Here is a 144,179-nt window from a genome sequence, read left to right as displayed (position 1 = left end):
TCTGCAGTGGTGGCACCCTGGGGGCACCTACCCACAATAATCTCATAATTAACCGAATGGGATTGGAGGGAGCTGCCAAATATGTGACATTTGTTATTTTGGGTTCAGACAAATTGAGGTGTCGACGGAAAACAGAAAAGTCTGGTTTGCTGTAAAATGACTAAACAAGCAGAATAATGTTGGCCTTGGTGGGGATGGATTTAATCAGTTTGATCTGGGCCCTCAGGGAAGCTGTAGGGACGTTTACACATGACCTCAACTTATAAAATACTTTTTTAATAGCTGATTTTCATTCATCAGACAGATGTGTTAAGGCAAATGTGTGTGTGTGTGTGTGTGTGTGTGTGTGTGTGTGTGTGTGTACGCACATGAACTTGTGTGTGTTCACGTAAGCGCTTGTGATTTTGCATAAAGAGCGGACCACCAAGCGTCCAGACATGGACTCCGCCTTCGAGCTTAATACAACTGATTGCACTCTGATCAGTGCTGGTAAAAGTTAAGGCTTCAAAGGCTCTACCTCTGAGGCTGCCAGCAGTTATTTCCAATCCTGAGCTCGCAGTCCTAGCCTTTGGGAAACACTTGGTTCTCATCTGTGTTGTCTTTCACTTTTTATGAATAATATTTTTTTTTTTATTTACTTTTTAGTTTTAGTACATTAACAAGCAAACAAGACTAAAGACAAAAACGTGATTATTTAGTTAAAAAATAACACATCTGCAGGGTATAATATTGAGATATAGCCTTTGAAAACAAAGAAATATAAGTAATGATAACAAAAATATAATAATACCTTAAAATATTCTGAATATGAAACAATAAAATAATTTGAGCTTGACAGTTCTTGACATGGATACAGCAGTTGAAACACTCCACACAGAGTTCATTTACTCATTCTTCTGTATTTTTTAATTGAACGGGGTCCTTATCAGAAAGATGGTTTTCTATGATGTCATGGAACAACAGATTCTCTAAATTTCTATTTTTCCCGGCACGTTTAGGACTTATTGTCCATGTTGATTTAAAGCAGCGATTCTCAAACTTGGACCAGGCCCCCTTGGGGCGTGGATGACTAGGGGGAAAAGATGGACTGGAACAAAAGCCTCTTTTTCACTGCCGGTATAAGCAGAACTCGGTTTTGGCCATCCTCTCTTTTCCAGTGCAGATAGTACCCAGAGATAGTACACCTCTATGTAGCTGGTCGTCATCGCAACGGCACACAACTGCTGCAACGTAATGTTCAACGCGGCACACACGTGACACCCACACACCAGCTGTCTCTTAAAACGTTTCAACTCAAAATGTAAAAACAGATAAGCGGTGTGACAATCTTACAGCTAGTTTCCTCTGCCGTTGTCGCTGGAATTGTCTGCAGTGGTCTGTATCACTGTGGGACCAGAGCGGTCTATGAGTTGACTGGCCGGCCTTCTCGTTAGCTTCCCCCAGCGGCAGCTCGTTAGCTTCCCCCACTGCCACTTGCGGAGCTCCTCAACTACAAAAAAGTTTAAAATTTTTTGATCCGCCATCAATTTTCGTAACACTGCCAATATTTGAAATCTACACAGTTGATTTCTTGCCTCAAAACTGTGGATGTAGTGATGAAATAACATACAAAAATTGTAAAATATAAAACAATCTGTTGCTGGCCTCTGTCTGGCGCGCTAAATGTGAAGCTAGAGGTTGGAGTCAATTAGCCTAGCTTACCATACAGACTGGAAGTCAGGGGAAACAGCTAGCTTGACTCTGTCCAACGTCTATTTTGTTTAATCCTTACAAAAACCTGAGTATAAACATTATGACAAGTTGTGTTTTTACAGAGAGCTGGAACAATTTCAGTGATTTCCTGGAGACCTGTTGTCTCTGTGAGGTTGTCTGGACTCCAGTGGGGAGAAATGGTTCCAGCACATAACTCCTTGTAAAATCAAACAAAAAAATTTGAAATCATTTTTTTGTAAAATTCTTAAGATTTTCAAAAGATTTAAAGAGAGCAAGGCCAGTTGTTTTCCACTGCATCTAGTTTTATTCGAAACTGAGCCAGGGGACTGTGGCTTAGCAGGTAGAGCGGGTCTTCCACTGATCACAGGGTTGGTTGTACGATCTCTTTCTGTCGACACACCAGAGTGTCCTTGGGCAAGACACTAAACCTGAAATTGATGTGATACAATCCAGAACAAGTGAATAAGTCAACATTGAGTGGATATTGTTTTTTGTCAACTAATAACTTTTCAGTTCTTTGTATTCTTGTACTTCCATTCTTATTTTGTCATTCTCTTTTGGTTTTAACCCCTGCCTATCTTTGGTGGCCCCTCTCTATGTATTTGCACACAGGTGAGCTGTCACACCTATTACTCTCAGCACCCTACAATTACACCATGTGACCCCCCCTCCTCCTTTGGCACAGAAGACACTTCTAGAATTGCCTTTTAAACACACACACCACAACACAAGTGTCTCTTCTGACGGAGAGAAGGTTTCGGAAGATAGAGGTAGCTAATATGAACTTAAAGGGTTATAATAGAAGCTGTGGTGGAAGAAAATGACTGAAATAAGCCAAAGGGTCTTTGTGGTGATAGTGCATTTCTTTTCGCTCTCCATGGCTCTTCATCAGCACAGGTAAGACAGAGTTTATGAAAATAATGTTTTTCAAGAAGTGAATCTGTTTTTTGATGTTAAAAAATCTGAATTTTATCATAAGGTAATCTATCCTTTTTCTAAGAGCAATAAAGTGCTGCTCAAGTATGTGGACAACAAGAGTCTGTGCAATTTAGCCACCTTCTTCAAAAAAGACTGTTGGTGGGCTCTACCAGTACAGTGTAAGCATGTGAAATGAACCTACTTGGCCCGTGTCTAATCATTTAATAGCCTCTTATTGCGGTGTGGGTGTGAGGAGATTTAACAGCAGCTTTAAATGAATGCATGTCCATGGGTTCGATAGGCCATGTAGTTTATTGCACTTTTGTTTATTACAGCCGATTTTAATGAGACAGAAATGATTACTGCTAAGGACTTTTCTGGTGAATGCATGGGAATGAGGAAGGTGTTTCATAAGTAGTTACAGTATACAGATGCAGTGAGTGTGCAAAAGATCCGGAAAGCTATAAAATGCATGTGATATTTTTATAAATATGGGAATATGGGAATATTGCAAATTGGTTACATTTCACTCTTTACTGCATCAAAACACCCCTGGCCATTCCTTTTTTTTCGTTTTATTTAATCCTTAATTTTTTTCTTTATTATTTATTGTCTTTATGACATATTGTTTTGAGTGTATTTTAGTATTTTTGAAAGAAATCATTTGTCATGTTACTATTACATATCCGGTAATAAAGACCAAAAAAGTTACACTGAAAACACAAACACCATTTTGTCAGATTTGTTTGATGAAGCAAATATTGTAATTTTTTACCTACTCCACTAATGCCCTGGAGTTACCTTTTTTATTACAGCTTTTTCATAATTTAGTTTTTCTCACATTATTTTTGTGCCAATCAATCTAGCCACTATGCTACATCTCTGAGGAACGTGTTGCTAATACAACACTCTAGCTAAAAAAATTAAAAACCGTAAATGGCTAACTGTCTTTTACATAATCCTCATTCTAAAATCTGATGATGATGAAAAGTACGCACCATATAGAGCCCTCACAAAGTGCCTATGGTCCACAATACAATGCATCACATCATATATATCTGAAAATTACCGTTGTGTGACTATGTATGTATTATAAGAACTTTTCAGTAATGATGACTCAAGAAAGCTATGATTAATAAATAATTGAAATCTCAGTTGCTGCTCACAAGAGTAAACAACTTAGTATTTATTATATAGAAAGTGGTGAATGAATGAACATGGATGTGATCTTTGATATGTGTATGTTAACTATAGATTCATTACTGTGTTGTGCTTCCTTTGGGGACTTAATAATGATCTTTCACATGTGTTACTTTTTCTTTCTGTCACGATGGACAATATAACTAATCTGAAAGCAAAAAAGTTTTTGAATATAGTTTCCTTGTACAAATTTTAACTATTGTTTGAGGTGCCTCATTTTTTGATTTGTAATCCTTATCATTGAATTTGTTGTCCAACACTATTTAACTTTCACAATTGCTTGCAGTAAAAATGTTGATGTCTGCTGTCTCTAATCATTATTTGAAGTATGTTTATTTAGCTTGCAGCACGAGGCATAGCTAGGGCAGAAGATTCTACGTCCGTGGGTTTTCTAAAGCTTTCAGGGCATCAGTCTGTGTGGGCATGGACGGGCAGTATTTATGATACATATATTTAAAATACATAGTTGAAATACAAAATAGGATTTTGTCATTTGTATTTGATAGGATTGATTGAAAGTGCTTCATGTTTTGTGTCAAAATACTTTGGTGTTTTGTATTTTGTAGTTTAAAAACACTGTAAAATACTAATAATATCAGATTTTTCACATATAGGAAAAGCTGTTGCTCTCAAACATTGTCCACTTAATCAGCTGAGTCAGGGTGGTGAAGGGATAGATCAAATAGGACAACAAATAGAAGGTTTGCAAAGTGATTTTATGGTACCTTGGAAAAGTATTTTTAGTATTTGTGAAATTCAAAAATACAGTAGTTTACTTTGATACATGGTGTGGCTGCTGTAGTTTTGTAGTTTATTTTGATACACTTAAAATTAGGGTATTTGTTATCTTGTTTTAAAATACATTTTGATGTATTTTTGCCCATCCCTGTGTGTGGGTTCTGTGGTGAAACTGAAGCCCCTGAAGGCTTGGCGATGCTTAATGATCTGATAACCTTTTGTCCCAGCCTCCACAGGTCAGTGGAGGATGCGCTGGAGCACACTGGGGGTCACTTGCGGCCGGGACTCTGCAGCTATGGTCAGAATACTTCCTGTTGTTTGGGATGGAGGAATGTTAACAGCATTTGTCAGCGTAAGTCATTCTGCAATTCAGTGACAGCACAACTACAATGACACATTACCCACAGTTCACAAGTTATCAGTTCAGTATCTCACCAAAGCAACAAACACAAGGAAATAAGAGTGAGGGAGTTTTGATTCTTGCATTCCTGGTTTTTTAATTGCAATTTTCCTCATATCTGTTTTTTCTTCTATACATTTCTACATTAGGACCATTAGTGCTGGAAAGTAAATGTACTCAAATACTTCACTTAAGTACAGTTACTAGAGGTACTTGTGCTTTACTTGTATTATGTGTATTTCCTTTCTATGCTACTTTGCGCTTTTACACCAACACTCCACTACATTTATCTGATAGCTTTAGGTACTATTAACTTAAGATTTTATGTATGTGTAGTAAGACCATGTGATGTACGTAGTACAGTATGTGTAAAGTATAATAATATATTTGATATAACACAACCCAAAGTGTGTTTATTAAATTTATTCAACCAGCATATACTATCCATGTGTTAATTCACCAGTAAAAAAAAAATATATATATATATATAATGTAACACTCTGAAAAGGGCTGTTCTGCATAATGTGTACTTTCACTTTTAATACTCAAGTACATTGTGCTGATACTACTTTTTGTACATTTGCTTAAGTAAAACTATGAACGCAAGAGTTTTAAAGAGTATTTTTACATTTAAAGCAGCACAAATCAATATTTCAATACTGCCAATGCATCAAATGACTACATGTAATCAGAAAGTTGTTGCTTTTATTACCGAACACACGGAGAATCATCATCCAACTCTGTAGTTCCCTTCAGCTCTATAGAGCATTTTAGCATATTTTAGCTTATTGTTTAGATTTTATAGCCCACAACTTAACTGTTTGTTCACTGTCATCAGTATCGCTTCAACCAGGCTTCTGTTTTCAGTGAAAAAAACTCTCAAAACCAACTCTACACTACCAGTTCAACAGCAAACAACAGACTAATTTAGCAACTAGCTAGTGAACATAATGAAAAAACTGACACCTAAAGAGGTAGACAGGAGTTGGTGGAGAACCAATCGGGGTTAAAAGGTTAGTGAATATCGTACTTACATGGCCAGAGATACAACTCTACAAAAGTAACAAAAACCTACTGTACATAACCAGCCAAGGACCAAATGGCAGACAAGGTTAGGAACTACTGGTGAACATAGTGGAGCATTTAGTATCAGATAGCTACCATCAGTAGCTGGTGGAGACCAAAACATAGGTAGAAGGAGAGTTAATATTGGATTTCGATTTGCCTGGCGGCGCCATGAAACACAGCTCCAAATGAATGCTAATGTTGCTCCATGTTTGCTGTATGCATACATAGGCAACTGTTTGCTAACACCATATAATCATATCTTTATCACACTTTATAACATGATACATGTCAATGTTGTGTTGACATTGTCCTCAGGTGGACAAAAAATTAATTGGTGCTGCTTTATTTATTTATTAGTATACTTACACTATAATGATGGATCTTTTCATATACCAGTGGACAGACGTGAGTGATGTAATTAGTAATGATTAGTGATGATTGGTTTATATTGTGTTTATCATCCTCCACAGCGGTGTGCAAGAAACCATGTGTAAATGGAAAATGTGTGGGACCAGACAAGTGTTTATGCTCCACAGGGTTTAAAGGACCCCAGTGTGATGAAGGTATAATGTACAAAATCATTGTCTGTCTTATGTTTCTAATTTGTTAACCATTACCTGTGTTCTCCTGCATCATTTACCGCAAGGATTTCTATCTGCTGCTTGAATAATGTTTCATATTGACTCCAGATGTGAATGAGTGCGGTTTCCTGAAGAGACTGTGTTTCCAGCGCTGCATGAATACACACGGTAGCTATCGCTGTTACTGTGAACCTGGATACACACTGAGTGCTGATGGCTACACCTGCACCAGTGAGTAATTTCATGTTTAAACAGAATATTTAAAACTTACAGTCCAATATCTGAAACCCAAATGAAGAAAATGTGTAATCTCACAGATGAAATTTCTCATGTTGGATCAGTGTTCACCCAAAAGCCACCTGCCATCGTATTACCTTAATAAGTGGTTGACATTGGTACTAATTTACACACCATTTTAGGTTTACATAAATGTTCATGACATTCACTGTTTATATTATTGATAGTGATATCATAGCAAAGTTTAGTGGTGATATTGTATTTTACGGGTGAAAATATAAATGACAATGATAAGATACTGATTTTTTTTTTTTAAGTAGTGTTTGGTCACCATTTTTGTTTATGTATGAGTATGGTGTGGTAGTATGGCAATTTGTGTGTGTGTGTGTGTGTGTGTGTTCTCTCAGCGGTGATCCAGTGGCCCATTTCTCTGACCGATCCTCAGCCAGTGTTTCTCTGTCTGTCTTCCAGGAGGGGCCGCATGTTTCTCCCTGCGCTGCCAGTTTGGTTGCCAGATGGAGAGAGGGGGAGCGGTGCACTGCCTGTGTCCCCCCGGTCTCCACCTGGCCACTGACAACAAGACTTGTGAAGGTAATGCTTCTTCAGAAACACCCCTCAGCCTATCACTACGGTGAATTACAGTAGAAACATACCTTACTTGTTTAGGATTGGTGTTTTACTTTTCATGGTTTATCCTAGCCTGACAGTAATCCTGAAATGCCGTTTGTATTCAGTTCATTATTTAGTCATGACATCATTATTTAGTCTGACATCATGATCATGTTTGAGAGAGGTTGTTTTTCAGCCCTAACTAATCATAAGCTAGTGGTATATCTGTTGACATAGTTTTCTCCTTGTAGTGATGAACCTACAGTGAATTCTCACTCCTGAGCTCAAGGGGTATTTAACGTCTTTCAGATGATTGTTTTGGTTCACTCTCATCGCTCTTATTAACCCTGTTTTAGTAGTAAGCAGTAAGCTGTAAAACCCTTCCTACTAACTGTCCAGAACCAAACGGCCGGCAAACCAAACTTACGTTCATCACGTGGCCAGAAATATGACTCCAAATGAATGCTAATGTTGCTACATACCTGCGGATGAGTAAATAGTCAAAGTGTTTGCTAAAAATTGCACCATATGAACTTAAAAATATGTCATTGTTGTATTTACAGTGGTTACAAGTGGCCAGTATCAGTTAATGCAGGATAAACACTGAACCTCATTGTTTAATCATAAACTCTCCTCTGTGGCTACATAATGGTTCATGTCAAAAATTAAAGCACAGAGCTGTAAAGCAGCACACTGTGTTTGCTGTTGTTTTTAAATCGCTGTTGTAAAATACCCACCAGAGAAGGAACTTTTCACGGCAAGGGAACTATCATTGAAGAAATTTGTCCCTAAGATTCATCAAAATGCGGGTTAAGTTCCTCAGTTCCTAAAAAGGTTCCCTTGGGAAAGTTCCTGCAGACAAAATGGTGTTATAGGGAATCACAGCACCAGCATTCCTTACTCATTTACATATAGCTTTTTTGTGTGTTTGTGTGTTGTTGTTCCCACCATCATGCCTTGCAAGGTCTTTTCTATTTGGCTTTATTTGTAGAGCAGGTGATGCACACAGCTTCCTATGCACGTTGTGTTAACTACCTGCAGCGATCTTACCAGTGGCACCTCGCCACTGGGTCTGTCCACCCAATGTTAAAAAGCCTTTAATTACCTCATGTAAAGAAAAACACACCCTGGACTCTCTCCTCAGTGTCCAACCGTTTTATGACTTAAGTCCCCCTCGGTAAGTCAGCAGCAGACACCTCCTGTCCTGTAATGAAGCAAGCTTTCAACAGCCTCTCTCATGGCTGTTAAGACATTTTCACACTGTGGGAGAGATTTTGGTGGGAACAATTCAACGTCCAAGACGGGGAGAAATCATAGCTTTTGCCCCACCAATGCACAACTGTGTTAAAAGTAGTGTGGGACAAGTATAAGAGGTATTGTACATGGTGTAGCAAAGTTACATCAATAGTCAAACCTAAAAAAACTGCAGGTGTTTTTCTACGTTTAAGTAAGGATATTAAGGGATTAAGTAAGCAGCATACACTGAGTTGCTTTAATGTAGTTAGTAAACCTTTGGTATTTTCTGTCATATTTATTGACAGAGGTATGAAAAAAGATATCCTGATCTCAAATGACTATAGAATAAAGTAAAAAAAAAAGAAACATGTATCTGGCTGTTACTACAATAAACATGCAACTCAGTCCGTATTTACAGAAACATTTGGTGTCATTATTAGTAAATGTAACCCAGAAGACTCCATAAACGACTTCATTCTGCACTGCTGATGTGAAAGATTTGTGTCTTTAGGTCATTCCCTGTCTTTGAACAGCGGCGCACCTTTCAAAGAGTCAATACAAAGACTTGGTTGCCAGTTCAGGGTACTCATTTGTACCTCTCGTGTCTTTTTGAAGGCGATTATTGTTTTGAGCACAGACAAGACACATTTTAGCACCTTGTCCTTGAGTGGTTTGGTTGGTGTGTCTGCGTGTGTGTGTGTTTGTTTTGAAGAGTTGAGGAGGGGCCGGGCTGTGTGGACGAGAAGAACAAAAATCTGGACTGTTGTGCAATGAAATTAGCCAAATGTGTTGCTGGTGTCTGACACATGTTTGTGTTGTGTTGCAGATGTAAATGAGTGTCAGCGGGATGTTGATGTGTGTCACCCACGGCAGACCTGCAAGAACACTTTTGGCAGCTTTGTCTGTGTGTGCCAGGATGGTTTTGTGCTGGGGACACACCAGGGCTCGCTGCAATGTCGAGGTGTGGTCTCTATTTGTTACTAAACAAAGATAATAATGTAATGTGTTTTCGGAATGCTTAAATAACCAGTAGTTGTTAAGCAGATGGTCACATGTTTTCCATGAAATCTCTATAAATAGTGACATATGTGAGGCTGTGTGTTTATTTGCTTGGATGTTAAGGTATATCTGAGGGTTTTTTCTCGTAATTTGACAGTAGGGATGAACAGGAAACATGTGGAGGGAATAAAGGGGACATCATGCAACAGAAGTCCAATGCGTCTCAGACCACTAGGCCATCTTTCTAAGCCACATTCAGATCTGTTCCATGTCCAATCCTGTAAATGACTAAATGGATCACCACACAGCTCCACATGTTCTCCTCATCTGTGTTAATTGGCAAAGAGAGAGATCACGTGAAGATGTGCTTTGGCAGCAGAGGATCCATAGACCATGTTTATTTGATGAGCACTCGTAGCTCACCCACTCAGCTGTGGGCTCACCCACGAGCTGTTTTTGTTTTCGTCCATGTGATGAGCATTGCAAAATTATCTCTCGAGCAGGGTTGAAACAGACAGTTTCTCAAAATCCTTTGCTCCCTCTATACTGGTCTAATATGACTTGGCTACGAAGCGGCCTTGACTTGATAAGAAATGATTAAATAGCTGACAAGCATTCTACAAGCATTCGTCATGTATAAACATTTCAAATCTCCTTCGCCTCCTCTCCCCAGATAAGGATGAATGTTTAACCGGGTCTCACCGGTGCAGCCACTACGCTCAGTGTGTCAACACTGACGGTTCCTACACCTGTCAGTGTTTAGAGGACTACTTCGGCAACGGACGGACCTGCTTGCCCAGGAGAGCCCCACAGTCCAAGGCTGTCATGTACTTCAACTACAAACTCTCCAAAAGGACCAAGCCCATACAACCTTCATCTTAGAGCGTCTTCTTGCAACCTACATGGCTCAAACAAAAAGGGACATGCATCATTAGAGGGTAATTTAAGAGGTGTTCAGGTTAATAAAAAATGGTTTACAGAGGTTGTGGAAGTTTTCAAAACTCTCAGAACATGTTGCAATGTCAAGTATTTTATTGAGTAATAATAATTGTCAACTCATCTACAAACCTTGTTGTCTTCTTCTGTTTCAAGGCTGTTTTCTCTTTCTCGGCAGCAAGGCAAAAACTTGGAATACCCCCAGCACTATTCGTTGCCTGTCTGTTGAAGGAACCCTTCATTTAACAAATGCACAGCAACAGCACCACACTCTGTACTTTGCTTGTGCACTTCAGCCCAAATGGACTGTGATGACAGGAGGGTTTTCCTTGCGCTGGCATCACCAGTGTCACACAAACACCACCCCTGTTATTGCACGTGGGATCTATTTTGTCCAACAAAATGTAGCTCAAATTCGCAGCTATTGCTCACAAGTCATTGGTAATGTATTAAACATCCCATTAAGTTTAAGTTTTCATCCTGAAAAAAGGCAGTTTTGTGAAACTTCATCAGAATTTGTTAATAAAAGGCTGACCTCTGGTGGAATGATAAGGGAAGATATTATACGTCCACCACCTTCACAATAAACTGTAGCGAAACAAAATGCTGTGAAAGGATATTTGCTGTGATTTCTACCATATGACGTGTCTGTAAAGGGTTGTTATGATGCTTTTTTTCCCTAAATTTCTAATTAAAAACCTATTAAAAAATAAGACAAATTTAACACAGAGGAATTTGCTAACACACAGACTGATGTTCTCATACTTCATTGTTTATCTTCTGCCCTCTTCCTCTGTTATGCCACAGGGAATGTTTTCAGACCTTCTAAGTCACACGCAGGGCAGACTACCACACAGCAAGAGAGCATAGACAGGTCAGACCAACCAAATACCAAGAATCTTTGTCGGTCAGCAGCTGTCTGGAAACCTCTTCCTGCATTCAGAGAGCGCAAGAATGGAAATTGAAGTTTGTATTTGATGTTTACCTCAGTTCAATTTCACATTTCCTTCCGAACGATTAAGATCGTGATCCTTGGAGAAGGGGAATTGCTATGCTTGAAGATAATAACTGTAATGATAGGAGATGGTGGTAGGGGGCACTATGTGTTGTGTCAGGGCCTCACTTGTAGTGCTAGTGGCTTCGGAGCGCTGAGAGAGTCGGGCTTGCAGTGAGAACAAGCAGCTGCTGCTTGCTGAAGGGCCCTGCCACTGACCCTATTCATCCCAACAGCAGGTGTCACATCAAGTCCCCGCCTCACCCTCACGCACACGCATTCACACATGTGGTCCACACACGCACATACACACGCCAATGTGCAAAATCACAGACCCTCGTGCACGTTTACACACACACACGTGTGTGTGAGTGAGGGGGGACCTGGAACTACTTACAGAGAACAAAGAGGGAAATCAGGAAAAAATGCAGCCTCTTCGAATAAATCTCACCACAATGCTGAGAAAAATCCCCAACCTCACCCCCAGAAACGCAAGAAAAACCTTGTTTCTCTCTTTCAAAGCAGTCAAAAGTGTCTTACAAAAGCAGAAATAGAAAACATTTTACATAAAAGGATCCAGGCCCCTTTCTGAAAAGGACCTCACACCAAGTTGTGTGTAATTCCTACCAGAAACTGGTTTATTTACCAAAAAATAATAAGCTTTAATGCCAAAGCACTTAAGCCACAAATAAAGGACAACAAGTGGTGGGTACACTGAAGGGGGCTAGGGAGAAAAAGGAGGACGAGGCTGGGGTGGAAATTTCCCCTTTACTTGTGCTTGTTATTTTCTGGTTCTCTGTTTATACGACAAACTAGATTTCGCATGGAAGAGTAGCTACAGGAACAGTGGCTCTAGGGCTGTGCTGAATGGCCTCCGCAAAATAAAAAGAAAACAATAAACATGTCAGAGGAATTTGGACATCTGCAGTGACACAAGCTCTCACACTGAGGCCATGGCAATTTCACGAATCAAAGCTGCTGCTGCCTTGGCTTTCCTACATAAAGCAAAATCAACATTTATCCTGAGAAAGTGAGCAATGATGCTGACAAGTGCACAGAGCCAATGACAATACAATAGCAGAGATGCTAGGAACAACCGTGCCACCCACGTTGCTGAAAGACCATGCTTTCGAACACCATAACTGAACTGTAAAACCACTAAAACCCCTGCCTTGCCCATACTGTCCTTTTCACTTTAGCTTGAAATAAGCCAGTCTTTTCTCCTCGTGCTCCATCAGAGGAGGCTTTTCCATGGCTAATTCTGGTATTATGTTTCTATTGGACTCTCATCTCCTCTGACACACAGGCACTATAAGGATGAACACAGTGCAGTGTTTCCATGAATGAATTAAAATCATAGATGCTGACCAATCCCACTCAGGGATAATGAGCCAAAGCTTGAATCCTTGGCGTAAAATTATAAATCTTGTTAGGGAGCCATTTTCTCTTGCCTGCCTTTCCCTACAAAATCTGCAGAAGAGTAGAGAGAGTGTGACAGCTCACTGCCTACAGCAGTCTTCCCAGATTTCTTTTATACACTATTGAATTTGACTAAAATGAGCTGAACTAAATAAAGCTGAGCTTATTGGTTCTGTTGCCAAATCATTCCCCATATTCAGAAATCTGTGCCAAAAAGGACAAAAAGAAATGAACTAGGTTCATTTGTTTCAGTTTAGAAATGGAAATAGACTCACATCACAGCAGCTTACACAATTTTGCCATGGGGATAATTAAAGCTTCCTGTTATCTTAAAGGCAGCACTGTCCTCTCAGTCACTTTTAAATCACATTAAGTGGAGTAAATACATGTGAGCCACTCTCTTCTGTGTGACCCTGGGAGGGAAAAAGCCCATGTACACCAGCGCTTCCTTGTAATTCTCATTCATACTAATACACTCCTGATGAATGTTCTGCTGTGTGGTGTCTAGTGTGTGTGAGGCTGAAGGAAAACCTGATGTGGAAATATCTGCAAGACCTCAAACGTCTTAAAAAGTTAACTCCCAGACACCCTTATTCAAGCTACACACACGCACAAACTTTCTTTGGACTGAGCTGTGTCAATGACCTTTATTCATGTTTGAAATCCACATGATGACTTTGAACTCTGAACAGTAAAAAAAAAAAAAAAGAAGTTGCCTTCTTTTCCTCTCTTTTATTCTGTCTGCTCTTATTCTCTCCACAAGTTATGTATAACAACTGGAACAGCCACATCATAACATGAAAGTGGAGACTTGACCTCACCGGAATTCACTGTGCCTAAATCATTCTTAATATGAGAGCCGAGCAGTCTTATTTCGGGGGATTATCCTCTGATTGAACAGGAAAGATTTCCAGCTAATCTATGTAGGAATGCCCACTCTGAGGAAGGTGAAGAAAAGTGGCTGGGATCAAAGGTTTCTCTTGGAAGTGAACACACTTCATTATTCTTTTGTGCAGCAATTAGAGCCCAACCACGGAGAAAAGCAATGTATTTCTGTTCTTTTACAGCATGTGTGTCCTCCGAGGGATTGAGAGAAGAGGGTTTTTTTTGTGTAATAGTGATTAGTCATCAGTTTTGTTAACCAATTAATAATTTTATTTATCATTCAGATATTTTCAGGTTCTAACTTATCAAGTGCCTTTCAAAACCATTTTAAATCACTGCTCAAATACACCAACTTCATGATGTCACAACATAATGGTTAAGGTTTGGCCAGATTTAGAGAAAGATCATGGTTTGGGTTAAAATGACTATTTCATTAAGGACCTTTGTTGTCATGGTTAATAAAAATTTGGTTCCGGTTTTAAAAAACGATTGAGGTCATGCTTTTGAAAAAAAAGGATGTTGACTGTCGGTTGGAAACAGGAAATGAACAGTGGCCCTCCTTTGTTAAAGTCCATCCATCCAGCCTGACAATCACTCTAAATGGACTCGGTCTCTCCTTTATGCTGTCAACTTACTTTATCCTTTGTTCCCGTCATTATAACAATTGTGGCTAAGGGGCTTTGTCACTTGAATGTAAATATATGTCGTTTTGGGGCACTTGCTTGGGAGGACAGTCTCGCTTTCAGCTCATTGTTTTGGTTTGACATCCCTCAATTTTACTGTTCAGGTTCACTCTCACTTCTTTTTTTAGCAAAAAAAAAAAGCTCTGACAAACCCACAATATATTACTTGCCCAGCACCAAACGGTACACTGACAAAGTTAACAACTAGTGAACTTAGTGACACATTAAGCAGCAAAAGAGCCCGACATTTCCCTCAGGAGTTGGTGAAGACCAAAAAACAAAGCCAAAATGGGCGTGAGTACTGGACTTGACTAATGGACATTGATCAGACAGCCAGGTGGGCCAAAAAAATGTTACTGCAGCTTTAAGTCAGTCAGGGAAAAGACCAAAAGAAGTTAATTTTGTTCACAACAGAGTGTCAGTAACTTCAGTCAAACAAGCAGGGGTTGATGGTGTATCTGAGAGACAGCATGTGTCTAAATGCATGTGTGCATAGACAGTATGTATGTAAGGAAAGTTCTGGCAAGAAAAGAGACTGGCACAGTTTTAATTAGTGTTATCCCTGAAGCTGGAACAGTGGAATCGTTGTGGAAAAGTCCACAACAGCTGCTTTGGCTGTTTGCTGGCTATTTAACACAGCTCTGGACCCTTCCATCCATCCCTGTTTCTCTCTCTTTCTCTTCCACTCCTCTGCTAGTTCAGGTGTCTGGAGCAGCTAAGGAAGCACTGGGTGGCACCCACCCAGACTCGCCAAGCTGGCAGCGGCCACTCTGTTGAGGAATGTATGAGTGGGTTGCTGGCAAGCTCACCGCTTGGCAGGTTGTCCCGCCGGGGAATCACTCAGTGAGAGCAGGCTGCGGCCAATTCCCTGTCAGTGGCCGGTGAGCTCACAAGGGCTGTAGTCGGGGAACATAGACGCAGACACAGAAATGGACTGTAGTCATGCTGTGTAATACCTTCCCATTCACTCTGCCTAGCCGCCACCCCACCCTGCCCATGGGGACACACTCACAAATTTTCAGAGTGGAACTGAGAAATGAAAACAGTCTGTTCTGCTAAAAACTTAAATGGGTGGAAATAATTTTATTACTGTAGCGCTCAAATAGTATGTTCATATGCTTGATATGATGTCCAGCTGAACTGTTCTGACCGTGCAGAACAGGCTCATGGTACAAGATATTTTTCTATGTTTACACAATTTAAACACAAACATTTAAAAGTTCTGTTAATTGTCTATCTAGTGACAATGCAAAGAAACAGTGTGTTGATTAAGAAGCTCCCCTATTTCCCACTCCATTTCTAATACCACACAAGCCAGGCCAAGCAGAACCTCAGTTTCCACTTAAACTCAACTTTAGGATTAACCGACAACCCCAAAACCTCACCTCAAACTGACCGCACTGCAACCACTGTTGGCAGTCTCTTCCATCGCTAAGATGTTATGAACCATTGGTGGAGATATTGTTTTACTTTAGGCTTTACTCTGTTTATTTTGGCGTAATAGAAATCAACTCTGGCCTCCATGTTAGCTCCATGAATTACAGCCAAACCATTTCAGTTTAAAAATGTTCTCAAAATTTTGTCTATTTTGACGGAAAAGTTTAAATAATTTGACATGGAATGTTTCTTGAAGTCTGAGTAAGAGTCTGATTTTCCATCCAAATGTACCAGTCTTTAGCTGCGGGTCAGGTGCTGCCAAGACCTTTCAAAGGCTCCTTTGACTTCTTGGGAGCCGTTAAGTGTTTGAAGTGCAACATTGACATCTTGTGGAAAACCAGAAGATGTGCAAGCAAAACAGAACGGTAGAGAAGTGTATGTTTCTAGACCTCTAAAATGTAGATTGTTATTACAAATGCCATTTTTTATTCCAGGATGTGAAAAAAGTTCTTCCCATCGCTATCTTAAATAGCTTTCATAAGTATATCCAAAGAAGGTAAAAAATCTAAATGGTCTTGGTTGAAGAAACTCAAAGACGTTTCGTCTCTCATCGAATATGCTTCTTCATTTCTGACTGGTAGGAAAACTCAGCTATTTAATCTCTGTGGGCTCGTCGTTGTCAATCATCTTGACCCCACAGAGGTTAAACAGATAAGTAGGCTACATGAAGATAGGGGTGACAGTCAGATTTCAAGAACCTGAGCCACACATTAACCCTCAAACTTTATCATCCAACTGAGAAATATGAACATTAATTCTATTTTTATTTTTGCAAAAAAAAATAAGGGTGTAAAGTGTTTAATCATTAGCAGCAGGCTGGAAACAATAAAGGGGTTTGGAGGTACTGAGGGACACTGCAAAATTAGGTCTGCCTAGTGTATTTTTTATGAATAATATTGTACTAATTACACACTAGTCTGTTTTGCTGTAGGACTCCAGACTGCAGATCCCCATCTCCACCAGGTGTTGGGGCTGGTTTGAATTATTGGTATTTGGAAATCCAACAAAAATCTTGCCTGGAAAACAGAAATCCAATCTGGGAGGCTACAAGTTTGTATAATAATAAATACAGTTTCTGTTCGTTGACACTAACATTTTTAACACATGAAGATAATTAAAAAGTTATTGGTAAATACACAGTAACATACTTCCAGGTATATTGTATACAGGTAAGAGTTGAGGAGAATGTTTTTCTACATTTTCTCCAAAATTTTTGCAACTGATCTCATCTTATGCGCTCCATGTACAACAACTGTACTCGCTCTCTCTGTAAAGGGTTGCAAATTGAGTTAAGCCTCATGTGATAATAGATAATGGAAATACAATTTTAACACAGGTAGGTGGTTTATTCAAAAGGGTTTATCCATCGACTAACATGTTTATAGAATTTTTTCTCTTTTATCAACTTCATCTCATTTCTCCTCTGAATTGCCTCTCTGACTCCTGATATTAACGGTGCATAGGCTAAAGGCATTACAGGAACAGCATAATACAGTACAGCAAAGTTCCTCTTATTCTGCAAAGACTAAATGATTGGAAGCTGTGGGGGTTGACTTCCTGATTCACTTTGGATGTCGTAGATAGGGAAAAACCTTTCTTACATTTTTACATTTTTGCTCGTCACAACTGACACTTTCACAGAAAACATAGCCTTGACCAACAAAAGCATGTTTCAGAGCCATCAACTGCACATTTATCACACAAATACATAATTTATATGACTCAGTCATTATTATTGTTAGAGTCCATCTTTTCCCTTCTAAAGTGGCAGTTTTCACCAAGTAGCCAGTGATATTGCAGTGTGATCCGCGAGTCACACATTCATTATATAAACCCGTCATCATTCAAACATGAGACATTAATCATATCATCATCGATATTTATAAATCATGGAAAATTCATCACTTTATATGAAATGCAATTTGAGTTTTTTTTTTTTTTTTTTTAATTTAACCTTTATTCAGATGATCTCATTGAGATTTTAAAACCTCTTTTTGAAGAGACCTGGCCACAATAGCAGCATATTGACAGAGTACAGTTACAAAAGCACCTCATTGCAAAAATTCTAAATATTATATAGTATTTTGTGTTTTATTTGATCTTCATTTGTGTTTCAGCAGCACATTTTGGAATCAGCAATTAATTAGTGTCAAAGCACATCAAAGGCATCCTCACAATCGGCTTCTCTTTAACTTGATTTGTCTTGACCATGATGCTGTGGGTGAAAGAACTTGGTAGCACAGTTGATGCTTACCTTAAAGACATTTATAAACATACAATATTCTTATGTTCTTGCACCATTGACCACTTATTACCACTAGATGGCGCTCAACATCTACTTTTAGATTAGCTGCTTTACCATACCAGTAGGCAATTCAGTCATTTTGTAAAATATCAGGAATCTCAAGCTTTTGAATTGGCTGGAGGATCACTTTTACATGATTGACAAAGACTTTTGAAATTATTGAAGAAATTTTCCTTCTGTTTTCTACTACTACTCACATAGCTTAGTTCCCTATGTGCATTCAATCATTGTTGAAATTTTATATGTGAAATGTAAATGTATCTCAAAATAGGTGGTTTCATATTCTTACAGAGGTCCATGAGATAAAATGGATTAAAATCTGGAACTGTGCTTTTATCAAAACATAGCGTATCATTTTGTTATATGATGTATATTTGTAATATTTATTTTGTTGTGAAGAGAAGAAGACAAAGGGGTAAAAAATCGAATACTCATAACTCATAAACATCAGGTCAGAGGAAGGTGGATCAGTTAACTGGGCCAAGCAGGAGTGTTGCTCCAATGTCCTGAAGGAAGGGCTGTTGTAAATGGTCATGATCGATGGGTCCCCCTTTCTCCACAAGGGCCAAGAGTCTTTAAAGGGTGCACTTATCTAGCTGAAAGCAACACATGACACCAAGCTCACACATGGTTGGTTAGTTTACTCGTGAATGGATTGAATTGGAGTTGAAACGGTGGATTATTTAATAAGGTTAGGCCGTTAAGTGAGCTTATTTTGTAAATGTCTGATCCTGTTCAACCCCTTATAAAATGTATCAACCCCCTCCTCTCCCTGTTAAACCCACACATACACATCTGTCCTGGTCACATGACAGCTGTAACCACAGGGATCAATTATAGATCGGTGACATCATCTCATTGTCTGGGTACAGTTTCTGTTCCCCAGTGCATGTGAGGAGGGAATTCCCAGGTCGACTATGTGTGTGCTTTTCTTCATCTAATGAATCTAGTGACCTGCAGTTATTATGGATTCAAGTACACATTGGCTCTAAAAATTATTTTAAATCATAGTACATTTTTAGCAACACTTGCAATCAGGGCCGACATTCATTCTGTATGGTGTCATGATACCACAGAAGAGCAAATGACAGGTCACCACCCACTGAGTTAGACAAACTTAGTGTCCTGTTGTTATGTATTTTAGAGTGATGGAAAAATGTTCACTCATCTCGCTCAGAATCACAGCTCTTCCCCTCCTTTGAAGATGTGTTTATTGCATTTTTCAACATATTTTAACAAAGGTGCAAACAAGAACACTTGAACCAAGACACAGTCAGCAACACTGTTTCCAACAAGGCATACAGAATACATCAAAATAAATAAGCATCTACAGCCATGCTAGCACCTCTATGAGGCTGTGCATAGGCAGGGTGGTGCTTTAAGGTAAATGCTGAAGTCAGATTAGCAACATGCTCACGATTACTAAACAAAATGCTACAATGATAAAATGCTAATGGTCAGCAGGTATAACGTTAACCATGTTCACTATCTTTGTCTAGTGTGTAGGGATGCTACAGTAACATTTGCATATTACTGGAGCCTTGAGCACTTTTATGATGTTTTTCTATTGTTTTTCTATTGTGTGTCAACTGGGATGATTTGTCTGTCTACCGCAAACCAAATCTACATATGGGCACAAATAAAGTACCCTAACCTGTTTGCTAAGCATAAATAAAACAGCTGAGGCTGATGTTGATATTTTAGAAGTTATTTGGTCATAAACCAATTGGATGGCTTGAAAATTTGACCGCTAGTTAAAAAGTTAAAAATCACCAAAGTTATTGCAGTCTCTGGTAAACACAACAGACTGGACAGAATTTCATCTAATAGGTGTTGAGATGTTTCAGTCTGGCCCAGATTTGTGGACAGACTGGCAATGTCATCCCAAGAAAATAATAAAAAGATAAGAAAATGGGGTGATGATACAGTGGATAAGACGCATACTTTTGGTGTGAGAGACCGGTGTTCAACTCCCCACTGTGACACGTCCACCAATGTGTCCCTGAGTAAGACAATTGACCCCTAGTTGCTCCAGAGGTGTGCGACCTCAGACATAAATAGTAATTGTCATTCATTCAAATGAATTAATGTAATAAAAAAAAACAAGTCAAATAAAACAAACTGGCTATTTGCAGTATTGCTACAGAAGAAAATAATTTTAATTATTTTGTGTTGCTTAAATGACATAAATATCCAAAACCTCTTTCCAGAAACAATCAGTTCCATATATACAATTAAATAATGTGCCCTTCTGTGTTACACACTTGACACATTTTTGGAAAATTGACATAAATTCAATTAAAATTTAATAGATTCTCATTATCCATTTACAGCTGTTTTCTCCACTCCAACATTTGACCTCATTTTTGCTTCAAACAATAAGTTATCAGCTTTGTTTGAGGAGCGGCCTATTTTTGCCATGCAGATCTGTCTTTGGAGGCCAAACCAGGAAGAGGTGATGTCATGATGGCTATCACTTACAATGCTCTAGCCAAGTCCAGATGTACAGACCCCCTTCTCTCCTGAGGTATGACCTCAGCCTGGGTGTACAGAGGGAACATCTGCTTGATGATCTGGTTTAGCAGGATGCAAGTTTGATCTGATGCAAGACATTACACTGGAGAGAGGTTTTTTTGTGTGATCTAGGGGGAAATATTTGTGTTCAGTAGTGTTGTAGTACCAGTCTTGGTCTCGACCGCATTTGTACTCGGTCTTGTCTCAGTCTCGGACATTGAGGACTCTGGATTTTATTTCAAGACTAGTCAAGATCATAACTTTGGGAATATCAATAAATTTCTTTTGCATTGTCTGATTTATTTGTTAACATCATTGGATGTAAAACGTATTGCTTCAAATGCAACCAATAACCCTAAATAAAAATGTTTTGTTACCTTAACAACCGTCCCTCCTCCCGCGATATTAAGTGTGGAAAAGGACCGTTGACTAAAGATGCTTATGTTGATTTCTGCTCTAAGTGTTTGTATGTGGGTGTTTTAATGGGAATGTGGATCTTTCAGATCAATTTGAGAAGTACCTATAATCTCCTTCCACATTTTATGTGTGTGTCATGTAATGTGGGGAACTAGTCTTGGTCTTGACTCGGTCTCGTCCTCCCTCGGTCTTGGTCTCAACTTGGTCTCAGCCCCTAAATGTCTTGGTCTTGTCTTGGTCTCGATAAACTCTGGTCTTGGTCTCAACTTGGTCTCAGCCCCTAAAAGTCAAAGTCTTGTCTTGGTCTCGATAAACTCTGGTCTTGGTCTTGACTTGGTCTCGGTTTGGGCAGTCTTGACTACAACACTAGTGTTCAGGCGTCATCTACTGTAACTATGACTGGTGTCTTGAAATAGGTCAGAAACAAGAAGATTCATTAAAGGTTTGTGTGTCTCCTTGTATACTAATGTGTACTAATTTTTTGCACCTTGATTGATGAAGATTTTTTAGAAACTATTTGCCTGTGAAATATTTATTTTTTGTTCCTTTGGCAAGAAGAGCAAGCAAAATACTGCACGTACTCCTTGAAACTGTGACCCTGACATTCTTCAGCGCTGCATTAGATGACTCAGCATGTCTGCTCACTCCAGTGATGATCTGATGTCCATTCAACTGTAACAAACATGTTGTAGAATATGGAAATTTTGCACTTTGGTGACCTTTTAATTTGACAAAAAGAAAAAAGAAGTGCAATGTGTTAGTAAGCTCAGTGGATCTCTTGCATGTGGAGCTTAAATAAAGATACTTACCAACCTTTTATGATTCACTATTACAAAGAACAGCATATTCTCCACAAAAAGAAAGACCCCAAAAACAAGTTTCTAAATCAGCTTTGTTGCATTCCATCTTACTCAATTGCTTTGTTTTCAAATTTTGAATTTGCTTTATTGGCATGGCCATATTAAAGAAGAGTGCTGCCAAAGCATGTTGTAAATGCTTTACAATGTAAAGTCAATAATTCTGTTCCATCTCTTTTTATTGTCTTAGGAAGGCAAAACTGACAAAAAGTTGTCCTTAAAAATGTGTCAACTCGCCTAGCAGGTTCAAGCAAGCCTTTGCACAGCAGCTGAGCTCAGAAGGACCTTCAAAGGTAAAACCTATCAAGCACAAATTCATGAATCAAAGGGAATGGCTTGGACTTTGCAGGTCTCATGCAGAAAACCTCCGGGGCAATTTAGAGTCTCACTTGACTTACATGTCTTTGCAAAATGAAAGAAAATTCACACTAACCCAGGTAATACCATCAAATGCAATATGTATAATTAGGACAACAAAGATACTTCCTCAGTGAAGAAATGCTTCTGAGAGTGCACCTGTATCATGAAGGACAGCTGGCCAAGATACAGGTGCACTGCCATGTGTCCACCCTGAACAAGCAGTTGGTTGAAGTTCATCCTGCCACCACCCCCCATCTGCAAAATGTGCCCCGACTGCTTTGACTGACAGCTGTGCTATCTAGGGTTAACTGTCCCATCTAACAAGTGACCGTGACAGCTGCCGGTAGATGCTTCCCCTCCCCAAGGCTTGAACACTTCTACTCAATAAACCAGGGCAGACCACCCTCCATACTGAATCCAGGGAATCTCTTTGCTGGGGGTGAATGGTGTGTGTGTGCATGTGCGAGGGTGAGGGGGGGGTTGCAGACACAGTCCTCATGGAACTCTCATTTTACACAGTGGTTTTAGTTTAGAAACACAGCATTGTCTAGTGAGAGGACCAGTGATCAAACCTCTGAAAGACCTGCAAGAACAATCAATCAAGTGTGTTTAAGAAACAGTGAAAATAAAGTGCACGCAACTTATCAATGAACTTCACTGGATGCAAATGGAAATACCTTGACCATAAAATGACAAAGTGGCGAGCTAGTAGGACTTAAGGTAGTGTCACCCTCTGATTGGTGCATCCTCTGTCTCTGTGCAATGAAGGTAGAAGAGGTAAACGGAGAGCCCCTGGAGACAGCATTCAAATATTACCACCCCAGACATTATTTCTAGAAGGACTTGCAAAAAGCCACGCCAAATGAGCCACCCGTTTGAAATGTGATGCTGGCTTGATGCACTGCTGCCATGCCTCGCATTGCTGCAAAAAATCTGACGAGCCTGCCAAGAGCCCTCGAATGGCAAAATGAATTGCATGTGTGAAGGAGTGTCATTTAAACACAGGTGTCAGTCACCGTGAAGCATTTCAACCCCGAGCTAATTCATGGAAGTCTATGGAGTTAATGTTGTAATCAATCCTAACCCGTGAGTCCACTCTTCCTCCGTCTGGTTAGAGACAGGCAGAGGTCCAAAGTTTCTAAATGGCTCCCACTCTTCATGAACCCTGTCCTAATAGAGCCTACTACTACTACATGTTGGCCTTGTAGTTCTTGTCCTGTTTTGGGTTGAGGGAGAAGACAAAAGTGTTTGACTTTTTCAAGTGTTTGACTATTTCTCTTCTTTTAGATGAAGCCTTCCTGCCCTCGAGTATGATTTCTGCAGTGAACAGTAGAATACGACTTGCCGCCACTTAAGGATTATTGAGGTGGAGAAGGATTTGAGAGTGAAATTTTATTCCTGAGCTTTGGGAACATTAGGTGCAACAAAATAATCTGAGCTCAAGGGTACACTTACTAGCTTTTTTGGAAGCTTTCAACCAAAATGAAATAGAAATGCTTTCGGTCTGACTCCTTTCTGAGTATGTGCTTATAAATGTGCACCCAATGACACTGACTGTTACCAAACCAAAGGTCTAAGGATACAGGATGCCTTATGTTGTGCAGATGGTATAGCCCTCTGTTATTGCATCAGGATAATGATTAAAAGGCAAATGGTGGAACATTATATCTATATATTATCCAAGATGGGGTCGCGGATGGCTGCCTCTGTGTTTGGTGCTCTTTTTTTGTTTTTGTTTGTAAACTCTCAAGAGAAAAGAGCTTCTAAACATCAGAGGAACATCACCAGCGGATGTATTCTTTCATAACGTACCTTGTATGTCTTGTTTATTCTGTATGTATATATTATATATCTACTTGATCTGATTCTGATTCTGATTAGAAGCTGGTTGGTGGTGCACAAATCTGCTGTTATAAACCACAGTGATAGCAATGCTAAATGAATTATAATCAAATTATGGCTCAAGATAGTGCAGTGATTAACATTCCCATAGGTGGATGTTGGGGGGTCCGGCTAAGCCGATGGCAGAAAAAAAGTTATTTTGCCATACACACAGAACTTCATGTCTCCAACCTGCAGCAGGACCAAGGTGCAGTATGGTCCTTTGTTTGGTTTATTTGAAGACAGGTTGATGCCTGCCACATTCTTGTAATGTGTTTAGTTTAATTTAGAAACAGGTGGTTGTGATGAACCTATCTTATAGCCTGACAGTCATTTTATCCTCCCATGTGTTGCCATGGCTCTAGATTCACAGGGTGCTTGGTGGATCTCTTTCAGCAACAGGTGACCTAAGGCTGGCTCACCAAGTGACATGTACTACAAGTGTGTTAGACATCAGAGAGCTAGGAAGAAGCAGACCCCTCTGTTGGCCTTTTCTCTTCTTCATCAGTGGCTGGTGTCCTGCTGTGTGACGGCTCAACAATGGGGACTGTCATCTATAATAATAACAGCAACCTCTCTCTTAGAATATGAATGAAAAAACACAATTTGTTTTTTCTGTTTTACCAGGATAGCAATATTCCTTCATATAATAATAATCAGTGAAGTCAAGCCATTCCTATTATGAGAGAGAAGGTCTCTCTTTGTCATAGTTTGGGTGTTTTTTCCCCCGCTGACATAATGTCATATGTAGATAAGCAAAGTACATAAGCAACAGTAATTGATTTTCATCTTTGGTGCTCACATAATCCAGATCCAAGCAACTGCATTGGCGAATTTGTGTGATGTAAAATATAATTTGCTTCATGTTGGCCACTTTAAAAATGCAAATATTTGCATTGTGATGGCTTTATGCAGCATAGAGAGGGTGCCTGACACTCTCCAGCCAAGTAATTAAATCTGATTAAATCTGTATCATTTTATTAATGCCTCTTGTAATGGTTCCCAAATTACTTTAAAAATCTAAAAACATCTAGTGGACATTTTATAGTCTAGTATTCAATAGACTCAATGTATAGGCGAGTAAAAAAGGATTTAAATGATTTTATTCCTGGTAGTGTGAAGATGGTTTTGAAACAGCACTTAGACCTAGATTTAGATAAAATTTACAGACAATCTTTTTTTTTTACACAGTGGTATTGCTGCTTCTACTTAATGCTTTGGAGATGGAGATTAATTCAATATATTGGATAGCTATAGGCCTACCTCTAAAGTGTACTTAAGTAAATTAAATGTACTTTGTCACTTTTTACCACTGATCTAAAATATTGATAAATACATTTTACTAAGATAAAATACCATAAAGCCTGATAAAGTCTGTATAAACTGTGTAGCCTCTTAGCAAAGGCCTGTGAAGTCTGGGGTGTAATGACTGTGCTGTTGCTTATTGTGTGTGCCTGTGCATGTACATTGGAGGGAATCATTCTTCTAAAAAAGTTTGGGGAGCCTTCTAACTATTCTTACTCATAATCACCATCATCATCCTCATCATCCCCGCCAGATCTACCTCCCTGCCCCCCCCCCCCCTCCTCGCACTGTTTTCCCAGATTTATTCACGTGCAGATCGCTCCCGCCTCACTCAGACATTCTGTCGCCAGCACCGTGACGTCACCTACGCCAGGAGCCTCCTCCGCTCTGAACGTTTCCCTCCGCCTGTCTTCAAGATAATCTAGTCCCCCTCACCGCGGCAGCCCTGAACTTGACTAATGAGCGCAACGCAATTTTAAAAAAAAGACTTTGTATATATATTATTAGTTAAAAATTGAAGCATGCCTGGTTTTATTAACACTGTAATATTCCCAATACTCACTGGAAAGCATGTGGGGTCTAGTGCATGTTAGTGAGTAGCTACTTTATGGTATTTTTTAGACACTATATTAGGACTTAACACATTTAAGATATTTTATGAGGAAGTGTATTTTTTAACTACAATCTGCATGACTTTTTGCTCTGAGATTACTATCTCCTTTTTTGTGACAGAATTCATGTCTACATCCCTGTTTTAATCAGATAAAATGTTACACATTTTCTTATTGGATCTCGGGTTATTCTGAAATCTTCTTAAACATGACACATTATTTCTGATGAACTTTTATAGACTGATTTAGGCCACTTTGGAGGACATGACACTTGCTGTTGCCCAGCCTGAAGGCTATTTTCATGCATTACCATGCAATATTAATGAGATGATTTGAAGAACTGTTGGAAGTTTCTCTCTCAATATTGCAAAATTATGCCTCTGTATATCTGCCAGAAGAATCAGGGCTGAGCTGGTTTCTGTGTGTGCATTATTGTCTTGAGGTGAGAAGTTGAGATAATGGCATGTGTAAGCATGCTCCTGTGCTTACCCCTGCTCTTGGACACTTTTTTCTCCTGACAACATAAATAGTGCTTATCATATCACAATCAAAGCAAGAGTGGATCTGAGAGGCAGGCTTAACATGGTGAAGTTCAGGAGTTCACAACAGATAAACCACAGAGGTGCTTGTCTATCAGTTACTGCAAGAGATACTGGGCAGGTTTAGAGAAGGAGAACTGTTTTATTTAGTAAAATTAGAGAGAGGAAGAATGCACAAGTGTGTCTGCACATTCAGTCATAGCCTGAAGTACAGTAGCCTAGTCTGTATTTGGAAATGATAGTCCAATAATCAAGATTTTCTCCTGTAAACTCCTACATCTATGATTTTATTGTTGTATTTGGGGAGGTACCAGGGTGGAAGGAGTGACATATCAGATCAGAAAAAGTCCTTAAATTCCCTCATAGTGCAATTACTGGTTATACATGGAGAAAATAAGAACAATTCCACGTTTTGCAGACATGTAAGTATGAGCCTCTGAAGTTAAGAGAGGCCCCTTTCTGCTTTCTTCCTCTCCAGACTGCAACATTTCACCAACTTCAACAGGCACGTTTGTAACAACCAGAACAGACACCTGAAAAGAAAATCTGGCGAGAAGCTCTTCAAACTTTGCGAGAAAACCCGCATTGTGTCAACGTTACATAATCCGTTTCCACACAATGAATGAAGATGTTTTAGATGTGTGAAAAGTAGGTCTTGTTGTTGCCGGAGCTGCATCCCGCGGCGTGATACTGGCGCTCAGCGGAGGGTGAAACGGCTCCGCGACTGACTGACGCCAGGTCGAGAAGACCTAAGACAGGCAGAGAGAGCACAGGAGGAGACATACAGAGAGGAAGAGAGAGAGAGAGAGAGAGAGAGGAAGGAGAAGAGAAAGAAAAGGTACTGTAAAGTTTTAACATGCTAAATGAAAAGTCTCTTTATCCGCATTTTATTATTTATAGTATTAGCAGTATATAGTGTGCATGGCTCTGTTGTAGGGAAGTAGATCCCAACGGTTAACAACTCAACAGTATGTCAGTTGGCAGCTTCAAACTTTTCTTCTTCCTTTTACTCACAGTATCAGACTGGAGTTGCAGATTTAGCCACTTTCCCCCCCCCATTAACGTGTAAACTATTTTGGCTACGTGTTAAAAACAACAGTGTTTTGATAAAGAACTATTACTACTAATGTTATACTGTCTTGTAATAATGTAGGCTAAGTTAGCTTACTCTATGTCACAGAAAGAAATGCTTTCCATGGGGATATTGTAGAAGTGCAGCATTTGGACTCTAAAAGACAACATCACATGGCGTTAAATCACTCTAAAGCTGGTATCAGTAGAAATATTGGTATACATCTATAGCCATACTGCTGTATACAGTGATTATTCAGTAGGGAATACAGATTACACTGCAGTTATTACATAACACATGATATGGATGTGGCTTTTTGGTTCATTAAGCTAGAGGATGTGTCACACAACGATGAACTGTTTGGTCTATGAAATGTTAGAAGATTTAGAAAAAAATGCCTGTCACACTTCCCTAAAGTCCAAGGAGGTGTCCTCAAATGGCTAAAATGAAGATATTCAATTTACAGCAACATGGAACATGGTCATTTAATTGTTTAAATGACTTAAATGATTTAACAGTTATCAAAACTGTTGATTAAGTTTCTGATCAGCTAATTAACTAATCCTTTCAGCGCCGCTGTAGTTTAGTGATTAAAGCATGGTTTAGGGCTTTTGGCATATTAAACCACAGGATGTGGATGGATGGGTGTTGTTTTGTATCACGCACTTGTTAGCTGATCAGATTTTGATGTCACTTAACCAGTGTATGATAAATGAAGAAGTATACATGCAGTATATTGCACGACTCTGGCTACACATGCCATCCTTTTACATCCTGCCCTTTTAAAGTTTTCATTATTTTACTGTCTTTCGGCTGGTGCAGTCTTGCTGAGGCTATTTCAACTGGTGCAGTAGTGTGCTTCACAGGACATGTGTCCCGTATGTGGTTTTAGTTGTTGTGTGTACGAATTTGTGTCTGTGTAAGTGTGTATGTGGGAGAGGGAGAAAGAAAGAGTGAGAGAGACCCACAGCAGCTAAGGGTAGATCTCCTGACATTATTGAAGATGACATATCAGATTACCCAAAGGACAGGAATTTGTCCTTGTCCGTGATTTACTTCCAATTGTTTTATCGTCCTGCATTCTCAGGGTATGCGGCTTTAAATTGTTTGAAATTTAAACAAATGGTGTTTTTATAGGATTGAAAAGACAGGGTTAGTTTTACATCAGGGTGAAGCCTCATTGATAAATGCCAGTGCATATTTGATTCTCATGCTTTTATCAGCTTCGTTTCCTTCTTTAGTTTACAAAACATAACATAAACATTTGATTTGCCTCTATATAACCAAGTCAAACATATCTATCTATGATCATGGCAAAGGCAAAAAACTACTCAACTACAAGGTATAAATATAGGTTAGCAGCATTCCTGTATCCAGAGAGTCAGTCACAACAGTAGTGAACAACGTCAAAACCTTCCCGTGTGTCTGCACGGCCAGGGCAACATAGCCTGCCATGTGTCGGGGTGAGGTGTCCACCCTAACACAACACTAACCCAACACCGAGTGCCAAGCGTGGTTGAGATAGCTACTTGAAACCATGTGTTATGTCTGCAGCTGTGTGTGGACTGGTGTGTCTGGGACATAAAGAGTCTCATCCCAGTTCAGCCCTCCAGAGTCTGGACAATACTGCACCACAATTTTGGAGACAGAAGGGTTTCTGGTGTTTTCGATGTCATGCTGGAAGTAGTGTGACAGCTAGATTTCGTTCACTCGTATGCCAACGTGATCTTCACTAGGTCAGAGCTGTGTGTACATGTTGGTGTTTGTGGGGAAAAGTGACCCCAGCAAGTTAAAGGAGCCTCCCAGGTCAATGCCATGTCTAGTCACTAAGGGCAGCACATCATGTCTGACTGTGGTTATTTCAAGCCGTGATCTTCGGCTGTTTTGTAAGACAGAAGTGACTATGGTAAATATCTGCATTTGCTGGCTACATGCGCTGGCTATTGAATCTCAATACTTTTTTGGAACCGATTGACAATAGTGGAGCCTGACAAACAAACAGGAAGTGTTGATATATCAGCCAATATTAGGTTATTGCAGATATATACTATATATGATAGGGTTGCTTGATTATGGCAAATATAATTACAGTAACATTAGTCAACATTGGGATCATGATTATTTAACATGATTACTTATTGACTTTTGAGACATTATGCATTCACTGAAAAGGTGTCTTTTTGACAGTGGATTTCCTTGAACTCTAAATATAACTAAACTGAAAAACAAAACACAAAAGTCTTATAATATAATATAAAGACGTAATATATGATGTGTGTTATAATGTTGTTTTTATTTTGAATATAAACTGAGAAAGGATTGCTGGCCCCTTTTGGCCCTTTTACGTTTCCTTAAATGTATTCTCTGCATTTAAACCATCCTAAAATGGGTAAAAACTAAAGAAAAAAAACGCACAATAATCAATTTATCTCGATTATCTTGTTTTCATAATCATTGGAAGCCAAAATCGTTGTAAAATTAAAATAATTGCCCAGCCCTAATGTTGGCCAGTAATTAACAAGAGAATTGCATAATTTGTCCACCAGTGAGCACTGCCAGGTTGTCAGGTATGTCAGAGAACAGAGAAACATGCTCATCACAATTTTCAAGATCCCAAGCTGACATCTTTAAATTCTTTATTTTGTCTGACTAACAGTCCAAAACCCAAAGATTTAAATTTACAAAGATGTAAAACAGACAAATACAGCAAATCCTCTCATTTTGAGAATGCAAGATTGTTCGACATTTTTGCTTTATAAAGTATATTTTCAATTGACTAATTAATTTGTCAACCAATTATTTGTATTTACTTTTATTTATATAGGTAATGTATTTGTTTTAAAAGGATTGTTTTAGTATCTTTGCAGGTATTCAGTATCATACCAGTGCTACTATTGAAACTTCAAACCATACTCAGCCCTACTTACAAACTCACCAGTAATTTGTTTTCAGTGGCTTGCCTCAAAGGATATTGAATTTGCAACAGCTGCTACTCTGGAGATACCTTCGTAAGCCATTGCTGCATTTCTATGATTTGTATATGTGAAAAAGCATAATATTACATATAGGGATGAACAGTTAATCAAAATCACAATACTGCAATTTTCAAATCGCAGGAGGTGCAATATTTGTTAAAGGCAAAATGTGTGTCAAAACACCCTTTTTAATTAAATATTGTTGTACTACAAAGATGTCCTGGCCTACACATCATATTCTACAGACTTAAGAAAACAGCTTTGTTTGGTACAGATGAGTGCAAAAATCACACCAAAATTGATAATCCCTAACTGCATCCTTGTAGAGTACTCTTTACTCAGTAATGATCATATGGAAGGCACTCAATCGAGAAGTGCCCGGTGAAGAGACCAGATGTACGAGTGTTTTCCCTCTCGCTCTCTTTCCAAAACACTCACTCTATCTTACATCTCTGGCTTTGCTGTCACTCTCACTTTCTTCCTCTCTTTCTCTTTCTGCATCATTCCCTGTCTCTTACTCTCTTTATCTATGACTCTCCCTCTTCCTGCTCTCCTCTGTTTATAGCCAGTGACTCCATTGAGCGGGGGCTAATGGAGGCCCCATCCAGGACCCTGCTGATAAATAATGTAGCTTCTTTATAATGCGCCATCCCCTGGGAGGGTCCAGAGAGCATCATTACTGCCTCCTCATCCCACACAGCCCAGGCCTAAATTGATTAACAGACACTGGAGCGGTGCAAAATGATCCATGGGGCTAGTGTAGTGGCTAACAGCTCGCACCAGGTGGGTCAAAGCCTTCGCCTGTCAGTGTCGCATAAACCTACTCTGTGCTCCCATTAGCCTCAGTTTCTGTCCGGTTGGGCTAACTGATGGCCATAACAAGCTACCGCTAACACAATAGCGAGAGAGCATTGCCTGGACTCAGCTGTGGGGAATGTCAAGAGTGTTTTTTATGGAGCTGTTGTGTAAATGATGGTGTGTGTTTCAGCTTTTATAGGGAGGAGAGCAGCGACCAAGGCCACTGCAGGCATTTGTGTTACTCTTATTGACTGTGACATGGGTGATGAGGTTCAAAGGTTGATGTCTACATACATATATATATATATATATATATATATATATTATTAGTATATATTTGATGCAAGGAATACATCTTCATTGAGCTGCCTTAGCTCCCCTGATCAGGGAAGAGAATTAGGGCTAAAATGATAAGTCAATCTACAGAAAATGAATCGATAATGAATGATCATCAGTTAAAAGTCATCTGTTCCCCAAACATTGCTGCTTTTCTCTGTTTTGTATTTTTGTAATTGAACTTGTGTTTTGGGCTGTTTGTCATACAAAATAAACAATATAATGATGGTTTCGACATTGGGCTCTGGATGTCACCTTGAGCAGATGTCAGACATATTGGATAAATTGGGAAAAAAACACAACTAAGTTAATTGATAATAATAAATAATCCTGACTTGCAACCTTAAAGAGAATTGTTAGAAGGAATCTAAATCACTGACCACATTTAGGATTTTTTAGGGATTCAGATAGGTCTGTTGTTTTTGTCAGCTATTAACCAATCAGAGTTTTGTAGGTGGGATTAAAAAAGTCATCTTCCTGTGATAGTACCAGGAAAATAGCTGCATCCCTGAAAATTAGCGTCACAAAATTGGATGAGATCAACACAGCTATAAATGTTGTTGTCAGTCAATTTACAGAAATAACAAGTGTTACATACATATAGCATTTTTTCTGAGATCTGAATGCAAAGATTAACGGCTCTTAACTGCTAACAGAGATCAGCTAACATGAGCAAAATATCTCTCTGAATCAGGACGTGAAACAAAATGGCATTTCAGTATGATTATGAGAGTATTACCAACTGAGGCTCAAAGTTTTAAGTGGAAAGTGCTAGAATTAAGATCTTTCAAGGTGACAGAGATTAATTTACATGCTGCAAAGCTGCTTGGATCTAAACGGCAAGGCAAGTCAAAATCTCAGTTAATCGTTATGGAAAGTTAGCGCACAAAAAGGCTGTTTATTTCATGCAAACATCCTAGTCTATACATAGGTATAGGAAAAGGGAGGGACAATGGCGCCTTTATATTTTGACTGGCTCACAGACAACTCTAAACTAGAATTGTCCAAAGAAGCAACACATAGCCATATATAAATATATAAGACCCTTAAAATAAGCATGCAACCAGGCCAGCAGTTAGATATTTCTAACTGTCATGGTTGGAAATATCCCAGAGATATGGTCTCCAGCTGCAGCAGAAGAAGATTGCTCCAGATGTTACAGTACCGAACCTCCTGGAAGCTTTCATCTGAAATGGATTAAAGGTTGTCTTTCTGCAGCTTCTCCTGAACTTGTGCTGATAGTGCTGTTACTGAGAGGCCATCAAAGCAGCTTTGTGGCTGGAAGTGGATCAAAAAGACTCCCTGAATGTCTGTGTGGTGACCATGATATTGCAGCGTTTGCCTTTTGAACTTTATGTTGTATTGTTATGCTCCACACTCGGTGTTCAAGTACATCTTTTGCTATGTGTGAAGACATGCTGAGTCAATTTTGTGTCCGACACATCTTTGAAACTATTGAAATAAAAAGATCTGCAACGATTACAATTGATGAAGTCCTTTTTCAAGCAAAAATTTATGGTCTCAAATTAAATCATTTGCTGCTTTTCCTTTGATTAAATTATAGTAAACTGAATATCTTTGGATTTTGGAAAGTTGGTTGGACATGTTTAGCAGTTCGAATATGTTACTTTGGGCTTGCAAGGGGATTTTTTCCACTATTTTGTGACGTTAGACCAGCACTAATTAAATTAATCGTTATTTATCTTTGTTTACTTATTCTCTGATCAGATATTTCTTGACTTCAGTTTGAATTTTGCAGTATTTTAGTCTTGTATGTTTGCTTGTATTTAGACAAGATTTAATTGCTTCTTTCGTTAAACGAAATCCAGCCTTGATAACAAGAATAGTTTTTGTATGAGGTTTGAGACAACATTACTGATATAAAGCCACATTAGTGATAGATTTTCTGGCATTATCTGGCATTTTGAGATTATCTACGAGATTATCTACATTTTATAATAAATTTTATCATGTATATTAGATTGTACTGTGAATGGAGTAATGGAATTATTCATGGCATTTCTTTGTTTTGATATCGGCATTATACATTAGCGATCGGCCTCCCCGCTCTCTAAATATCAGCATCCTGAAAAAGCCAGTCGACCATTAGGCCACACCCATGACATTTTTGACCCATCCTCCTCCACTCTTAACAGCTTCACTACAAAGGAAAGAGCATTCTTGGTGAGAGAGATTGAGAAATCAAGTCAGGGGTGTTTTTCTTTTCCCCCCCCCTGCACCTGTGGAAAAACCTGCAGGTCTAAGCAAGAGGAAGTGATGTCGCTCCTGTGCTGGCGTTGACAGATATGAAGATGTAACTATACAGGCTGTTTCCTGTCCCTCCGATGGTGGAGATTTGTTCTCTTAGGCTGCTAGCAGGGTGCGATATCATAGTGGGGTTGTGAGGCAGAAGAGATATCAGTGTTGAGATATGTTTCCCTTGATCGCTCTCTCTCAAGTCCACCCATATGTCGCCTCCCTTCTATGTTAGTCATTCAGCGTCACTTTTGATCAGCCAATGTGATTTGGGCGGCTAAGCTAAGTATAGGGACAACTTGCTGCTTTCCTGTCAGTGTGGTTGGCAATAGTAAGTGTCCACAACACACACACACACACACACACACTACACACAAACACACACACATGCGTTGTAAACAGCACCTGTTCTCATCAAACTTCCCCGCCCGTTTGTCAGTATGATGTAGCCAACGCATGCAGTAGCTGACAAAGATAGAAATCGCTATTCATCCCATAATCTGAAGGGCCAAGAATAACTACAGAGCAGTCTTAATGATGTATTTGTTCCTGGTCGTAGGAAATCCAATATACTGCAGGCTTTACTGTCAGAGAGTGATGCATCCTCACCCGTGAGTCAGTATAGATAAAAGGTGGTGGATTTCTTGACAAGCAGGTTTATTTGATTCTGGAATTGCATCTGAACATTTATGCGCAGCCAAACCTCAACCGTAACTATGTTTTTATCTCTCTAATTGCATTCAGAAAAACTTGAAAGGAAGGTAGAACTGGGAGAGCTTTCCCTTTTAAAAGCTAGAATGTGCGCACCTCCTGGCTACTGAATTGCTGCGGGACCTGATGAATGGGCACATTTATCCTTTTTATTGTCCTGTACATTGCCAGATTCCTGCCCAAAACAAGTATTTGTTGGTTGTTGAAGCTTTATATAACACTGGAACTCAGCAGGCAGCTCATTGAAGGTCTCATTCTTGTGAAATCTGAAAGACATTTTCAAGTATCACATTTATGCTGAGTCGTCAGGGAAACTACTTTCTACTTTCTTTTTTGCTCTAGCTGCTACCGAGTTTGTGAGAGACAGCAACAAGGAGGATTTTAAAATCTTTTACCTACAGTCATGTCAAGTAGTAAAACTATCTATAAATTCTTCTATGAAAGTAATCTGAATATGTTTTCGACTGTTGGTTGTACAAATGAGTCATTTATAGTCACTTTTTCAACAGAAAGTTAGATTACAGTAAATTGAATAATCATCAGATTAATTGATAATGAAAATAATCATTGTTTGCAGCCCTGCTGGAGTTTTCAGCTGCTGACAGATTGGAGCCGCCATGTAGCTATGAAATAGATGTTGCATAAAGGTTCAACCTGCAGGCCAAATTCCTATAGGTTGTGTAGGCTACATGCTGTATGTGTAGTTCCTTTACTGTAAGTGACATCACGGAGTGGTGGTAATGTGACAAGCCATACGGACAGGAAGCTATTTGGAGAATATCTGATTGGGGTGGATGTTCACAGCTGGGTGTTCATCTGCCAGTTTTCCAGAAGCCATGACTGACATGACCATAATAGCTATAATGGTGACATCATCGCCTCATCAAGGCTTGGTCCAGCAGTCTTCTGGTGCGACATCAGTGTAGTTGATGAAGCAACAAGGGGGATAGGTTAATGTTCGCCGTAGTTGCTAAAACTTTGTTAGAGAAAGGGCACAGCAAGCAGGACTGATGTGTGTTTCAAATCTGTGTTGGAAGACATTTTTACTCACAGATGCTAACCTACCTCTCCTTTTCTTCTAGTAAGTGGCTGTCAAGAGGAACTCCAAAAGGACAAACACTCATAGCGTTTCACACTCATTCTTTTAAGACTGGACAGTTTGCCTCCGCTGCTCACGCTTCCTTTGTACGGAAAAGGAGAGGGGAGGAGGGCGGCTCGTCCAACATGAACGTCACCTCGCTCTTCTCTTTCACCAGCCCAGCAGTCAAACGGCTGCTGGGTTGGAAGCAGGGAGACGAGGAAGAGAAATGGGCAGAAAAGGCGGTGGATGCTCTGGTGAAGAAATTAAAAAAGAAGAAGGGAGCCATGGAGGAGCTGGAGAGGGCTCTCAGCTGCCCGGGTCAGCCCAGTAACTGTGTGACAATCCCCCGCTCCCTGGACGGTCGGCTGCAGGTGTCCCATAGGAAAGGTCTGCCACATGTCATTTACTGTCGGGTGTGGCGCTGGCCTGACCTGCAGTCCCACCATGAGCTGAAGGCCCTGGAGTGCTGCGAGTACCCCTTTGGCTCCAAACAGAAGGATGTGTGTATCAATCCCTACCACTACAAACGAGTGGACAGTCCAGGTGAGCGATATGATCCTCACTGTGTGTGTTTCCACAATCAGTTATTTAGTTACAGCATGCCGTGTGTTACCTTACATAGGTTGGAAAAGTTCGATTGGTGCTTCCCTAGAAATTATAACTAAAAAAAACCTTGCCAAAAAAACATGATTTAAATAGAATTTCAGGAACTTATTGAGTAAAGTTGAAGTTCTAGTCATTTCCCCTTCCAGTAATGACTTGTGTTCACTTAAATTACTCTTTTCTTTCCTGCATCTCTTATCTGTTTTATGAAAGTTTTTTTTTATCTGTTTGGCAAGAAAAACCACCGCAAGCTGTTTTTTGCAAGATGTAAGAACTAAAGAGACCATTCAAATAAAAACTAATTAAAAAACCCAAGTGTAATCAAGATAAGCTCTCTCAATAAGACTATGTTCTAAGAAGAGATCGTAAAAAGATACTGCCTCAGCATGTCAGTCATTCCAGAGCCTCGGGATCGTCGCTACAAAGGTAGATACAAGACAAATCAAACACTACTTGGCCTCTGTCTAAAGCAGAAAATGAGGGTCAGCTGACAAGATAGAAACAGCTGTGTGCAGGGTGCTAAGCGTGTAAAGGGCCAAGTGTGTGTGTGTGTGTGTGTGTTTTGGTTCATGTGTGTGTGGAGCAGGAAATTCCATCTGGGGGAGAATGAGGGCTTTGTTTTTAGGCATGCTCTGTGGCGCTAGCCTTTTTTTTATGCACACATGTAGACACACACATGCACACACTCTCGCACTTGCACGCGTGTTACAAAAACGATGATATACACACACACACACCCACCCACAACTACATGCACAGTTTCTCTAAGGATGGCTGGAACAGGAAGCCAGTCACCCACACACAATGGGAGGAAAGAGTTGTTGCCTGCCTTGCACACTTTTTGTTTCAGCAGCGGGTGGAGACCTAAGGTGATTAAACCCCACAGCACCTGTCTGTCCACACTACACTCCCCTAACACCACCCGCCTACACACACATCCTGTCAATCTCCCTTCACTATTCTACCGTACACCTGCTCTACATATAATCTTTGAAATAAACAGCTACATTGATGCTTTGGCCTGCTGCAGCACACATGGGCTACCTGCAGGAACACTGAAAGCAGTGCGAGCCCCATCTAAAATTTCAGCACCAGCTTTATTTATCTGCGCAGGTATTTATAGACACAAGTGGAGCGTATCTGTGCGGTTTGTGTGCACTACACCTGAATAGCCCTCACATCAGGCGGGATATTTACCCCAAGTAATGAATTCCTCAAGAATGGCTGAGCAGAAACCTGAGAGTCTGGGCCAAATACTGCTGGCTAAGACCAAACAGCATGGAAGCGGACAAAATGCAGAGACATCTGCGCACAGAATGTAGAAACATGGAGAGTGCCAGAAAGTAATTTCTTTATTATGTTGGAATCAAATAACTCATATCTTTTAGTGTTTGCATAGATAGGTGTGTAATTGGATAAGATGTCTACAGTGCTGAAACAAGTAGATGAATAATAATTAGACAGAGACAGAAAGATTAAGTTTTTCATTAATCCATTGATCAATTATAACAAGAGCCAAGTCACATAAATCACAGAAAAATAAGTTAAAGACGCTCACGAAGGTAAGAATAGAAGAAACTACAAGAAGTGTGATACAATAATAAACAACAACAATAAAATTTATTGCATTGTATCACCCAACGCTAATCAGAAGTTAAACAAAACAAGCCAGCTACAAGTTCAGTAAAGTCATAGTAATAGTGCTTAGTGGTTAATAAGAGCTTTAACGCTTTCTATCAAATCAGTGTTTGTTTTGATTTATTACTGGATTATAATTTTAGGTGACTTAAAGGACCTACACGCTTGAAAAGACACACAGTGATTGGTGCACCAAAGCACTTCCCGCTTTAACCATTTTTATGTCTTTCTCCCTCTTCAGTGCTGCCCCCTGTGTTGGTACCGAGGAACAGCGAGTTCAACGCCAAGCATACAATGTTGCCTCGCTTCCGCAACCCTCTACAACAGAATGAGCCGCACATGCCGCAGAATGCCACCTTCCCAGAATCCTTTCCTCAGGCCAACACAATGCCTTTCCCCAGTTCGCCGGGAAACAGCTACCCAAACTCGCCAGGAAGCGGCAGCAGCGTCACCTTCCCTCATTCACCATCCAGCTCCGACCCAGGCAGTCCATTCCAGATGCCAGGTAAGATCCTAAAGTAAATTATCTTCCACTTTTCTTCCTTTCCCTCTGTACTGAACAACAACAACAACTCACTTTTCTGCTCTTTGTTCTTCTTTGTTCCTGATGCAGAGACTCCCCCTCCTGCCTACATGCCCCCAGAGGAGCAGATGACTCAGGATTGCCCCCAGCCAATGGACACCAACCTCATGGCTCCGCCCTTGCCTCTAGAGAGTAACAACCGGGCAGGTAACCATGGCAGTTACTATCTCTCTCTCTCTCTCACACACACACACACACACACACACACACACACACACACACGTCCTTGTGTTCACAGTGATATCATCCACATACTGTTAAGCTGTCTGCACCTGCTCGCCTTGATCTGCAGGTGCAAAGATTTCTGGGAACACTTATTGTTTTTTTCTCTTGTCGTCAAACTCCAAATACAAAATAAATAAAGAAGAACCTCAGCTGAGTCGGTACCATATTCTGTCAGATAAAACCTGAGCAGCGTGTGGAAAGGATCTACTAGTTTACAGTGAGGCTCTGTCTGTGGGTGCGAGCCCAATGGGAAACACAAAGCCTCAGCAAATTAAGCCAGGCCTCAGAGCAGTTTTATGAGGTCTATAAATGCTGGGCCTTATGTCATCTCTGTTGGCGGTAATGACTTGAAACTCGTTAACGATAAGATTTACTAATTACCTCCAACTTTCAGATCTGAAATGTGGTACAGTAATTGCTGCTATTTCGACTTTGTGGTTTTAGCTTTGTTGCGCTAGAAAGACACGTCTGAACCCTGCATTCATGATCGGCACAGGCCGTACTATGGACATGTATTGCACTCCAGAGCCATCTGATTTAAAGAGAAATTCTATAGTTTTTGTAATGTTTGTCAATTTTTTTTATCAGCAATAATAAGAATATACTTGCAAAATTAATTGCTGAGATCTGGGAACCCAGAGACATTGCTAAAAGTCTTATGGAATAAGGTTTTAAACAAACCTACAGGTTAGGTGACTTACTTGGAAGAGAAAACTAAGGCACATTGTAAAATTATTATCTAAACTGTCCTTTGTAATCATCCATCACAGTTTACTCACTGACTTCCTGGTATAACTGTTGAATACTAAGTAAGAGTTACTTCCAAAATATCGGGTGTGTCCACTTTTTGTTTTATCTGAAAATAAAGTAAAGTAGATCAGTGGCTCCCAACCTTTTTTGCTTGTGACTCCTTTATATAAACAAATGTCAACTTGAGACCCTCACCACAACAGACACGTCGATGATCAAATCAAAGAGTGATTTCTCCTTCAGAATGATTTTTAGATGTACGAAAAGGTCAAATATACAGTATGTATGTGCGAAAAAACAAGCAATCTTGTGTCTTTCCTCATTTCATATCCTGGTAATCATCTCAAGATACCTTAGAAACATCATGTGACTCTTTGCTGGGCTTCAGACTTCAAGGCTGAAAGTAACTGGCTAATCTATTGGCTTGTTTACAACCTGTCTGTTTGTCTTTGTTGTTCCTGTTTCTTGCACCGTCACACTTGGTTGTAGCAATGTCGCCATGGTCTCAGATGTCAGGAATTACTTTAGTGAGCATGATGTTATCACAACTGTTAGAAACGATGGCCAAAACAACAGAAGTTAGACCCGAGTTGTAATAAACCCAAACTTTTATTTTCTGGGTGCATTTTTTATTTCTGCACTAACACGCCATGCAGGTGTTTGCAGTTAAATCATTCTCACCTCACACAGGAATAACAGCAGGAATTTGGCCGGAACTTTTAGTTTTCCACACCTGACCAACAACATATTTATACTTTTTTTTTAGGATTGTGCACTCAAGGCCCAAAAATCCTGCCCACACTTAGTGACAGCAGTAGTGGGAAGAGCTGTTGAAATATTTGCTGGAAGTGAGAGTTTGGGGAGTTCTTTTTCTTTTCCACAAGCTGCATCCTGTACAGGGGAGCGGGTTTCTATTGTAGGCCAGCTCTGGGAAGGGGACAGACAAAACACACCTGCTAGCCAGTGCCACGCTACAGAGGAAGTTTGGGAGAAGTATGTGCTTAGATAAACATGATTTATTCCTCTCTTTCAGAGAGGGTGAGGCCAGCTGGCACTGGCTGCTCTTCAGATACAAGGCACAGAGAGCATGGCCAGGCACCTTCTATTGACTGTTTTTCTGCTCAATAAAGACTGGCACACAGACCACAGACAGTAGCCATGCTTTAGGATGCGTCTGGATTGATTTTGGTCAGCATAAATGTACACAAATGTAGCCAGTGGGTCCTATATGTTTATTTAAATCAGTGTTATGGGCTACAGGGGACAATTTGGAAGAAATAATTGTGCTGGTAAGTAAGAGTTACAGCTGAGCCTCTATTGACATTAGTGGCTCCTGGCAGCTTGTCTGCGCAGGAGTCTGCTCAGAAGAGTCTTAAAGTTGCATTAAATGTGTCTGTCTCTACGTATAGACAGTGTACTCAGCTCACTCCTGTGACCTATTAATGTGTTTCCCTCGCAGATGTGCAGCCCGTGGCCTATGAAGAACCTAAGCACTGGTGCTCTATTGTTTACTACGAGCTCAACAATCGTGTCGGAGAAGCGTTCCAGGCGTCCTCCACAAGCGTGCTCGTCGATGGCTTCACAGATCCCTCCAACAACCGCAACCGATTTTGTCTCGGCCTACTCTCCAACGTCAATCGCAACTCCACCATTGAGAACACCCGGCGGCACATTGGCAAAGGTGCAGCATGGAAAGCATGTCAATGCATTAACTAGACGAGACTAAATCAATTCATGTTGTCTATAGATGTTAGCACACAACAATAACAACAAACGGAGTAAACATTTTAGTGTATTCATGTTTTGGGGCCTTTGTTTCTGCCGATGAAAGTGAGCTGTGCTTCTGCAGGTGACCAACGCTTTACTCTCTTCTGCTTCCTCTCAGGTGTCCATCTGTATTACGTTGGCGGGGAGGTGTATGCAGAATGTCTGAGTGATAGCAGTATCTTCGTCCAGAGTCGTAACTGTAACTACCACCACGGCTTCCATCCCACAACTGTGTGTAAGATTCCCAGCGGCTGCAGCCTGAAGATTTTCAACAATCAGGAGTTTGCTGAGCTGCTGGCCCAGTCCGTCAACCACGGCTTCGAGGCCGTTTATGAGCTGACCAAGATGTGTACCATCCGCATGAGCTTTGTTAAGGTACAATGATCAGATTTAAAAATAAATAAAAAATAAAAAAAGTACATTATAACAGTTTTGGACTAATGTTTAATATAAACTTGACTAGACTTGACTTTTACAGTCAGATCATTGTTTTCATTTATTATTTCAGGGTTTTTTTGTTTGTTTGTTAAATTCATTTTAAGAAATCTGAGAATTTATAAATGTTTACTTTGATTATTAAACACAAGTGAAAATTTAATTTAAAAAAATCACCAAATCAAAAATCAGAATATTAAGTGAGATCTTCAGTGCAAACCCTTTAGTTAAAGTGGATGCTTGGGGTACAAAAAATCAGGGTAAACAAATTACCCCAGTTTAATACTGTTTTCTCCTTTTTTTAAAGAAGGAAAGTCTGTAAAACAAAAACGAACCCCTCAGATATTCTAATCACCTTTTTCTGAATTGGGTATAAACATCAACATGATCATGGGACATCTTGATGCAAAGTAAAATATAAGCACAACTCAAGCAGAACTCAATACTAACACTGGACAGTCCAAATAAAATTGGAAGTAGATAGGGAAGATTAAAATTTGATTAAAATAAGGAACAAGTACAACAAGAACTATAACAATATTGTGGCGTAATTCAAGATGATGCATTTTCATGTGTTCCAGGGCTGGGGAGCAGAATACCACCGCCAGGATGTGACCAGCACGCCCTGCTGGATTGAGATTCACCTGCATGGTCCCCTGCAGTGGTTGGATAAGGTGCTAACCCAGATGGGCTCCCCCCACAACCCTATATCCTCCGTCTCCTAGGCGTCACTGGCCTCAGTTCTGTGGCTGTCCATACCCCAGCATTGTGGTCTAAGTAGCAAGAATCGGGTCACAGGTCGGCTTGTGGTTCAGTCAATCGGCCTTTCTCAATAACTGAGAGAGGTTTTGACTGAAACATACCGATCTGGGACCAGTAGGGCTGGGCAGGTTGTAAAATAGGACGGTTTGTTCTGTACTTGAAGGATGTCTGAAGTGGGCACATTTACAGTCTGGGAGAGGAGTAAGCAATGTGAGCGTGATGCAACTGGAAGATACTTGATCTTTGTGACCAACTGTAATAATTAGACTCATCATGACGCAAGTATCCTCCCTGATCTTGCTCCCACAACTTCTCTTTTTCATCGTTCTATTATTCTGACTCATAACCAGTTTGCATCTAAATATTCCCTCTGATACCCTGATATACGTGTGTAGTTACAATAATTATGGGACATTCCAGGTCACCAAAATCGTAGTCGGCTGCTGTCTACCGCCTGACTGCAATGAGGTTGGCATGAAATGTACTTATGTAAAAAGTTAGCAGGGACTTGGAGGTTGACCAGTATGACTGAAATTTTTAATCATCTCCAGATACTTAAATAAGTATGCCGTATACTCAAAGTGTTCTTTTTTTAGGCTAATAACTTAAAGCAGTACAGAGTTATTCTAAAAGTGAAATCACAGAACATGAAAAATAATAGGAGGGCAAAATTAGGGGGAGTTTAGAGTGGGGTTTAGCGTGGGGCATGGCACTAAAAGGGCATTTCAGAATTTTCAGACAAAAAGACTAATGTTTAAATGTTGCTCATATTGTGTTACATTAGTGTTTCAAATGAATTTTAAGAAAAAAAGAATAGTGTTTAGATATATTCACTATTAGAATATGTGCAGTGCAGTCTGGTTTTGCAAAGCATAGTTTGATTAGTGTGGTGTTACACATTTAAGACTGGTAGCTGAACACCACAAGAAGCAGAGGCAAATACAAGTGCAGCTTAGTTTGTCCTTTGCTATACTGTAGCAAAATGAAATGTGTCAAATACTGAGTTGCATTGAGGACATAAATATTTCAGTGACTGCGCTTCATTCTCTTATTACATTGACTGAGCAAAAATGACTGTTCTGGGAAAGTATATGTTGAGCATTAATTGTTGACTGAGAAAAGTGTATCAGTTACTGATGTGCCCATATGATTTTTTTATAAAATGCAGATTTTGTCATTCAGTTCTTTTATGCTTTGAGCAATCCTCTTTGCTATTAAACTGTATTACTCTTTACATTCTTTTTGTATTTTTGAACATGTTTTCTGTTTTGTTTGTCTGCACTTTCACACATTGCCTCTTTGTTTTTGTTTTTTCTCCTGTGTGTTTTTGCTCTGTAAAACTCCCAGAAAGCAGTTTTATTCCATGAATATCAAGCCTCTACTGGAAGATTCAATAAAATTTGTTTCATTACTTACAGCATCTCTTGTTTCTTTTATGAACACTGTGTCGGGGCATGTGTATGTGTGTCTTTGTGTGCCTGTCTGTTTAATTACAGGCCACCATGCTAAGTAAATATGCATCATATTGTCAGAGACTTTCAAAAACAACAACCACTGTATGTGTGTGTGTAGACGTAGACCTTCAATTAGGGAGGCACAACAATTACAAGTTTATCTGAAACCCAACTGCACTAATGTTAAGCGTAATTGCATTTTCCAGTAAATTGAAGGAAAATACGTGAAATCGTGTGTTATCCTGTGTTTTATGGGACATATTTTGACAGTACTGGAACAGTTACAACAGTCTTCCAGGAAGCTCCCCTGCAAGTCACTGACATAAATGTGTGTTTGTGCGTGCAGGAGGTTCATGTGACTGTACATGACGTGGGTGGTATGGTTGCACAGTGGTTAGTACTGTTGCCTCCCAAGAGTTTGCATGTTTCTTCCAAATTCCACAGACAAGCACGTCAGGTGGACTAGAGACTGAATTTGTACGACTGAAATTCTTAGTGACTCTGTGTGTTACAGTCCTGTGATGTAGCCTACAGTTAATTCTTTTTTTCATTCCAAATTATTCTAACTCAAATTTTTAAGTGACCTTCCCATTGATTTCTAATTATTTTAGTTTCTCAAATGTACTTAAGTAAGTCCAAGAGCCCATCAAATAATTTGGGTTCTTCATCATTACACCTGTTCAAGTAGCGCTGGCAAGGACAGGCCTTTCTTTAAAACAGTTTTGTATGGTTAAGTGGTTTTGTTTACCAGTGAAAACACAAGAATTAACAGATTTTAGTGGGACAAACTCAAGCTGTATGTAGTTCAAAGTTCAATAGTGTTACAAGAAAATGATCCAAAATGGAGCCTGATAATGGACCTCTGCTGCCATCTGCTGGCTAAAGTTGTCAACTGTCATCCATAAGCGTTTCATTTTTACTTAATACTTTTGAGTAAACTACTTAAGTTTATTATTATTTTTTTTTACAAAGGCCGTGTCAAACACATTTAGTACATATATTTATTTGTAGCGTTTAAAGAAATCTGATAAATTAATCGACGCTACCGCCCCCCGGCTACTCTGGCGGAAATTACGTCAACGGAAATAACGTCAACGGAAACAGAAAGCGGATGAACGAAACAACCGTTGATATGTAACCTGTAACACCTCCATGAAGCTGCTACGAGGTCAGCATGGATTCTCATTTCAAATTGAATAAATTGTATTAAGTGTTTGTTAGCTATGTTTTTGACAACTGTATTTACACCGACAGTTTTGGCAAATGCCACCAAGACCACCGTTAAAACAACGAACAGTTTTGTAACTCTGGTGTCATTTAGTCTTTGCACAGCCAACAGTTTTAACACTGACAGTTTCAGCGTGAGATACCGCAAAATGCATGGGTCCGAAGAGGATATAATTGCAGTTGTCCCCGTTTTTTGTCATCTAACTCATAACACAGTGTGTGAGTTTAAATGCCACTACTGACACATTGTTTTTCATCCCGTTTCTCCTCCTAGATGCCTCACATTTACCAGAAAATGCGACGGTTTGACTTCTCCCTCCTCCGCCACATCTCTTCCCTTCACTCCCCACCCGCTGTCCCCTCAGTCACCAGGACATGCTGCCTCCACCAAGGGGTCTCCACCGGTTCCCTCACCTGTTCCCGGAGCACCATCCCGGGTTACAGCTGCCAGCACAGGAGGGGTGTGAGCACAGTCATCAGGCAGCACGTAGAGGACCTGAGTGGGCCTGAGCAGAGACTGTTGAATAAGCTGTATGAAGGGCTGATCGGAGGACAGCGAGCTTCTCTGGCCGAGTGCATCACTTTGGTGGAGACCCAGCATCCCAGAAAAAAAGAGCTGGCCCAGGTGCTGCTGCAGAGAGTGTTGGCCTACAGGAGGGAGCAGGAGAGTCGTAATGGAGGGAAGCCGGTGGCCTTCAGAGTAGGTGTGTGGTCCGAATATTGACCTTGTATTCAGCTGGACAAGCCCTGTTTTATTATGTGCAAAGAAGTTACTGTGTAGGTGATGTAGGCATACCCTCTGTGCACTATACACCTCCTTGCCACTTTATTAGGTACAGTTTGATTTAATGCAATCCAATACAGCAAATGCCGCACATTATACATTTAGTAAGATTATAATATTACATTTTTGTTGACACTGTCAAAGAGGTGGTAATGCAACTATATGCATAAGATAAGATAGACTATTGATCTCATTCTGGGGACATTCACCTGTTACAGCAGCTCCAGATACAACACAACAGATAAGAAAATACAAAATATAAAAAAGAAATCAATAAAAAGTATAAGAGTTACGTGTACACTATACACACCTTTATATACAGATGTGGAACATTGCACAAGTCGCAGCAGGAGGTAGCTGCACGGTGTGGAAATAATATAATTGCACAGGATACAATATATACAGCGGTATATTATAGGGTTTATATATGCTATAAAAACAGAGCTATGAATATACAGTACAGGTAATAATACAGTGTGTATAATGTGTAATTGCACAGTACAGGTATAAAATAGTGCAAAAAAAGTTTTTGTTAGGTTGTACTGGACGGTCTTATATTGAATTGTGTTTTTATATACGCCCCCCATGAAAATCGTGTGGGCAAAACATAAGAAATGCCTTTATGTATAATGCAGTCCAGTTGAGCACCACTAACCTAAGTGATAATCATAAAGTTAAATTAAAACCTGTCTGACAGTGTTAATCAAAACTGAATAGTATTATCTGTGGAAAGGTAGAATTTACGGCTGAGCTATAAATAATAAAAAAAAATTTTAAACTACAGAAATGGGCCACAGCAATGCAGGACCCATGATATAGAGTTGGGAAGTGAGAGGAGATCTTGGTTGTGTATGAATTTCATGCTACTGTAAATTCCCATCTCAAAGCTTTCTTATAAAAATACAATATTCCTCAACACAGAAACACAGGAGTCATCTGGATGATTTAACAATACTATAGATTTATTATATGTCATAAGTTAAATTATTTTAACATTGTTTCTTAAAATCCAAAATGCTTTACTCCATAGTTTCTACAATTATTAAAAATTTACATAAAATCCAACTGCTCAATATTTTATGATGTTTCTACAAAGTGTGCACACGCAACAAAAGTTTAGACTTGGTGTTTGGACGTCCATTCTGAAATGCACCTTGGCAGTTGTAGTTTTTTATGTACACATGCTTGTACCTGTTTACCAAAGAAATGCGTATTTTCTTCTGACACTGTTGCAAAATCAAAATGACATGCAGGCAGTGAGAGCAGTGCGCCACACGCTGATGCTCTCTACACTTATTCATACCAACGATCCGTGACAGGGATTTATTTTTTAATGAAAGCAGCTACATCAGTTTCAAACCTGTAGGGGTGAGATTTACACAACTTAGCTTGTATTTAAGTCTGTTTTAAAGTTATATAAGTCATAGAAATCAGTTATTGGTGCCATTTGTTGCTGATTGGTCACTTTCTTGATTTCTCAGGTCTGTCCGGTCCTCCAGGAGCAGGGAAGTCGTCCTTCATCGAGGTGGTGGGGAAGATGTTGACAGGACGTGGTCATAAAGTTTCAGTGCTGGCTGTTGACCCATCGTCCTGCACTACAGGAGGTAGCATCTGAGACACTGATCCTCATCATATGATACTGATGAAGATGCTTTACAATGCACAATAGATTTATGTGGGAAATTTTAATGTAATATGTAAAGACTTTTATTTTTTTACTATGTTCATTAGGCTACAACTATAATATTTGGAGAATCAACATCAGCACTGTTACACTAATGAATATCAATAAATTCACAACTGACTCCTCCCTTTTGTTGCAGGATCTCTGATGGGTGATAAAACTCGTATGACTGAACTCTCGAGGGACATGAATGCTTTTATCAGGCCATCTCCGGCCTCAGGAACACTCGGTGGAGTCACCAGAACAACTAATGAGGCCATTGTTCTCTGTGAAGGAGCAGGATATGACATTGTCCTTGTAGAGACCATAGGTAAGACACTGTGATTTCCAGGTGCATAAAATCCATAAGAGCTTTTTTTCCCCCGTACACCTTTTTAAACATTTGTCGGATATTTGCTTCCTGTAATTTTCTTCTCCTTTACTCATCCCTCATCTTAAACCTGTCATTTCGGTTACTTGTTTATTTAAAAAACTGAAAAGTGTCAACTCAGTATTGTGGCACATTTTCTTGATGTTCATTAGTAGAGCTGCATATTGATGCAAAATGTTTCAATATCAGTGTCCGAATGACACAATACCTTTTCTTATGTTTAACAAAATAAGCCAAACGTCACAAATTTATCAGTGGTCAGTGCTGTGATAACACTGCCTTCCAACAACTTTGCCAAATTAAATACAGTATAAAATTAACAAAAGTAGTGTGTGTTTTGAAGTCAAGAGTAGTATTCGTTGTAACTGTACAGACACCATTCGGTCAAGTGTTAAGGATTGATACCCGGCCCTGTTCATCAGACACCTTCTTTTCATCGCAGAGGCTAGATTTTATTCAGTGTGATGAATGTGGTGTTTGTGGAAGCTCATGATTATTCAAAAGAACTTCTCAACAAGTCCTGACCAAGGACCTTTTATTTGTCTCCTGTTCGTGCATCACCGTAAAATCAAATGAACTTGCAATGTAACTACAAGATACAACATTCAAATTGGTGGCTCTTAATTGTGGATTCAGTTTTAGCTTTTTAGTTGGTCATTCACGATATGCTGGAAGAGTCAGCATCATATTTTGTCATTTTGTTGGTCAGTTGTGACCGTTAAATCTTTCTTTTTGTTTCCAGGAGTGGGCCAGTCAGAGTTTGCTGTGGCTGACATGGTTGACATGTTTGTGCTGCTGATTCCACCAGCAGGGGGCGACGAACTTCAGGTCAGTGAAGGCAGCAACAAGCCCATCAGTGTCATATGTTGTTCCAAATGTTATGAACTGAAAGAGACCTGAGACTACTCTGGCAGGTTGTAAAGTTGGTGACTCATTAGGACTAAAATTATGGTGATTATTGTGGGACATTAAGCAGCTCATGTTGTATTTGTTTGAATTATTGTAAATATATCTTAAATGAAACACTTTTCCATAGAAACATCAATATTAATCAAACTATGTTTTTCACATTGCAAGTACAGTATTCCCAACAGCACAGACAATTTAACTAACTCCAGGCGTTCCACAAAACTATTTGACATATAGACCTTCAACTGCATTGAAATATGAAATATTATATTACTCAAATAGAGCAAAATAACATCTTAATCGGAGAAAGCCCAAACAACATTGTCATATTGTTCATCTACTTCAGCCTTAATTCACCAGCAGTGTACAAAGACCTGAAGTGAAACTACATATCAACAGGTGAAAGGCACTTTTTAGAGTAACTGTTACAAATAAGCTCAACTGACATCAGCAAGGGATCGATAGAAAGCAACAATATCAGATTAATAACAGACCGTATTGGTTTCTTCAAGTAAACTGGCAGCCAACAGAGCGCCATCCATCCATGACTCTGCCCACAGATCCCTCAGACGATTAACCGTCTAGACATCAGATTTATTTAAGGTGTTTTTGAGAAGCTAACGACCCCCCTCTTTAATGCCAAAATCTCTGTCCAGGGTATCAAAAGGGGCATCATTGAGAGGGCCGACCTGGTGGTGGTGACGAAGTCGGATGGAGACCTGGTGGTGCCAGCCAGGAGGATCCAGACTGAATACACCAGCGCACTCAAGCTGCTCAGGAGACAGTCCAAGTTCTGGAACCCTAAGGTGTGTGTATGTGTGTAAGAGAGAGTGTGTGTTGTGAGGGAGAGAGCCAACAACAGAATCATTAGGGCATTTAAAAAAAATAAAAAAGGATAATTGACAAGTGTTCAGCATTTGACCTACTGGGCAGCCACAGCACAAGTATCACTGCTCTGTGGACCTAACAAGCCGTCCCACTGAGAGGTCACTGAACCAGGAGGAGGAGGAGGAGGAGGATGAGGATGAGGATGAGGATGATGATGTCATAGCATCGTAGTTTCTGTACTGCAGTGTCTCAGCCCTCCCTGCATGTCCCAGCTCACCCGCCTGCATTCCTGGCCTTGTCCCTTTGTTTTCCCAGCCCAATGCAGCATCTGCCCACTAGGCAAGCTGCCAGGAAACCCCCCACCCCTCCGCCGCCTCCCACCCTTCCTCACGCCCCCTTCTCCCCACTTCTGCTGCTCTGAATACTCTATTGCTGTGTCATGCATTTCCCTGATTAGAAGCTTGCACACTCACCATAAAAGCTGATAGGCTGCTTTTCATTGTCTCCTCTCTGTATTTCTCCTTACCTTTGCTGTCTTCCTTTTTCTTGTCTGTGTGTTTGACCTACAGGATTATAATCTGTGATTTAGTTTCTCTCCGTCTATCACCTTCATCAGTCTATTGTCTACCTAGCTCAGCATGAATACATGAAACATTGAGGATATAAATGCTACTTTGAAGTTCTTGATGATGATGATAATAATAATATTAATATAATAACAAACTTTATTTATATAGCGCTCATCAAAACAAAGTACAAAGTGCTTCACAGAGACACATTACTCACAGTGAATGACTTGTTGTCCAACCAATTTTCCTAAATCCAAAGAACGTTCATGTGACATCGCTATACAACACAAAAAAGCCTCATATTAGTCTCTGTCAATGTCCTGGTCTTAAAGGGCCATCAATTTTATATGTAAAACTCTGTTTACTAGTTGTAGGGGATCCAGATTAGCCTGTGGAAACTGTCGAAAAATGTCTTCTCTGACACAAATCTGACTCAACTGAAATCTCATCTCATAGGCATTTTATTTATGCTTTCTCGCCCCGATTTATTCTTATTCGTTAACAGTTTCTTGTTATATAAATATAAATGATTAAATGATTAAATATACACATTTTTAGTCAAATCCTTTTTTCCAAGTCTTCTTTTAAAACTTCGAAAGCAACTTTGTAACCCTGGTTTGGGAAAGTGCCGTATAAATAAACTTGTACTTACTTGCTCTACTTACTTTTAATCTCAGTATGAGTTTGGAAACTACAAATACACAGAGATCCTGCATGGAAGTGGAAAGGTCTTTAATAGGCGTTCACAAGGCAGGTAAAAATCCTAACTGTAGGATATTGTGTTTTTTGGAGCTTGAGCTGTCTCTTGTAAATCTCTGACAGTTTTCATAAAAGGCAAATTCAGCAGGTGAAAGTAGTTCCAGTGAAAACTGTTCACAGTGAGCTGTGTGGATTGTCCAGAGAAACAGGGACATTTTTCATCGCTGTGGGCACCAAATTCCATTTAACTCCATTGTTCTGGTGTAAAGTCAGAAATCTCAGAGATGGATACGATATCTTAAAACAAAAACCCAAACACATCTACCTGCATGGCTAGGCGTTAGTAGGGGTAGGTAAGGGAATATGTTTTGTTATTTTGAACTAGCCCTTTTAAAGTAAATAATTGGCAAACATGCAGTACAGTAGTCCCACAAATCTTGATTTCCTGCTTTTGCATCAGACTCAAATCAAATCCTTGTAAAGTGATTAACTTAATGATGTAATTAGAGGATCCATAATTGACTGTTGATCACAGTGCTCCAATATTTATCAGGCTGTCACATTTAACTTTGCCAATTGCCAGTTCATGTCAATTTATCTCCAAATGATGCATATAATTTCATTACACAGTCTGGAGATTGTTGAGTATCTGTGGGGTTTATTTGACATCGACACTGAAATTTTCTCTTGCCTCTCCTCCAAACTCCTGTTTCTCATTTTTATTTTATTTATAAGTGTGTAATGAAGTGAAAAAAACAGAAGGTTAACTTTTATATAAGCAGTTTCATGGGTCCTAAATGGACATCTGAATAAATGCCCTTACTTTTTTTGTATTGCTAAATCTGAGGCACTTTCACTTCTGTGTCTGCTTAGAGTTTGAATGTTACCCTGAATTTCATCATGTGCGCTTGAATCTGTAGCAAGCTCTGCCAGGAGACATGCAGTCACTTGCGCTACACACATAAGTGACATTTATCCCCAGATTGCTTGCGTGAAAGGTGTTATGGGGATACAAATACACTGTTTGTAAAGTCACACGACAGCTTCTTCTGGATGGAGGAGCATCGCAAAATAATGTCTTAAACAAAAAATGGAAACAGCAGCAACTCCCCATGCTCAAATGCATTTAAGTATATGCAAAATGCTCCTTGGCAAAAGATATCCACACTGTTTTGTTTTGCAATATAGAAAGGACAGTATTTCTTTTAATAGTTGTTTTTGGCAAATATATAAAGGACTTTTTATTGTTTACTTGTTTATTATACACAATACACATCACACTGACATTTTAAAAAAAACAATGTAAATGTGTTGGGATTAGCTTAACAGTTTATTTGCACCTTAGACCCAACACAACTAAAACCCAACAAAAACCACAATACAAAGTGAAGTAACAAAAAAGATGACATATTCAACAAACACTAACATCAAACGAGAATAAAAACACATATTGACGATTTGGAATTAATCTACAAAGATATCAGATCATTCATGACTACATACCTAAGTAGATTTGAACCTTTTTATTTGAGCTTACAGTACAGAGAAAGGGGGAAAAAGAAGAGGGTATGACATGGTGCAACAAGGGTTAATTCAAACTTCTTATGCGTCTCAACCATTTGTCTCCCAGCAAAGTTTTAACCATATTTTAAGTTTGATTTTTTTTTTAAATGCTGCGGAGGTTTGCTGCTTCCACAGAAGAGGTGGATTGTCCAGTTTTGTTGCATCTGACATAGACAGTACCACCAGGAAAACTGTATTGTATCGTCCCAGAGTCTGACAAAGTGGCTTGAAGGAAGATGCGCTATTCCATAGAGAATCTTAAAGTATGAGGCACAAGTTGTTGAAAAAGAGACACTTTCAATTCATACATGCATATACCGCACCCCTCCCCCCCTAACTCCCTCCTCAGGTGGTGCGCTCCTCCTCACACACCGGTGACGGCATCCCAGAGGTCTGGGCCAAGATGGAGTTGTACCGCGACACCATGTTAGCAAGCGGTGAGTTGCAGGGCCGGCGGAGGGCCCAGCAGAAGGTTTGGATGTGGAGTTTGATCCAGGAGAACGTCCTCTGCCATTTTCAGAATCACCCCAGTGTCAGAGAGGCTCTACCCCACCTCGAGGAGAGGGTCACCAAAGGAGCAATCTCCCCAGGCCTGGCTGCTGACCTGCTTGTCAAAGCCTTCTTATCGTCGTAGTAATCAGTGGGACTGCACTTTTGGAGAAGGATTGATGATCAGGGCCACTCAGTGCCAAGGAAAGAGTGGAGGACAGAGTGAAAATTTGTGACCTTGACTCGGTAGTTTGCACAAAAAGAAGCAGCCTTGCTGTTTTTACGCTTCATTTGAAATTTAAAACAAGATCGAATTCAACCCTCTGTAGATACTAAAGTTTCTGCATGCTTTAATCCAAATCGGGAGAGGGCTGAGAGCATTGACAGTTGCCCCTTCTCGCCTTCAAGACACATCCACATTTGGACAGGATGGCAAAGCGAAACATTTCAATTGTGTTTAACAGTACTGTGAGAAATGAAATGTTACACTGCCAAAAGCCTGGTTTTCTGGAGCACATACTGGGATCGTATTTTTTTGGGCAAGAACACTACAGACCCCCATGAACATTTTAATGAGATTAGTACCAAACATGCAGAGGACTGTAAAGGCCATGTTACATTTGCAGAGAAGTTTGCACAATAACCATCACTTTTATGAACAGGCTCATGAAATGGTGAAGCATTAAATGGTGAAACTGACTGGTGGAAGTATGATCTGTGATAACATTTTCTTTTGACTCACCCACCTCATACAGTGGTCAGTAATACTAATAAATGTTAATAAAAGGATTTGGCTTAGAGAAATGAGATTTGTTATGGTCACTTGATTCTCTTGTTGAACTGCTCTAATGAGAATTTTGGAAAAGTAATTGGACTTTCAACATGTCTTTTATTCATTATTGTTTTTGATTTGAATATTATATTAAAAGAATGACATGAATCTAAAATGGATAAGTGAATAACGTAACGTATCTGTCAGTACAGTTGGCCGAGCTTTTCTCTCTCCGTGTTTGCTCATGATATGAAAAAAGAGGGAATGATTAATGTTACCTCTACGAATATTAGTCCTGAGATTTGTCAAAGATGTAATGAAATTTTTTTCTCCTGCACTCTGGAGCCAGATATATCAGTACTAGGTATCCCCCGGCTGAGTCGGCTTCACAGTTACTTCTAATTCAGGCATAATACACTTTAATATTTTCAGAATTACTTTCATAATGCACTGCACTCCTGGGAACTGCCAGAGAACTAAAGAAAAGCCACACACTCATAACTCTTCTGCAGCTACTTTATTAATTTAGTAAAGGGTATAATCTATACAAAGGGTATTTCCCAATCACAGGTATTGTGATAATATCCTGCTGAAAATATTGCAAACTAGGGATGCAACCAACTGTTATATTTACCTTTATCTGTTAATCTTTTTTAAGTAATGGATTAATAATTTAGTCTGTTAAATGACACCCCCCCAAATATTCTGTTTATGATGATATAAAACTGAGAAAATACCGATGTAGCAGGGAAGATTTTGAATGATGGTTCACACGATGGAGTTAAACCGCTTTTTATGTTGGCCTAATTGTGCACCCTTGTACGTATGTGCTTAATATGTCAGAAATCTGAACCTACTGGTGCTTCACTCATACTGAGCTTTCTTTATCTGAAGCTCAGTAAAATTTACATTTTATTGCTGAGGAAGGAGATTTTATTCCAAAAAGCGTTGCCGCAATAAAATTCAGTGAAGCAATCATGTTGCCATCCTCAACATTTTGTACTTTTAGTACAATGCTGCAACTATAAGTTGGAGCCAATCCATTAAATCTTCAACTGTATACTTTAAGTAACTGGAAGCCAATGGAGGCATAATAGAAGTGGGGTAATTTGTTCTCCTGTCTTAGTTCTAATTAAAAGCCTGGCAGCTGTATTTTCAACCAAGCAATAATCTGGCAAAAAAGATGCAGATTATAAAAGTTACAATAAGTAATATTTAATGGAATAAAGATGTGAAAAACTTTCTCCAGGTCAACAGACAGCAGACAGTAATGACTGGATTTGACACAATGAAGTATGCATAGCGTACATGGTACAGTTTATCTACCCCCTGAGGGTGTGAGTTTTTACTTTCTTCAGCCACTAGAGGTCTCCCAAATACCACTCAGCTCTGGATTCATTATCCTAATGACTGGGCCCTCAGTGCCAACAACCCTCCCCTTCATAACGCCCCCGCCTCCTGCCCTCCATCCATTCTTCATTGAGGTTGCCTAGGGTGCCAGGTCACTCAGAGGTGAGGACATCAGCAGCTGCCACTCTCCTGGAGCACAGGCTGTACTGTAGTCCTCACCCTCAGTGCCAAACCCTCCTCGGCTATTCCCTATCCTCGCTGAAAAACAGAAAGGAGCAATGCTAAGTACAGAACAGGAGGGTTGAGTATGTGACTGTACAGCTTTCAACCTCAACCCTCTTTGAAAAAAGCATATATTTGAAGGGGGGGGAATGAGGTGAATTCAATACTAATCCACTCTTGTCCTTGCTGGTCTTGCTTTGGAAATACCGAGCCTGAACCCCCCCCAAACCACCGCTGGGCGCGCTCCCAGGTCGCTGCTCGTTTGCTCCCGCCTGCGTATGAGAGGAAGAATGCCCCTTGAATGCAGATGGATTCATTAGGTCTGAGTAACACCCTTCTCCTCCATCATGCTGACACAAACACATACACACTGTAACTGCTCTGGCTTTGCAAAAGGGAACAGTGAGTTCTGCAGCTCGGGGCACACTCCACACACAGAAACGCGCACACACACGCACGCATGTACGTACACACACCATTGTCTCCAGTGTAAACAACACCATGCGGTTTTACTAAGGAAGATTAACTCAAATGCTGCCGGATCGTGTTCGGCCATTTTAGCCTAAACACAGGGACCATCCACATGTGTTTAGCATTTCGCTGGATCTCCAGAATGTAAGCAGAAGACACAGACTGGCTCTTTGATGAGGTTTTATCATGTTTAATGGAGGGTCTTACATTGACAGCCTTTCTTTGTGTCAGCAGTCTGAAGTCAGAATGCTTTCCTGGCTCAGGACAAAACAAAACTGTGCCCTCATACTGTTGTAATTGCAGTCCAAAAACTCTTTTCCCCCTTCGAAACCTCAAAGTCTGGAATTAGCGCTGAACAATGGGGCTGCAACAAATGTCAGTAAACAAAGCAAGCATGTCGTAGAACGGACAGACATCTATGTTTTTTCGGACAGACATCTATGTTTTTTCTTCTTGTTGGTTTCGTCAGTGTTAGTGTTTCTGTTTTTTGTTGTTTTCTGGTCAGATCAGAGGAGCCTGACACTGAGACAAATGTCAGACTGGCCCCCCTACCAGGCTGATTTGGGAGCTGTTTGTGTGTGTAGTGTGACAACCAGTCATGGGCTGCTGATCTACAAAGCCTCACCCGGTCCTTGCTGTGTTTGCTCTGTTCCTCGCACACAGGCACATACCACCATATTCACCCGCCCTCTCCTCTTTTTACACACACAAACCCCCTTTCCTGCTCACCTCCTACACATCTTGTACATACATACATACAAGCCATCCATCCCCTGTCACGCATGCACGCACTCGCACTCACACGCATGCACCCCCACACACTGCCTGCCTTGTTGCCCACCCACCCGCCTCGACTCGGCTGGCTGCTCTGCTGTCTCTCTGTAGTGACAGATGAGTGTGTGAGAAGCATTTCCTCCAGGCTCGGGGCTCACTCTCAAGACGGCTGCAAAACGATACAAGGAGCCACACGCTAATGGGGTTGGAGAGCTGCAGCAAAGCCCTAAGTGTGTGCGTGCGCTTGTAGATGTAACACCCCACTCATTATGCTGCTCTGATGGGTCACTGTGCAGCCTCTTTGTAAGAAGACCCTTATGGCGACATGTCTTATTATATCAACTGCTGAGATGGATGTTAATACCAGGCTGTGCTGTGCATGCTGCGTGCTCTCTAGCCTGTAGAGTGATGAGACACGGTTGGTATTCGAAGTGCGTCTCATTGCATGGGCTAATTCTATTTAACCTGTTGAAATCTGCTAGATGGTACGGTCAGAATGCCCCTGGGACATCAGTATGTACCTCTGCTTTATTACCCACCTGAGGAGGCTCGCTCTCCCACACTCCACTGTTTGCTATGTGTAATTTTCTGGGCTGCCTGTGGGCCAGGCCTTCATCTGCAGGAAGGCGCGAATGGAGCCTTGGCGCCAGTAATTGGACTTTAGAACTGATTGGGGAACTTGATTGACCCCCGGTAATGGATTTGAGTGAATAATTATTTGTAGTTATGGTTGGAAGATGATATCAGGGAGAGAGAGACCAATCCCAACAGTGTGACTCACCCCTGCCGCCAGAGCAGAGCGCTGCCAGCACTCAATTAATGAAATCCAGCTGCTCAGACTCCCCACGTGTAGTGGCTGATCAAAAAAACACACAGGGGTCTGGTCAGAAAAAGGGTTATCTTCATCCAACCTTTCCCTTTCGCACAACTGGCAGCCCGTGGCCCATCACAATAGTGATTATAAAATCTTCTCCACTCCAGGTACAAGACATTAAGGCTGATAATGTCGCCATTATTTTTTAACTGCCTGTGGCAATGCTCAGCACAGCCCAAGGCAGCCATGTTAATGAGACCTCTCAAGATGGCAGGCAGCGCCTCCTCAGGACACAAAATGCAATCACTCTTAATCCAGCACTTTAATTGCTGGCCAAGCCTGCCTAAGTGAATTCAGCTGGTCCATCTCTGCAGGCGAGTGGCTGCACCTCGAGAACGCTCCAACATCATACTTGCAAAGATAAACCGGGCTTCAAAACAAATGGGAAGTGATGTGAGGCGGACTGCGGCTTATTGTTCTGGTTTGAGGGTGTCAGAGAGCTCAGAAAGATTCTCTTCTCTTCCCCTCACTGCCTTTCCTCATAATTTTTTAGCTCTCTACAGAGGCTCAAAGAGGTAATATGCTGGAAGCAGCCACCTTCCTTCCTTCCCTCTCTTTTATTTTCCTCTCTTTGCTCCTTGATTGACCCACTTGCTCCCACGTAATTATTCTCACCACTCTCCTCACTACAGTACATTCCTCTTTCCTTTCTTCCTTCTCTCTCTCACTCTCCTGACTTCATCCTTCCACCAGTGCTCCTGTCATATGTCCCTGTCCCCCTGCCCCCCCCTCTCTCCTCTCCCTCCGTGTGACCCCTCATTGCCCTCTTGCCAGTCTCTATTATTTCTGGCTGCCCAGTGGCCTGGTCAGGCTGTTGCTCCGGGGCTCCAAGCAGCCCGTGTTGTGACAGGTAACACTGGGCCGCACACTCTCTCTGGTAACATGCGGAGGTCAGCCTGTCATACCTGTCCACAGCTCCACTGTGCCCTGCACACACACGTACATGTGTGCACACACACACACGAATGCCTTGATTCACTGTCTATGGATAACTGCCAGACAGCCCTGGCCGTAACCTTAGATTTGGCAAAAGTGAGTGATGAGGCGCAGTGGAGTAGAAATACACCTTTCCCCGTTCTGTTCCTTTGTGCTTGCCATACAATGTTTTTTTTTTTTTCTGAAGGCCTTTACATGATGTTTTGCTTTTACAGCCTTGGCAACCAATAGGAATGCTGTAGTTGTTCCTGTTTAGCACAGAGGAGGAGGATTTAACTGGATAGTGGCTGTTAACTACCGCTACACTCCGCTGTCTCCTGGCAAGGCCTGCTCCACATGTTAATGACCACTCACAGTTGTTGCCCTGTGGGGGCTGCAGAACAGAGTCAGCCAACATCAGACCCTCGTAGAACCTCCAAGACCATCTGCTCAAACAACAGAAAATCCGATCCACGTGTTATTTGTCTTCTGCGTTCATTGTTTTTGGCTTGTGTGAAGAGACAGCAAGTTGGGATTTGTTTCGTTCATAACAATTTTTGATGGAACGGGATTGCTTCAGCAGAGGATACAAGTGTCTTCCCTGAATGCATTTCCAGCTCATGATGTCTCATTCCTGTCCAGCTGCCCTCTATCAACTAGTGAATAGCCAAGTTTTGTAAGGTTCATGGCCAGTAATGAGAACAGTCATCCTCTACCCGACCGAACAAGCTCTATCCACCCTGGACAAGATGGTAGCGCCCCGGTAGTCGATCAGCGGTTGTTGTTGTTACCGTGGCATGTTCCTGGCTCCCTGTCTGATCCAGGGCAGCGCCCCACACTACCAGGCCTGTGAGGGCCGGCATGGGTTTGTCACGCCAGGTTGACATTTCGGAGAGCTTTGCCAGGACACCACAGCACATTTCGTCCTCCTGGACAAGTGGTGTGGGAGCGAACGTGTCAACTCAGGCAGATGGGCAGGCATCAGTGCCAACTGCACTGGACCGTACCGGGCCACTGGCCTGGCAACTGTTGGCCAGCCAGCCAGACGTAGCACGTAGTGGAGGGGCAGGTGTCTCCCTCTAGCAGTCAGCTGTGGGAACATGTGTGTCTGCATACAGTTTATCTGCTCCCCAAACAAACCCACAGAGAGTTTGATATTATGGGGGGGGGGGGTACATTTTGAAGCTTGAGCTATAACCAGACTGCCGCATTTAGTTTAAAGCAATTCTTTAGACTAAAAAATATCTCTATACACCCAAATTGTGGCAGGTGAGTCATACATAAATAAAACATTACACAACAACATACAATATAACAATAACAATATGCATTTATTCCCAGACTGTCCTTTTTCCCCTGCCTACTGCTGACATATTTATGCTTAATGTTTTGGTCCACAGTCCCCTCCAAAAGTATTGGAACAGTAAGGCAAATTCCTTTGTTTTTGTTATTCACTGAAGACATTTGGGTTTAAGACCAAAAGATGAGTATGAGACAAGAGTTCAGAATTTCAGCTTTTATATCCTGGTATTCACATCTAGATGTGTTAAACAACTCAGGACATACCAGCCTTTGTATTAGACCACAGCTTTCTTAGGTGAGCAAAAGTAAAGGAACAAATAATCTTAAAGTAAATAATCTAATATTTGGTGGCATAATGCTTGCTTGCAATAACTGCCTCAAGCCTGCGACCCATCAACATCACCAAACTGTTGCAATCTTCATTTGTGATGCTATTCCAGGCTTTTACTGCAGCTTCTTTCAGTTCTTGTTTGTTTCGGGGTGTTTCTCCCTTCAGTCTCCTCTGAAGGAGGTGAAATGCATGCTCTACTGGGTTAAGGTCAGCTGATTGACTTGGCGAGTCTGAAACCTTCCACTTTTTTCCACCTGATTTATTCCTTTGTTTTGTTGGCAGTGTGCTTTGGGTCATTGTCCTGCTGCAAGATAAACTTCCTCCCGATTAGTTTCAATGCATTTCTCCATAAATTGGCAGACAAAATGTTTCTGTCCACTTCTGAATTCATTCTGCTGCTACCATCATCAGTTACATCATCAATAAATATTAATGAGCCTGTTCCAGAAGCAGCCTTGCACGGGCCAAGCCATGACATTACCTCCACCATGCTTCACAGATGAGCTTGTATGCTTCAGATCATAAGCAGTTCCTGTCTTTCTCCACACTTTGGCCTTTCCATCACTTTGGTAGAGATTCATCTTGATCTCATCAGTCCATAAGATTGTGTTGCAGAACTTTTGCGCCTCATCTCTGTACTTCTTTGCAAATTTCAATCTGGCCTTCTGATTCTTCCTGCTGATGAGTGGTTTGCATCTTGTGGTGTGGCCTCTATATTTCTGCTCTCTGAGTCTTCCTCCAACAGTGGATTGTGATACCTTCACCCCTGCACTGTGGAGGTTGTTGGTTATGTCACTTACTGATTTTCTTCACAGCTCTCACGATATGTCTGTCATCAACTACTGTTGTTTTCCTTGGCCGACCTGTTTGACGTCTGTTGCTCAGTACACTAGTAGTTTCTTTCTTTTTTCAGGACTTTCCAAATTGTTGTGCTTGCTATGTCCAATGTTTGTCCAATGACTCTGGTCGATTTTCCTTCTTTTCTCAGCTTGACAATGGCTTGCTTTTCTCCCACGGACAGCTCTCTGGTCTTCATGTTGGTTTATGCTCTTTAACAGGAAATGCCTCTTTATGCGTCTTTATAAGTTTGAACCAAGGATGAAAACTTAGACTAGTCATGCAGAGCTATTTAATGTTTGGACAATCAACCTAAAAGGCAACACCTGGGCAACAAGAAACATCTGTCAGTCACGTGTTCCAATAGTTTTGCTCAATTGAAAAATGTGTGGGTTCAAACAAATGCTGGTATGTCCTGAGTTGTTTAACACATCTAGATGTGAATACCAGGAAATGAGAGCTGAAATTCTGAACGCTTGTCTCATACTCATCTTAAACCCAAATGTCTTCAGTGAACAACAAAAAAAAAAGGAATTTGCCTTACTGTTCCAATACTTTTGGAGGGGACTGTATATAGGGGGGTGGGTGGGAGGGGGTGTGGGTGTGTACATAGATCCTGGGTAAATGATCCAATAAAAAAAAATCTGTACAACACCACATTGTCAAAAAGTACAATTTCAACATACATAAATACTGTTGAGCTCTACAACAACATCAATACAACCACCCCAGTCTAAAAAAAAAAAAAAAACAGCAGTAAGCAATATGCTGAACTTTTTACACTTTTATTCAAGCAACTCAACTCAAAACAACTCCAAATCTGCTTATACAAGACAGCCATGACAACTGTGAGCAGAAACCGGAGCAGCTGAATGGTGTCCTCCTTGGCAGACTTTACGAATACAATTAAAGTTAAAGTTTAGTCTGCATGTTGTCTGCAAAAAACTTCAGATCACATTTTATTTCATTATAATTGTGAGAGTGTTGGCCCCTTTGGAGTAAAGAGAAATCTGTTTGTGGAGTCTTCATTTTAATTTTCACTTTGGCATGAATAGTGCATTTTTAAACTATAAATAATAAAACAAGATTTTTTATTTTGTCATAATGGAACTTCAGCTTGATTTGATTTATTACATTTTAATTTTGGCAGCCCTAGACATCTGTAATTGTGCTTTTATTTTTTTTTACTATGTCCTCTGTAATCAGTCAGTTAAGGTTAAGCTTTTGTCAAATCAAGTATGGTCCAGGATGATTTGTGAGTACATGTACACATATATGTTTGGTTGTATGCATACATCTACAACACTTTCATTATCTGTGTTAGCATACACCTGTGACTCTGCAGGAGTATGCCTGTGCTTTGCTGCACATCTCAGCCAGGCCTGCTTGGAGGGAGAGCCATTAATCTTGGCTAAATCAAATAAATCAAGTGCACTTTAGAAAAGAGCTGTCAGTGTAATTGTTGTGATAGCCATTCCCCGGCTACTCCAGGGGGAGCTCTATTGAAAATTGTGCCAGGGAATGCACACTCACCGCCATCCAAAAAATGCAAGGGCTCTGAGAAAAGATAAAGCGGAGGCTGCCCTCTGAATGAAGACATCTGAAGCTACTCAGCAACATGATGAACACTGCTGAGAGTGATGAGATTGAAGTTTGCAGCCATGTTTCTGCCGCAGAGTCCATCATAGTGGGACGCTCGGACAAGGCCGCTGCAGTGTAGCTGGCCTGTCTTTGTGTTTGATCTTCCCCAATATTAAATGTGACCAAAACGCCCCTAATGCTCTGCTCTGCTCTTTGGCGCTGCTGTTAAATGGTTTTGCTCAAGAGAAAGACACAGTGGCGATAAAACATCAAACCTAATCTTCGGCTCCGTCCTGTGCGTCGGCGCAGAAAGAGCACAATTTGGTATTTACATTTAAAAGAATGCTAAACCCTTTCAAGGAAAGCATATTGCTAGTTGCGGGGATGAGACAGGGGAGATAATGGGGATGGAAAGAGCTGCATGTGAAAAGGCTACCCTGCCCTCGGCTTCCCTCTCAACCAATGAGGGTTAAATGACTATCTGGGCACCTTGGCAACCATTTCTGTGCTTCTTCCTCCTCTAATGTGGCTGCATTCATCAGTCAAACATGCCTTTGCGATTCTGTCAAAAATATCTGCTTTTAAGGGGATTTGAAATATGTTTGTGCATGTTTGACCTCACATTTGGAACAATATGGGATTTTTGTTTGAGGCCATAGATTTTATTTTTCACCAATCCTTTTTATAGTTTACTTATTACAAGTATCCTCTTAGGCTAAATGTTTCTCCTACATGTTTCTCAGTGTTCCAGCAGATGGTGCCAAACTCTGTGTGTGTTTGTGTTCAAAAGTGTATGGTGTGTGTGTCTTTACGTGTCTTTGTGCGAGAGTGTGCTTGAGAGATGAAGAGAGCCACTGTCGCTCACCTCCACATCAGGTATCACAATAACCAGCAGAGAGGATCAGGACAAAGGGGTTTTAGATAAAAGAATATGCTGTATTTATTCAAGGTTTCGGGAGAATACGTTCTAATCACACAGCACAACAGTCGTTTGTGCAGACGAAGGGTCAGGGTTTCAGGAGACCCATATTGTTCCTATTTATAATAAAGTTAAAAATATTTAACTGCAACTTCTATCATTTTGAAAGAAAAATAGTCAAAACCTATTTTTTGAGGACACAAACTACAGCGATCCCAACCCAAACAAATCCTTGCCACGCTGAAGAGCAACAAAGTAAAAGTAGCAGAAAAGGTTAGAACGTGTGAAAAAAAGATGAAAAGACATGGATGGATGCGATTTCTGTTAATTTGTTTGACCCACTCTCTTCTCAAATGAAAATGGATGGAGGGATTCCCGATGTCCTGATTGGAAGATGGATGAGTGTGCAGCTATGGCTTTAATTGATTGAAGACAGGAATTCAGTTAGGGATAATTGAATCACGGAAATCATTAAAAGCTCAAGTGCATGAGATAATTAGGAGAGCTAACCAGGTTGTAATCAACCCTCAGCACAAATCATCTTTAGGACGCGGACCAAAAGGAGCTTGTTATCCTGCAATATTTAAGGTTCCGTGACAGCAGGTGTAAAACATCAAACTGTTCTTTTTCACGTAAAGGTACATTTAAGCACTTTGAAGCTTCTTTTTGGGCGACTCGGATCATATTTATTAATAAATGACAGCTCTGTTTTAATATTTCCGTTTACTTTTTGGCTAATTGGTCTCCAGGCCAGTTTTCCTTGCTACAGATTCCCAGAGTCAACCGGAGGTCAGCGTTGTACTTCATTACTCCATCCAGGGAAATGAGGAGCCTGATTAGTTTGGGCTTGACCTTGGGCTATTCTGTTAAGCTCTCTCTAACCCAATCTCCCCACTTCAGATCTCAGCAGACTTGAATCATTGAAATCATTGCATCTCACAGATGAAAATGGTAAAAAAACAACAACAACAATGTAGATATTTCAAAATGAACATCTTGTATTTCAGCCAGAGAGATTTTACTTACTGAGAATCAGTAGGCAATATCTTTAGGTTTGATGTCACAGATGTGAATGAAGTGCAGTGCCAACTGTTACCCATAGAAACCAAGTAACCTATGGCTGGTGACTGTCATAGACTGCCATGGAAACAGCAGAGCCAAACAACAGGGGAGTTGGCTGGCTTGTGTCCTATCTATTTCAAAGACATGATCATACTTAGAGCTGCTCTCCCTCTGCCCATTATCACCCTCCTCCTCCTCCTCCTCCCCTTCCTCTCTTCTGTAATGCGTTTGTCATCCAGTTGGAGTGGCCAAGCAGTAGCTTTATTTTTGAGGCATCACCCAGCAGGGGGGTATGAGCTGCCCCCCACCTACTGATTCAGGCTGCCCTAACTCTGGATACGCCATGCCCACGTACTTGTGGGTAATCCCCCCCCCCCCCCCAAAAAATAAAACACCCCCCGTAGTGCTTCCTGGATCAGATTGCTGCTGACCCCCGCCGAGTGATGTCTCACCCCAGAGAATGGGGAACGGGCGCTGCGGGGGGTCGGGCAGGCAACGATGCTATGCCCCTGGGCTAGGCACCAAACATGCATGTAAAAACATGTCCCACCATGCGTGTCCAACCCAAATCAAGAGTGGCGAGTGAGTGACACACCACACGAGCCTGCAGATCATCTCTCTCTGCGCTGCTCTCCCAGGTGGATTTCAGGTGTGTCTTTTTTTTCTTTTCTTTTTTTTAACATAGACCTGAACCTGACATCTTTGTTTTTAGCTTGCAATTTGCATAAAACTGCATGTACTTCCAGTGGCCTGTGCAGACATGAACAACTTCTACACACTATTAAGGACTGAATAAACATGAAATTTCATATTTACTGATTCATTTCTGTGCCTAATTTTCTCAAACATGAATAGATTTTACAAACAAACAAGCAGCCTCAGCGGTGCCTTATTTCGCACAGTTTTAGCCCTGGCTTCAACCCATGCCAAATCGATTCCAGAGGTCATTTTCTTCCTTCATTTTCTCTTTCCTCTGTGCCAGTGTTCCTGGCCTGTACTGAAGGCTGTCTATGGCAGGACTTTGTGTGTTTATTTTCTCTGTTGGAGCAAAAAAAAAAGGAGATCTGTCTCCACTTAGCAAAGCCTCAGCTCCTTCACAGGGTAAAAACCTCGATGCTGGGGGGGGGGGGGGGGGTGAGGAGGAGAGGGGAGTCTTGGAAGTAATGATGCTGAGTGGAGCATGCATGGAGTTTTACTGTAAGAGAAGGAGAAATGAAAGGGCAGAATAGAGCGGGGAGGTAAACCGGAGAGGAGAAAGCAATGATTGAGGGGCAAAAGGAGAGAGTCTGTGTGATAGAAAGATGCATATGGAGCTATAGGTTGTGGGGTGAGGTAGATGTAGTGAGCAAAATAGAGAGGAAAAAGAGAGACAGAGAGAGAGGCCAGGCAGCTGGGAGCTCCCACAGACACGCACTTCTGTCTAAGCAGCTTTCCTCTCAGGGCAGGGTCACGGCGGGTCACGGCGGGATTACACTTTTGGCAAACAAGAGGGAGCTCCTCTCTCACAAAGCCATGCACGACTCCCCCATGACTCTCTGCAGCTGTAATAAAGCCAAGGCAGCCTGAACCTTCAAACAAAAAGCTAACACGCTATCGATCGACAGCGGCCAACTTTTGCGAGGTGGTGTCGAAAGGTCGACATTGTGCAGACAGCTCTGGCCGGGGTGAAGGGCTATTATTGGGATGAGGGAAAACTCCAGCGTTTAGTCTTATCACAGAAATTCCTCACTTAGTTGACAATTTCACCAAACTGTCAGTTCAGAAATGGAGTTATTGTTATTCGCTAAATGAAGAAAAACAGCCCCAGTGTACAGTGTGATCTTCCAATCACAAAATCCAAATGAGGTTTTCTATCCTTTCAATCAATAGCCATCCCCTGCAGTGCCTACATGTCTCTTCACTTCCTAATCAACACTTCCACTCATAGGGAGGTCAGATGAGCAGGCGCACAGTGCCCGGAGCGCCGCTTTGAACTTAATTAAGCAGCTTTAAACACAGCCGAAAAGATTCATTATTACACAGGCAAGATGAGCCGCTAGATGAGAACATGGCCCTTCAACAGAAGAGATTCGGCTTCGGATGGCTGTTGAACCCAAATGGGTCAACACTGAGGGCGCGGTGATGAAGGTCCCGAAAGGACTGCCAAATCCTTTAGATTTCATAAAGGTTCCTCTAAAGTTCTTTCTTTGTTTTACAGCTAAAACCACACTTTAACTTATATAAACCCCCGTGGAGGAGCCAATATGCCCACGGAGATGTAAACAGTGATGTTATCAGTTAAAGCCATGCAAAAACCGCAACGAATGAAAGAGAAAGAGAGGTAAAGATGGAGGTGTTCGTGTGCCTGGAAGGCTGCAGCGTGCCACCAGGGTGCTGTGAGCCAGGGCTGGTTAAAGGAGAGCTCCAGACCAAGGTGTTCTATAGCTCGGGGGCTAACGGTGATAAATGAGTCCCTTAATGTCGGCAAACACTTTATCTCTGCTTCATCTGTTTTCATTAGGCAGGGCCAACCTTTGGCTGGGCGAGAACGTGCTGTAACTTTCATTACTACAACACAGGAAGGAGAGGGAGAGAGACCTCCCATCGGTCTAATAAAAACACCAGCTAGACACCATGACAGATCCTATTCCTTATTATTATGATTGCACACCATCGTTATAAATTACAGAATGCTACTTCCATCAAAGATGATCAGTGCGTCTCCTTAACTCATGTCCTGGTCTTCCCGCAGAATGATAGCTGCTCTTTTCAGCTGCCCTTATTGGTGTGAAACATGCTTTTGATCTCTTCTTAGCCTTTACTTTTCTGTCTTTACTTGCTATTCTCTTTCAGAGGAATACTGAACGGGCACCAAGGCATTTTTGTTTGCACTCCTTAAAAGTTGACTCAAATGAGCTAAATGCTGAAGTGTAAATATGAGGATCCCAGTTAGGGCTGGGCAATATTCAGTACTGACTGTTTATTGACTTTCAGTGGAATCGTATTATTGATTTGTAGTAATTATTTCACACTGTTGTCCAAATTAATTTAAAGAAATTTCTATGTAAACACATATAGTCAACCATATCCAAACCTTAATCCTAGTGAAGGTTTTTCACGATTATAGGATTATAGTAGTATATAAAATGCCATATGACAATTGGTGATCCTGTGCTATGCATTGGGGGCTACTTCCAAGTCAGAGTAGGTGTCACCATGCCACCACCACCTCCATGCAGTAAAACATCCTGTAGGCTGTGAAAAAAGAAGACATTTTCTGAAAACAAGATTGGAAATGTGAAGAAATTACATCACAACTACAGATTAATTTAGCCCAAGTCATATTGGATCACTTAAATGTCCATGCCAGCAGCTGTGGCACCAAAGGGGTACTACTGCTATCTGCTCACAGTGGTATGGCTCACCTTTCAAATCTTCAACATGCAAATAAACTTTACAGTATACAAAGAGATTTGTCAAATCTATGAAATTCCCCCAAAATTAGATTGAGGTTTCATAGTGTTGTGGGTGTTAAGGCATGAGGGCCCCTGTATCGTGTGCACTGTATTAAATCTGTTATATGTATGTGGTGGACAAATGTGATAAGAATGAACAGAGAAAAGACAAACAACTGACGTAATATCTGATGTAAGCTTTACTTTCAAATCCTGTTACATTAAGATCTGGCAAGTTGAACATAAAATAATGTCAAATAAAGAAAAACAAATACAAAAACCAAAAAAGTACAAATGATCTATTTACCAGTTATCGTCACAACCCTGTACAGCCTTAACAATGGAGTAATAAAAAAAAGCTTTGTACAGCACATACCAATCTTTACCAAGTGCCAAAATATAAGATAGTTGAGCCTTTTTCTAATCATAAAACACAGCCAAACGTAAAGCTGATTGTAGACAGTGCAGTGTGATGCTAACTAAATGCAACAAGGGAGTTAGTTTTAAACACATTTAAGTGCTAAAGAACTAGAGAGAGGACAATGTCATGCATACTCTGAAGTGCTGAAAAGGTAGTCAAGCTTTGAAAAAAGGTAACTGTGCTGCTTATAATTGGGCAAAAATACAATAAGTGCTTAAGAATACTGGTTTTCAAAAGGAGCCCTGTTGCCTTTTTAAATATTACACTAAAACTAGGGGGGGGCATAAAGAAGTGCAGCCATTCATGATTACGCTGTAATAAAAGGCAGACATTTTAATAAAACGGAGACAAGAGTGGATTCTTTTCATCTTTTTTCTTTTGGACCCTGACAATTAGTTTGACTTATTCTCAGAAGTCTCAGGTGGTGTCCTTCCACCATGTGGCACTAGAGTATAAAAGATAACATAGATAGTACAAGGAGAGTGTGTGTGTGTTGGAGGGATGCTCCTTTTACTCCAGAGACAACATGCCAAACATGGACAGAGCAAAAAGGAACAAACAGCAGTGTAAAAGGGGACAATCGAGGCATTGCTCCAGAGCAGGATGTGACGGATTCAATCCTAACATCACATCCTGCGGTGAGATATATTTTGGTCTTGACAAGTTCTGTTCTCTGTCCAATCAACATTTTTCTGACATAATTTAAGTAGAAAAATAAAAAGCAAAGCAACAATGATTTGTAATAAGAAAATGCATGAGCAAAACAGACAAAAGGAAAACATAAGCAAAATAAAAAACAATCCCTTTACAAATAAGGGATTTTGGCTTGAAGACCACTGACAAACACAAGCGCTTTTAATAAAGGGTAAAGCTTTCAAAATAAAATGCTTTTACTACGCTGCCCTATCTCGCAAACACTTCTTTTTGAGCATTTTTACGGATAAATACATAATTCTCTTAATCAAAAAGTGCAGCACTGTGCAAAATTGGCTCATCACAATTTAGCCTGGGACCTTTAGTTCCCAGGGAGAGCTTGACCTCTACTGTCTAATTCATGCAATTTGTATTCATTTGCTTTCTCCGATTTCACAGAGGTAGACCCTTTTGCACTGCTAGAAATGCCTACATGTGAATCTAAGGGGTGTTGATTGAGTCATTTCCAACAACTACTCTCTACTTCACATTATTATAAGTTGGTGGATCTAAGTTTGCACTTTAAAAAAAAAAGAGGAAAATTAAAGGTTTAAGTGCTTTTGGCTTGAAGTGTAACTACTTTAAGTGCAATTAAAACTCAAAAGGTTACCGGGGGGGGGGCAAAAAGCAGTACCATGTCTGCCGGCCTAACAGAAGCCAGTGCCATTGAACACAATGCTGTACAAGTGGCAAATGGCTTTGCTTCGTCATTGCACCTACAAGAGCTTTTTCTCACAATGGGTTCTCTATGAATGTTAGTAGAAAATGTTTTATTATGATGTAAAAGGCTCAGTAAAAAAAAAAAAAAAGTAGAAATAAAAAAACACAAGAGACAAACCAAAAGAAAAAGACACAGAAGGCCACCAAACACACTAGCTTTCCCGTCTTTTCCAGCACAGAAGACGTCCCTGTTCACACTTCTGTATCGCTTCATTTTCATGTACATAAACAAAATACATTCATTCAAGTCATTTTGGAACAGGTTTTTTCTTTTCTTTTTTTGTACACAAAAATTACAAAAAGCTCCAAAAAGCACCATTGAATCGGCCTGTGGTGACCGTGGCTGTGGGTAGCTCGCTAACCCGGAGCCGGTCACCTCCACAAAACAGTTATCTCATATATCTCTTCTAAGTACAGGTGCGTGATACATAGTTCTGCACATGAAGCCGCACTGATTTCCACCTGGTCTCAGAAATAATGAATTGATGTTTCCACTTCACTGCTTATTCACCCGTGAGTGCAAATTCATTGGCAACATCTTTATATTCAAATCAAAATATTAGTAATGTATGTTTCTTGCCATGATAGGTCAGATTGAATATTTTCCTTATTTACATTATCATAGCTTATTTTCTGTTTTGTGAGCTTACAAAAAAAAAAAAAAAACTCTTAAAATTAGCTAGTTAACTCATTTAAATTACATTTATTCTGAGACAGAGGTGGTTATCAAACAGCAGCTATGCATAATATGGTCTCACCATTATACAAAAAACCCCCAACAGAAATCAAAAAGATGGGAAGGGCTACAAAACTATGTACAAGACTGATAAATAAGTAAGTGCGTGGTTTGAGGCGTTGCTTTGGAAACGGGCCCTTTTCCGTTTCATTGGTTCTGTCCACGTTGCACCGCTAACACTCGAATTTAGCTTCCTAATGACGTCAAAGCTAGTTGAAACACAGAAACAGGCATGCTATTTCGATGCATAATAAGAGACAAAAATGCACTAAAATGTAGCACTTGCAAGTTTTGTTTCGTCTTTTTCAACTTTTCATCTCATCAAACAACTAAAGAAAAAACAAATCTATAAAATTGAGATACGTTAGTTTCCTCAGATAATGCAACTGGGTCCAGGTCATTCAGACATTTAAAAACAGAAAAAAAAGGTAATAGAGAGTAGTAGCTGAAGTAGTAATAATTCAATGATAGAACTGATAAGAAAAGCAGCTTTTTGATATAAATGCATTTTTAGCATGTACAGCCTTTTTCTCTTATAAATGTTTTTTCTCTCTTTTCTTTTTTCAATATGTTTGTCTGGTCCAGCTTATTCTGCTGGTCTGATTGGAAAAGACATTGCTCCCACAGCAGTGGTCAAGTGTCATTCACACCACTGTCCGAGGAGTGAGGGAAAGAGCGAGGGTGAGGAGGAGGAGAGGAGGTGGGCGAGGTTAAACAGTCTTAGCCCTCTCCATCAGTCCCAGGTAGGCCAGGAAGGAGTGTTTGTGAGAGGTGGGTGAGGCGGGAGAGCGGGAGGGGGACGCCAAGTTGGAGGAGAAGAGGAGAGGAGATGTGGAGGGCCGCCATCTGGAGTGGAGGTGCGAGTGGAATGTGAAGCGGTTGTTGTGGGTGAACAGGGTGGTGAGGGGGATCAGGTGCGCCCGGTCGCAGTTCCTGTACTGCTCAAACACGTGACGGGAGGAGGGCAGGAAGAGGGAGGCGCTGCCACTGCTCGGGCCGCCGGGGTTTCTGGTGGCGTTGTTGCCGTTGGTGCTGACCAAGCAGTGCAGAGGGCCGGAGGCGTCCAGTTGGTGGGACTTGCCCAGTGTGAGTGACAGGGCGACAGACTGAAGCGCCTGAGACGCTGTTAGACTCATGAGAGGGCTGTTACTCCCACTCCCTCCACTGCTCCCTCCTCCACCGCTGAACAGGAAGTTCTCTTGGCTTTTCTGCGCTGACGAGTCCCCCGGTGACGTTCCCTGGAGTGGCAGCTCCTCCTCTCCTGCGTCCTCGTCTTCCTCCTCTTCTTCTCCTCCGAAGCCTCCGCCCAGTCCCCCCGCTCCTCCGCTCTGGTGTTTCTTGAGGTGTCGGCTGAAGACAAAGGGGTGTGTGGTGGTGAAAGGGCACTCTTGGCAGCCGAAAGTCTGGCGCGGCGCATGCTTCAGCTTCTTGTGCAGGTTGAGGTTGTCCTTGCGCTTGCAGCTATAAGAGCAGCGGTCGCAGTGGAAGGGCCGCTCGCCCGTGTGCACGCGCACATGCTCGATCAGCTTATTGGCCGTCTTGGACAAGTAGCCACACTGCTCACACTTGTAGTGGTTGCCCAGGCGGTGCCCGCGCATGTGGGCCTCCAATGAAGCCTGGTCGGGCCACTGTCCCTGGCAGATGCGGCAGCGGTACTCCATCTTACAGTGCGTCTTAAGGTGGCACTCCATGGCCGCTGGACGATTGGTGGAGTAGATGCAGAAAGGGCACCTGGGAAATGCAACAAAAGGGAAGTAGGGAGGGAGGAAACACACAAAAGCAAAAGACAGTTGAAGGGGAAGCGTCCATACACAAAACCACATAACACTCCTTGAAATTTCATTACACAAACTGATGAAGAGGAGAAGGACAGGTAAAGGAAAAGTGTGTATCATGTACAGTTCTGTGTGCTCATGGTGATATGTGTGGCAGTTTAATGGTAGGAGAATTGAGGTGATCAGGTATATGTGTAAGTGGAGGAGGAGAATGGCGGGGGGGTGGGGGAGTGGGGGGGGGGGGTGACAGGCTGGAGAAAAGATTGGAGCAGTAGGACATGAAGGAAATGAAGGAATGGAGTGGCACTTACATTTAAATAGCACCTTTCATCTGCTCTGGGCCCCAAAGCGCTTCACAAACCCTGCAGAACAGAATCACCTCAGAAAAACCTCGAAATGGTCAAGGCCCTCGCTTTCTTTCTATACACTCCTACATATATAGAAACACTTCACATTGCTCAAGTGCACACTGGTCTAGAAAGAAATCTTTATCTGGACCTTGGGGGTCAGAAAATGTAGGCAATAAGAGTTTATCTAAAACCTGCTTGCCTTAAGGCCATTAACTCATACGACACCAGGCTTAATCCTGCCTGCTTTTGAAAGTAAATATAAATATGGTTTACATAAATTAAGAGACTGTAAACCTTAAAGAACTGAAAATATAACCCACATGTGCAGATGTATAAACAGGACAGCAAACAGGTTGAATTTTCTGATACATTTGATTGTAAAAGATCACAAAAGAGCTTAGTTCCTCCATCTCTTTTCTTTCTCCCTTGAATAAAAAGAATCTTCAACCTGTCTCTTTCCCTTTTGAAAGCTAACATAATAAATCAATCTGGCTTCAAAAACATTAACACCAGACAGAAGAAACATTAAAACTGTTATAAAAACGCCTTCACATGTATTCACTCACACACTACAGCTAGCAGCAAATCCTCAAGTAAGTGACTAAAGGTGCTGTGTGAAGATCTTTGAGCTATGAAGGGGCTTCTTGTGTGTTTGAGTTCTGTTAGCCACAGGATTTGTATAAAATACAAGTCAATTTAACTGTGTTGGCAGCTTCCCTAGTTTACATTTAGTGAAATGCTACCATTTCCAGACATTTAGCAATGTTGAGAACATCCTAACACCACCGATGGCTGCACAGAAAAAAAGATGTACACAATATGTAAAAAAGATGAATACAGATCTTCATTTATGACAAGATGAGGCGGTAATCATAATGAATCTCAATGGTTCTGCACATGCACAGACTGGAGTTATGAAAACAACTCAAAAACAAAAAAATGGGTCGTGTTACTTGAATCTTTACAAAATATTTAGTTTCCTGGACTTTTTCCTAAATATTTAGGCAAATATGGTCATGTGTTGAAGCGTTTCTTTTGTTTTATACTAAATGTTGGCAAAAACTGGCACTGTGGAACTGAAGTTGTACATTTTTATGATCAGCCTAAACTCAAACACTGACATCTTCAGTGTGTGGTTTGGATGTTGAAATCGACAGATGGGCTTTATGTTAGGTTGACAGGCCTGAAATAGGACATAAACGTGTCACAGTACAACAAAGGCTCCTGTGAGACTGGAGTATGGAGATGGAGAGGGAAGCATGTGAGGAGACTACATAACTACTACATAAACAGTGTGTCAGTATTAGAAAAACAAGGCTGCCGTATCAAAGATAGGTTAAAATAAAATGTGCATGCAGGTGCATGAGTACTTGTCAATATATTTATATATGTAGGGGTCTGAAGTGTTTGGGATGCAAACTATAGTGTGAGTTAGGTTTTTATTTTGAAGCTTCATCAGGATCATTCTGTCCACAAAATGCATGTTGTGTTATCAGATGTGTGAGCGTGGACGCTTGAAAACATGCATTAGTTTTGTGACTATATATTTTGAATTGACTTGTTTCAATGTCCGGTCTATGATATTACAAATGTAAGTGATCCAACATCTATGGAGTGTGCGCACTTGCTTCTAAATGATTATCTTCCAGGGGTGTGCCAACAAATTTTACGTAATACACAGTACGAGTGGCCTTTATTGGGGGGGGACGAATTAGCTTTCTGGAATGCAGGTTTTCACCAGCTATTTTTCTTTGGCATGGCCGTTGGCTGTGGGCAGTGGAACAACAGACCCTGAGGCAAAGCACCCATCTCCTTTCCACTCTCCCTTCTGTCAGAGACCACTGTCTAATAAGTTACACTTGCCAAAAGAGGCTGTCGAGCAAAACTACAGCTTGTATTGTTTCATTTGCTGGCTGCCGATAATGAACATTAAACTGAGGTTAACTGATGAAGGACACATGGCTGGAATAATCTTCAAAAAGACCACAAATAATCTTAATTAAAGTTTACAGGTGTCATCTGTATGGCTGTTACAATTAGCTCTTATTAAAAAGAACCACGATAATGTCAGTCAGCTTTATGTATATGAAATGATGCATTTTCTGTATCCTTTAATTTATTTTAAATGCATGATTTTATGTATGTGAAATAAGCTAAATGGTGCATTTAAAGTAAGTGAAACCATAGTTTCTTCAGTTTTTAAGTATGGCGTTACTTGCACACCCCTGGTACCTATGAATGTGAATATACTGTTGTTTTTGTGTGTAGTGACTTAAAAGGTTGAGGGAGGGGAAGGACGGGCGGAGTTAGGAACCTCTGTCTGTACTTGCTTTCCTTACTTGAGCCCTCCGGAGGGGACGGTGTGGCACTTCTTGTGCTCCAGCAGCTGCTCGGGTGTCTTGAGGAACTTGTGGCAGACGTCGCACTCAAACATTCGCGTGATGAGGTGGATCTGGAGGTGACGTTCATACATGCTACGCGTCTTGCACACAAAATTGCAGAAGACACACTCGAAGCCTGTAGAGAAGGAAAGAGGAGAGGGTGAGTTAAGACAGAGTCTTAATTTATGATGATGATTTTGAATGATTTTAAATTTAACCCAGCATGAATGAAATCTCATTCAGATACTGGGAAAAGTCAGGTTTAACATAAATAGAGAATACATGCAAGAGTACCAGCTGTTAAAGGAGTACTCCGGCATTTTCATAAAGTAAAAGAAAAAAAAGAAGAGTGGTCAAAATTGATGCAGTGGGGTCGAGATAAAAAAGATTGCCGTGTTAAATTTTTTTAATGGAAGAAGAAAGCAGGGATTAGGCCACACACACAATTAAGAGAATGAAGTCAACATGTAATGCTCTGTAACTGCTCTGGATTAACGTGTGTATTTTTGAATGACAAAGGTACAAGTGAATGATCCCTTGTCTTCTTGACACGTGTATTTGGCGACGGCGCAGCGGATAAGACATGCCTTTGGTGTGGGAAGCTTGGGTTTGATTCCCACGGTGTCCCTGAGCAAGGCACTTAACCCCTAGTTGCTCCAGAGTCGTCCGACATCTGTTGTATATAGCAATTGTAAGCTGCTTTGGAGAAAAGTGTGAGCTAAATAAATAAATGTAAGTGTATTTGGTCCGTTACCCAGAGTGAGCAGCTTTCTGACCAAAGAGCTGTTAAAGTGTTACGTCTTTGTACATTTTCAAATAATTAAGGTGATTATACTTTTTTCTGCCAGTTAGAACAGTTCTGGTTGTTTCACATTAAAGATAAAAGCATTTTTCCTGTGAGCCTCTAACTGGGTTGAAGTGGGCGGGGCCAGCTGGAAAAAGACGATGTTGCATACTTTTGTGCACTTACTAGTTGGTGGGTTGTTTGACGTCAATCAAATCTGATCAAACCACAGCCACACTGCCTCGATCAAGCTAATTAGCTTAGTTTTTGAATGATAAACTCTTCTTTAATAATACCTGCTGGATTTTATTGTTGCCCATTCAGTCGTGCATATATATATATATATATATATATACACATATATATATACACACATATATATACACACATATATATATACACACATATATATATATACACACATATATATATATATATATATATATATATACATATATATATACACACATATATATATACATATATACATACATACACACACACACAGGTGCTTTCAAATGATGAAGCGTATCTGGTTGCAATAGTTCCTACAATTCCTTGCCTTTGTCAGACTTGTCCTCAGTCCCTGATCCCGAGTGGCTTCCGGAGCTGGACTGGCTGCCTGCGGAGGAGGGCGGGGCAAGCAGGCCCCTGAGTTCTTCGTTACCATGGGTGAGATCTCCGCCCTCCGAGCTGTTGAGTGAATCGCTGAGGGCCGAGAGGGATGAGGACGTGCTCTTGGTCTCGCTGAGGGGACTCCTTGAGTTCAGACCTGGACACAAGAGGACAGATAGCGGAAAGTAAGACATCTTTATCATCATTATTGAACTCAATGTTGTGGGGGGAAAAATTGTTCCAGCTCCAACTAAAGAAAATTTAATAACTGAAAACATTGTGGGGCATGCTTGAAAGCAGTTTCAAGAACCCCAACGTTGTTAGGTACATGCATACACACACTGACATACACACAAACAGAATACAAGCAGGCAGCCTCCACAGTCCTGCACTCTGACTGAGGCCCTACTGCCAGTCAAATCAAGATGCAGTGTGCTTTTATTGATCCCCTTCTCTAAGTCTGCAATTCACTGGGAAGAGAGAGGGAATTAGAAGGGGAGGGGGCGCAAGGGAGGGAGGGGTGAGGAACGTGGGTCATGGCCAAAGGAGCTAAGATGGCGGGAGCATCTCAGGGCACAGCTCAACAAAGGGCATTCACTCAGGAAGTGAGTGAAAAAAAGGGAGAAAGGGCTGCACAGATCCTGAAATGGTTGACTTATCTTTTTAATACAGGCACACACACACACACGAGACTAAAACCTACAGGAATGCAGAGCAATCCAGCAATAGAAGATGTGATTAATTTCCTTCAATCAAATAAATATACCAGGGTCGTTCACAGCACAGTCTTTGCAGAATATTGAATACAGTATTGAACCGACGTGAGGAAGCTTTTATCTCCTCTACTGCAGTATTTAACATACACTTGCCTTCTATTACAATATCCAAAAGGCTAATGGCACAGAATGTAGGCAGCCAGTGGGCCTCGACCTTGAAACACCAACTGAAAAACTTTCAATTTTCTCTCTCACCCAATATTTTCGCCTGCGATCGCCCGGCAACATTCGTGATATAGGAATGGAAATAAAGAAGCTAACTCAGCACTATCTGCCAAAGTATCCAGGGTAGATACCAAAGAATACTGTCACCACCAGGATTCACAACCTCCACCCCTACAGAGAAGGTCATCCAACCAACCCCTTCCCCATGTAGAGTCCAGTCTTCGCAGGGGGTCAGTTTGAACTAGACACCTGTTGAGCTCAGCCATCTCATGCCTGGGCGTGTCCACACAGTTGACCAGATAACTAGCCTTAATTTACAGACCATCAGGATTCACTCCAGGCGGTGCTCTATCTCCCATACGCTCTGAAGTATACACACTTAAACAAACAGGGCTGGACCAAGAGAAATTATTAAAATCTCCACATACAGAAGGTAGAATACAGGAGCCACACTCCTGTATATTTCTTCTGTGTTTGGCGGTGGTGTCCATCTTGTGTGAGACTGAGATAAATGCCAAGCCAGGATGAGAGACTTTAAAGATGGCCACAGTGGCATCGTAAACCCAGCTCGTCTCCAAAGGACCCAAGGCCTATTGATTTTTTCCCCTCAGGCACGATAAGGGCCAACCTTCTCAGATAAACAAGGCCACTGTGGCCTCTGAAAGACCCCTCAGCTGTCTGGGCCGGACAATCCCACCCACACACACACAAATACAAACACACATTCAGGAACAGTGAGTAGAGCAAAACGTCGGCAATAAACTGGACAAAGCTGTTTTAGACAAAAACACTCATATCGACCACCAGGGGTTCACACCAGCAGCTTTAAAAGTCCAAAGAAGGTCGACTGGAGGAGGCTTGTTTGTGAAACCCAATTCTACTGCTTGTCTTTCTCTGCGCCCTCTGAACTGAGACAGAGCCGTGTGTTTAGGAAGTGTAAATTATTATTACATTAGTTTTGACTTGAAACAGTACATATTTAAACAGTGATGTTTATTGTGTTGGTTCTGTTGTAAAGCACACTAAATTCTGAGATGAAAGCAGAGCTGAAACATTTGTCAGTTAGTTGATATCTGTACAGATTTTGCTACTCGATTAATCATGTCATTTTTTTTTTTAACAAAATGCCAAAAAACATTTGCACACTGAATGTCCTTTTTTGGTTGGAGAAAACAAGCTATTTACATGTGTCAATTCGGTCATCTTAATTTTTTTAAAGACCAATTGGTCAACTACACATATAGATAATGATTAGCCGCAGTCCTAAATTAAACACTGACTGTAAGGGAACAACAGTTTGAGCTTCAATCTGAGGGTGTTTACATACCTGTACAAATTAAGCGAACAGCGTAGGAATTGTAACCTTATCGTTGGACTATGTATAAAAAGGCAGCAGTTCTTAAAACTGAAGCTGAAAGTCAGCTCTTTAACCTCAGCCATTGTTTAAATTTAAACCCCATGTGTTGAAGCACAGAGCCAAAACAATAGAAAATGTGTCACTGTCCAAGTACTGCACTGTATTTCTATTCTGAGCTGTGAACAAGAGCCACAATGTGTAAGCTACCACCCACTCTAACATGTGAGAGTAATTTTGAAAATAACTCCATAAATCATTTTTCTACGAGTTGAATCATCTACTTTTCTTCTATCTAGTACATGTTTGAGCACCCGGCACGAACACCTGAAACAAGAACATTACACCCTAGAGCTGAAACAAATAGTCGATTAATCAAAGGTCGAAAACAGCAACAGTTTTGATAATCAATAAATTTTATGTATTTGAGTGTCAGATCTGAGGATTTGCTGTGTGTCTTTGTTATGTAGCAGTAATAAATTACATTTGTTAATAAAAAATTTGAAGTCACTGAGGGGTGTTTTTCACTATTAGACAAAGGCTATCCTATTAATTCTGTCACTCAGAACCAGTGGACCACCGTGCATCATCAGGGAGTCTGTACCTGCATGTCCAGTACTAATGTGGTTCTTCATGTCGTTCTCCTCCATGCAGACATAGTCGCAGACGCTGCAGCAGAGAGAGAACATCCACTGCTCCTTGTCCACATGGAGCGACATGTGGCTGACAAACTGCGCGTTCAGCTCCGTCTGGAAATCACACACATGGCAGCTGGACAGAGAACAGAGAGGAAAAGGAAGGAAGATGGTGAGAATAACGAGGGAGGTGGGGGAGGGACAGTCAGCTTTAGTGTTATATTATGTCCGCATAAATTGGTAAGTGGTACAGAGTGGATAAATAAGATAATTGAAAATGAAATATTTCCACACTACAGACATGCCGCTATTGAACTCTCCTCATTATTAGCCCCATAAAAGCATTAAAGCAATAGTATGATATTTTAGGAAATACGCTTATTCACTTTCTTGCTGAGAGTTAGATGAGAAGACTGAGAAAACTCCTGTTTGTGTGGTAAGTATGAAGCTACAGCTAGGAGAGAGTTGGTTTTTGCACAGATTAAACAAAATAAGGTTTCACATGTTAATTAGTGACACTCAGAGGTGCTGGCAGATGGATTTATTTATTTTTTTACCTTTGGACAGAGCCAGACTGGGTGTTCCCTCCTGCTTCCAGTCTAAGCCATCTCTCTCCTGGCTGTAGCTTCATACTGTATTACTGTATTACTGTCTAACTCTTGTCAAGAAAGTGAATTTCCAGATAAATTATTTACAAAAATAGACAAGTTGAAAAACAAATGAATAAAATAGAGCAGTTGGGGAGAAACAAAAATCAAGAAATATATCTTTGTATAATTAGGCATCAAACAGCAGATACAGATCATTGATTCCAACCTCTGATGTTGGCTCAAGACATCTTAAACAGAGCTGGGGGTTGCGTGTTTTGGTCTGTACTACCTGTAGTAGTAGGGGCAGTTCTTGCGCTCGGCAGAGTCTGCTGTAACGGCACTGACGATCTGCTCAGCGTCGGTGTTGACCAGCTTGACAGAGTGGATGGTCAGGTGCTGATTGAGGTTCGCCCTGCACTTGGCTGCGTAAGGACACAGGTGACACTTGTACTTCCTCTCTTCTGCAACAAAATAGACACAGACAAAAGACCTCAGGTTACTGTAAATATTACCTCAGATGATATTTCATTAAGTTGCGCTCAGCCTCTGAGCCTTTAAAGCAAGCTTAAACCTAATTACTTAATGCCTAACCTGCCTCACCTTTGCCTGACCCGAGCTGTAATTCTGATTCTGGCGAGTGGAAGAAAAAAAAAAAAAAAAGTCTGACAAAATCAGCCTTTCAGTGAGGGACCTGGATATGATGGTGAAAATATGACGCATGTACAGACACAATCTTACCTTATTTGTGAGTACTATAAAATCAAATAAACAAAGAAATCTAATGCAAAACCCCCCACAATCTATCCTTTTATCTCAAAACAAATCTACATAACACATCTTCTCCCTCTAGCTCCCCCTCAAAAGCACACACACAAACACACACACACACACACACACACACACACACCATTTGCCCCAAGGACATGAAGCCAGGCAACCTTTATGTCGCCGGGGAAACCAAAAAGACCATCACACTGACATATGCCCCTGCTTCTGCTCTCTGTGGTGTGGCCAAGCTGTTCACAGCCAACACTCTCAGATGGTGTGTGTGTGCGTGTCGTGTAGTGTGTGCACGCAAAATGTGAGAGCATGTCCAATTGTGTGGGGGCATTTTGTACACGAGTCTCCATTTGTGCGCCCAGTGATTTAGTCTGCAATCCCAAGTAGGTTGCATTCATTTCTAATCCAGAATTAATTTGGTTTAAATAAAATTGTAGAAGCAGGATATTTATTAATTTTTTTACCCCCTAAATAAGGGCTGGGAGAGGGATTGCAGACAGTTGTGGGGTAGAATGGATCAATTGAGAGCAAAGAAGGGCCAAGTTTGAAAACAGTGTAATCAGGACACGAGGGAGAGTACAGCCTCATCCTCAGGAAGTCTCCCGTGTCTGTGCGTGTGAGAGAGAAAGTGAAAGAGGGAAACAATCGTGGCTGCATCAGAATTACTGGGGAGTGAGTGTGTGTGTGTGTGTGTGTGTGTGTGTGTGTGTGTGTGTGTGTGTGTGTGTGTGTGTGTGTGTGTGTGTGTGTAGATAGTCCGTAAGGCATCCCTCTAGCTGGGTAATTAGACGGGCAGTTTTCCCAGTGAGACTAATCATGGTAGTAATCTCTTTAAAGGAAGGGTAATCTAGTCTGGTAAGCCTTATTTATTTACTGTGGGCAGCACAAACACAAGCACACACGCACAAACACAGAATCTATATGTTGACTAAGAGATGCAAATGTACGCGTGAATGTGCGGCGGCGGGCACATACGCTAACAATTTAATTTTGTACGTGTCTATTTACCTGTGTGTAGAGACAGATGTCTAGAAAGAGTCTGCTGTCTACCAAACACCTTGCCACAGATGGGACAGGGGAAGAGCTGCTCATTTAGTCTCCACTGGGCAATCCCGTTTCCCGGCTCATCCTTTTCTGAGTCTGGAACACACACACACACACACAAATGCAGAAAACCATACTCATCATTCACCGCTGACACAATCAGCCACAGAAGCATCTGCAGGTAGACCAAAGACTTTGAAGTCACGCTGCTATAAATCAAACAAAGTAACTTAGGTTCAGTATGTATTGATGTTGAAAACCGTAACTACCAAACCATAACACACTGCTGTGGTATGTGCTTATGTAACGAGGGTGGTGTTCTTAAAATTATTAGGTCATCTTAATTTTATCCATCTTTTCTCTGAAGTACTGAAGGCATTTTTCGTTTTTTTCCAATAGTAGTATGTCTGAACCACTACGACGCTCCAATTATACCAGATTTAACACCAGTCAAGCAGCAGGAAGTATACCACACAGGACATGGTCTTGTTTCTTCCATTCATATTTTTTTAAGAAATACTTTGCTTTCCTACCAAGAATTAGATGAAAAGATTGATATTTAATTAAGTTCTGTACTTAAGTACAAATTTGAGGTATTTTCTTTTCATGCCACTTTCTACTTACTCCACTACAAGAGGGAAATATTGTCCCCTACATTTATCTGACAACTTTTATTACTTGTTACTTTACAAATTAAGATTTATACATACAAAACATATGAAGAGTATATCAAAGATGACGCTTTGTTATAAATTAAACTGCCTAACTGACTAACAGCTGAAACGATTAGAACAGAAATTTATTGCCAACTATTTTGATCATAAAACATCATACATTGATGATACATTTAAAAGTCATTTTTCTTTCTGTAAAAAATATTTCATGATTTCAAGATTTGCTGCTTTTCCTTTTAAATTATTCTTATAACTTCAACAGATTTTTAATAATGTTGCGGTTTGGACTGTTGGTTGGACAAAACAAGCAATGCAGAGGTGTCACGAAGAGCTCCGGGAAATTGTGACTGCATTTATTCCTTATTTTCAGAATTTTTACAAACCAAACAACCAATCTATTAACCGGGAAAAAAATAAAAATAAAAATCAGCAGATTAATCCATAATGAAAATAATCATAGTGCAGTCCGATTCAAGAGTTTAACTTGAGCTGCACCTCAACCACCTACAACAGAAAAATCTTGCTTTTACATAAATGCATTATTAAACTTATAATTATCTAATGTTAACAGTCACATGGGACATTTTTCTGCATTAAGTACTTTTAATTTTACTAAGTACATGTCCCTGATAATACTTACATACTTGTACTTAAGCAACATTTTCAATGCAGGACTTTTACTTGCATTATTTCTACAGTGTGGTATTAGTACTTGGTTTTGAATACCTCGTCAGCCACTGGATACCACTCGCGCGTCTGTCCACTATATATGAAGCTGCAGCCAGCAGGCAGTTAGCTTAGCTTAGCACAAAGGCTATAAACGAGGGGAATCAGCAGGCTAGCCGAGGCACCAGGAAGTGACTGCGTCTGGCACATGACCCCCAACAAGAGCCAGGCTAGCTGGGTATGTAATACATACATGAAATAAGATGATGTTCTACCCTTTTTATTTACAGTCTATGGTTCTACCCAGCTATAATAATGTCATACAGTATTCTCTTTCTGTGAAGGTGCCCAATCCCTCCTACGGAGATTGTGTAGTTTTTCCCATGCTAACCCTGCATATATTAAATTCGCTGCTTCTGGCCTCCACCTTACTGCACGGACCGGCAGGGACAAATGACACAGACAAGAATTTAAGAGATGACACAAAATATAGATGCAATCCGAGAGTGAAAGACACAATACATTCACATAACAAGAAGTGGAGGGAAATTTTATCTATGGTTAATGAATGGTTCTTCCTTTAAGATTCAGTGTCACACACCAAAGTATAACATTACATTCACTCATTTGGCTGCTTTAAATCATGGCAACGTATCACATAGCCAAAGACTAGAAGGTAACAGCAGTAGGCTGATCTGTGAAAACGTGCCACAAATCTATTCCTCATTTTTCCTGACATTTCTATTTAGTCTCATTCTCTTCAGTATTCACTGTGGGCTAATTTGCTAACCCACAAGACTGAAACCTGTCTGCTACCATTTGACAGATGCTCCTTGTCTAGCCTGCGGGTGGGATGCAGTGCAAATGCATTCTTAATGTCAACAGCAAGCACTAGTCCTTTGCTCTAAAGCCTGCAGCATACACATATCACTGTAGCTCTCCTTACTGTATGTCACCCCCGCTCCCTCCCACCCAGCACCCCTCATTCAAAGAAATAAAAAGAACGAGAGTGACTATTTTCAGGTTCTTTGATGGAATCTGAAGAATTGAAGTTTCTGCTTTGAATTAAACCTCATTCTTGTGAATAGAGTAATTCACAAGGGTGAAAACATGTAGTACTTTCGCAGATGATGGCAGGATTTCTTTTTTACTAATTGTCTATATTGTTCAGAGAGCATGCTATACAGATTGGCCTTGGTGAAAAACCTTTGTATTGGCAAGGCTTTGGAAAACGGAAAAGGGTTCTTTAAGTTACTCTGAGTTTTATTTTCAGCGTTCATAAAGGATGGAGAAACTGTGCACCTCTGTTTCTCCTTCTCGCTATAAAGTTTTGATTCTTTGCAGATCAATCAGAAAATCAGTGCATCTAAGAAAAAGGAAACTTTAAGTCACATAATGCACAGTTTATATTCAACAGCAAATTGTGGTAGCTCCAGGTGGTGTGAAACGATATTTTACTGTTGTTGCAATGACTCACAAACCCTGGAGCATTTTTTCCGTATCCGTGTCACATATTTAACCCCCTATTTTGCCCTCTACATACTAACTTGTGAATTAACGTTTATTTGCTTTTATTTGTGTCGCACCATACCTCACGCAACATTTTGGAACTGTGGAAGCAAAATACAGCACATTTGGTTTTGATTCAGGCACACAACATATTTAAATTCTTATTCTTGGTTAGTGTACTTACATATGCCAAGTATCTGTTACATACACAGAGAGTTGAAAGGTATATAGGGACATAAGGGTGCATGTGCACTACCTACAGGCATCTTTTGTAATTTAGGTAATTAATGTACCACAAAAAGATTGTCAGTCAGATCTATAATAGAATTCCAAGAAATACTAAATTGTTCTGAAGGGAATAACGCAACTTTTATAACTTCGAGCACCGAAAGAATATATTTATGAACTCAACTTTGGGGAGATACATCAAGTTCAGACTGCATTTGTGTAAGTAATGCTTACTTCTTTTCTTTCTAGGAAATGTAGTTTCCAAGATACAAGCAGTGGACTGTAGACTATGAAATCTTCAAGGGTAATTTCTGTATTTTTAAACCTGGGTCCTATTTTCACATATTTTTTGAACCCGGCTGCAGTGGCTGCCACGTATTCCTTCGGGGCAATTGTGCCCGTCAAAATTACTCCCACAAAAAGGGCTTCTTTTTGCCAATGACAGGCTCAGACTGTTATACAAGTTGCCTGACAATTTCATGGAAAGGATCCCTACGAGTAACATGCGGTGACACCTTTTGTTTTTAACATAAAACAGAAGTCTGGCTCAAGGACAATTCTTACTCTGAAATCTCGTGGGACGCTGGTGGAAACATGAGTCAGAGTTGGAGAGGGGAGTTTGTTTTGTTGGAGTAACGTTAGGAAATAGTCTTCTAATTGTGAACGGAATATCTTTATCTCCTTTTTACTGTGGCTCAGTGATTCGCCACTGTAATACAGGTGAGTGAAGGGTGAATGTGTGATGGTAAATGCATGGAAATGGACCAGTGTAAAGCAACATTTGGTAGGAAAGTAAGGGAATAATCAGCAAACACAGTGTGTATGTTTGTGGTTCCTCACACGGAGTAAAGCCAAACAGGTGGCGAAGGTGTCCCAACACTAGACATGTCAAGAAACTTGAGTTACTGCGATTTTGGTGACCCCCTGTGGAATCTGCCTCTTACCATGACAGTTGCCCTGACATCTGACTACGACTGTTCAACCGATTCACACTTCTTTTCCCTGAACTCACTGTCTGTGTACGGCTCATTCTTAGAATCCTAGACCTTCTTACTGAGCTTGTAGCTAAAGCTTAGCACATAAAAGCATTAACTTGTCCTGACTCACAAGTGAGACTAAGGGATAGGCCTGGTCAGGGCAGGGGCTCGAGGCCACGACCCGGCAAACACACTGATGATTAAGCCAATTAGGACCTTGAAGTGGTTAATGGTTTAATTAGTGCTATTAGAGCTGGGGAGAGGGGGACAGGGAGAAGAAATGGAGGCTTGTGCTAAACTCCAGACTGAGGGGACAAAACAGCAAACTCCAGAGGTCACACAAACTCCTACTCATGTATTCTTTCTTTCTTCCTAAAGGGAAAAGCTCACAATACATAAATAGTTGTTGGGCTCACACATCATTAGCAGCCATAGTCAACACTGTCAAATACATTATTAAAATATCTGCAGTAATGATGTTAACATTTTCCATTTAATACGCAAAAAGTTTCACAGCCACCAATTCTAACTCATCACTCACAAATCTTTTAACAACCAGTAAATTATATGTACCAGTAATACCACAATAAACTTAGTAAAACCTATGAGCCTCTATAATGCCAGGCCCAAAAAGTGTGATGGCTGGGGTAGGAAAGGTGAACTAACAGGAAAGGATGGGAAAGTTCAACTAGGACAGAAAATCTGTGTGGTTAAAGATCTGCTTTCCTCCAGTTATAATTAGAAATGCTTACCAATACCTGGAGCAGGGGGGAACTAAACAGGGATAAAAACAAAATGAAGACAGAAAAGAGGAAAGAAAAGAGGAAAGCAGTACAACTGTAAAAGAGTGAGCAGAAGAGGCTGGATCTGAAGCTTAAAACACACAGGGGAAAGGGGAGGTGGGCTGGGCGAATTAACTTTCAGGACACTCTTGACACCCAGAAGCCAATCAGATTTTCATTAACTGGCAGAGGGACAGGCAAAGCTGGCACAAGCTAATTAACCTCTGGATCTCTCACTGCCAAAGGAACATGGAGGGAAGTTCTTGGATGCCAGGGAAGAGGGGAGGAGAGGGAGACAGGGGATGCCCTGGGCAGAAGCCTTCAGGTTGGGGAAATGCGTGAGAGTGCAGAGAGGCCGGACGGAGCTCTAAATATGAAACAGGGAGAGGGGGTTTGCCAGGAGAGGAGGGTGAGATCATGTGAAATTGGAGGTGGTTAATTGTGATGTGTCCTTGTGGCCGTATACTCAGATTTAAAGGGGTCTTCACGTGTAGTTGGATGTTAAGTAGCTCACCATGCTACAGAGCTTGTGTGCGAGTGGGTGAGAGTGAGTGTGTTGTCTGTGTGCACGGAGGGTCTATAAATGCCAGCACACTGCATGTGTATATTTACATGTGTGTGTATAATGAGCATCTCTGTATAATCTATTAATTCTCCAAAGCTACAGTGAGAGTAACATGAACCCTTGGACCTGTCTTTAGATACTGTACTATCAATGAAGCAGCAGTATTGACCTGCTTTTACCAGCTGCAGATAACTTTTCTTTCCATCCATTAGAGATAATATTTGGGCAAAACGGTAAAACAATGAACATGGACAAACATAAAGACACTGGGGCTGCAACTAATGATTGTTTTTATTAGTGATTGAGTCATTTAGTCAATGAAATGTACAACAGAAAGTGCCATTCACAACTTCTTAGAGCCCAGGACGATGTCTTCAATTAGCTTGTTTTGTCTGACAGACAGTCTAGAACCTAAAGATATTCAATTTACCATCATATCAATAGCAAATATTTACATTTGATAGGCTGGAACCAGAAAACGTTGGTCATGTTGCCTTGAAAAACATGCTTAATGGATTATCACAATAGTTGCCGATTAACTTTCTGTCGACTGACCAATTGATCAAATCCGCTAAACACAGCAGCTGTAAAAGACATAATATGAGCAAAGCCCATCCATCCGCTGCCTGATACAAAGTCCTAGTGATATGTCCACGTTCCTATACTACTACTCTAGTCATGCTCCTGCGAGTGTGTTTTACATGTGTCTTACCATGAAATGCTGCCCTGGTAGAAGAGCTGGCCTCTGCTGGGGAAGAGCTCTTGGAGCGCGAGTTAAAGGGTGATTGTCTGAAGCACTCGTCCAGAAATGGACTGAAATATGATACATAACACTAACAGTTACATAGCTACTAAATTAAACACATATTCAAACTCTATGTAAAAATGCAGTGCATCTCCCATCATGAATCTTTGAATAAATAATTCATGTTATGTAAAACTGAGAACAACCTTTCGGAGGCAAAACACTCACCTGTTTATTCCCACCATGTTACTGTCTTTGTGGTTGTTGGATTTGCTGACTTTTTCTAAAAAAACAAAAACAAAATCATGTATAATTCCAGTCAATACCATATAATTTTTATATATTTCTATTTCATTTTCTATTTATTCAGTATACCGTCTAAGTCCGACCCCAAAGACTTTTAAACAGACACATATATGATATATATGACCACATGTTATCTAGTTCTATATTTAGGTCACATGATGACAACTGAGCCATCTCTATGACAAACTTGGTCAATGAAGAAAATGGTTGGTGGCTCCATAAAAGGCTACTAAGTGGACGTTGAGTTAAGAAAATAGTGTTTCCAAGGTCATGAATGAATTTTCACACTCAATTTATTTTATTAAAATTAATTATAAATAATATTTTAAGTCCTGAGTCCACTGAAGGGAACAGATATTTAGATGTAACGAGCTGCCTCGATAAATTGCTCTGTTCTTATGGAACAGAGAAACAAACGCTATATGATCCTGATTCCTAAACATTTAACTCAGCTAGTAAAGCACAGGTTCGCCATGCCAGCAGGGGTGTACTGGCCATCTGGACAAGTGGGAGTCTCTATTGCGTCTGCAGACCTGTGGGCCGAAAGTTAGCCCAACAACACCAATATGAAAAGATTTTTAATTTTTTTTAATAATGTGCATGGCTTGTCAGATCTGGTCGTCTACCCAGATGGCACGTGTGTGTTTGTGTACGGTTGCGCCCTTGTATGTAAATGGAGAAAACAAAATATTACTAACACCTTTCAACATTCTATAGTCCAACACAATGCCACTGACTGTGGCCTCAAAAACTGCACAAGAGCTGAATCATCGCCCACTAGCATAATGTCAAGAAAAAGTGAAGATTATAAGCTTGAATAGGTTAGGTTTTATTATTTTTATTTGATTACATTGTACAGATCAACTTAATAGACCAGTACCCTGTGTACAATACTATTTAAAGCCGTTGGGCACACAGGAAAAGTCTGTTAAAAGTTTTATCAGGGCAAAAATATTATAATATATCATGATAGGAATAAATAAAAAATGTGTGTCCGACTGGTGATTATCAAACTCATTTCAAACTGGTGTCTAACCTGCAATGCAGAGTTTTCCGCACACATCAGCACCTGATGGTAATTGACTGGATTGTTTGTCTCTTCTTTTCCCAACTTCTAAAAGCCAACATGGCAATGTGCTGCTCAGATTAATTAATGCAAAGTGATCGTACAATGTGATTGATCAATCACTCACCTGCTGAGCTGGATCAGACCACTCCTGACGATTAACAAGCCTAATATATTTCACAAAAATGTAATAATTTCTCCTGACATTAGTGGAAGCCCTCTATATTACAGGCAAGGCGGGATGCCTTCTCTATAAAATTCTGTGGGAAATCCTACAACCCTTGCTCATGCTTTCCAAAAAGCCTTGATGGCTTTGAGGTTCCTGCAACTTTAGACTCTTGGCAAACGTTCACACCTGTCCTGCTGGCAGGACACCTGTCCTGTAACATATTAAGCAAGTTCTCCATAATCTGTTTACATACACACATTTCTGTTGCATGCACCTGTACTGATACAAGTAGAAAACGGAGGGCACCTCTGTATACCAGAGATCCTGAGTGCTGTTTCAGAGTCACATTAGGTCCAACCATAGACTATATATAAGAAGTGGACGAAGTCATCGTGACGTCACCCATTGGTTTGTGGACTGACGTTTTCAAGTAACCAGCGTCACCGGACGTGATCATATTTGGACAAGAAGGTGGCCCCAGCGGCCGTCTGTGGAGCTAGCTAGCTTGCTTAGCTAGGTGCATCTGTAATTCACGTTAACTGTCATCTTAACAGGGCTGACAACTTTGTCTAGCGAACAACAGTCTTTAAACTAAATGTACTCACCAGAGAGAGTGAACAGCCAACTCCTAATAAGCTTTTCAACGGCGCTGGTTAACTTTACACAGTGCCGTAGGTACGAGTCACTCTAGCCTGATTGACAGGTCGCCATGGTAACGATTTCTCAATCATAAACAAACCGGCCCTGAAGCATACTCTGCTTTATGGTCTATTTTCCTCTAAATGGGACCATAATTTACTAAATGAACATCATGCTGTTTTGAAGAAGACATGAAACTAGCGATTGAGACCATAAACCCATTAGGAAAGTGTTTACTGAGGTAATTATTCAGGTGAGAAGCAGGGTCATTTTACCATTATTTCTATTGGAACTGGACTTCTTTTTGCAACCAGAAGAGTCGCCCCGTGCTGGCCGTTCAATAGAATGACTTCCGCATTGGATTCACGTCTCAGACCGGAAGCTTCCCGCTTGGGTCCAACACTGAAGCCCATGATGAACTGAATACTTGTCCAGTATAACATAGTAGCCATGTCTAGTTGCTCACAGAGTGCTTGAGTCTTAGAAACCTTAAAATAATTTGTATTTAAGTGGTAAGTAAAGCGAGACTTGTAAAATCAGCTAATACCACTACTTGGCTGTCTGATGTGACATGATGGGTTTTCAGTATTCAGTGGTAAAGAGCACTATACAAAATGCCTGAGAATGGAGCCATGTGTGTGAGTTTCAAGGCGATGTACTGAAGTGAATTTCAAAGCTGCAACCATCTCAGTGTTCAGAGCGACCTTGCTACTGATGTGCCTCTGAGGTCCTACTGCTCTGGGTAATTCATATTGATTGCTCATTGTGTGACAGCAGCCCACTCTGTTACAGTCCCCCTCACATTCAAACCCAGTTATAAGGGGCCAGTTGTCGCTGTTGCCAGGCTAGTGATGCCCTGGCCTCCCTGGGTGGGCATACTGTGTACCCCTGGTGCCCTCTCTACCCTCTTTATCCTCTGCCCCCTCCCACCCCACACCTAAACTCCCCACTCCGTCACACTGCTCGCCAAGGACAGAGGTCTCTTTCCACGTTGCCATGGAGATGCCGCACGGGAGAAATGTAAAGAGAGGGAGGGAGGGGAAGTGCAGGGGGAGAGCGTGTGCAGCCAAGTGTGCTTGAGCCGGCATGTCTGAAAACGAGTCAAGGGAGGGAGAGAGGGAGAATGAGAGAAAGGAAGAGAGGGGGAGGGGGGGGTGCATTTGTGCAGACACCACTCCCCATGGGGCCTTGTGTGATTGTGTAAAAGGTGTGCATGCAAGACACTGTGGGAAAGAAAGACTGTCAATGTGTGAATTTGTGAATATGGGTGAGCGCAAGAAGAGAGAACAAGGAAAAGGATTTTACATGAGATTGTTTCTCTATATGGCATTTAAGCGCGAGCGATCAGAGGCTGGGTACAGCTGGGGTCACAGCCTAGGACTACAAGCACCCCCACCCACGCGCGCACACACACACTCACATGGGCACCTTTTCTCTGGGGGTGATGGTTTCACCTCAAAGCTTTGTCTTAATCTACCAATACAAACAGCTGTATGTTGCTTCAATGTCATATTCATGGCCATAAAGGTAAAAAGCAGGATGTCAGTACATGTCATATAACTTTACTACAGTGCCACCAGAGGATGGAAATGGAAACATGTAGGTTTTATGGTGGTGTATCAAAAACAGTCCAAGGTTTACGCTACAGTGCTACAGGGAAAAAGAAGAAGAGAGAGAGTATGTGTGTGTGCGCGCGTGCGCACGCACGCACGCACGCACGCACGCACATGTCTTGAAGGAACATACCTGACAATTTGAACAGTAGTTCGGAGGCCATTTTGACCGATATGTCCTGGGAGAAGAGGTCTTTCTGGGGGCGGGCCAACGTCTCGGGTAGGTTACTCAGTGGCTCGCTCTTCTCACTCGCCCCTAAAGTGCTGAAGGCCAGCAGGTGAGAGGCAGGTGGGGTGAGTTCTGCAGGGGGCGGGTCCACCTCCATGGGCTCTGCCTTTACTTTCACCTTCTGGTACTGGGCATCTTTGTTGTTCTCTGCAGCAGAAGATTGAACAAGAGGACAATAACTGGTTAGACTCTGACTGAAGGGATTCACCTCTCACCTCTTATGTAACACGGGTTAAGATTTTGTTTTAATGAGAGAAGAGAAGTAGGTTACTGTGACCATTTTATGGATATACTCTCACTAACCAGAAAAATAGAAACTTGTGTATATGTATGTATGTATATATATACACAGTATATAACATGTATATGCATTCAAAGTCTTTTGTAATTTATTTGTAACTTAAATCAGTTTACAGAGACATAATGGACTGCCGTGAAATGTGTAAGGATCCATACTCTTTCACATTACTTTCAATGACTGCAGAAGAGTTTGAACACAAATGATTACACTGTACCTGCATATCTAATAAAGGCTTAATTTGATTTGTTTTCAGATTACACATCAGATGTGTTTATTGTCTTATTCACACAGCAAAACAAAACAATACAAAAACTAAATAAAACACGTTTCACCCGAATGCTACGTAAATCAAGCATCCGGCATACATGTTTAAAGATGTTGTATGAAGGGAATTGAAGCTCAAGTAGGGAAATCCAGTGAGCATGAGGAAACATGAGCATTGCCGTTAAAGCTGAGCTGAGCTGGTTAGCATCTTGCATCGTGTAATTATTAGGGCAGGAGGGCACCGGGAGGTCATACTCTCTCTTAAGGGGAGGGTTCCAGCAGCTCATTTAGGTTCACCGTAGAAAACAGGAAAGACACTAAAACACTTTAAGTGTTAACTAAGAAACAATGAATCTATGTTTATAATAACTACAGGTATTGGATATACGAGGCCCGTGATTGAAGGTAGGCGATACAACAGCCCAAACGGGTGAAAACAGCTGTTGACTCACTTCTCATACACAAGTTCAAAAGGTGAGGCGAAGAAGGCAGGCTAAAAATAGTCACGAATCTGTTAGGAATGTCCCGAGCCGATTTGCAGAATCAAACACTGACTCTCCCCTCTCTACGGATATTAATCAAAAAACTACAGGCTGCCATAAAAAAAATATTGAAAACTATTAAAACTTTCAGGCTATATTTTCTTAATGCACAGCTATTCTGTTGTCAGGAATTGGTTCCCTAATGGCCTCTATCGCTAAATTTACTAGATTAAATATAGGCCTGCTTTAGGCTACAGTAAGTATGCAATGTGCAGCTGTATCGTGAATGAATAAAATGTAGAAAGAAATTGCACTGGTACATCCCTTAGCATCTGTATATCCAAGGTATCCCATCTTTTGACTGTGGTGATGGCAGGAGGCGGCGTCTCAGTGTGGTGACAAGCAGGAGCAAGACAAAGCCCTGGGGTTGATACAGTGCTGCTGACACGGCGACTCAGCACGATTATGGGATATATGAATTTGGCAGGGCATCGGGAGCAGTGGGAGGGGCTGGGGGAGGTTAGAAGAGCTGGAGAAAGAGTGGGGAGGGAGGGACAGACAAAACAGTAACCCTGTGCTAACCCCGTCACCCCTCCCCTCACATTCTCCACTCTTCTGCTGAAGGAAGCCAGTGCGAGACACCAAGACTGGATCTACAGTACAATTTGCGCACGTGCAAGAGTATGTACTGAATCTGTGTGTATATATATACTACTGTGTTTATGTGGATGAATTAAAGTGTGAACTCCCCCTTGCCTCCTCCTCAAGGTCCAGGTGTCTGGTTTAGTGGTACTAGCCAGCATGTGGGGGACACTGACAACCATCAGCCTCACTAATCCCTTAATCAGGTGGCCAGAGTTGGCCAAGAGTAACCTAGGAGAGAGGCTGATAGAGGGGCAAAGCAGAGGAGGGGAGAGAGGGGAGAGAGGGGAGAGAGGGGAGAGACGGGAGGGCGGGGGGGGTAGGGGGCACTGCTCTGTAAGGGTCAACCAAGGGACACGCGAGCCTCCATCATTGGATCGCCACCCTAAAGACAGAAGCTGAGTGGACTGTCGTGCTGCAAAAACACGCACACAGTTGTACACAAAAACACATCCACATACGAAGGACGCTATATGTGCTTGAGCTCCCAGCGCCTGGACAAAGATGCTTACAAACCCAAAGAGCCATTACAGAGAAATCACATGACACGGAGAGAGAAAAATGTGTGATCACAAACATGCCGACGCCACGCTGAAAGCATCACATCTTGGTAGGCCAGATCAGAAGTCTACCTGTCGCAAAATAACAAAATAAAAATATGGCCCTACTCCCACGATGATAATAGCTGTGGCTTTTTGGCCAGGGTCTTGACCTTATGTTCTGAAGCCATAAAAAGAACCCCTCAGTCTGCCTGGATCCAGCTTGTGTGCGTCTGTAAGTGAGCGAGTGTGCGCATGTGTGTTTGTGTGCCCTGTGTGTCTATGAGTGTATGTCATCCCCTCTGGTGCAGAAGCCTCCTCTGTGATACACCAGCTGCCATTAGAGAACAGAATCAGGTCTAGAAGAGTGTGCGTGTGTGTGTCTACAAAAGTGCCTGTGTCCTTTCTCAATAAATATTAGATTCTGATGCTCAAATTTGTGTGCCAGTTTAACTTAACAAATATAAATAAAAGCGAAGAGGACGTTGACAGAGGAAGCTAAAAAGTGCAAAAAAGTGTGACCAAGCAAGACGGACGTTGGCGAGAGCTTCCTGAAATAAAAGGCTGAAATACAGACGCTGAGTTGGCATTCTTTCTCTTGGACTAGTAGGCAATATTGCTATGTCTTGTGTTGTGGCACTTGCTTCGTGTAGATGTAGCAGATAAAAGTAATGTAATGTAAACGGAGGTGAATTATACTTTGTAACGGTAAATCACGTGTCCACCAAACCTTACATAATGTTGCTTTAACCAAGTAAAAGGCTGCAAAGTTTCTTTCATCTCCATTTGGTTTGTAACGACACCCATGTTGCACAGTTTTACAATGTGTTTGAATGTGGCTAAGTTTCTATAAATGCACTATACATACCCTTGTTCCCCTTGACGCAGCGCTACTCAAGTTTTGAGTCACAGTGAAAGTGACTGGGGTTTGTGCGATGTTCTGTTTTTAGTGATCAACTTTGACCTCAGGTGTCTATTTGAATCTGCGTGGACGTGACAGCCTGTTTCGTTGAGAATATATACACTAGGAAGGTACAGACTATTAGATTTGTAACTGCACTTAACACAAAAAAAGTCACATACTATTAGTGACTTAATGCATGCAAAGTCAAAATTTATTGCACCACTGTGATGCATCGACAGCTTTGGAACAAAAACCTGGACAGACAGACAGTGAGAGAGACAGAGGGAGAGGCAAGGAGGAAGGGTAAAGGGGGGGGGGATTGTCAAGCAGTGCCAGGAAAAGAACACCCGAGGGTAAGAGAGTAAAAAAGAAAGCAGGATGAGAGAGAAGAGCTGAGGAAAGACAGAAGGATGAGGAATGGCTAGAACCTAAATGACAACCTCTCCACCTCTCCTCCCTCCCGTTATCCTAGTCTACCCTTCTCCCTGCTCTGTTATTCCACATCTCTCTAACCCTGCCCCCCATCCCTCTCTCCCTCTCAATCTCTCTATTCTCCTGCTCTCTAGCCGACCTGCTCAGACAGGGGTGAAGAGTTCAGGCGCTTCAAAGGCTGCAGTGTGGAGACTGCATGTCATGTGGGAGCCACAGCAGCCTTGCCTGCAGACTTCACAGACAGCTGCTGCTACAATTGATCCTCGACCAGCTAGCTCTCAGTAGTTCAGCCTTCCAATGGTCGCAAACTGCAGCTTCGTCTGACTCTGGAGCAGCATGCTTGATAAACAGCCCATCAGGAACCAGTCATGGCCCTTATAAAGTGGTCCTAAACAAAAACATCTGGCACAAGCCAGAGCCAATCGATGGCTAGTAAAGCTTTATCATATGAGGTCAAAACAAGAGATTACAACTGATCGCCTCAGTCATTCTGGAAATCACTTCCGCATATAAAACTACCTACCCAGGAAACGCATATAGCAAGGAGCAAAAGGAATCATTTCTGTAAATATAACTATAGGCAGTGACAGGAAGCCAGTGAGACAGAAAGATGTGGAGGTAGGGAGGGTGGGAGTAAGAGAGGTCAGCGAGCGGCCACACTGAGGGGGCATGATGAGGACACTGTCAGAGCAGTGTAGAGCTTAACAAAGTAAGTGAGTGTACAGTAATACCAGTGTTGTGAATTAGAAAAGTGAACTGCTTACCCAGTCTGCTGTCATAAGCTATATTGAGAAAATAGTGACTCATTTTGTGAGGATAAAGATAGTGATAGAAGGGTAAAGGCTATATATTTATTATATAAATATATTAATAATAATATAAATATATTTATATATAATAAATAGTGCTCCCTTTGCGGTTCATTCCTCATTTTCTCATTGAAGCCGAAGAAATTGAGGCTTTCCATGTTATTTAAACTATTTCTGTCATTTTACTTTAAGATTAAATCATTTTCTCTGACACAGTTGCTGACCAGTGCAACCAGCACGATGATATGTTTTCCTAACCTTTGTGCTTTATGGTCCATGGTGCAAAGGCGGTAGGAGTATTACAATGACATGTAAGCTCCATGCAAACAAGGTAGTGTAAGGGCAAGACGTTGTTTTGGTGAAAATTGCCTGTTTTAATATTTTATATATATATATATATATATATATATATATATATATATATATAGAAAAGTTGTAAAAAGGACCACGTTTCTTTTCAGTGGACTATCTCTGAGTTGAAAATTTGGTCATTCTATTATCAACTACAATGGACAAGCGTGGGGTGCACATATGCAGCAATTACATAATAATGCAAATAAACACATTGTACAACCAGTAGACACGTAAAGAAAAAAGTTGAATGCATTTAATAAGCCCGTCTGCATGGGTCATCCTAAACTGCTTTAGGAAAGCCTTCCACTTCAGTTGACTAAATCAGCTACCTGATGGCAGCAGCAGATGTACAGTATGTTTTATCTGTATCAAGTGCCATGGCAAAGAGCAGAGCCTACTCCACTGTGGTTACCTTGAGGAAATTGTGCACAACCAACCACGGTGCTGCAAAAAAACAAACAAACAAAAAGAAAAAAAACACACACAAACCTCTGTGCACCTGAACTCAGAATGGTCTGTTACAGCAATGATGGTATTCTGCCACTTTATCCGTTGTATTTTAATTAATGCATTTTAATAGTAAATGAAGTACAGCAGAATTAAAACAATGAATGTTTGAGTGAAATTTAAAAGTATTAAGTTAGGAGTCTTTTTAGGAGAATAAAAGCACCACAACACTCTGGAGATTCATGTTACTGTCAGACTATCCGGTTGACAGTGACAGTTTCCACAAAGTAGGAAGACAACATGTGGTGTGTCAGTCAGTTGTAGCTATGACAGTAGAGGCAATCATGTAAAGTCTTTTAAGGAGAAGCCAGGTGGAGTTGGCATCCTTTGATGATAAACAGCGTTAATTATCACTCAATCAATCAGCTTTGGCCGCTGCTACAAGAACTGCCAATGCTTCTGGAAATCAGCACCCACTTTCAGGCTTCTTGCTGCATTCAGCTTATTGCTCTGAAGCACAGAAAAAAATCAAAACAATACTGTTTCTTATAAATCCACAGGTATCAACTATCACTAGAGCTGGTAGACCAAAGCAGGGATAAACACCAGTTAATATAAAACCTACATTTGAATGGTAATCATAAAAGGGCTCAGACTGAATCTCCAGGTTTCTTTGAACCTGCTGGATGCACAAGTTGTTTTCTATAAAAACAAAAAGAACCTCATAAGCTGAAACTGTTGCTGTCAGTTTGGTTCGATGTCTTTCTGCACCTCACTGGTCGAAATAGCTTAATGCAACTTTTATTAGTAAGGTAACAAGCACTGTAAGGCAAGGCAATTTTATTTGTATAGCACATTTCATACACCAGGGCAAAATGTGCTTTACAGGGTACAAAAGGTAAAAGATTTACTGTAGAGGGGAGAGCGCCTGTAAAATGTTCTCAGAGATGGAAGGCTTGTTCCTAAGGAATGAGTTAAGCAAGTACAGTAAGTGTGATTTCACACCTATAGTGAGGGTGGCTGGATGGTGAGTGGGTGGCACGGCTGTTACCCACACGATGCCAATCTGCCAGGGCACCACCTAGGGCCCCCTACCCCCCCTCCCCCTCCCTTCCTGTGACGCCATGTTCCCCCTGCCCTGCAACACCAGTGCCCATCTGCTAGGACACGTTAGCCGCTGGCGCCAGGGACTATTTAGCCCGGCGTAATTAGCCCCCAGACACCAGCAGCTTGGTTTTAAACAGATGTGGGGGAGGTAGCGCTAGAAAGGCAACTCAACACGACCAACCAATGTTTGATAAGGGAGCAAGGTGGGGGGGAGGGGTAGAAAAGAAGAGGAAGTGACCTAGTTAAAGGGATGATGCAACTCATGTTACAGCACAATGGGCAGTAATGATGACAACCCCACTTGCTCTGACTGTCCAATGCCATGGTCGATGAAGGATGAGCAGCAGAAATCTAATTAGGCTGTGTCCATTTGCTGTACGACAAGCAACTAAGAAAATAAGCACTTCTTAACAAATAGAAAAGTTTGAAAAAGCCTAAACTCCCCAATGTGATGTCCCTATTTAAGTATCCTCACTGGGTTATTGTGTTTCGTGGCTGACCTTTAACTGGGGACAGAGAGAGGTTACAGTGTAGATGCCCTTGAACCTCACGACCGTAATCACACGTGACTGTAACGGCATTGACCTTTCCCCGGTTCTCTCCTTTCCTCCTCGCCATCGTTTTTCTCCTTCCCTTCCCCCCAGGGTCATTTGAGGGTCCAGACTCTTGTCAAGGCTGTCACTCTAGACAGCCCTCTCCATCTACCGCCCCCGCTGTTGCCATGGCAATGGACGGCACTGCGCTCCGAGGACTGTGTGAGGGGGCAGCGGGAGCCAGCGAACGGATGAACGCTGCAGCATCTTTCCCTAACCTAGGTCAACCTTGCAGAGCTAGTATAAGTGATGGGAGGGGAAAACATTGGCCATGCTACTTGAGGACCAAATAAAGTGGCAGGATAACATGAGTGCAGGAATTGGAAAAGGGGATGGGAGAAAGATGAGAGGTGACAGTGATGAAACAAAGAACATAGGTGGGGGCAGTACAGTAGAGGAATTATATACTGCCCACATCATTCTCTGAAGTTCTCTCTCTGATTTATTTCTACATTTCTCAGATTCAGATTTGTTTTTTCAGTTGTTTTAAAGTAGTAATCATGTCATCTTTGTCTTCCTCAAACAGTCACACAAAAGCACACACAGGGAAACGTGACCTGGGGGCAGGCAGTGGAGCAGCACACGTGTAGTACCACAGAGCTCCCAGCCAGCATGAGTCACTCTGAACACCAGTCAACCCAGGGAGAACAATGGCAACCGGTGTGTGAGGTGTCTATCAAGCGCGCACGCACACACACACACACACACACACACACACACACAGGATAAAGAGCTGTGAATGGAGCAACGCCCCACTGCGCCACCATCAGACTGCCATTTGCTTTGTGGTTTGTGGATGCATATTTGCACAAGTGTGTCACATTGTAAATTTTATGGATGCACAATTCTAGCATACTAATCATCCAAATGTTGAAACCAGTATGTATTTTTTTCTAAATGAATGGTAGTTTATGAGGCCTGCTAGGTTTTACATTACCTAAAATTAAAAAAAAAAAGAGAAAAGAAAAAAAAGCCAACTCAGAAAAATGCATGCAGTATACATGTATTGAAATTTATTGTTAAATCAAGAAAACATTTTTCTGTTTATCATATATCTAAGTAAGCCAGCTCTGTTGGATACATACTTCAGCAAATTTCATTCTTGACTGCCTGAGAGATACACTCCAGCAGCCCACAGTGGACAAACACCTGTCCATAACACACTTGAACTGGACCTGGCATTCGGATGTGATTTTGGATGTAGGCTAAATTAAGCAGCGGCTTTAAACTGTATTTAGGAGTGACGCAAAGTGTATAGTAACTGAAAGCAGTACAGTAGCACCCACAGTACGCTACAAAATAAATAACTAGGTTCGAGTACCTGCCTTAGGATTTGTTACCAAAATTCCTGCTGAGCTCAAACCAGAAGCTGCAAAGGCTAAATTATGCTGCACTGGATGATGTCAGAGTGGTCCATACAGGTTGAAACATGGTGCGTGTCAAATGGAACAAGTTCAATAGAGCGAGTAGACAGATCTTCTGACATATGATGGCATTGTTTTGAAGAGGGACATCAGAAAAGAAGACTGCACAAAACAAAGCAGATCAGATGCAGTGCTTCTTGTTCACAAGAAGAATTATAAACCACAGATGCATGAAGGGGTACTGTTGAAAGAAAATGAAGGGTCAAGATAAGTTACCTGAATATCATCACTGAGGATACAAAGGCTTAGCAGCCACCATCTGGGGCAGAGGGCTCAGAGAAACAGACTATTTCACCACAGGTACACTTTGGTCACCTTTGAGAAGCCCCCAATTTCAGCTTGGTTAGGTGTGCCATGGTAGAAAACAACAGAACCCTTGACTGTCATAACCGTTGGCCCACAGCTAACCTCCTCCTGAGCTGCTATTGGCTGATCTGAAACTCAAACAGCCAGCCAGCACCACAGATATCAATAACACAGTGCATGGCCTGTTCTGTCCTAGAAATAGATTTTTTTTTATGTATTCAAGTGTGTTCGTATGGATTGTTTAACACAAACTTATATGCATCCAATTTCAAGACCAAAGTTGGTCTGCTGAGATGAGTTGTGTGGACTGTTGCATAGGTCAATTTGAGAACAAAGCTGTTTTGAATTTCCCCCTTAGCACAAACATGCCTCCATACATACAGTACGTACACACCATACCTGAAAGCTTAATCAGCAGCTCAGAGGCCACCTTAACGTTGATATCCTGGCTCAGCAAGCTGTTCTTAGACATGGGGCTTCCTTCCCTCGGTTTCAATGGCCCCGGACGCTCTGCGGCTGCTGCAGCTCCCGCTGGCCCGTCCTGGCAGAACGTTGCAGGGAAACTTGGCTGGACCTGGCTCTGGGACTGGGAGGAGGGTCTAGGGCTCAAGGCTTCCTCCGCTTTGGGCTCTTCCTTCAGGTGGAATGGAGACTTGAGTGTCTCCCTCTGGTTGGCCGCTGCAGCCAGATTGAAAAGAAGTCGAAGGATTTTAGAAAAAGAATTTAAGGAGAGCAGGATAAACCATGACAAAAATACTGGTTGTGACCAAACGTGAGGTCTGCTGGGTATTTTGAAAGGTGTATGTTAAGTTTCACCCAGCAATAACAAGAGGCCATAGTGAGTGGCAAAAAGATCTCTACCACACGTCCTTCAGCTTGTAATGAGTATCAGTCTTAAATGTACTGTAATGTCAAAACAAGGGTCAAGGAAAAAACAAAACAGTGACACCTGAACTTTTGTGTAATATGCAAAAAGCATTCCCTGAACATGAATTTTTCTTATGAGTGAAAAATGGAACAACAAAGTGGTCAACAGTGAATTTTCACAGTCCTGTCACTGCAACAGACACCACTGTTGGCGTGCTGTGGGCCAACACAAAGGGTGCAACCTCATGACTGTCCTTCTCTCTTGGTCTTTAGGGCATCCACAATAAATTCCCAATTAATTTCCCTCCTCTTTTCTCCTTCACACTGAACCCTCCCCCTCCACATCCCATTAATGGCTATACACTTTATGCTCAGCTCTATTCTAAGTCTGGTTTCGTCATCCCTCCTCGGCCCCGGACATCGTCTCAATCCTTTTCAGACGTTAAGGACATGAAATAATTCCTGTACTTCTGCAGAGCACGATAGCAATCAGCTGAAGTCTTATCTGCCATCTCTGCAGTGTGTAGCCTAGGTTGGGGAATGAACTGCCACATGGATCCCTCTGCTCTAAAGTCATCTTCAAGAGAAACTGGGCCACATCTAATCCGCCTAAGATGAATAATTAATAATTAGACATGGAGCAACTTCCGATAGCCGCCAAGAAAAGAACAGCGGGGCAAGCGCCTCTCTTTGTGTCTCTCAGCACGTTCCGCTACACTCTGTACTTAAATAAGGTTTACACAGGCTATGGCTTACAACATTGTTGACATTTAAAATGGCTATAAAACACTGAGGGAAGTTGTAGAAATGTGTTTTAAATACATTGTAGTTGTCTGAGCAACGTTACTTGATATCTTCGTTTTTTTCAGTGCAACTATGGGAACCATGAGGAAGGTTAAAGGATACTATTGTCCACTATTGAAACCTGATTTACTACGGGTGAACCATGCCATTTTCCAGAACCAATTACTATCCTAAGTACTTCATTAAGTGGACTGGCTGTTGGTAGTACAGATCTGTATATGTGTAACAGTTACATGAATGCAAATAAAGCTCTTAGAGCCTTTTACAACATAGCCTTGGCGCAACATATATATGGAAGTATATATAAGGAAGTGACAAAGCATAGTTTATTAGAGCAAGTAAAAAGCCTGTAAGATGTGTGTGTGGAACCCTCATGTTTTCTGCAATGTTGAAGTGTTTTTGTTTACCACAAGTAAAGATCAATTAGCCAGTATGGATGCAACGGTATCTGCAACTGTGTTGTTGCTATAGCGAAGTTTAAACGGCAGGCCATCATATATGCTGATGATAACCAAATGAGCAACAGAGGTTGCTTTCTATATTTTTCTAATTGTCTTTGTTATGTCCCCCCACATCAGAAATAAGTTTGTAATATGACGCCATTGTAAAAGGAATTGTCATGGATTTTACAAATAGCAAAATGTTTTCCAATGATGTTTGACTGTGGCTGAGTAGGGTACCAACAAACACATCTTATCATCTTGATGTTGATCTTATCATCTTCCCAACCCTTGACCCATCAACAGCTTTCAAACAATCTGCACACCACTATATCTCACACACACACATACACACACGCGGCATGGATATAAGAGAGGCTATCACTCTTGGGCAGACTGCTGTCCAGTCTCCTCTGGCCCCAGCGGCGATCTGCTCTGCTCCTCACCCTACCGTCTCACCTAACATCTCTAACCGCCACGGGCCTGCCGCCCCCTGCCCGCATCATCAATCTGTGCCGGCTCTAGCCCCTCTGATTAATGATGATCTATGCTGGAGGGATAGAGGGCTCAGGGACAGGATACGGGGCAGGAAAAGGGGACAGGTGCTGGTGTTTTGACCACCCATGTGATGCCACAGTGCCACACCATGGCCGGCCGGGGCTACAGTTCAAGAGGGGCAGAAGGAAGAGGTTGAGTGGTGGGGGAGGAGGGCGGACAGTGACCTTCAAGTTCAGGGGCAGTGGCGCAGGGTCGCACACGCCACCAGCTGGAAATGTCACACTGTCAGATGTCAGCGGGCAGGCTAAGTATAACCTGGTCAGCACCTGGAAGGACGTCCTCTAATTAGAAGCGTGTTGGGCCATGTCGGATCAGACAGGGACAGCACACTTGGTCACCGCCTTACAAACACACTTACAATTACACTATCCCCTTTACCCACACAGACGTACACTTATCTATATCTATAGGAGTTTGTGTTGTCACATGGAACATGCGCGTGTTATAATCATGTTGCACTCAAACCATAACAAAATGCCGGGGCTGCACACACGCCTCCGACAAATACAGACTCAACACAAACGTAGATTCTGAAATTCTTCTCCTCCACGGCCTTACGAGAACAAAAACAACCCCAGGACATGCACTCACACCAAGTCACACCACTCCAGTGACCTTTTGGATTGTCGCTATAAATAGAGTGCATTTCCACTAAGAATCTATGTTACAGAGCCCAATGAATTATTTAGTAGCCTAATCCAATGGGCAAGTTTTTTTTATTCCTCTAAGCTGATGGCTCAATGACAAAAAAATAGCCAGAGCACATTACAAACAGGAACAAAATCAGCCTATAAGAAAAAGCTTACACTTTCCCCTTTTTGTCTGTCAAAATTTCACAATCACAACAGCATCCAGTCGCTGGCACATCATCTTGTGAAGTGAACACAGATTTGAGGAAGGAGATGGGCATCTCTGGGTGACTGGGCACTTCTTCCGTGAGCTTCCTGCCTGTGTGAGTACGTACCCAGGCCAATGTCAGCTCCCTGTGCATGATACCGTTAAGCTGGTTCTAGCTCCGGGTTGATGATGCTATCAGTTTGTCTCCATGTTATCACACCCCTCTGACACCTGCCACCAATGCTACTTCCATCGCCGTTCCCTTTCCCTGTTACTCTCCCCCTCGCCACGCTTCTCTCTCTCGCCTCATCCGTCTCGCTGCCAGGCGCTTGTCCACTCCGCCTCACCTCTCGCTCCGTGGCCAGGGCTGCCGTCAAATAACTTCATTAGCTTTCCACCTCTGTCACGCCGGCCTGCTCCCCCTCTGACAATTGGCTGCTGTTTTCTCTCGGAGAAAAAAAAAAAAAGCACAGGGCTACGTGGGGCAGGTTGAGAACCCAACAATAGCTGACAGTGTGCTAGACACCGGACAGTGATACTGATGGCTGCAGTGGGGATGTATGGACCAGAGGTCACACACAAAAGGCCTGTCTGTGTCTGCTCATGCAGAGCTGGAAAGCATGGGACATGCAGATTAAATCTAGATGTTAACAAAACTAAAGACAAGACATTTCAAAATATTCTGTGTCAACTAAGAGATGGCGCAACAAAGCCCAAGTATTTCTACCCATGAACATAAAATAGGCGCACCTATAGTGATTTAAAATACACTAACAGAAAAATAATGCCTGAAACTAGGATATTGACATGATAATACAGGCGGGAAAAATCCAAGTTCTTTAAAAATCTATCTAAAGTACTATTTTCAACTACAATGTTAAAATGCTGTCACTTCGTTGAAGCACGGCATCGCATGCCTGATACTCTCCCAGGAAAAGATAAATAAGACAACTACAGAAGCATCATGACAGATGCAACACCTCCCACAACCCCCTGCATGCCAATTATTCACACCCAGCCAGGGTCAACCTCGTTGTGCCTGTGTCACCGCAGCAGGGGGGTGGGGGGTGTTTGGAGGGTGTGCAGTGCCCACCGTCATTATTAACTCTGGGTCCACTGGGCACAGAGTAGGGGCTGTGCATTTCAAAGTGCCTCTGTGGCTTTCATCTCTGAATCAAAATGTGGATCACACTGGATAGCTAACGGTTGTGTCAGCGTGCAAGGATAAAAATCAAAGGGTATCAGTATAACACTCAATGGAAAGCAGGGCAGCCCCAAAAATGATATGCTTATTATGTCAGAGGTCAGGAAGAGTTCACTGGCTTTTTATGCCTGGGGAACTCGATGCAACTCCCTCTTTCTCCCTCACTTGCTGTCACTTTAGCTGTCTTCCCCCCCCCCCACCCCTCCCCAACTCCCAGGCCTTGTGGGATTGAGACAGCAGTGTGAAAGCAGGAGGGATGAGTTGCTCGTGTACACATTCAATCTGGGTTGGCAGGGAGGTCAAAAGAAATGGAGTCTAGAGGTCCCAGGAGGAACTTCCTTACCTCTCCCTCCCCGGGTGCTCCGTGGCATGGGTAAGGCTCAGAAAGATCTGAGCCCAGTTCTTCTCAGTTTCATAACCCTTTATATTTAACTCCGCCCCCCAACAAAGGGAGAACTTCATGATCAAAGAAGCAGTATTCATTAAAACCCATCATCACGCATTCAAGTTCAACCTCCTCTCGTCCTGTCTTTTTATATCCTTCCTCATTCTCCTTGAATGATGCCCTGACTAAGATGTCCGCCACTTGACACTGGACTGACATTGCGAGGAGCCATCTTGGCTCCTCTGGGAGTTGCCGGGGCTTGATTGTGCAGTCTGAGAGTTAAGTGCAACTGGCACCCAGGGGGCACCCATGTGGAGCCGGGGCATGCGAGATCGAGGGGGAGTTAACTAAGCCGGCCCAGTCCCTGTGCATCCTGGCGGGGTCACAGGATGGCGCTGAGGGCGCTAATCATTTCAAATTATGGATTCCTTTTTAATTATGAATTATGCATAAATTTTTAATTAATCTAATGTTCCCAGGGTTTTTTCCTCCCATCCTTGCTCAAGATCTCAATCTAATTACACAGCATTAAGTGGAAGAGTGGCAGCCGTAGCCTCGACCCCGACGCTGAACCTCGGTCAACCTTTTTCCATCAATCTTGCCATCGTCTCCAAGCTCATCCTTTTTTTTTTTTTATATTTTGCAACATGGTGAAATGCATCTAAACACGGTCTGCACCTAGTATACCTTAGAGCAGCATGTTTGTTAAGTTTGTTGAAATAATGCTGTATCACTATGTTTCAAAGAACATTCCAAGTTACATGCAACAATACCTATGGCAAAAAAATACTGAGTTACATGATACATTTTAAGTCTCAAACTGTTTCATGAATAAGAAATATTGCTGCTTCCACTACTACAAGTCAAAGGTGTTGAGGTGCAGACAACCAAGTACAACAAAAGTGCAAGACTAGTAAACTGTTCCCTTTTTAAAGGCCTTTCACCAAAGTACGGTAGCTCTATTTAATGCAGGCTCCAAACTGTCTTCCACTTGTCATTTTCAGTTGATCTCATCAACAGCTTTAGAATAAGATTTGTTACCATTTTGTCAGTCATAATAATACCGCCACACAGACAGAGAATTGTTAGTGGGAGAAAGATGCCTAGGAGGATATAGATTTTTATAGATTTATCTATAGGTGCCCTTGAGCAAATCATTTAGTCCCCAACTGCTTTAGTGGAGCTAACAGCAGAGGACTGAAGATGTTCTACTGGGAAAGTGTCATTTTAACTGTGTGCAAAAGAAGCAAAAAAATAAATAAACATGCTATCATACAGTATTCATCCTTGGATGGATAAATAATCTCTAAAATGGTAGAAGAATGTATCATCATTTGAGTATTATAAAAATAAAAGCATTACTCATCTTCAAGATTAGATATGAACATATTGTACATACTGCTCTGATTTAGGTCATGCACAGTGGTACTTCAGTTGCTTTTTATGTCCATGTTCTACTCTGCTGCTACCACCATGATGGTACACACAATGATGCACTGTTCCTGTATGAGGTGCACTTTATTTGATTGAATACCAAAAAATAAATAAAAATAAAAATCATCCCTGTTGACCATTTAGCATAGCAATGTTTTAAGGTATGAAGTCACTGTAGTTTATTTAAAAAAAACAAAAAGTCAGAAAAAACAGTCAATATCAGATTCCAAGCATACCACGAAGGAGTAAATAGATGGAGAATGTTCTGTTATTATGCTAAGAATGTCTTCTCTCTTTTGCTTATTCCAACACACCTTCATCGTACACAGAGGTGGCACCACAGAAGGTAGGGGCTAATAAATCAGTTAGATGTGCCGAGCTTAACAGTAACCACCATTTGTACATGGATTGAGCCTCGATCATTGAGATGTGTCCTCTTTTGAATGTAGATTTGCAAAATCAGATCTCAGAGGTGACATCTTTCCTGTGTTTATGCATCAGCGCCGCAGGTTTTTGTGGGATATTATTGGCATATTTCAAGCCTTTGTATCTGTCACTGTCTAATATGGTTTTCAATAGCAATATACAGTACACATACAATGTGTGTACTAGCAAGACAATGGTGTGCTTAAACTCCAATCAAATACATCTTTTGTTATGTAGGTGCCACTAGTTACTGCAAGCAGTGGATAATCAGAGTGCTGAGTGCACATAAAAAGTCAACTTTACTGTGTCTGTTCAAAGTTTCACTGCTTGTTAAACAGCTGTGTATTAAGAAACTCATCTATTTACTATATATAATTATTGTTTTAAAGGCTACTACTAGGCACAAAGACAATAACCCAAATCTATTCAGTCAAATATACAGTATTTTGTCTTCCTCAAATCAGTGTGTCCTGAGGGCAAGTTTTGAATTCTTTGGGTGTTGTCCTAACCAGTTTAAAAGGCATGCAGTACTTGTGAAAAGGCCATGGCCTACTTTCCTACCATACTCATGGGAAAGACAGAAACCAAGGTTGTGAATAACCCCGTGTACAAGTGAAGGCATGCCTGATATCCTCAATATGCACAATAATAGTCTGAAGAACCACAGCTCAAACATGTGTGTCTGAAAATACCTGTCCGACCCAAGCAGCGGATTTGACACATATTGTGTAAACTTAATCCCCCCCCCCCCCCCCCCCCCATGTTGTTGTCCATCCAACGTCTAAACACATAAATGTATTTGCCACTGTCAAAAGCGAAAACTGTCTATTCACTAAAGGTTGAACTATCTCCCAGACATTTTAGGCTCCTATTGTTTTAAATTCCTTTAAAAACAGCTCAGAGAGACATACTGCGGCCTTGACCTGAAACGATAAACATAAAACTGTTTACACTTCTTACGAATGTTATTTCTGGTGACAGTGAGGAATCAAAACAAAGCTTAAGGCAAAGGGGAGACAACACATCTAGCTGGAGATCAGAATGGATGTCTTCACGTTCAAGTCTGGAAGACGTGAAATACTTTTGATAAAAGTGGAACTGCAGTGACTGGAGTTATAAAGTCAAGCTGAGAAAACAGTACAATAAACAGAACAATTATGGATTATAGGAGTCAAGCTGGTAGTGTGTCTGTGCAAGCTGTTTTTCCATGTATTTCCTTAAAACCATATTTCTTGATGGAATCTGTCTTGCATATGGACAGTAGTAACTTTTAACTTTGTGCTTATTATAGGCAATAAGGAAAAGCTAAACTTTACACTGGGTTTGTCTATGGGCTCTTTAGGGCTTGGGCGATTCATCAAGGTAATCAATTGCGAAAATACTTCAATTTGCATAACGTGGTTGGCGCTAGGTCTGGGGCGATTCGTCGACGTAATCGATTACGTAAATACGTCGACGCGTCGCTGCACCCGGTGTGGGATTATCCCAGACAAGCTCCAGCTACAAGACCGCACCTTCGACCGTCTAAAATTTGGAGTATTTCAGACAGACACTCAGCAACGTGCTGCTCTGTGAGCTCTGTGAAGTGGAAACAGCTTCACTGCAGCACAGCTGCTGTCCACAAATACGTGAAGCTGCACATACGAAACAAAAGTATCCTGCAGCACTTTGTCTAGACGGCAGCACCACAAATCGTGTTTACTTTCTGTCGCCACACAAGCACGGCACATTATCAGCACGAAGACACGTAGTATTTCTTCATTGCCTTCATGTTAAAAGTAATTTCTGCCCCGCTGCTGTCATGGTAACGTAACGTTACAAGATAACAAGCTGCCGCTAAAAAACCTCACCTACGACCATCTAAAGTTTGGGAGTATTTTAGACAGAGACCCAACAACATGGTGCTCTGTAAGCGCTGCAAACTGGAAATTGCTTATAACAGCAGCACAATTGCTGTGCAACACACAGCATGATATATTAGGATTATCAACACGGGCACCGTGTTTACTTTTCTGTTTACTGTAACGGCCACATATGAGTGAGAAAATGGCTTTAAACTAACGTTACAGACTATTCTTACAGACTTATCGTTTCACTTATTTTCTTTGCACCACAGTAGTGCAAAAAATATATTTGCTAGTGATTATCTTACTGTATATTACTCCAGTGATAACATAAATCCATGCCAGAACCATCTGAAATTTGAAGTCAAGTACTTCAGTAAAAAAATACTGATTCTCTCGTTCAGGGAAAGGGTCAATGTACGGTGTTTAAATTAATCTGTGTCACAGCAAACCTTTCGAATTTGAGGTCCAATATTTTTCTGATCCAGCATCTGACAAATAGGGTCTGTTTTTTTTATTATTATTATTATAACAGCAGCTATGGGAAAATTTGACGTTTTGGCTATTTATTAAGGAAATCGCAGCCCTGAAGCTCTTACAGGCGACATAATACAAAGGCTCCCAAGTTAGCAAAGAGAGCCGAATCACGTAGTCAATCAGGCGGTAGAAAAGAAATTGCGAACTATTTCAGGGCTGCAATTAACCATTATTTTCATTGTTGACTAATCTGTAGATTATTGTCTTGATTAATTGATTAGTTGTTTGGTCTATAAAATATTAGAAAAATTAGTGTTGACATCCTCAAAAGTTTTGTTTTGTCCACAACCCAAAGATATTCAGAATGTCATAGAAGAGAACGATTAATCGATTATCAAAATAGTTGGTGATTAATTTAATAGTTGTCAACTAATCCATTCATTGATTCATCTGTATAGCTCTAAAATATTTCAATAATCAATTAATCATTTAAGCAATTTTTACAGCATGGAAAAAAATACTGACTGTGAAATAACACAAGATAAAACTTTATTCTAGAAGGAAATTTGTGAATGTTAATATTTACTGGTCTTCTTTGATACCAAACTGAATATCTTGAATTCATGAAAGCTGGTCAAACAAAACGAAACATTTTCAGACGTCGTCATGGGCTCTGCAAACTTGTGATGGGCACTTCTTTGCTGTTTGCTGACGAAGATTAACTGATAATGAAAATAATCGTTGGTTGCAGCCCTAGAGTGAATTACATTTTCATTGTATAAGAAAAACGATACTAACCTGAAAGCTTCATAAGCAGGTCAGTGGCTGTCTTGGTACTGATGTCGGGGCTGAATAGGGAGGCTGTGGTTGAACCACTAGGACTGGATCTGACCCCGATTCCTACCCCGACTCCAGGTAGATCCAGGGAGTTAGCACTGCTGATGGGACGGTCCCTGCACATGCTGAAGGGGGAAAGCACAGACAAATCTCTCTCCTGCGGCTCCTCCTTGATGTGGACGTGATTGGAGGAAGCATCGACCGGAGGGGACGTCTGCTGCCGAGTTTCTGAGTGCAGCGGGGACACCTCCGTCCCTCTCAGGTCTGCGGAGCCGCTGTCACCCATCAGGGAACCCTCGCCCTCCGTGTCTGTCGTGAGCTCCTCTTTCACCTTCATGTCTGTGCGAGGGAAGTGCTGGTGGCAGCGCATGTGAAGCTTCAGGCTGAAGTGACGGGAGGAGGTGAAGGGGCAAAGTTCGCACTGAAACGTCTCACCCCGGTCCTGGTGCTGATGTACCTGGAAAAGGAGGACAGGTTTCAAATCACTACAGGTTCTTTGCTTCATTTAAGTTAAATGCATCAAAAAAACATGCAGTAATGTTTAACTATGCCGTGTAGAAGATATATTAAAAATTTAACTAAAGCATGCAAATCCTTTAATGTTAACAATTATATTCAAACAGCTATAATATACACTAATTAAAGATGATGTTGGTGAGGGCGATGAAGGGAGCAGGGTCACAAGATGAAGATCCTTGTCATCTCACCTTCATGTGGGACTTAAGATTGTCTTTGCGAGCACAGCGGAAGGGACACAAGGGACACTGGTGGCTTTTCAAGCCTGTGTGGATGACCATGTGTCTCTTCCAGTAGCTCTTGCGTTTGATTACCAGTCCACACACAGGACACTGGAATGGTTTGCCGCCATCCTCAGGAGAGCCTTGAGGACACCAAAAGACAGTGTTACCATTTACAAAGAACATTCAGAGTTTTTAAAAAGCCAGTCATCAGTTTCTTGGTGTGTGGAAGTATGTTGTAGATTAATGCCCTTACAAATACAAACTACTGTTTTCACAGATCTAAAAGAGACTACTCCACACCTAATGGTGAAAACTGTGAAGGGAAATGCCAGCTGGAAGCAATGGAACAATGGAAGTAAAAACTCAAGCATGTTTTAGTATCTCGATTATTGTTGTTGGCTTCATATCCGGCATTCATTACTGTTTAATTGGTCTTATTAGAAAGAGGCATGATTGCATTACAAATTCTACAAGGGCCTGTCAGGATGGCTTCATAAGTATTCCAGGGCCGTTCCTTGAAAAACATCTGGTAATCAGTGTTTGGTGAAATTACTGTGCTCAGCCATTCATTGACCTGAGGTGTAAAACCTCGAGACTGCCTATTTGCAACAATAAACCGCCATCTGCGGCCCAACCTCTCCAAGCACAGCAAAGATCACAATGCAAAAAAATGACTTCTGCTTATTCTGAGTTGAGCTGAGTGAAGCGGAAATAAATAAGGAGGAGAGGGTGTGTGTGTGTGTGTGTGAGAGTTTAGTACCTTCATCTTAGTGCCCAACATGTGTGTTCCCTATGTAATCACAACCATGTTTTAGAGAAAGGGAGTAAGCTTTCATTATATATTCAAACTGCAGAACATATCCGTGCAATACAGTTTTATAGTGGTACTGGCAAGGGACGACAATAAAACAAGACACGACAGTCAATAATCAAGGTCACATTTTTCAGTCTGGCGACCAAACAACTACCTGCATTTTTTACAGCGCTGCTCGACCTTGACGGCTCGCGGGTTAGAGCAGACCCCCTTTTTAGCATGCAGATCACAGAATATTACATCGACTGCCTCATCCGTCTGAAGTCAATTTGATCCAGCCATTTTAGATTTGGCGGGGTTGCGACACAATCCCTCAAAAGTGCCCATCCATCTCCCTGAAAACATTCTGTTCTCCCTAAAGGCTACTTAGTAAGAGCCTGCACTTTGAAGCTTTCCCTCTCCCTGTCCAAGAGTGAGATCTTTGTGTGCACCCTTGTTTGGGTTATGTGTCTACATCTGAGTACATGCTTACAGAATATACTGCATGGCCATTTGTGAGTAACTGAGAGAGAGAGCATAAGAGGGAGAGAGAAAGAGAGAGTATGTGTGCACGCATCTGTATCGAGTCAGTGGAAAGTATGATGTGTTTGGCCTTAAGTCTGCTGTGCTGATCAGAGCAAAGGGCTCTGGTTAGTGGGGGTTGAAGCCAGGAGGAGGCTGCCGAGATGGATATGGACTCCAGGGCTCCCCACTGTGCAGAGCACACACTGACGGCCCCCTTTTGGCAGCACGCACATCCGAGCACAAACGAGCTGGTCTGGGAAGGCAGTGAGGTCTCAGTCGGAACCCCCCGTCGAGCCCACAGACCATTTCCCAGACTAGAAGGCCAGCCAGGGCTGTTTTCTCTCGGCTATGCGCTCTGCTCGGCTGACAGTTAAGCTGAGGCTACACTACTCGCTACTTCAGCGCCAGTGAGGTGAGAACAAAACCATTACAAAACTAGAGAAAACAGGTCATGGAAGTTCAGAATTGTGCTTTTTCTGATGACACTGGTGACAAGAAAATCTGCTACTCACCCACACAATGACAGCAAAGACATTTTATCTTCTTAGAGTCACGCTTCCATTGCAGTATTACTTTTACTTTATCAGTACTAGCATTACTAATTTGAATTTCAGGACTTAAAGCAACATTATTTACTATTTAAAATTACAGTTTCAAAATCTTTTTGATGAATGGCACTTTCATTCCCAATCTGCACCCCAAACGCCTGTTCTTGCACCATGTAACTTGGGTGGATGGGATCGAGCGATCTCCCATGAGAAGTGCATAACGCTTTATGGCACACACCAACAGTCTCAGACTGGCAATATAGCAATTCTGGCAAAAGCCAGATGGGCCAGCCCACCAGCAATGTGGGGGGAAAAATTGTAGGAAAAGAAACTTGAGCTGCAAGCAACGGCCCACTTGATGTTGGAACAGCCCATCTGATTGGGGGTTACAGTGTCCCAAAATTCTCAATAGGCTACTTATGATAAAGGTAGGTGCAAGAAGTGTTACAGTACAGAGTTATATAGTCCTTCTTGTTTTTGCTATATGTGACATTATAGCTTGCTGTCAATTGTTTTTAAGTCTTTGTTGTTGTTAATACAAGGCTTAAGCGTATCTCTTATTTGTAGTTGAGAGCGGCGTATTTTGTTAATGTGCTGTTGGCTTTAATTGAGCGTACCTGCACTATAAATCCTGTGTTGAGATACAGGTGAATTTATTTCTAATTACTGTGCTTGTTGGCTTTGGGTGTTCCTGTACTGTAGAATCCTGTTGAGACGCAGGAGATGCACGTGAAAATTGACTGCGCCAAATTTTCTTTCCAGACCGACCCTGCACACCAACTATGGGGATTCAGTTTCTAGCTCAGTCTCCTCAGTGCGGACATTGTGGCAGAGGTAAAGAGATCGACTAGGACATTGACAAAGGAAGCGAAGAAGAGAAAAAGAGCGAGTGAGAGGCCAGACAAGAGTAAATCTTGGACTGGCTTTTAATCATTGGCAAGAGCTTAGTGAAATAGAAGGCTGCGAGACAGACGCAGAGCCGGCCTTCTTGCTGCTAGACAAGAAAGTTACATTAGCTGGCTTGCAAGGTCTTGTGTTGTTGCACTTGCTTGGTGGCTGTGTTAGCAAAGTCGCTGCTAGTTTTTGATCATAATCCGTCAGCCCACCAAATCCAAATCCTTGAGCTTGTCAACAAATGCACATGTATAGCTGTCCATTAGGGCAAATGAAAAGAGAGATATTGACAAGGGAATTTTTCTTAGGATTTTCAAGTAAATATGAAATAAAAGAAAGAGGCATGGTGAAGGAAGATGAAATTGATTTACTTGTAGAAACCTTGCTTGAGCTTGAGTAGCCTGACTGTGTGTTTAACAAAAGGCAACAATGAAGTGTTTTAATGTTTAAACTTCTCATTAATGAAAAAACACCTTTTAACTTGACGCGTTATCGCGTCAACGCATTAATTAATTCATCCATCCATCGTCAACCGCTTATCCTGCGTACAGGGTTGGGGGGGGGGGGGGGCCAATCCCAGCTGACATCGGGCGAAAGGCAGGGTACATCGGGCAAAAGGCGGGGTACACCCTGGACAGGTCGCCAGTCCATCGCAGGGCCACACATAGACAAACAACCACTCACACTCACATCCACACCCAAGGACAATTTGGGAGACACCAATTAACCTAGCCTGCATGTCTTTGGATGGTGGGAGGAAGCGGGAGCACCCAGAGAGAACCCACACGGACACGGGGTTTGAACCCACGACCTTCTTGATGTGATGCGACAGTGCTAACCACTGCTGCACCGCGCCACCCTTTGTATACAGCAGTACATTTAAATTAAAATTGAGCAAAACACTACCTTTTCTTGCGATTAATCCCTAGAAAATCATGCAATTATAAATTTTAATCGTGCCCAGCACTAATAATTACATTAGATTACCTGCTTGGCTGTTGGGTTTGACTCTGCCTTTTGGAGTAGAGGGCAACAGCAACTCTAGGCTCTGGTTGGGTGTAGACGGTGTAGGAGCCTTCTGGTTCTTGTCAAGCAAGGGCTTCACGTCCTCTTGGAGGACCCCAGCAGACGCCAAGGAGCAGCCATCCTTCTTCTCTGCCAACAGGTTTCCTGCTGCCCTGGCTGCCACCTCTTTGAGCAAGGCAGCGGAGGACGTCATTGAGACAAGTGAGAGAAAGGAACTGGCTGGGGCTTGGTGGTCAGTAGCAGCACTGGCCGTTGATGAAGCTTGGCTCCGCTCACTGACTTTCTTGGAAAGTGCAGCGAGGGTGGAGCTAGCTGACTGTGGGCTGAACGGAGAGTTGAAGGCATCAAAGCGCACCACATCATCTCCTCGAACACCCCCTCCGAGGGCGGGCACTGCAGATGAGGCAGAGGTGGAGGAGGAGGAAGAAGTTGTTGTTGAGGAGGCCACGGCATTCTTGTCTTGAAGTACAGCATTTGCTGCAGCTTTTAACTTCTGGATTGCAGAGTCTGGGGAGAGGCTGGAGCCGCAGGGCGTGGAGCAGCTGGCTGGTGGCCACTTATCTGCAACACTTGCCCATACAAAGCCACTGCCATTGCTAGGGGTGACAGAGTTAAAGGGGTCAAGGGGCTCTTGCTTAATGTTGGTGACTGAGGGTGCCAAGGAGGCTGGTGAGGCTGAGCCGCTGTTGTTGGTATTGGCCAGTTTTCGGGCAAGAGCACTTAACTGCTGGGCATGGTGGGAAGACGGGGAGAGGGTCAAAGATGGGGCTAGACCTATTGGAGGAGACTCCCCTTCAGCACCTCCCCTGGATGACCGACCCAAGAGCTCCCCAGTGTCAAGTTTCAGCGAACCAGCCTCTAGGAGGCGCCGTAGGTTGCTGCTAAGGGGTTTTCCCAGGGCACGAGATGCTGCCTCACCATATAGTGATGATACCACGGAAGACAGTGTGTCCTGGGCCGAGAATGCACCTCCATCCAGTCCCAGAAGTTCCAAAGAGGTACGATGGACGGGTGTGGGGCAACCCAATGAGCTCTCGCCTCCACAGGTATCGTGGTCCCCGGACCCAGCGCTGACTCCAGCCCGTTCATCAGGAGAGGAGCCCCTGGGCAGGAGGAACTCATCCTGCGTGTCTCCATAGGACGACGACTCTGAGCGTGTGTCAGAAGCATTCCCAAACCAGCCTTCCTCCTCCACAGGACCGTCATCAGGCCCTCCTTCCTCGTTGCTATCCACATCTGGTAGAGGAGAGAGAACATATCATTTACCTCGATGGAATTATAAACAAATCAAGTATTAGGACAAAGACATCACCGTGTTGCTCTAGTGAACAGTTCATCTAGGCATTATCTTTCAGCCAAACAATTGAGTATCCTGAATCCTGAGTCTTCTTATTACTAAGAGTTAAGTAGAGGGCATGGGCATAGCCTCTGGCAGCTTTTAACATTGGAAATTATTATTTACTATTCACTTTTTATTATTTCACATCCTTTCTTGTCTGATGTTGCAGCGCAATTAGTGATCTGTACCATGTGGTAGCCTGGAATTACAATTTTGAACATTCAGAATCACAATTAATTGCCCAAACCCAAGTCAAATTGCCATTTAAAATACATAAAGGTGCAAAAATACACTTGTTCAGTGCTCAGCAAGGAGACTACTAAAATGAGTTCCAACACAAATTCAACGTCTTTCTTATATAATGGCAGCTTTCCACAAGGCACATCCAAGATGTTTGAGTAATTTAGATTTTTCTGTCCTTTTTTTAACCATATTTTTTCCCACCCTTGGTCTGGAAGAGTCTAGTAAAGGGGTTACCATGACAACGGGTCCTTCTGGGAGGCTAGACAGCAAAGATTAGGGTAATGGAGGTTACAGAACTAGATTAATATTCATGAGCCTGCAGATACCACCAGGGAGCCAATAAGGATAGGGTTAAGGTCACCAAGGGTCATTAATATACACTTCATGTATCAATATTCATAAGCAAAACATTACAGCTTGCCAGACAAGGGCGAACAAAGAAAAGTGAATATTCCTGATACATATTAACAAACCTCCATAAGAATATGTCAAAAGCACCGAGTCTGGGCAAAACAAAATGTCAAAACAGACTTTCCCCCCCTTCCTCTTTGGGTTACTGTACAAAACCTCACAAAACATCTGATAAAAAAGGAGCTGGCTGAGATTTCTGAGAAAAATGGGCACTTGTACAATCGCAAAAACAAGGAAATGAAAGAATTATTTAAAATGTCTCGCACACCAACACACATACAGTATCTCCACACACAGCAAAGCCTTCTTCACCCTCACGACCCTGAAAGAGGCCTGGTGGGTCTGGTCTCTGTTTACAGGCAAAGGCAAAACTGTTGCCAGGCAACCCAGCCCTGCAACCTGTAGGGTTCATTAGAGTTGGCTGACATCTGGCCAGCGTGGCTCGCCATGGTCCACAAAGGTGACCACAATCACAACCCACTATGACCGCTACTCTCCTGCTGCAACAGATATCAAACAGGGCCTGCAAGCTTCTCAACATCTTCTCATCTCTGTCTCATACATACACACTTCAATCTTACATTTTTTTTGTAGAAAATGTCAGATGCCAAAAACCAACGAAACAGATTATGTTATAATATTGGGGGTGGGCTTTCCAAACTGTCTACAAACCCATGTCTAATAGACTTACACCTACACAAACAATGCAAGATGTAAGGGACTGACGGGGATAAACAGTATGCAGGACCCTTCTCATTTCTTAAGACTTTATTTTTTTAGTTATAAAAAGGTGAATAAAAATGCCATAATTACGAACCCAATTTTCCATTTTGCCACCTAAGTAGGGTTAACAGGAAAGAAAGAGAGGGAGAAAGAGCCAGTGAGTCATGCAGGGCAGGGCTTGACCCATTTCCATGTGACATGCGAAAAGCAGCAAGAGCCACTAATGGCTGTAATGTGGTTAGAGGGAAATCGCTAGATTGCTGACCCAAGGTCTCAGCTTTGAGGCTGAACTCTCTTGCTTCCTAGGTTCACTCTTAAACCTCAGGGTTAGGTGCAGCTGAACGCAACGCTACACCACTAGATTGGCAGAGTGCTACAGTGCACTGATGCACTTCACTACCATGGCTTTGTGTGTCACAGGCAAACCACCCCCGTAGACGGAATGACATTTCCCAAGGTCGTGGTCTCCGGCCCAAGCTTTAGGGGGGCCTCATCTGAGCTCTGTACTCGCGACTGCTGTTGTATGCCCACCACGCGTATGAAGACAAACATATGCATGTGCATGCATATGTTTAAAGTACATGTACACAACAAAGAATGAGATTTAATGCTAAAGTCCTTTCCCCCCAGTGCATTTTTTTCTGACACACTTTCAACTATTTGTCTTCCGGTACAGTGGCTGGCTCTCTGCGACAGTAAATGCCCCCCCCCCCCCACCCACCCAAGTGATGGCGGCATGGAGATACGGGCTGAGGCGGCAAGCGTCTGCCACTGAAAGGGAACCATTTAGCGGTGTAATGGCGGGGATGACTTGCATGTTGAGACAAACAGCTGCGGGGTGCTCAGCAGTCTGGATCTGTTATCACTCACACACGGGTGATTCAGTGGTGCAGTGGTGAGAGATTTTCTCTCTGGGCCACAGAGATGTATAGCGCCACCACATTATAGGCAAAGAGAGAGCCATAACAAGTCACAGTGCAAGCCGAGGCTACATAAAGAGAAGACTTCGAGACTGGCTGGAAAAAAAAAAACTGCCTTGTGATGGAACAGAGATGTACACTGAGTAGCTAAAAATATTTTGATGTAGCACCTCTGTGATATACAGTGTTTGGAAACCTGTGTGTTTTATTAACCGGTCACAAAATAAGAGACAGGGAGCTCACAGCCTGTAACTACAGCTAAAACGGTTGGACATTACAGGTTCACTGTTTCACCACGCAGTGCTGTCAACAATCTCCATTTGTGAACTTGGCAGGATTATTTTGGCTATGGCTTTTCTAGGTCAGATGTGTGTGTATGCACATACATATGAGTTTAGTGGAGAGAGTCAGCCAGATTTCCTTGTCACACAGAATGGTTGCTGGTAAAGGGAAGAGAGAGGCGCTGGAGTAAAGGTAGGTCAGGAGGTCACACACCACATGACTTGTGTGAGGCTGCTGACTAACATATTCCCTCTCTCTCACACAGACACACACAAAGCTGTGACTTATCCAGGCATGAAAATTGGCCTCACTGACCCCAGGCCTGAACAGGGTAGGGGGGAGAGGAGACGGGAAGGCGAAGGAAGGAAGGGACAGACAGAAGGATGGTTAAGGGAGGGGTTGGATTTGGCTGGGCAGGCAAGAAGAGGAGGCCATTAGCCGATTAAGGCTGGACAGGGGTGCATCAATACTGTGCCGATGTCAAAATGAGAGTCATGCCCACGAGCTAATATAGCAATGAGAGTAAGAGGAAAGAGAGAAGCAGCACGAGCTAGAGGGAGGTAGTGCAGGTCAGGGAATCACTAAACTCGCAAAGATTGCTGACCGCGAAACCAAAAAAATTAAGATAACAGAGACTGCCACAACATACCACGACTAAAGACTTCACAATCAAAATGATTAGCCTTACATCTTCCTTGCTATGACTGGGGGGGGGGGGGGGGGGGGGGGGGGGGGATGGTGGTGGTGTGTGTATGTGGGGGTGGGTTAAGGAGGTAGAGCAGGGGGTGAGGACAGAGGAAGGAAGGCGGTGAGTATGGATGTAGTGAGGAAGGAATGTAGGAACGTAATTAAGTGTCCGGCTGGGCCCTGGCGGGGGTTGCCACGGCCGCGGGCTATGCTAATGAGCACGCCCGGCGGTCAGGGCTGCCTTATTAGTGCATGCTGGACAATATGGTGGGAGAGACGCTCTACTGGCGGGCTCGCGTCTCTGCAAATGACTAACAGTCCTCCCGAGGAGGAAGGTAATTCCATTAATTGGGACACACTGGATCAGGATCGCTTCCCTTCCCTTTTCCATAATCTCCCACTTGCTTGATCTCTTTCACACCCACATGCTTTTTTTTCCTACTTGTATATGTCTCCCTCTCCCTATCCTCTTTCCCACTTTCTCCTGTCTCCATAACCAGGAATACAAATATTAAAAATAAATAAAGACAGATGCTCTAAATAAACCCAGCTGGATGTGTGGGTGCTAGCAGACATATATTTCCTCCCTTGACATAAAATGATACGCCACCAATCTGTTAAATGCTGCTGTTCTTTTGCAGGAGCAGCATGATAATTGCTCCAAAGTTTATCCATCATGTTGTTTCCATTAGGAAGTTAATGAAACATGACAACCAACAAGAGTAAGACATGTGATCACTGAAGCAAAATGTCATACAATGGAGCAGGTAACTTATTTACTTCTGGTATGGTGCAATAGCCTGTGCCTTGTGTTGGGAAGTTAACGCCGCTGCTTTAAATTAACTTTTTAAAATGAATTGTGCATTAGAGAAACTGTACCCTCAATAGCAGTTCTTCCATATAAATTCATACAGTATGTAGTCAATTATTTAGTAGTAGTCAAGGACTACTTTTAGTAACTTGATAAACTGACTTACACTTTTCTTCTATGCTAAACCATTAAACATCCAGCAATTAATTATGTTGACTTAATGTCTTGATCCTCCTGTGTTTTGAATCAATGTTAGGCATTCCTACATTATGAAAACTCTGAATCAATTCCTCCATTTCAATTCCAACTATCTCTGTTATCCGGTCCAACTGGTAGTCTGTGACAAAGAAATAAAGAGCCCATCTTTTAGCTGAAATCTGAGGTGAGGCGATACTCTCAGTGAGGATCAGGGTTCAGGCAGCAGGGCTATATATAATGGCGGTTGAGTCGTATTGAAATGTAGTGCAAATTACCATCTGTGTATTTTCAGCCTTGGCCTCCGTGGTTTGTGGGTACTTTGGGCGGCATGCCAGAGGTGAAACAGGAAGGAGAAGTGTTCTTGGAAGAGAATGAGACGACTGAGCGCCCCAGACCTCTGAAATTCCTCATTGCAGATGAAGTGCACTTTACCCCCTGGTTTATTTTTCCCTTCCATTTTTAGCATCTCATGTTAAAAAAAAAAAAAAAAAACTTGCTCATAACCTCAAATGTGTCATCAAAGCTATGGACCTAAACTGCTGGAGGGAGAGAAGTGATATGTTTATTGCATCTTTACAGCATAAGATGACATATTACAAAGATTGTGATTAGAGGAGATAACAACTGAATCTGATTAATGTCATATTCTGAAATGATTCAACCTGGAATGGAAGTTAGTGTGCAACTCAGATGTTTCTAAGCACACTTTGGACAGACTATGTTGTGTTGTAAATGTGCCTGTATTATGGCATTATGGTAATGGTTGTATCACTAAAATAATTTACTGTGTGCCTGTATTGTTGTGACATCTGAACATGTGTTACATATATTACTGCATTAAAAAAAAGAGTGTAAAGGATGGCATTAACTAACCTGTTTTTCAAAATCTAAAGAATTCAGATTTATCTGCTGTCAAGTGTCACAGTATATGAATTTAGTTTCAATTGCAGTGAGTTGTGAATGTTTCCACATTCCTGAACACACAACACAATCCTGATGCAAATGTGTGAATAATAGATTCTGGTTGTCTGTGGACAGTAGGACCAGTTTAATGATAAACCAAATTCCCAAGGGTTATTTTTACTGTACACATTTTAATTACCACGATAAGCGTGTTACCGCAATTTTAAAAACTCGCTGTAAATTCTGTCCAGCATCAACCAAAGTTAGCAACAGTATCCGAGAAGCAGGCGCGCATGCGCAATATGCAATGTGGGTTTGTTTGGGTCAATGACAACACGGCAGAAGACAGTGCTGGGGAGGTTTTTCTGCCTGCGTGAAGTCTGGTCATATTTTGGGTTTATAAGAGTGCTGTGTGAAACTTGATGGAAGAAAACTGCCTTATAGCGAATGCAGGGTAAGTTTTAGTTTTGGTGTATCTTTCTGACTTGCTAACAGCTTGTAAACTGAAGCTCTCAGTGTTAGCTGCTCTTCTAGAAACACTACACGTTGTTCTGCTGCTGTATGATTCATGTGTCTGCAGACTCTGTTCGCCCAGTGCGCATGATAACACGTTACGCAGCTTAGTCAGCCTAACGACATATTTTGAACATATAAAATACGACAGTCGTTGAATTACTTGTAAAAGTGTTCCAACAGGAGAAATACAGTGTACATGTTCAATGCACTAGACCCCACTGTATTTATGTCAGTTGTTGGGCTCATTGAAATTACTATCACTGTTGTTCTTAAGACTCATTTGTAACCATGTAATTGTGCATGGGGTAATTTCTTTTACTTATATAATAATATAATAATAAAATACTAATTACATCTTTAATGATAATGCACACTTGATATGGTTTTCATACCTTTACATAAAAGGTATTGGCTGTAATTTTAATGTTTATGCAAACAAAAAGTTTTATTTGTAATTTTCCAAATAAAACTTGGCGAAATAGTTTCAGTGTGTGTATCATTATATTTTAATCTTTTTCAGCACATTTCAACAATACCTTGTTAACACAGAGCCTAAGTCCATCACCCCACCTTATTTCGGGAAAAATTGTACGGTAGTCGATGGCGAGAGACAACTTATTTTTTGATCCTGTTTGAATTGTGCCCTGAATTACACATGTTTTAATAGATAATTTAAAATCTAAAAGAATAAATACATATTTCCCCCCCCCCACAAGTAAGGTCCCATGGTGGTCCACTGGACGAGGAGGGACATAGGCTCTCTATACCGATAATTTTGGTTACTATAGTCATGACATTTAATTTTTCATAGTGGTTCATTTCTAGTGGACAGATTTGTAAAAAACATTGATTTTATTACATGTTTTATTTAGAAAACTCTGTGCTTAGTTAGTGGTCACTCAGGAGGGAGGGCTTCTGCGTATGGTGTGACCAAGTGCCTCCCTTTTATAACGATAAGAGGTAATGCATCATCCATTTTGTCAACATATACACTTTGTGTTGCTATCTCTAGTCATATCATGTAAGTGTGTGGTACGTAAAAGAGCTGAATTGATACTTGTGAAGGTATCCCATCCTCTGCAGTCTGTAATAACAAGCCTGTATTCTTCCTTAATCTATTCGTGCAGTTGTTTTCCGTTGTGAATGTAAGATGCAAATGCTGACTGCCAATCACAGGAGGTGACTGTGGCATCTTCTGCATATGGTGACATCAAGGACATCCCCTTCATTATGATAAGTCATTGATCTTAAACACAGCTAACTAAAATCAAGACTGTCAGTGCCAGCACTCAGTCAATAATTCATCAAAATCAATGTAGGGCTGTACATATCGATTATTTTTCAAGTCGATTAATCTAACGTTTATTTTTTCGATTAGTCGATTAATCGAACGACTAATTTTGTTTATTCTAAAGAAAGAAAAGTTGCCTATTACTTGATTAACATACCAATTTATCCAAAATAAATGAACAAAAACATGTCTAATCAATAAATCTATATTTTATTCAATCATCCTGATGAAGCACATTAGAATAATGATAATAGAAGCAAATCTTAAAATGAATCAAATTTCCACTTCACTGATGTGTTGTGATAATAACAATAACAGACATTAATTAGGCTACTTTACTTAAAACTTTAAAATGTTTCTGACATGGTTTCATTTCAATATAAAGTAATGCAGTATGATAATAAAATGTATTTCTGCAAACACCTTAAATGACTCACAGACTGTACAGACAGTCACAGATTGTCTGTAATTAGATTCAGCTGTTCTCTCGCTCGTACGTGGCCGTTAAATAAACAGAAAATATGAAACAGCCGATCGTTACATGACTCGCGGTGTAACGTTACGTTTCCATGACAGCAGCAGGGCAGAAATTACTTTTAACGTGAAGGCAATGAAGAAATACTACGTGTCTTCGTGCTGATAATGTGCCGTGCTTGTGTGGCGACAGAAAGTAAACACGATTTGTGGTGCTGCCGTCTAGACAAAGTGTTGCAGGATACTTTTGTTTCGTATGTGCAGCTTCACGTATTTGTGGACAGCAGCTGTGCTGCAGTGAAGCTGTTTCCACTTCACAGAGCTCACGGAGCAGCACGTTGCTGAGTGTCTGTCTGAAATACTCCAAACTTTAGACGGTCGAAGGTGCGGTCTTGTAGCTGGAGCTTGTCTGGGATAATTCCACACCGGGTGCAGCGACGCATCGACGTATTTACGTAATCGATTACGTCGACGAATCGCCCCAGACCTAAATAAATGTAAAGATGATTTATATATATATATATATATATATATATAAAACAGCACCCACAACATATAGTCATACGATAACACCCCTACATGATGGCAATGGGTTTTGACCAACAAAGATGACTTTTCATCAAATCAGCAAAGGAAATACAGGGTGGCTTACTTATTGTATTCATGGATGCATTTGCTGCTAGTGCCGGTCGTGGATACAGTGTCCATTTGTGGTAAGTTAAGGTATTGTTTGAAACCAGCCATATTAAACTCACTATTATCACTGACAAATGCATGATAAATATCCAAAGCACTTTGATGTGTTCATGAGCCACTTTAAATAGCTATCCGAGCTACTGGATCCCTGATCAACTCTAAAGGTGGCATTGATTCTGACCAGGTGCATAAAAACACAACATATAGAAGAGTGGGCCTGTGCAACAGCAGAGAAGCAAGGACTAACTGGGTAATTACGAGGTGAGAAATACTAATACCAGCATACTGATATGCCTAAGGCATTGGTTTGGACAATCAACTGGCCCTGGGTCAGCATCTTGTTGGATGATTTTACGGTCAAACTCTGACAAAATCTGTATTTTATTATGAATGACTTATTCACTGCTTGCAGTGTTTTTTGTAACGATGAGTCATGCTTTTTATTGAATCTGCTTTGCAAGCACTAGTAAATAATCTAAGCAGCCATTAGAAAAGAACATTTCATGTCCGATAAGGTTATACACACCTCCTCTTATCTTCTATGTACAGCTCTCTATTAAATGAATAAGAAAAACTACAAGATAACTTGACTGACAATGAAACTACAGGGTGTTCCAAAACTGGTAGCACTACCATTTTCCCTAACCAGTCACCAGAGACCAACGTATCTGCCTGAATCTAACCTCATTTTAAGTAGACACTGATGAGTAGCCATGTCAACATACTTGTTTTGCCGCCGTTTTAAGTGCAGGGCGAAGTAAAAAAACACAAATTACAATGTTGGGCATTATTGAAAGACATGCCGTCTATGTAAAATAAATTTGCAGCATCTACCTTGTCTACAGCGGTTGCCATTGTTGTTATTACTCATCCTTGGTTCCAGGGCACAGCTCGACAAAGTTTGACAACAACCGATAATCTAGTCTGTGGTTCCGATTGGCTAATCGTTCGTCCGACGTGCTCATTGGATAGTCTGCAGTGGCCATTGAATAATTGCTTTTATAACCGAGAAACCACTAGGGGTGAGAATCACCAGAGGCCCCACGATACGATATTATCACGATATTTATGTTGCGATTTTAAATATATTGAGATATATTGCAATTTATTACCTTTTTCCAACTTCCAGTTAGGTCCCTAAAGTCAAACTTTGTCAACATCTGTTTTTCTAAAAAGACAAATTTCTCTGTTTGTTCATATCACTTTTTCAGTCCTCTATATGGTCCTGTTAAGTTTTCTAGTGGACTACAAAAGCAATAGATTTTATTATTCTAGTACCAAAAAGTAAAAACTTCCATCTGCAATTTATAATAAAATATCGATACTTGGGATCCGTGTATCGATACAGTATTGCCATGGCAAATATCACGATACTATGCTGTATCGATTTTTTCCCCCACCCCTAGAAACCACTGTTTTATGTCATACTGCAAAATATTTTGCGGAAAATGGTTTCCTTTGAAGAAATGCAGCAAAATAACCCCATAACAGATTAGCATGTCAGGGTCTCAGGGTGTCAATAAGGGGTATTACTCCAAAGTATAAATCTAACCTGAGCTTTTGAAAATACTGACCAGCCGTGCTACCTAGAGAAAGCCACCTAGTCACATTGGTTTGAAAGGTACAAAATATACAAATAATTTCCTTTTGCCATTGAACCATTTTGTCTAACCTTCATTGATTGCTTTAGTCTACATTACACACTTTTTTCAGTCAGGTTTTTGGGCCTTTATGTTTTCTCTCAACTGTACCACTGCTTACAGGCTAAAGACAAAACGATGCTTTAATTCTATGCAACATTTGTTATCATTTGCAAGGCTATCATGTAATCAGCCAAAGCACAATCCTTGCTTTTTTGAATAAACAGTAGGCTATTCAAAAGGATGCTGCTGAGATGGTATGCTCCCCTCAAACAAATTAAGAATATTTTGTGTTTAAATGTTTTTACTAATTGATTTACACCACAGATTTAGATATTCTTATGTAACTGCAGCTGATGCAGATGAACAAGGTTTTTTTTGTACATTTCCTGTAAATGTCTGAACAAATTAAGAGGAAAAAAATTCGGAGGTTGCCTGATAAATGTGGCTCATTGCCAGTATAGTGTCTAAACGCTAGACAACAAAGACCAATCTCTTGATTCTGTGAGAAAGAACTGTACACATTCATCAAGACTTCAGCCGTTCTTTCTTATTGGAATAGGCATATGTGGGTGGCATCCTTCTTTGTGAAACTGAATACAGGCAAACACATGCAGCACACTTTAAAACATCACATAGGAAAAAAAACTTCAGCCTGCCTCTCTCAACAACACACATTATTTTTCTATAAATGTCCAATGCTGTATTATTTACTTAAAATGTACTTGGTAACATTCCAGTTTGATTGACATAACCAGATCAATTTGCCGTGCTGCAGTGGTTGTTTTATCATTTGTACAGTGTTTCCTACAGACCGACATAGTAAGAAGACAGCATGGTGGTAACCAGTTTATTACAGCTACTACAGAGACATAACAACAATATATTTTCAGTGCTTTTTTTACTTTTTTTCCTCTTCTCAAACACTGAGTAATTAGCATATGCCCGCAAATGCTCAACTAAAATAACCCCTCACATATTTGCTTTATATCAGACAAAACTGTCATGAATACAGGTCAGATTACCATTTCATGTAGTTTTGAAAACTACTAATTACAAGCCACTTGACATACAAGTCAGATCGCATAAATTTTTCTTCCGGTTGACAAAAGTAACCTCATTCAACCAAGACGTGGATGTCGCGCCAGCATTCTCAAGTAGATGGGGTACATTCTTTGGAACAAGTGCGAAAAGAACAGGCCATCACCCTGCTGTGTAGTTTTCTGGCAAACTGAAGCTCCTCGCAGAGGTGATTTTGTGTCTGTGGAAGAGAAGTGAGAGAGAGTGGGAGGGTGGAAGGTGGGAGTGCGTACAGTGTCCATGTATTGTTTGTAAAATCACCCCATTGGCAAAAGGGACACTCGGCTCTATAGCAGCCAGTCCACCCAGGGATACAAAGCAAGGTCCGGTGGGAAGGGGGGGGTGGGGGGTAGAGTGAGAGGTAATTCTATATGTGCATGAATGTATGTAAGGGGACAGTGTGTTAGAGCGATGGAGGCAGTGTCTATTAGAGACACTCAGAATGGGCGGCAAAGGAGAATGAGCAGAGGAGTGAGGAAGACGAAAGAGGGAGGGAATCTTGAGAATTGAGGGGGGTGGAGAAGATGGCTTTTTTTATGGTGGTATTGGTTTGACGGCTGTTTGGCAGAGGCGCCCAAGGCAGTGCCTGCTTGGATTTTAGCCTGTCACTTAGGACAGGGACACTAATCAGCATTGGTCTCAGCCCCTACCCCAGGAAAGGGGGAGCACTTTCAGGCCATTATTTAAAAAAAAAAATAAAAAAAGGAGGAAAAAGAGGGCGCAAGAGAGGGAGAAGAATTGCTGTGGCACAGCAGGAAATGCTAACCGCTAACCTCATTTACATGCAGGTCCAGGGAGAATGGGGGGAGAGCTTATTCCGTTTCCAATCTCCATGTTAAATGCTGGCCAGGGCAGCTGATGGGAATGAGAGGCATTGTTCGCCCCATGCTGCTCTTTCCCTCTCCGTTACACCACTACCTGCCTAGCTTTCTTCAAGGCATAAAAAGAGACACCACCTCAGTAATTTCAATCTCCACCTGGAATCTATATAAACTTGACATACAATGTATGCGGCTGTTTACTTTGTGCAGACTGTGTACTGCAACCAACCCTCATAGGTCTATCTGTTCTGTCATAACCAGGTTGTGACCTGAGGCTGCCGCATTCAAAGCCATCCTTCACCCACTGAGTCTGTTCTGTGGCATAATGATTGCTATGACAACCATCACTTAAAGCCACGGGTAGGTGGAGGAGAGATGTCAGCTTCTCGTCTACTCTTCTGATGATCTCATTTTTGGCTGGCAGGTACAACAAGGTCAAACCACTGAAACTGGCGAAGTGGCTGCTTGCTACATGCAAATGACAGTACCGAGTTTCCAAACAATTACACTGGCCTGTCCAAATCGACACGGGGCTAAGCTCTACGAATCACAAGGTGGGGGAGAAAAATTAAAAAATTAAAAAATCAGGGGAGTCATAGAGAATGAGATGTAGAGGGAGGGGTGGCTGTCTTTGGCCAGCTATGAGCACAAAGTCTGGCTGTACGTGCCAAATGAGGTTTTTAAATGGTTTTTTTTCTGGGAGGATTTGTGTTAATCTAGAAAACCTTCTGGAGGAAGTGCAAATACATCTGCTGCTGACCACTCCCCTGTAGAGTACGAGGGATTAATGACATGGCAATCTGAACCAACATGGCCCCCATTCAAACACTCGTGGGCAGTGGGAACATACCAGCCATCTGATTTTGTCCTTTTTAGAATAGCTTGCTACCTAAATCCAACCATTCATAATCTTATTCTGCAATGTCCATCTTAATTTGTTTCTAGTTAGGGTTATATGCTTAAAAGGTACCATAAACTAAAGGGCTTCTCACTCAGAGTGGAATATCCAGTGATTTAGCTAATCTCATTAGCATCACAAGGGCAAAATCAAGTGACTAAATGCCCTTGGTAAACAATGAAAGGATGAGACCCGAGTCGCATCGTTCCTTTAATGCACTAGGATGCTACAACTACGGTGTGAAAATGGGGAAGCCTCGTCTACAACACTGAATTAGTCAAGATGCTCACCTGTATTTTCAGCATCATAAATAACCTCACACGGCACTGACAATGGCTTTCTCAGAGATGACATCACATCAATGATTTTAACTTCTCAGTATTTTTGTCCCGCAGCCAAACACTTCCACTCTCCTTTTAGAGGTGATATATTGTTTCCCGAGAGAGCTGTCACTGCCTTATGGTCCTACTATCCTGCGTCTGTAACAGGCCACCTCCTTCTCTGTACTTTTAATCTCCCTATAAAACTGATCCCACATCCAAAAAAGCTGCAGACACGCAACTTTTAGCCCGGCTAGTTAAAGTGATTAGCCTGTGTCTTGCTCTTGACTGCCTAAATACGCAATGTGGAAACACTTGCGCACCAAGGAGGAGAGAGGGGTTAGCCTGGCTAGTGCATTAAAGGCTAACTACAGGCAGGCTGTGCTTGAGAGAAAATGTCAGTGTACGTGTGTGTGTACGTGTGTGTGTGTGTATAAAGAGGCCTCCTGCCCTCCTCTACCCACACAGGAAGTGAGGTCATCTCATAGCACTGTGCCATGCAGGGTGCATTCAGCGAGGGCGACAAAGATCAACATGTTGGCCAAAAGCCATTTTAAACCCCCTAGCAAAATATACATCAAGTGAATCACCACATTTTGAAAATCAGTTCACTTTAAACATGCTAAAGTAGTCTGTAATGACAGTCAAAGCAATAACTAAAGCAGAATCCACAGCCAAAAAGAAATAAAATCAGATGCCACAATATGCCAAAAAAACTCCCAAATTCACTTGCTAGTTAAAGATGTACCACATGCTCGAAAATGCCTTCACAGCCCACAGGGTCTTTTTTCAAAAGGACAATTGAGGAAGTTCTTTATCTCTGTACATTGTAATTTTAGTGTCTTTCTAGGAGTGAAACGTGAGACTGAGTCCAACAATAAATCACATCCCTGTTTAGAGCGGGCGTCTGGCACGACTGGCCGGCTTCAGCTCCCCAGACCACCACCTCCTCCACTGCCGCCTCCTCCTCCTCTCCTCTCATGCTCTCCATCCCTCATGCCTGTTAAAGGCTTGTCCTGCAGGGCCTGGATGCACTTGTGTGGTACAACAACAGAGAAACCGCCCAAAGCTCTTAACAGCTCTTCCTCTCCACTTCCTCCCTCCCTCCATCTCCACTGCTACCACCACCAGCTCCTCTCTCCCTCTCCTCTCCGCTCTGCTCTGTCTTTCCCAGCTGCACCGGCGAGCTGTTCCGTATGAACTGCTGCCAGCTGAAAGCCTGCTACTCCTGTGAGATTGCTATTACTCAGTGCAAGCAGGGCTCTGCGTAGCCAAAGGGCTGCTCTCCGAGCTGTAGATCTCCATGTTGTGACTTGTCAACACGGGAAAAATCGTTACCAAGGCTGAGGCACTTCCATTTCATACAGAGGGGGGGGTCTGATTGAGACCAGGTAGACAGGCAGGTACTGTACTGAAGGTATTAGGACAACTACTGTTACCTGGTTTTGTGCTGCAGAGGATTCTCTCCTTAGAGAAGGCACTTCTGAAGAAAAACTAAATTTCTATTCATATTGAATAAAGTCATTTGTAATCAGATAACAAACAAGACGAATATGGGGTTTTCATCTGATTCAACATTTTAAATGTTGACCATTTTAGTTTGTGTTTATGTTACAACTTGAACTAAAGTGTGGTATAGCATATGAGAAATTACTTTTTAAAGATGCCAGCGACAACTAAAATAAAAATCACTAACTGGAAAGAGCAAGTATTTTAATGTATCTTTACAATCACTGGTAAATGCAGGACTGTATAAAAGGTTTGCTTTTTTTGCACTGAGAATACCTGAAGTTAAATATAAATTCATTTATTTTTAATTATGCATTTAAAGCTAGTGTATGCAATGTTGGGGGGGAAAAAAAAAAAAAAAAAAAAAAAAAAAACTAGCCAGAGACTTAGACTTAGATTTTGAAAGGATTCACCTGAAAAAATCCCACATCACTTCAGGCCTTCCTCCAAAGCCACTCCCCAAAACACATATTCATGCGCAGTGAAAATGAGTGCATGGGCAGAGGGCTTGCAGGCAGCTAGACAGGCAGGTAGGCCGTTCTTGTTACAGTCCTGCGACAGCTGCAAATACTGGATTTTTATCTTTTTGTATCACAGCATTTCATTTATTGATTGCTGTCAGGATGTAAAGAGAATTTCAACATTATATATATATATATATATATATATATATAAACACAAATGCTTCCGAAATAAATTGCCTACTCAAGCTTTAAATAACCATAACATAGTTGCATCAATGTTTAATGATTACAGCTTTATGCCTATGTAAAAAATTTGCAAAAAAATGATAAAAGAATAAGTTAACTACACCAAGAATCTGACCGAGCATTTAGTATCAAATTTAGTTTGACAGTCTTTGATAGCTGGTGTAACAAACCCATTTCACTTGATATTCAAAAAGTATTGAGATTCAATATCCAGCCTTCAGTAAATGAAACCTTTTGAATGTCATACTCCCACTGGACATCTACATTATTATGGCACATAATAATATTTAACAATTAAACAATAAATATACAAAAAATGGTCAAAGCTTAAAGAACTTAAATAAGTGAGCAACTTAAAAACTTTGGGTGAGCTAGTTTAGACAAACACTTTATCAGCTCCTCAGTTATTAAACACTCGGGTCTCCTTCCAGTGACCTCAAACATTTTCTAATCAAGAATATTTGTGGTTTACAAGACAAAAATAGACAACGATGTTTTTGGTACAGAGATTTAAAAAAACAAAACTAATACAATGAGTTGGTTGAAGATACTAGAAGACGTTTAGTCCCTTGTCCAAAGGACTTCTTCAGTTCTGACTGACTGGTAGGGAAACTAAGCTCCATACCGCTGGTTCGTTAGTGTTCCTGGCTGTTGTAACGACAGTCGTTATGGTCATTAGGACTACCCGATGCCAAGACTGAACGACCATTGTTGGCATCCTCACCTGAGGCCAATAGGTTACGTTTGTTGAGTTTCCTGGGAAGTGATGAAAGGACCGCATTGTACGTGGGGGATAAGCAGTGGCGTAGACCCCCTCCCCTGTTCAATGACGGCTTCTCAACCCGGGTGTAAATGGCTTCTTTGACACCTCTTTCAAACCATCCATCTTCTCTGTCTAAAATGTGCACCTGGTGGTCCTCAAACGAGTGTCCTCTGTCCTTCAGCTGTAAGTAAACTGCAGAGTCTTGACCTGAGGAGTTGGCCCTTCTATGTTGAGCCATGCGTTTGTGTAGTGGTTGTTTGGTCTCCCCAATGTACAGGGGTCTGTGCATTCCTCACTGCATTGGACCGCATACACTAGATTGCTTTTCTTGTGCTTGGGGGTGCGGTCTTTTAAACAGAAGATGGATCCCTGAAGAAGTCCTTTGGATGAGGGACGAAACATCTTCTAGTGTCTTCAACCAAGTCCAGTTACCCTTGATTTTAACTTTCTTTGGATAACTATGACCTGGATGACTGAGAATCTTCACAGACAAATACAATGAGTGATATTCTTACCATTAAATTTAAGTCACACAAACATTTGAATTATAATCACTCTAAAAACCGAATGTGTTAGTATTGCTCCTACTCAATTACAATATCATGCTGCAACCAGGTTGCGTACAGGTACATTCCCATATGCACACAGATAAACACTCCTATGGTATTAATTATTGTTATGGCCCTGCCCAAATGTGCAGCAGGAGGCCCCCCAAACACCACGGAGAGAAAGACTTGCACCCAGTTTTTTTAATAAAAAAAAAATGTTTTAATGAGTTAGCATGTTTGACCTAACTATTTGCAGGGACATATCTTACCCTAACTGGGGATGAACAATGTAGTCACATGGCTACCCGAGGTTGGCCGCACTTATTCAGTTCACATCATGGCACAGTAAGGCTTACGTCCTGAGCAATTTCATATGAATGCACATACTGTGCACATACAAAACCACACCCAGAAACAACACAGTTGAGAATCTTCAAACTTTTTGTCTATGTCTGCCGTATACAAGTATCTAATTGTAACGAAGATATGACTTGTGGAAATTACTCATTATTTCTGAGTTGAATGTTAGTGAAGGCTAGAAAGTTGTATGGGGCAATGAAATCCCTAGAGGGGGCCTTTAAATACAAAGTGAATATGACAATTCTGAGACACGAAGTTTGTCATGGAGGGGGATTCCCTACACTATATTCCCTGTACTAGTGTAAGGACATGTGAAGTGGCCTTGTGACTTAAAGGTCTCCGATTTGAATTTCTGGATGGGCCGTGAATATTTAGGTAGCGTTAAAAGTAGTCATCTCCTTCAATACCAACAGTAAATGTGATGATGAATAATGTACTTGACACCCAGTTTTACAATAAAGTTCTCTTACTGGTATGGCTGTACTTGGCAGGTTCCAAATGATAACTTCACCAAAACTTTAACAAAAGTAGCTGTGAAACCAGTCACCAATTCACACCATACAAGGACCTGCACCGATATTCTTTCAATTTTTTATTTCAGGCATTACCCTAGATCTAAAGTGACACTACACGGGAATACAAATTCAAATAAATTCTTCAATGACAATTTCAAAGAAGTTATTTTGAGAAAACTCCTATTTCACATGTTATTCTCATACAGACAGCTTTGATTCGTAAGAAACACTTATTTTTAAGCTGTATTAAGCCTGAAACTTATCACTGACATGATGATAAAACACCCTGCTGCACATGTGCCTTGCCAATTGTCTAAAATCGCAAATAAGGTTGGTTTCAAAGAAGGGACGCAAACGTTAAGTTCTTTGAAACCAGGCCAATTAAACCTTACGCAACTGTTTATTCACATTAGTCATAGTGTTTTACATTTACTATCAAGTGAACAAAAAAGACAGAATCGAGTTTGGCCACTGAACATGAATATGTTCACTGAAAGCAGGTTTCTAATGCTCTCTCTCTCTGACAGCGTATGGTGAGTGAGGCATCTACCACCTTTCCCCTGCCCTTTAATTCATTTCTAAGTTAAAGCCTGTGTATCATTATTCGCTTGAGCTCCACTCGCCCGACACCGCCAGAGCACCCAAGCCCCATCAACTTGAGGGGCGGGGGGCATGGCGGTGGTGTTGAGGTGGGGGATTCTTGGCAGAAATTCCCCACAAATTTTATGCCAAGAGCGAAATGGAAACCTCCTCTCATTTTCCTTTTTCCCTTAAACCAATGTTTTCAAGCCGCAGCCCCACCAAGGTCATTATAATCATAGCAAGTGGAAGGGAGCCAGTGACCCGCCATTACAGTAAGGTAAAGAGCCACCCAGTCAGTCAGCTATTGGCTGACGAAGAGGAGCAGAAATCTGTCTCCAAATGTTAAAAATCTCTCCATTTCAAATGTAGATAACCAGGGGAGAGAGCAGCATAACACAAGAGCTCCTCCCGATACACTTACGATTGTGCTCTTTATGATATGGACACACACTCAAGTCTATATTTTAACATACTCACTCACTTGCTTTAAAAGGCTTCCAGGACAAAGATGACGACTGGTTGAGATCTAACAATACTATTGCCTATAAGTTTAGCATAGAATATTTTTTGAATCACAAAGTCACATACGCAAAATATTAGACCTTAGAAGCATTTTTCGTTAACCGTAACTTTTAAGAATAAGTAATAAGGCAGCAAAATTACACAAACAATAACACACTGCAAGGTCACTAAGAATGGCAGTTTTCATTGTGGCACCAAAGGTCATGTTTACTTGTCAGGTTGAAGGCACCATACTGTACTGTGACCTCCATAGCCGGCTTATGTACCCACAGACAAACACACACAGACACAAATACACAAAGGTTGCGTGTTCACTTTCACATGTGCGTGCCGTGCACACACACTTAAAGAATAGTCTCCTCTCACAAGCTGTGCCACAGACAATAGGACAGTGCACGCTGGGCTACACAACCCATATATCTGGGTCTGTGCTAAGATAAAGCACCTCCAGCATTAAAGCCAGTGTATTAGCTTGCCCTTTTTCCACCACAGATGAAGAGATTTGAAGCTCGATATTGTGCTTGTTGGCTGGCACACCACCAGGGTGTTGTTGGCTGAATAATGAAAACACACAGACTGACAGCGAATGGCATGAGGTGACAGTTCCATTCTAGAGTGGGAAGATCCAAAACAAAGCGCAAAAAGCTTCTGACAAATTCATACTTTTCTGTGACAGTTTGTTGACTGAGGAGGGAAACAACTCCTAAATCAGAAAAGCTTTTCATTTAAACCCAGGAACACGGGCACAGCAGTGCTCCAGTACACAGCCTCCCCTACACAGGAGTACATGATTTCAGATACGTGGGTGAAGAGTATTTTTGTTGTAGACCAATTACAAAGCAGCTTAATTGAAAGGTTGGCATGGGCTAATTTTGGTCTTCTTGGCCAAAGGACGGAAAATATTGGACTTCATGTTAGACAGATCCCGACTATATAATGATGACGCTGTGTGAAATACAGTTTTCACACCTAAACTGTGTGCCTTTTTGAAACACAAGGTGTCTAAACTCACAAAAGCTTCAGTAAACACAAACTCAAAAGCATTTTAGTTGTTGGTTCTTACAATTATTCTGTCCACCATTTTTCTAATTTTATGCTACAGTCATTTAAAAAAACAAAAACAGAATCAGACATGTTTAGCCTGTTAATTATTTTACATTTGAAACTATCAAAGCCTGTCCTTAGACATTTTAATCATTACAAAGCAGGGCTTGTGTTAAAACAAAATCATGGTGAAAATTCAACTCCAGGGTACATTGGGATGTTGAAACGCACCATCTTTTCCGGTTGACCCTCCTCTAGGTAGGCAACTACAGCAGGTACTAAACATGATTTTGTGTCTGATTATCAAAAACATAAAAATCTTTTAAAATTTTGCTACATTTGGAGACTACTGACTCATATCACACAAATATTCAGAAACTATTAATATACATTTGTCCCTGTTAACAGGGTGACATGTCATAAAATTCTACACGAGCCATTCAAATTAAGCATAACTGGACACGTTTTCTTTTCTTTGGAAGGAAAATGTACAACTTCTAAAAGTATCAATGAGCCATACTGTACTCCATACTGTATTCCTAATCTAATCAGCAAACAAACACCATGGAAACATTTATATAGACGTAATTTCAAATAAAGTAGATGGATATCACTAACGAAGATGGGAAAATCAGTAAAAGGCAACCTGTTTCAGGAGAACAAACTACTGCATGTATTTCATGATTACAATGTACACTAAACACACATCATAAGACAGATTTTGGTGAACGATGAGGAAAAAACATTCACTGGACAAGTTCCCTAAAAGAAGCATCTGTATGCCGAGTGTAACGTTAGTGGCAAAAAAAAAAAGGTGCAATTTGTTACGTTCATTTTATATCATGACCCTGTTTCTGTGCAGTCCACCCATGTGGCTTACATAGTCCTTGTGCAGCATATCAGGAAGGTATTCACTGTCCAAACATCTCCCTGTCCCTCAGTCACATATACACAGAGATACACTCACCACCGTCACCTAGTCTCCACCTCCATGCCTCCCAGCCAACCACTGCAATTTCCCAAGTTCAACCCTAGGTCAAACACCTGAGCAGTAGATCAGTGAATATCACCACTTAAAAAAAGAATAATAAAAAACGTGTGTGTGTGTGTGTATTGGATGAAGCTGCGGGAATCACTCTGCCATGTACATTTGATTTCATGTGTCAGAAATGTTAAACTGGGACAGGTGCGAGGGCTCATTCTGTCCTCGAACCCTGGGAATTTAAATGAAAACTACATGTCAGTAGACTGAGTAGAAGAGACAACTTGTGGTAGCCTTTTTGATCGTGGCTGTGTATGCCGAACAGCTGGCATGGTCTGACATTTAAGATATGAAGAAGACAGTGTCATGAGATAAATGAATCAAGCATTCCTCGATTTAAAGATGAATCACTCAATTATTCACTGTATTTGCATACCAATATGACTAATTGAGCTGTTTGCTTACGCATGTATTGAGCAGGATGATCGAGATAGAAAAAAAATGGAACTCTCTGATCATTCCTTTAATAGTCGCTGTCATTGCCCCACTACAAGAAGCAATCCTCTAGTGGCCGGAGTGTGTTATCGCATCTTTTTATTATCTGGACTGATAAAAGGCACAATACGAACATCCAAGATACGGAGGGTCAAATTTACAAAAGTAAAGCAGCATCCCACCAAAACACGGGATTTACAATAGGTACCTGCTGCGGCACGGCGTTATTTTAAGCAAGGTAGTAGAGCACAACTGTCGTTTCCCCTTTTCTAACCGCGTTATTGATCGTAGTCTGTCTGCAATGAATGGCTGCAAAGGGAACGGGGGAAAAACCCTGAACTTCAGGTGACCGTCCATGGCTCTGACATAGCCTGCATGCAGACTGGGAGGGGTAGAAAAAAAAAATACATTGGCTTGGGGGGGGGGGGGGAATCTCTCCACACTTTTTAAAGTCGACGACAAACAAGCGCGAACTAATTCGGTTCCGCGATTTGGAAGCAAAACTATGTGACGAAAGTTAGACGTTTATTGCCGAGGAAATGAAGTTTACCGAGCGTTGCTAGATAGCGCTATTGCTAACTAGGAACAGTAGGGTATGGGTAGCCAGACTCTGGCTTGTCTGATCCGACTGACCCTTCATTTTATTGCGGCCAGACTCCCAGATCCTCCCCTTTCTACCCGAAAAGCGACCAAGCAGAGGCGAACGCATTACCGAAAACGTTCGGCCGTTATTCCTCACACACAACCGACACATATGCCAACTGACCGCAACCTTTAGCGGAATCGGACCTTTATCGATTGTACTCTTAATAAAGCCACGTATCATTTATCCACTCACTGCCTAGCTAACGTTACCCATCGCCAACAACATGGCTGCCTCGCTCGGACCTAAAAAGGGAGAAATAACCTACGCCGAGTCTTTTGTCTGTTTCACCTCTTTAACCCTAAACTACTGCGCAAAACACACGGAGAGCCGTTAAAATTGAACAAATCGAGTGAACGACTTACGTGAAGGCAGGCGCTTGGGTTGCTCCTGCTTCCTCCTTGGCATTTTCCCCCGTTTTTAATCACATTCTCGTCCTTGTTTAGGGATAAGAAGAAAAAAGGTTTTTCCCATTGAGACTGGAGGCGCCAGTGATGGCAGGGACTTGGTCGTGCACCTGGCTTTGCTCGGTTTAAAGTGTATTGTTGGGGAATGGGAACACAGGCGGAGGAGGTGCCGCTGTTGTTGTTGCCGTGTCTTGACTATGGCTGCTCTCGGTGCAAGTGTGTCTCCGAGCCCCTAACTAACACTAATGCAGGGATCAAAGGGCAGCAACAGCAGAGCAGACACACGCGCGCACGCATGCACACACACACTCACTCTCTCTATCACACACACACACGTTCACACACTCGCGCACACACTCAAACACGTTGTTGCGCGCACGCACACATTCGTGGAGCTCGCCCCCGAGAGCAGCGTATGGACAAGGTGCCCCCAAGCTTTCAGGGTGTATAGCTGAAAAGAAAATGTATTTGAAAACGCAAAGAGGGTATACTTCGGCAGAGAGATCATATTGATGGAGTCGAATTGCGTTAACGGAATCTGTTTAATATCATTCACACATAATTTAACAGAGAGTGACGATAATAATTTATGCGAATGATGCAAACGTGAATGTACATTTCAGTTTAGACGCTATGAAATACATTAAGCAGAAGCATGTTGGACATTAATTTAGCTTGCTTTAGCAAAAAAAGAGACAATTTACCACTAACCAAATTGTTATTGTAATTCAAAATAAGAATCCCAAATGCAGCATGGTAAAATTTACATTCTGATAATGAATATTAGTGGGCTAGTATTGCCTGGAGGACTTAGTTTACACACTGCTTTTGCAAATGTATACATTAAAAGTGTGCTGCTATTTAATTGTAACACAAATAGAGTTTTTAGTATGTTAGTGTCAATAGTATTATAGTACATCCAGTGTATTTATATACTCAAAAGAAGAAAACATTTCAGGCTTTTGGCTTATTATAGATACACTTCCCCCTGAAAAGTTGATACTGAGCTACCATTTCACCATGTCATATTTATAAACTATATAAAAGTTGCATGAAGAAGAAAAAAGAGAAGTAAAAGCTCCAAAGTGAAATATAGATTAGTTAATAACAATAAATATCATTTTCAAGCATCCTATATTTCAATTTGTTTTATTTCTGTCATCACCTCCTCCTACCCCCATTTCTCACATACTTAATACATGTCAGGCTTCTAATTTAAAAACTGCCTGCTGAGTTATACCTAGAATTTGTCTATTAAAAGAACAGTAGAAACGGGTACGTCGTGTGGGAACCAGTATTAAATCAGGTGGGGGCAATAAAAGGAGTCAGTGTCAGAAATATGTCCAACAATTATCCAACCCAGTGTAGTCATCTCCTCATCAAAGTTGAGAGACCAAAACTGGCCAGAGCTGAATCCTCCTCCCTCTCAGCTGGGTGTTGGGGGCTTTTTCACAGCGCAGGCTGTCCCCCACTCCCTGCTGTTGGACTCCTCCAGGCTGCGTTCTGTTGGCCTGCCGCGTTCTTTCACACCTCGGCCGTGTGTGAGGAGAGCTGTGTCTTCATCCCTCCATCCTTCCATCCTCCAGTCCTCCTCCTGCCATGCCTTCCACCCACCCCCAGTGGAGGCGCAGGAGGCTCGTTACCGTGGCAATTAGTGAAAAGCCCAAATTAGCCCTCTTGGCTGTCCACAGGTGACAAAGACACTTTGCATTTCTGCTAATTAGGAAACAGAACAACATGATTAAATGGGGCCTATCAGGAGGAGAAGTGGACAAAATATGTTCCCTAAATAGAAAAGAGTTATATATATTATTGCATCTCCTGCATGAAATGATTAAGACATCCCATTAGGTTTTTAATTTGTGGACAGGATAACGTTGGGTTGTGATACTGAATATTACAATGGTTTACAAAATAACATTTTAACAGACTTGTGTGTGTGTGTATATGTGTGTGTGTGTGTAGACAGCTGCTTTTTCTTACCTGCACCTGCAGTTGGACAGTCTATGGACAGGTGCTCTGACCAAAGAGTCAATGAGCTGCTATAACAAAAGGGTTAAATTATTTTTGGTTTCTGTAATTCTTGCACAATGTCAGTTGTGTCAACAATTTTTATATATTTTGTGGACAGCACAAAATATGCATGTGGAAAGACTCTAGACTCAAACTGCCTCAGGGAAAAAGTACTCATTTAAAGCACTACACACTATAGGTCTGCTTGTGAAACTAAATCATTGTAATGCAGCTGGTTTGGTCTGTACATCTTGAAGAAATCACAGATACATGTTTTTGTTCTGTGGGTTTCTAGATTTCTTTTATGATTTTTTTCAGATTTTTTTATGAATGATCCCAGTGAAGCTGAAATTCTTCTTTAAGCTTTTTCATACTGGATGGTTTAGTCGGTGCTAAATCTTGCTCTGTATATCCACCCTTTGCTTACTACACCACATTAGTGGTAATTAATGATAGCAAACTCCATGTAATATCAAACTCAATTTACCAGGCTGACTTATTCTAGACATAAATCAGTGTAGAAATGTAAAAGTTCTGCATCTGGTGCCATCATGTCCACTAAACATTTTCACTAACAAAAAAAAGTCATGTTAGCCTACCAATGTTTGTTTTGGTGGTGTTTTTGTTCACAGTTGAGTTTGGTCACCATGGGGAGGTCGCAGCCTGTTCTCTGACCCTGACAATGCCAGGCAGCTGAGGTAATGCTAGCAACAGGACTGTCTGCTGATAGTAGCCATGGCAACACTGACATGACCTCACTCAGGGTTGAACCTAAAGGTCATGCCTCATTGCTCCTGGTGTAAGTGCTCCAGGTCTCAAATTTCTGAGCTGGAATGCACACTATACACTATATATATACACACACACTAATGCAAAAAGGCTTTCACTGCATAGCCCTTAAATAAGGCGCAATAAGTGCTGTGCATTTGTGTCTGCTTTTCTAACTAAGTGGAGATGTAGAATATACTCATGTCAATTGGATTGGTTTTGTTTCACTTCCCAATAACTGGTGCAGGTTCCCTGCTTTGAAAACAGCTCATATTGTCAACCGGTATTATTACTACTTATTAAAATGGTTCCCTATAGTGGCACAACCGTTAGTAGGGGATAAATGAGTTTCAGGTGTTTTAGTGGAGGATGGAGCAGACTGGAGAGAGATGAACTAACTTATGTGCCTTGGGGGCAAACTGATCATCCTCCAGTTCCTCCTCCCTTTCTCTGCCTCTTTTTCTTCCTCTCCTCTATCCTCTCAGGCCCTGTCCTGTGCAGGCAAGGCTGGTTGGGCTAACGTTAGGCTCGGCCAGTCAGATGTTGCCCTGGGGTAAACAGAAACATCTGTCCCCTGCCCAGCCGTGACTGTCGCTGAGTGATAAATCCTGGGGTGGCTTGTGCCAGCGCTGTCCGGCGTGCCACCTGTCCCCCTCCTACACAATATCCCCAGCCCAACCCTTACACATACACACAAACACTTCACCCTATTTGCACTCGCCTGCCTTCATCCTGACAGTGTGACAGAAGCAGGTGGTTCACTCCCTTTTTGCCCTCTGGCCTTCTATGCTCTCGTCCTCAGTTGGCACATTTATGCAGGGAGAGAGAAGGGTTGTCGCCTCTAGCAAATACCGATGGAGAGATCCCTGTACCAGGTTATTCGACGGTGGTCCTAGGGAGCTCAAACGCTCAAAGCCGTTGTTTCCTCTAATCAGACATAGAGTCTGCAGCTCTAAGAACTAAGTTTGACAAAGGTCAACAAAATGCTCAGTGAAAAAAAAGAAAACACCAGAAAGTGCTGGAGATTCCCGAGAATGTGACTTAATGACAATGATTTTGACTTATTTGAGTTGATTTTTATGCTACAATCCCTCTGACCTTCTTGTATTCAATTGTTAGAGAAAAGCAATGCCACATACTGTATACACCTATACTTTCTCTCTTTCTTTCATGTTGTACTCTCTTGCCACCACTTCCTCTCTCTACTACTTTTACATGTGACAGAGGCAGGTGGCCAACTTCCTGCCCTTTGACCTTCAACAGTTTCCCGGCAGTAAGGAGACAGTGCAAACACACACACACACACACACACACACACACACACACACACACGCAAACACACACAGAGGAGGAGCCTAGGTTGCTCTGGGTGAACTGGGGCAGAGGTCTTGTGAAAGGCCCTGGAGGGAAGTGAAGGTCCTTCGACTCAGGGACAAGAGTTATTTTAGCAGTGCCAAACCTGACAGGCTGAATGATCGTCCCCAAAGTGCCAACAGCGAGACAGCGAGATGTACAGTATAAAATGCAGCCCTGTGTAACCCAAAACGAAGAATTGTGTGAGGAATCAGTGAGCTGATTAATGACACACCCCGTCTGAAAACAATCTGCTCTTTTTTCATTTCAAGCAGTTTGCAGTAATTTTTTTATAGAAAGTCACAAAGCACTAGGACAGTAACACCGCCACCTGCCTCTAAATCTCTTTTGTATTCCAGAGGCCGGGTGAGCAAGAAATAATTACAAAAAGTGTTTTGAACAGCTATTCATTTGTCCATCCTTCTGCCCTTGGCTGCTTAACTATCTTTTTTCTTTACAATATGTCTGAATTTATCAAGCAAAAGGCCAGTGATACATTCTTTTTCCCATTTAAAATAATATCAAATTAAAGAGCACTTCAACGCTCAAAAGTATGTTCTTTTGAGCTGTACTTTAGGCCTGTGTACATCTGTGTGTATGATTTGCATGTTTGTTTTATGCTTCTATGTGTGTGTAAGAGGACCCCTGCTGATTAATGTCACTTCACATTGTAATGGAGCGTGCTGAACATGTTCTGATATCTGTAATGTGTTACCAGTCTCAGCTTGATTTTATTGCCATGGTCTAATAGGATATTGCCACGATCACAATTTGGATTAACTTCCATATCACTGCTGTTAAACCAAGTGAGGTTTGGATGTGTGCACACAAATAATAGAGAAGTGAGGATGTCTATCAGGGTGGGCTGCTCTGGTCGATTAATTTCACATTCTGCATCTTCTTCATAACGTGCCTCTTCTATTTGTCACCACAATAGTTTTCATCATAAACAGTTAAAGCTACTTTTTCCTCTCATTGATGCTGCGTTGAGGGAGGAAACATTTTTGACCCTGTGTAAAATAAGGCACTGCTGTCTGAATTTGCTACGGGGGATACTGTACCGGCAACTGCTGTCTTTCATGATTGGCTTGCCTCTGACGCGCACTCAAATACACACACACACACACACACGCACGCACACACACACACACGCGCACACACACACACACACACACACACACACACACACAGGTATAACAAACCCTAATAAAGAGGTCTGGCATGCTTT

The 144,179-nt window shown here is 41.5% G+C and overlaps 4 protein-coding genes across 7 annotated transcripts; 3 read left to right on the top strand and 1 right to left on the bottom strand.

Annotated features, from left to right (window-relative positions):
- The first annotated feature begins 4,758 nt into the window (after nt 1-4,758).
- LOC119900001 (nephronectin) lies at nt 4,759-11,276 on the top strand. Of its 2 annotated transcripts, XR_005443980.1 has the most exons (7): nt 4,759-4,921; nt 6,508-6,600; nt 6,727-6,849; nt 7,327-7,446; nt 9,527-9,661; nt 10,373-10,637; nt 10,792-11,276. XR_005443980.1 is itself a non-coding variant. In XM_038714819.1 (6 exons), the coding sequence occupies exons 1-6, from the start codon at nt 4,765-4,767 to the stop codon at nt 10,579-10,581; spliced, it is 837 nt and encodes a 278-aa protein (XP_038570747.1). In that variant the 5' UTR covers nt 4,759-4,764; the 3' UTR covers nt 10,582-11,276. The 2 variants fall into 2 exon arrangements, 1 of the variants encoding a protein (XP_038570747.1); XM_038714819.1 differs by having other exon boundaries at nt 10,373-11,276.
- Nucleotides 11,277-27,538: 16,262 nt separating this feature from the next.
- smad1 (SMAD family member 1) lies at nt 27,539-44,251 on the top strand. Of its 2 annotated transcripts, none has more exons than XM_038713141.1 (7): nt 27,539-27,680; nt 36,073-36,614; nt 38,554-38,817; nt 38,926-39,042; nt 41,330-41,551; nt 41,756-42,012; nt 42,654-44,251. In XM_038713141.1, exons 2-7 carry the CDS (start codon nt 36,215-36,217, stop codon nt 42,795-42,797), a joined length of 1,404 nt encoding a protein of 467 aa, XP_038569069.1. In that variant the 5' UTR covers nt 27,539-27,680; nt 36,073-36,214; the 3' UTR covers nt 42,798-44,251. The 2 variants fall into 2 exon arrangements, with proteins under 2 accessions (XP_038569069.1, XP_038569070.1); XM_038713142.1 differs by lacking the exon at nt 27,539-27,680 and adding an exon at nt 34,590-34,610.
- A 1,107-nt stretch (nt 44,252-45,358) lies between these two features.
- Nucleotides 45,359-54,351, top strand: mmaa (metabolism of cobalamin associated A). Its single transcript, XM_038713140.1, has 7 exons — nt 45,359-45,456; nt 45,790-46,219; nt 47,781-47,903; nt 48,123-48,293; nt 49,096-49,181; nt 49,919-50,068; nt 53,271-54,351. Exons 2-7 carry the CDS (start codon nt 45,790-45,792, stop codon nt 53,553-53,555), a joined length of 1,245 nt encoding a protein of 414 aa, XP_038569068.1. The 5' UTR covers nt 45,359-45,456; the 3' UTR covers nt 53,556-54,351.
- Nucleotides 54,352-68,436: 14,085 nt separating this feature from the next.
- Nucleotides 68,437-139,141, bottom strand: znf827 (zinc finger protein 827). 2 transcript variants are annotated; one of them, XM_038713138.1, is made up of 15 exons: nt 138,776-139,140; nt 115,446-116,720; nt 111,666-111,838; nt 110,920-111,415; nt 101,245-101,523; nt 92,146-92,388; nt 88,448-88,502; nt 88,187-88,287; nt 82,038-82,169; nt 80,539-80,710; nt 79,629-79,795; nt 76,677-76,886; nt 75,289-75,466; nt 72,911-72,961; nt 72,414-72,555 (listed from the first exon to the last, which is right to left on the bottom strand). In XM_038713138.1, the coding sequence occupies exons 1-14, from the start codon at nt 138,816-138,818 to the stop codon at nt 72,913-72,915; spliced, it is 3,573 nt and encodes a 1,190-aa protein (XP_038569066.1). In that variant the 5' UTR covers nt 138,819-139,140; the 3' UTR covers nt 72,414-72,555; nt 72,911-72,912. The 2 variants fall into 2 exon arrangements, with proteins under 2 accessions (XP_038569067.1, XP_038569066.1); XM_038713139.1 differs by lacking the exon at nt 72,911-72,961 and having other exon boundaries at nt 68,437-72,555; nt 138,776-139,141.
- Between the last annotated feature and the right edge of the window lie 5,038 nt (nt 139,142-144,179).

This window comes from Micropterus salmoides, unplaced genomic scaffold (assembly GCF_014851395.1).
Source record: "Micropterus salmoides isolate LMB-PRFRI ecotype aquatic unplaced genomic scaffold, ASM1485139v1 Ms_hic_scaffold_12, whole genome shotgun sequence".
Classification (NCBI taxonomy): Eukaryota; Metazoa; Chordata; class Actinopteri; order Centrarchiformes; family Centrarchidae; genus Micropterus; species Micropterus salmoides.
Note: the sequence above shows the minus strand (reverse complement) of the source record. Positions and strands in the feature narration are given on the sequence as shown.

Excerpts from the sequence above, each read along its gene's own strand:
- smad1 (XM_038713141.1), top strand. The coding sequence starts at position 36,215 with ATGAACGTCACCTCGCTCTTCTCTTTCACCAGCCCAGCAGTCAAACGG. Across the intron at positions 36,615-38,553 it reads CAAACGAGTGGACAGTCCAG|TGCTGCCCCCTGTGTTGGTA; the intron begins GTGAGCGATATG and ends CTCCCTCTTCAG. Across the intron at positions 41,552-41,755 it reads CCGGCGGCACATTGGCAAAG|GTGTCCATCTGTATTACGTT; the intron begins GTGCAGCATGGA and ends GCTTCCTCTCAG.
- mmaa (XM_038713140.1), top strand. The coding sequence starts at position 45,790 with ATGCCTCACATTTACCAGAAAATGCGACGGTTTGACTTCTCCCTCCTC. Across the intron at positions 46,220-47,780 it reads GCCGGTGGCCTTCAGAGTAG|GTCTGTCCGGTCCTCCAGGA; the intron begins GTGTGTGGTCCG and ends TTGATTTCTCAG. Across the intron at positions 49,182-49,918 it reads CAGGGGGCGACGAACTTCAG|GGTATCAAAAGGGGCATCAT; the intron begins GTCAGTGAAGGC and ends ATCTCTGTCCAG.
- LOC119900001 (XM_038714819.1), top strand. The coding sequence starts at position 4,765 with ATGCTTAATGATCTGATAACCTTTTGTCCCAGCCTCCACAGGTCAGTG. Across the intron at positions 6,601-6,726 it reads AGGACCCCAGTGTGATGAAG|ATGTGAATGAGTGCGGTTTC; the intron begins GTATAATGTACA and ends TATTGACTCCAG. Across the intron at positions 7,447-9,526 it reads TGACAACAAGACTTGTGAAG|ATGTAAATGAGTGTCAGCGG; the intron begins GTAATGCTTCTT and ends GTTGTGTTGCAG.
- znf827 (XM_038713139.1), bottom strand. The coding sequence starts at position 138,818 with ATGCCAAGGAGGAAGCAGGAGCAACCCAAGCGCCTGCCTTCAC. Across the intron at positions 92,389-101,244 it reads GCTGCTGATTAAGCTTTCAG|AGAACAACAAAGATGCCCAG; the intron begins GTATGGTGTGTA and ends CTTCTGCTGCAG. Across the intron at positions 88,288-88,447 it reads AACATGGTGGGAATAAACAG|TCCATTTCTGGACGAGTGCT; the intron begins GTGAGTGTTTTG and ends ATCATATTTCAG.